The following is a 114,858-nucleotide window of genomic DNA, read 5'->3' on the forward strand; positions in this document are numbered from 1 at the left end:
CTCCACAAAGCAAATGACTTCCCCGACGTTCAGGTTTGTGTGTTCATAAATGCAGTTTATGCTCGGGACTGGCAACTCCGACAGCAAATGTTTGCAAATGTGAAAGAATGATTTTTTAGTTCATCTGAATGAAATAATTTGTTCTGAACATCCTCCCTCATCTAACTGCTCTGACAAGAAACAGACACCCTCCTCCTCCTCCCGCCTCGTTCTTTTTACTCTCTCCCTCTCTCTCGCTCTCTTCTCCCAATAAAGAAACAAACAGAGAGCCAAATAAACCCGTTGCAGTTCCTCTCCTGTGCAGCCATCCACATCCTGGACTGTGCCAGGTTGGGGAAATCATTGGAATTGTTTACCCCCACCCGCTACTCACCCACCCTCTCACACACACACACACACACACACACGCCTCCCATCTTCATCTCCCTCTCCTCCTTCTTCCTCCCCCCCCCCCTTCCTCCCCCCCCCCACCCCCACGCAACCCCTCCTTCTTCTTCTTCTCCTCTACAAAATGAGATGCCCGTGTCTGATCGCCTGAGCCAATTTGCAGACCCATGTGGCACCCTTCCCTTCAGACCTGGGCATTGTGCCTCTCGCTCCCTGGCAAAGAGGCGAGGAATTATTTTTATCCCCCAAACACGTGGATATGCACCGATGATTTCAAATGCCTGCCTCGCACATTGTCAGGGATGATTTTGGCCAGGTGCCAAACCTATTATATTGATCTCTCTTTCTCTGTATTTCAATAGCCGCAGACAATGCAGATTTACTGCAGAACATATTAGGGAAATAAAAATCAGCTACTAAACTCGGTGATACTGACGGCATGCAAGTGAGGGTCGGTGTGTCTATCCGCTTTTCCCTGAATGTTGTTAAACATCCTAATATCCTCAGGTTTAGGTGAACCGTCACGGCAGCCTAGCATCCGGTGATTTCATCAGTTTACCAACCGAATGTCTAATTACATTCTGACATATTCGCGTCTTGTAATTGAGTATCATAACATTTGAGCCATTATTTCTTTCTACCTCATCTTATTGCTTTGGCATCTAGATCTTTTTCCTTGGAGTGCATTGCTGGCAAGTCGGCTCTGGCTTTGGTTGGAAACGATGAGACCTCCGATGTTTGCTGAGGTCCACACGGGAATATTCAAATGTTGAAACTGGCAGAGAACGGGCTGTCAGCTAATGAGCGTGTCTACGAGAAAATGATTTGGTTGTTTCCTGAGAGGGAAATCACAGAGAATGGCTAAATGGGAGCTCTCCGAAGAGACTCCGCAAAGGCACGGTGTATATGGCGACGAGACCGTGTTGGGAGGCCAGCGGATAGGATGAACGCTGTCTCTGTGCGTCTGTGCCAATGTCATTAGTGCTGAGGACTGAGAAAGGCCGCCACGTCCCTTTTGATCGCCATTAGAGCCTGGAGCAAGACAAAGAAGCAAACAAAAGGCCCTGAATAGATTTGGAGTGGAGGTCATGCCAGCCACACAGACACATCAATAGCGGCGCTTCTGGTGTCCCTTAGACCAGCGATTTTCAGCCTGTTGGCACACTGGAAAACAACAACAAAACAAAACATACTGTATCAATCATGCACAGTAAATTGATTAATCATACACAGTTGACCGTTTTATGTAAAACCCTTCTAGCTAATCCCAGAAAATGTGCATACTGAAAACAAACAGCTATCAAACAAAGGTGTTTTATGTGGCTAAACAACGAAGGTCTATGAATTCATTTGATTGCTGTGGAGAAAAAAAATATCATTCGATACTGTTTTTTTCTGTGATCTTAATTTGAGTTAAGGTGCACTGCAGAGGTTTGGCTGGTAGGGGATTTGAGATCAACACCTCTGTGTTAGGGGGTCATCTACTAATCAGAAGGTCAGTGGTTTGATCCCCCAGTTTACATGTCAGAGCATCCTTGGACAAGATGCTGAACCTCGAGTTGCCCTCGATGCATTGTGCGAGCGTGTGCATGTACATGAATGATGGGATAAATAAGGCATTTAGACACAGATTTTGTATGAATGCGACTGGGTGAATGGGGCTTGTCGAGCTTCAAGTGCTCAATTAGAGCAGGAAAGTGCTCTATAAGTACTAGGCCATAATAAACTGTATATAAAAGAGGCATGTAGTCACTGTGACATCACCTACTGCTTTCAGAAATCCTATCTTGAAGCCTTGATGAGCAATTTGGAACATTTTAATGTTCTGACCCTGGGCTGGACGAGTCTAATTGGGAAACTAAGAGAACACTGCGTCTTTATCATCCTTTGCGACTCTAACTGGGACCATTGTTTACAAAATGAACATGGAGTTGTATTCAACAAACTGATGTTATAGGCTTTCCCATAGTGTTCTATACAATCAGACTTGTCTCTGAAACCAGAGCAGTCGCCCTCTGCTGGCCTTTAGCGAGAATGGCGTTTTAAGACTCTTCTGCATTTCTAAATAGCGTATGGTAGCGATTAGAAAAATTCCCTTTGTCACAGGGGCCTCAATCATTAGCAGTGGTTATAAAAAGGCAATGAAAGGCAGGAAATAAATTAAAATGCACAAATGCATTTGCGTGTACGTGTGTACTTTTGAGAAGCTTTCAAAAATCAAAGCAGCAACGGGGTCTTACATGACCACATTGTTATACAGTTTAAACAGCGTTGTCATTTTTGTCTCCAGTCCAAAGATATCGGTTTCACGCACCAATCACACTTTACCGTCATTTTCATCAACATTTTGCCCGGAGATGCAGGGTTGTTTATTTATGCACTCATGCTGCCCCCCACTCTCAATCAAACATGATTAAACAAATACACACAGCCCTGATGTAACAGATTATTCAACTTTGCGGCATTTTTATTTACGTTTTCAAATTCGACTGCATTTTCTTTCCTTCAGTTGTGCATATTCAGTGTCTGAGAGAAGCTTTTCAGTGGGCTAGAAAATACAAGATTCACAGAGCCATTAGCATGTCTTTAAGCCTCCCCCTGACCAGACACGCTAACCACGCATGGTCAGCCATGACGTTACACAAATGTCTGCATTATTATTGTTGGTTTCACTTCATTTGCTGTGTAAATTTACTGCTGCTATGGAATCAATTGCAAAAACTCACTTTGGACCGCATTAGGGTGCTGCAGTTCTAACTGTACAGTTTACTGCAAAGACAGAATCGGGTGGTCTTGCACTTGTTACATGCAAGAATACTTCAGTTATATTTTAAATAATTTAGTAAAATCTCTGTAGTCTTGCTTTCTAGACTCTATGATTGCATCCTTGCCTCCTCAACATCTGAACTTTGGACAGTCCAATAAAATCTGCATTTATGATGCCTATAACCTTCAGCTTTTGTTCGTGATGTCCCAGAGGTGTTAATTATATAATTAAAGCTCCAAGGTTAGTTATGCAGGCTGCTGGACTGAAATAAATGCAAACTTTTTTTTTGGCTCAAACAAACACAGCTCGCTTCTTTTCTTCCCGGTGAGGGTGATTTATTGTGTGTCGTCTCTTTATGATATAACATTTCACTGCATACGCGACCCCAGCTACAATTAGGTTGGACGGGTCACCTTCATTTCTTTGCACCAGTGTTTTAAATGTAAAACATTCACAGCCCAGAATAAAGAAACTGTTAATGAGAGTTTGCACCGACTCCTGAGCATCTCTGACAAGAAGACCACCTCATTGTTTGGCCTTGAGTTCTCACTCGCTTGTTTAGACAGACGTCCTCTGGTAATTGGGGTCAGAATGTCTTCGCCACGGTAGACGTTGCACTATGTGGTGATTTTTGCGCTGATATTTCTTTCATCCCTTAAGTGATGACCAGGTGCAATAGCCTTTTTAGAGCGTGAACGTAATTTGCAAGAGGTTGTTTTTCTGCTTGTGCCTGGTCATTCCCATTGTGACTGTATCCTATTCATTACAAAGTATACAGAACAGCTGCTATAGATTGAGAACAGACACATCTAACCAGAGTTGAATGTGTCTGTTCTCAAACAGCCCAATGACAAGAAAGAAAGATTTGTGGTGCTTACTACTGAGCTATAGGATGAAATGTTTTGTATAATATTTGTGCTTTTCTATGATTTTTTGCATATGTTCTTTGCAGGATCTCCTTGCAGATCCCGTAGGACTCCTTTGGCTGTCGTCCCATCAGAACTCCTCTCTTCAAGGAGAGACGGCTCGATGGTGCTCAGATGGAGAGAGCGCTGTCAGAGGAGTGGCATGTGACTAATCAGGTCTGGGCTCGGCTCCCTGCTTCCCAAACCCTATTCTGCTGATTCAAAAGGCCACTGAGACTCCGTGGTAATGGGAAAGCATGATGGGAATCAGAGAAAGTCGAGAAGTATCGCAGCTGATGTAGCTTTCCTTGGCGTCTGACATAATATGGGGTAATATATCAGGAGAGCTGTTGATAGTCATTATGGGATTCATTATATGATGTGCATAAACAACTGATTCATTCGCCCTGGTGTGAAAATTCAGCAAGAAACCAAGTTACAGATCAAATACAGGTTATTCGCTTCTACCCAGCAGCCCGTGTTGCTGCTGTTGTTGCCGTCTGCCATATGCTACCCATCTCCCTGCATCTATCTTTTTCTCACTCCCTTTATTTTATCTCTTCCTTTCCTCTCCCTCCCTCTCTCCGGTCATTCTCTGCTGTGCTCCGTGCCTCCACACACATAAAATGGAGGGCAGCGGTGAGGTTCCAATTCAGAACTCATTTGTGGTGCTGCCGGCCCCCTACCCGCTCAGCAGTTGCCGAGGGGACCCAGGGGAGCCCTATCACAGCTCTATATGCAAATGTCCTTGCACCTGGGCAACAGCGTGGGCATGCTGGGACTAGGAGCTTATTTATGCAAATCTCAGGGAGACAGTCACAGCACAACACAGAGCCGGCCACAGACACCGGTGGCCATATCTCGCCACCAGCACACAAAAAAAAGAAATAGTGCAGAAAACATGAAAGATGTGGACTGAGTGGCAAGAGGAGGATTGGAGTGACAAAGTCAAGGAGATTAAGAAATATATGGAGCTTATGGTAAATAAAATGCATGAGTGATACAGATAGGTGTGCGGCGTTTAGGGATTTGGCGTGCTGTTTTCTCTGCATTTCAAAGATGCGCGAGGCGCCTTGATTAAATGGTGTGTGCAAAGTAACAATTAATGAGTGAGAGAAGCAATGACAAAAAGCTAGGGGGTTTTTGTGCATTCGTTTTTTGGGGGGGATTTTGGCACAACGCAGAGAGTCTCGTGGAAGAGAACACACACACACACCTGCATACACACGCCCCGCAAAGGTGTTTGTTTACCATCACAACACCACTGACAAGAGGCAATAACGCTGAATGTGCTAAAGTGCTCCACAGCGAAAGGAGAACAAAACCAATCTTTGTGTCTCAGCTGGCCCTGCCTCCCGACTGGGCCGCACCACTGTGGGAGACATCACACAGGAAAACGCAGCCCTCTCCACATACAACAGGCCACATTAATGTGCAAATGTATGCAAGAAATTTTCAGAAAAGCCAAAATTACTGAGCCAAATGAGGTAGCTGCACTCAAATTGTTGGGATTATGAATAATTACTGCACGTTTTCTGGAACTTTCCTCATTTTTTTTCCCTTTTTGACAGAAACAATGACTTCAGTGGTTTAATTGAGGAAAATCCAAACGCGGTGTGAAGTTGCTGTGTTTTCGTGGCTCGGTGTAGGAGCTACCAACAAGCAGTTTTATATGCTGAATCAGTGGGCAAGAAGGAGTAAGTAGTAACAGCCATGCTCAATTATTCCCTATATTTAATGCGTATTCTGTTATCTTTCTTCTCTCACTTCTTTTCACACTGTACGTGTTTATACACCACTCTTAGTTATTATTAATCTCTGGCTCTCTTCAGCAGTGAGTCTTTTGTCCTGTCTCCCTCCCCTTACCCATAACTTGTTGTGGCAGATGACTGCCCTTTCCCTGAGCCTGGTTCTTCCTGCTAAAAGGGAGTTTTTCCCTCCCACTGTCACCAGCGCTCGCTCAACGGAGGTTCAATTGATTTGTTGTGGTTTTCTCTGTATTATTGTAGAGACTTTACCTTACAATATAAGGTAAAGTTTCATTTGATTTGGTGCTATATAAATAAAATCAAATTGAACTAATCCCTCCCATCTTTTCGGAAAAACCTTGATATCTTAAATCTCGTTTAGCTAAAGTAACAATACAATTTACTTATAATGTTTTACAAAACTGCAAAGTCACACAGCTGCAAAACGGCTAAAAAAATTAGATTACCTTTTTTTTTTTTTTACTGACAAGTAACCAAATAGATAAATCCCAAGTAACGCTTCCTTGTAAGGAATACTCATTACCTGGGGATTCAATTCGATTTATTTATACAGCGCCAAATCACAACAGCAGTCGCCTCAAGGCGCTTTATATTGTAAGGTAGATCCTACAATAATACACAGAGAAAAACCCAACTCCCACTTTGGCGACAGTGGGAAGGAAAAACTCCCTTTTAACAGGAAGAAACCTCCGGCAGAACCAGGCTCAGGGAGGGGCGGGGCCATCTGCTGTGATTGGTTGGGGTGAGAGAAGGAAGACAGGATAAAGACATGCTGTGGAAGAGAGACAGAGATTAATAACAGATATGATTCAATGCAGAGAGGTCTGTTAACACATAGTGAGTGAAGAAGAAACACCCAGTGCATCATGGGAACCCCCCAGAAGCCTAAACCTACTGCAGCGTAACTAAGGGGGGATTCAGGGTCACCTGGTCCAGCCCTAACTATATGCTTTAGCAAAAAGGAAAGTTTGAAGCCTAATCTTGAAAGTAGCGATAGTGTCTGTCTCCTGAATCCAAACTGGAAGCTGGTTCCACAGAAGAGGGGCCTGAAAACTGAAGGCTCTGCCTCCCATTCTACTTTTAAATACTCTAGGAACAACAAGTAGGCCTACAGGGCAAGAGCGAAGTGGGATGATCATTGTGGTTTGGTGGAAAGACTGGTGTGGTGGATTAGCTGGGTAGTAGGGGACTTGAACCAAGCGCCAGCCTCTGGGGCTGACAAAAAGGAAGTGAGAAAGGTGCACTTCCTGGAATGACCACTTGACCACAGGCTAGTCCCTAAAGAGAGCAAATCCCCGTAGACTTCCATATCAAAATGCCAGCTAAACACCATTAAAAAGCTTTTTTACATCCTGGTATAAAAACGGTTTTGGTCTGTTGTGGAAATGGAGACAACTTGGCCGAAAGGTCATTTATGTTTTAAGTCTTTGTAGTTGTATTGTAGATGCAATCAATTCTGCGCGGTCACAGAGAACAGGCAGCCCTCCTGACGTCCGCTCCACAGTTATGTTCGTTTATTTCAGTTTGGTTTCAGTTAGTTATCAGAGTCAGCTTGCTCATTTCAATTTTGTTTTTAGTGTTTGAACTTTTTTATCTTTAGTTTAGTTTTTATTAGTTTCAATGTCAGTCAAGTCTTGTTTAGTATTACCAGCAAACATTTTGCTTTATCAATGGGTCAAAAGCCATTTACTGATAAATGTACCAGAATTTCTTAGATGTTGCACTCTGAACAAAATAAATATGTAAAATGAAGAATATATCAAAATAATATTAATTATTATTATGTAATTATTATTATAATTTCAATAGAATCATCAGATAAATAATATAGTATGCTTAAAAATATCTTATTGCATTTGACCTGCGTAGTTTGTGGATGCAGCTTGCTAACCAAGCTTGCTACCGTTAGTTATCGTAACACTCGACCTTGAACCTACCAACACAAACGCCAAACCCATTATTCTTAGCGAGCTTTCTTATGTTAACAACTAACAGGCTGACATTCAGGAATAATCTGGTTTTATTTGACCTGCTTTGTTGGTGTTTTAAAGGCACCTTTGACCGCGCTGAGCTAAGAAGCACAATAAGTACAAGTTATTTGTGCAACTAGGGAATTATTAAAATTCTGTAATTACCTTTAATAATGATATATCTCACGTAACTTACCAAACACTGATAATCCAAACTAAAATCTTGCTAATGTCTCTATTCCACCGTAATCCACTGAAATTCCCGTTTCAAGGAAAGTCCTGCCAAAACTTAACCGACGCTGCTTTAATCTGAGTGTTTGAAACGCAGGACCAGGTGAGAGCGGGGCGTCTTCATAGTAATTAGGCTGCCGATTGACGTGCTGTGCCTGTAACAGCAGTGGCCGTGGACAAAAGGGCTCTCGTAGTGCTGTAATTCACCTCGAGAATGATGCGCCAGCCTTGGGGCTGACTGGCAGCTTTGATGCTCTGATCACCAGTACGCTACCTCTCTCACCTTACAGTTCGAAACCTGGGGAGGGGGAAAAAAAGAAGACAAGAAACGAGCTGGTTAAGAGTGATGGCTTCCGACTCTTTGTGGTTTGATTGAGAGAAGCAACAAACTCGGATATGACGTAAAAGCGCTTTAAAAAAATGTAAATGAGTCCATCATGAAAAGCAGATGAAAGGAGTCTTTGGTGATGTGGACCAAGAAAGAAAAATGTCAGAGAAGAAAATGACTTAAAGAAGGAAGTAGAAAATGGAGGGGATGAAGGTGGGCTAGGACGGTTGTTGTTATTGTGTTTGATGTAGTGCTTGACAAGATAGAGTTTAGAAATTCTTGTGTAGTACGAGGCAGAGGAAGAGAGGGTTCATTTAAATGCATGCTCACTCAGGGCCCATACGGAGTGGGTGTCTGCTGAGAATTCATCATGGCCTCACTGATAAAGCCTCAGCCTCTTAGTGAGAGGAGAGGAGAGACAGATCACTCTCTCGAGGTGAGATTGCCTCGTGGATGGACACTTGTTATGTAGAAATACACAACACTGACGGATATTGCCATGGCACTTTCGGACTGGTTAGTCATCCCTCCATCCTCCATCCATAGCTGCATCCATCTATTCTGACATTACCCGCGGTCGAATGCAAAGTATTCTCAGGGGACTGTACGCTGCAGACGGCTTCAGAGATTAAAGCGTCACAATTAGGAGAGAAGTTTTGAGGGAAGAGTATCCATCTTTGCAAAAACACCCAAGTTTACAATTACAAAAACCCATTTTGAATATGATTGGATATTCAGAGCGCAGTCACATGAAGCCCTTGCAATTGGGATAGATAAGGCCTGCTGCTCCCTTTAATGCTACATTAGCATGTTAACTTCCAACATATAAAAGACGGACCTATCCATCATTATGTGGTAGGGTAGGTGAAGTCCTGCTGAAAAGCCTTAATTTTGCCATCGGCGTCCTCGTGTTTTGAACATGCCAAACAAAGCGTGGATCTGACTGTGAAACCGAGGACACTGCATTGGTTCACTAACAACTCTAGAAAATTGCCTTTGTGATTTTAATGACCGTAATTTAAAAAATGAAGACTTTGTGAGTATAAACTTAAACTAGCAGAAATCCAGAAAGTTTTCAGGAAAGCGCTGACTAAGATCACAGAATGAGGTTAATGCCCCTCACTTCACTTTGTATACCCAAAAGCTGTGAGTCTAAAAAGACCAAAAACAATTAAATGATAAGTTCAGTACTGGTACGTTCATGAGATCATGAAATGAATTTAACCTGTGTTTTTTCACGACTCTGTTTGGTTCCACTGATAAGACTGAAAAATCACAGAGCGTGACTCCAGATCTGGAAAACAGACAGCCTTATCAGCCTTAAGACTGGTGTTTTACAATGTGTGCTTTTGTCAGAAAACTGCTTGATTACATACACTAGGCTGCTTTACGGGACGAAACAGATGTTTTGAAGCTCAGCTGGGGCCATGCATAGACGGCTTACGGCAATATCAGATGCAAATGGCAGGCAAATGAAAGATCACAGAACAAAACAATTGTCTTAACAGCAACAGTTACTGTGAACAGCTCAAGTGTTACGGTTGACAGGAATCATACGACGGTACTACATATATTTTGGCACTTACAGATATTCAAATTAATGTGGTTAAAGGCAAATTTAGAGATTTGTACATTGCAAATAAGCTTTCTGTTACACTGTACTACGTATTTTAGTGACATCATTTAGGGAACGAGGAGCTATTAGCACACACCTGCAAAAATGGACCAAAGGACAATAGCTATAGGTGGCAAGTTCTGATTATGTGTGTTTGTTTGCTTTGTGTTAATTTTTCATTTGCGGGCTTTAAAAGTACCACATGTATGTTTGACTTAAATCTTCTTTATGATCATGAGATATAATATATCCACTATCAAAGGGATTCATTTTAAATCTTAGCTAACATTATCAAAGACGCTCCGCTTGATTTATTTACCTAAATTACATTAGTGTTGGTTGTAAGGATACATTCATCGTCATTGCTTTGGATTTTCTGATGTATTTATTCAGAGTGAATATAATTCTTTGTGCAGTTGTCCCTGGTAATTGCAGTTTGTAAGTAAAACTCGTTGCCTGACTGGACTAAAGTATGCCTGTGACACAGTTGTTATATAATGCAGGTACAGCTGAGGTCGTCTTTAAGCTGAGTCAGCAACCTGTGCTTTTTCTTGTTTGCTTGCTCTGGCAATTAGCTTCTGAACCGCCATCGTGTCCTTGGACAGAACCGTCCTATCTACGTGCATCTGTGTCTCCGGAGAACACTACAAATGCTTATCGCAGTGAAATTTCACAAGCAAAAAACCTCTAACTAGGTTTTGCTCTACTTAATCACATATGTACAAAAATAAGTCAAAACTAATTCAAAGGCCGTATTCCATCTGCTTCCACTTCAATGTCCTGAAAAAGTTACAGATTTTTACGTTTTTTCCTTTTTTTTCCCCTCATTACTAATGTGATAGACGGGCAAACTTTTTTGAGTGCAAGGGGTTTGGGGGGCTGGCATGGCTGCGGTGGTGGCGGCAGTGGTGAAGTAGGCAGCAATTAGCGTTGCGCTAATGAACTCCCTCTCATTATCAGTGAATCAACAGGCCTGTGCTAATTACGGTTAGCAGGACAGACTCCTCTCTCCCACTGCGACGGGCTTCAAGGTCCCTCCGGAGCTGCAACACACCGAATGGTCTGCCAGCAGCCACAGGTGCAAAGCACTCACTGCCAATGTTAAAAACAGAACATTACACATGCACACACACACACACAAACACAGGGACATACACATGTAGACACCAATATCAACTCTATCATGTAGCGGTCATCTCATGCAGATGGCCACACCACTGTCTTTTTTCTGTTTGCTTGTGGGTTTGTTTTTTTTGTTTTTTTTTACATATTTGTGTGAATTAAGCACTTCATAACTCAGGAGAGAGGTATTCCTACTGAGAGGAGTCACCTATTACTTACACACTTAAACAAAGCAAAAAAAAGCTTCAGAGCCACAGTGTCTCTGCTGCAGAAATAGGTACAAGTAGAAATGGAGACTAGCCTGATTATTCACTACAGCCAAGCTCTGGCAGCTGGGCTGGGGTCAGCATACACTCAGCTTTAACATCACTCTGCATTCTTTGTTAGCGTCATGCTACATTCATTGCTAGCTTAGCATGCTCTCTGTGCAGACACTTACAAAGAGATGCTGTCGTGTTAGCAAAACCATGCAGCTGTTTCTGCCCTTAATGCATTTTGCGCCCTTGTCCTTTAGTGCAGTAAGAATAACAGTAATGTCCATGTCTCCTCTCCTCGAAAGTTGTAGACCGCTCCATCCATTGTCCGCCTACCCACAGAAGAATCAGCTGATTTGTCTTTCTTCTTTCATCCATCGGGCATGCAGAAAAGAATAAAAACTTTTGCAACACATGTAACAACCTAATCTTGACTGTAATGAGATTGCTGAATTTAGTGCAGTAACTCATTAGATTACAGCGTTACTGAAAAATGTAACGTAATTACAGTCACGTGTTACTTTGGAACATCTTGTGCCCAGAGTCAGTTTTGGAAACATTCCAATAATATTTTCTCCATTTTCTAACAATTCAGTCATCCACCCATGAACACAAACATTTACTATATTAAGCTGAGTGAGGTTGTATTTTGTCAATAGTTAGCAAGCTAGCTAGTTTGAGGAAATAGGTATTCTATAAAAAGCAAAATCAGACTTCACGTGTGTTGAAAGTGGACTGCATTCACTTTCAACACAAATAACGGTAAAATAAAATAAAAATAAAAAACTACCAGGTAGCTTTTGGAGGCTTACTCTAGTTAGGCTAACTGTTTGTAGTTTGCCACCTTGGTTGCTAACACTGCTTTGATTTTGTAAGTGTGTTTTTCTGGTCAGTTTCTTTCAAGTTATTAAAAATATCTGCATGACGTGTCGTAGGTATAAATGAGTGTGTTTGCTAACTGAGATGTAGAGGTGCCTGACCAGGCTATTTGTGTCCCTAGTGGGGCATTTCGTGGCTTTCAGATGATTGGCTCCAGGCTGAGGAAAACAGTCTACACCAGGGGTGTCAAACTCAAATACACAGTGGGCCAAAATTCAAAACTAGAACAAGGTCGCGGGCTAACATTAATATTTATTGAAAAATATCTTCCTCCAGATTTAAGAATGAATCTCTTCTTATGGACTCAAACAAGTTTTGCTGAAAAACTGAATGTGGAACAAGCAAAGCTTAATACTAAACAATATATATTAGCTGTATAATACCAGTAGGCCAGCTCTAATAGTAATTTGGTATGGCTTCGCGGGCCAAATGTAATTAGGCTGCGGGCCAAATTTGGCCCGCGGGCCAGAGTTTGACACCTATGGTCTACACTAAGAGCCAAGACAACAATAGCTCCAGATTCTGTATGAAGTAAGGTCAACATACCCAGGATATATTTCCGTTATCTGCATTCACTTACCCTAACACTGGCAATCAGGCTAAAGTGACACAAAGGTAGATATCGCCTCAATACATTAATCCAGAGCTTCACCGTCTAGCTAAAATCACGCTCACATGAAAAGGATAGTGTCAGCAGCAAGTGGCCAATCACGAACAAGGAGTTTACTGCCAACGCAGTAACTGGTTTAAAAGGGAAGATAAAAGTATAGTTTTACTAAAATGCGACCAATTAAGCACATATTAAAGGATAAAAATAACCAAACAAATCTGCAGTGTGAGAGTTTGTTTTAGGAAATGTACAGTAGCATAGAATTAGAACGGGTATGCACACTGGACAAGAGCTTGTATATTAATAAAGTTTAGCCTATTTGAAGTCAGGAAGCAAAGCCAACAAAAATGCTGACTGTGTGAGTTTACATACATACAGAATATTGCAGCTCTGTTGTAACAGGGAAACAAGAGAATCTGATGTGTTACGTCATTCCATTAAATTAATCTTTAGATGTGCACTGGACAGTTTTAGCTTTCACTCTTTCAGCTGCAGCCCTGGTGGTGTTTAAAGATCTGAGAGAAAAATATAAACGGTTTAGGATAATGTACACAATAATAAAACTGTAAAGGCTTCAAGGAATAATCAAAGAATAAACTTGCATCAAAAATTCTATAATTACCACAGATTATCATAATGAAAAGGCAAACAATTTAAAGACTCTCACTCTCTCCCCTTTTACTATCTTACCATCCCCTTTAGAGGTCCCAGGAATCTTTCAGGAATGTAGATGCAATTTTCCAAAGAACCGACTGGTCAGTAGGAAGTGATTTCATATCTGCCGATCTCTAATCGCTAACATAACCTGCTCCAGAGCAGCTTAGATCTGCATAAGCACAAGTTAACATGGCAAAGTATGCCAGTAAGACTTCTCAAAGCCCAATTCATAGTAAAGGACTCAAGTCAACCTGCCATGCATCTTTCTACCTGTTGTTGTTATTTTAATCTGAAGCAGTCTGAAGCAGTTTTCAGTGGTGAGCTGCCATTTATTTTGTTGAACTGGGTTTCTCCTGTAAGGTGTTTTCCTGTATTATGACGAATGGGAACTTCTTGTAAAGGTTAACTAATTTCAACACTTGCTTTTTGGAAACACAGCATATATCAATTTTAAAACAACCAAGTTGTGCCTTTGGGAAAGAGGAAGATGGATTTTTAGTTGCATTTCAGCACTAGGTATAGATGTACTGTTAGGCTCGTAAACGCAGCTGAGTAAGGGTTAACGTCTTCTTGAATTAATGTACATGCTGAGGGTCACTCAGTGAGTGCACAATCAGCAGAAACAAATGTCACTGCAAAGCAGGAAGAATACACCAAAAATGAACAATGCTGTGTTAGTAATGAATATGTTACTGTGTGGTTGGAATTATTAGGCACCAAAAACCCCAGGTTGAGTCTGATTTTCATCACACAAGCCAGGATATTACACATTACTGATTATTTTTTTTTAAGTAATGAATTACTCAACTTAATAATTAGTTTTTAACGCTACACGTTACGTTTTTGGATCCAAGCAGTTTTTTCTGACCTGGATACAGTTTCCAATTTACCACTGTGCTGTTGAAACCAGTTATATCCATATCACCACTCTTCCTAAGTAGTACACTGCGGCACCATTGTCCTCTTCCCTGCACACAAGTAGGATAAGTGGCCAGGAATGTTTTTATATATAGATTAGATTAGATTAGATAGAACTTTATTAATCCCTCGGGTGGGTTCCTCTGGGAAATTCGATTTCCAAAAAAGCACAGCACATATATACATACATTAGGGGTGCAACGATACACAAAATTCACGGTTCGGTTCGATACTTTGGTGTCACGGTTCGATATTTTTTCGATACAAAAAAAATGTTCACGCCTTTTTAATTTGTCATTTATTAAAATTATAAATATATATTTTAACTCAAAAGTACAGTTTTTAAATTTAATGTTGCTGAAACAACAAAATAATAAAAAAATTAATCTATCCGATCGAGAAATCACTCATCTTTGGAAAAGAGAGTTTATTACAGAGAAATGGCTCTTTCCAAAATAAAAGCTATACTATACGCTTCTTCTGGGCTATATTCTCAGCAGCATATTAAACATATCAGGTCCCCATAAGGAGAATCCTGTGCTGACGGCTGTCTAAATGACTTGGCTAAAGTTTGTAGCATGCATGCTTGTTGTTTTTGTCTGCTTCCACTTGTCTTTGCACCAGGATGATGTCGTTGTAAATGTGCAGTCATATTCGTTGTGTTCCCACTAGTGCTGTCAGCGTTAATCTGAAATGACGTTAACGCCACAACACGGCAAATCTCCGTTAACGAGCTACCGCGGATCGCCCCGTGCGTGGGGCTGGACGGCCAACACGTTAACGAGCTAACTGCGCTAACGCACTAGTTCCCACCATGTAATTGAGCATTGCGTGGCACATCCAACATACTGTTTTACTTTAGTCCATGACGCGCTTACCTTCAGGGTCATACGTCACATGAAAACCAAAATAGTTCCAAACGCCAGATCTGAATGAGGGTGGGGGAGGTTCAGTTTGCCATGTTGCAAGGAGAGCTTAGCTTCTGTCTCACTAGCTTGCCCTGCGCTCAGTGAATCTGCGTTCGACTACTCCGCCTAGGCTGCACTGTCGAGCGCAGATCCACTGAGCGCTCAACACAGACAGCATCGTCAGAAGGAAAGTTGATCAAATAAATTTAAAATTTTGTATTGTTCATACATATGCGTACCGAACCGAAAGCACTGTATCGAACGGTTCAATATCGATATGAGTATTGTTGCACCCCTAATAAATATATATATACAGTATATGAGTTCAGGTACCCTGCTGGGGTAATAGGCTGGCCAAAAGAGGAGATAGAAGCCACTGACATCAAGACAAGAAAGCTCCTTACGATGCATGGAGGGTTTCACCCCAAGTCCAGCACCCTGAGGCTGTACGCTAAGCGGAAGGAAGGGGACCGGGGACTGGTGAGTGTCAGCACCACAGTCCAGGATGAGACAACGAACATCCACGAATACATCACAAAGATGGCCCCAACTGACCGAGTGCTCAGTGAATACCTCAGGCAGCAGAAACCCAAGAAAGAGGAGGGAGACGAGGAACCATCATGGAAGGACAGGCCCCTGCACGGTATGTACCACCGGCAGATAGAGGAGGTGGCTGATATCCAGAAATCCTACCAGTGGCTGGACAAAGCTGGACTGAAAGACAGCACAGAGGCACTAATCATGGCAGCACAAGCTCTGAGTACAAGATCCATAGAGGCTGGGGTCTATCACACTAGGCAAGACCCCAGGTGCAGGCTGTGTAAAGATGCCCCAGAGACAATCCAGCACATAACAGCAGGGTGCAAGATGCTAGGAGGCAAGGCATACATGGAACGCCATAACCAAGTGGCCGGCATAGTGTACAGGAACATCTGTGCCGAGTATAACCTGGAAGTCCCGAGGTCAAAATGGGAGACGCCCCCAAGGGTGGTGGAGAATGACCGAGCTAAGATCCTGTGGGACTTCCAGATACAGACGGACAAAATGGTGGTGGCTAACCAACTGGACATAGTGGTGGTAGACAAACAGAAGAAGACGGCCGTAGTGATCGATGTAGCGGTTCCGAATGACAGCAACATCAGGAAGAAGGAACACGAGAAGCTTGAGAAATGTTGGGTGGGTGTTTTATATATACATATATATAATATATATAACATATATATATGTTATATATATATATATGTTAAATCTTTTTATTTCCCTTTTTATCAGCCTGCCATTCAGATAATTGGAGGACATCCGTATCACACCTTAACTACATCACATTGTAATTGTAACATTGTAACAATTTTTTATCACATCAATGTGTTACAAATTGTTATTTAATGCATTAACATCATTTAACAAAAGGACAGCTGTATAATCTTCAGGACTTGTGTCTATTAAAAAAGACAACAACAAAAATGAGGAACACAGCACCGGTGCACAAAACAAGAGCTGTGACTGGCACATTAGAGGCAAATTACAAACAGTATTACTGTAACAAACAGATACAAGGACACAGAAAAATGCAGAGGTTTTAAAGCAGCGTTAACATTTTCACATTATCAGTGGATTACATGAGTATGCGCTTTGTGAAAATGCTGTACACTTTGTGGAGCCTCGCCATCATTCTTTTTAAAATTGCCCTGATGGTTTGAACTATAAAGTAAATACAAGGACTTTTTTAAAAACAGATAAAGAAACTGAATGCTACCGGCTCAGCACCAGACAGCAGCAATGTTAGCACTTAAATGGTGAGCATAGTAATGATAATCATGTCCTCTATCTTACAACAACCTCCCAACATTCCCCTGCTCGGCAAACAAGTGTTTTACAATAGGCACAGCGAGATCCATTAATCAAATGTCACTTGTAAGCCAGCAGTGGCCCTCGCCTATCAAACACTTAGACTTATTGAAAAGCACAAGTTCTGACTCCATTGATAAAGGGACTAGAGGCTTTTCAGTGAGTCACTGAGGCGAACAAACACCAAAAAGATTTTCCGTGTCAGCCCACAGCATGAGCCATAAGATGAGACCTGAGCATGTAAAATAGACCACCCCTCCTTTTCCATCCATAACTTAAGCAGAGATCAGTGGCTAACACTCTTAATCCCAAGGGGGTGCTTTCTGAGCTGTAATTTAAAAATAGCGTTTTAATAACACACCACTGCTACAGTACATTAATCTCAGAATTAATTATCTACCCCACCCCCAGCCTATTTGCTTGAAAGAGGCTCTTTGCTGCATTTCTTGTGTTTTAGTTCTATTTATTCCACGAATGAGTGGATAAAGAGATGCATGTGGAGTGTCTTGTGTCGAGTGCAGTAATTACGCAGTTGCTAGTATATTACCAGCATGTATATGAAAACCAGCAAGCGAATTAGAGGTTGTCATCGGCATAAATGGTCAGCAAGGTGAGTTGCTCTTAAGTGGCTGAGTCTAGTTTGTGCAACATAAACAAAAAAAAAACAGCCCAATTAAAAAGTGCTTTAAATAAAGACGTGGGCGTAATCTAAAGATATTGTAGCAAACAGCTGCAGCGTGGAGACTAACTTCATGTTCGTTTTACATTTTTATGCGAGAAAATGTTTTTAATCACACGTCACTCCGAGCAACAGAAAGTCAATTCCAAAGAGAAATTAAGGAACATAATGTGACTGCAAGGCAGGCCAAAAGGCAGCGCAAATATTCAAAAACAATATTAAACCGCAATAAATAAAATATGAACCTTCTTTGGCAATATAGCGCTCAAGTATCAGGGGACGTGGGCACTTAATGCAAGTTAATGAAACACAAGAATCGCTTTTAAAGGCTCGGCAATCGCTGAGCGTTTGTCGAAAGGTGATGATCGTGCTGCTGAGCCCTCTGGCAGAAGTTGCCAGCTGACAAGAGATCAAGTTGAACACTGACAGTAATTATTAGGATATAAGCTTAAGAAGGTCTCGTGGAGAGAGAGAGAGAGAGAAAAGGACAAATCATTTTTCTCTGTTCCTGATTGACTGGCTGACTGACCTCTATTGTCAGAGCTCCACAGCTGACAGTGATCTGCACACATACATCACTTTGTATGTTCGCCGCCGAAATGTGCGCATACTCTGCATGAGGCAGGTGCCCCCGGGTCTGTGTATCACAGATAACCTTTACAGGAGGTGCAGTTCACGCCTCCCGGCCCCCGCACCTTCCTGCTATCACATCAAAGGATCTGGATGTGGTTAAATTCAGACACTGGAGAGACGGTCGGGGCTTGGCATGCATGATTGATGTCGAGTTTGTAACATTAGCTATCATAAAGTGTAACACAGAAGATAGTGTGAAGTGTAAGATAGCGTAAGAGCATGCTGAAGGAAATGGGAAACTGTTTGACAGCTTTTGCTGTTTTATGGTTTCCTGTTGGTCTCTCTTTGCTCTGGACTAAAGCTATTAAAAAGTAGGACCTGCAGTAATTTGCGTTATGCAATGTGGCAGGTCTCAGTGCCCTTATAGAAACTCCTCACACATGCACAGAATCCCTTTCAGACTCTAATGTTTCAATTAATGCTGAACGAGCTATGAAATATACAAGACTTGGAACCAAACTATGAAAAAAAAAATGACACACATTTTGGTTGTTTGTGACATGACTCTACTCAGATTTCTGTGTCTCCAACATGACATCCTATTAATTTTGTTTATATTGAGGCAGGTGGTTGTCAGTAAAAGTCATTTCGTCAATCAATTTTTTTTTTCGAACTGACTATTTTTCAAATGAAAAAATAAGTTGCTAATTTTGTCAGTGCTCTTTCTAGACACTGCAGGTTTAATTGCTAATTGTTAACTGGGAATGAATGCATTTACATATTAATTAGTTAGCCCATTTGCATTTTTAATTTGCTGCCTTCAAAGGGGGTGAGATAAAAGGTCGCACAATTCTGAATAATTTAAATAATTTATGCTCCATTGGTGAAAAGAAGCTGAACAGAAGTGTTCTGCGGATATTAACCCCTGAGAGCTTTTACCGAATAAAGCACTCCAAAAATTGTTTTAACAAATCTAATTAAACGGAAAAAGGTCTGAACACACAACCACCCAGAGCACCAGGAGCTAGAGTGTGTCCTCGGGAACAAAAAACGCTCAGGAGAGAGTGATGGAGGGTGTATGGCTATGGAGGACGAGACTTCCAACCCTCCATCCGGATATGAAGGCCTCTCGTAGTCTTTTCATCATTCAGATTGATCAAATACCCCTACAGGAATGCTGATGGAGCCAGTGCTTGGTAATAGGAATTCTCTATGAAGTTAAGCTGCTCTTTGCAACATGACATGCTCCATAAGCAATCAAAGAGATGCATGTACTGTGGCGGATCCTTGAAAGTTAGCCGAGTGCGTGTCCAAGTTGTCATTTTAATGAATGGACAGCACCGGCACGAGTACCTTTATCAGATCATCGCAACAAAGTACTAACAAATAGACAGCGCCTATAACTTTTTTTTTTTTTTTTTTTTTTTTCGGAAGTGACATCAGAAACAGCAGCATGTGACATCACGTGATGGCGGAGCTTCAGTTCATCCTTTGTCATCCTTTTTTTTTTTTTTTTTAATAGGACAGGGGGAAAGAATGAAAGAAAGAGGGGGAGAGGAAGAAAGAAAACCAAAGGGGAGAAGAGACGGTGAGAAGGGGGGGAAGAGAGAAAAAAAAACAAAAAAAAAAAACTCCTGGGTCACCTGTATGGAGAGAAAAAAAAACAAAAAAAACAGGGGAGACAGCAAACAACAAAGAGCAACATAATAAAAAAAAAAAAAAAAAAAAAAGCACCATCACAATAAACTAGCTAGTCATAGATATCAATAGTTACTAAATAATAAACGATATTGTGCAGCACGCAAGATAGACAGCGCACAGTGTGCTTTGAGGCAGCAACCAAGAAAGCTGTAGTCCGCATCTGTGAATACCCATGTGTACACCTGTGTGCATACCTGTGTGGATCAGCATGCTTGCATTCCAAAGGTTTCTCCATGTAATGATCTGCTAGAGAGTGTGGGGAGCCACAGCCCTGTCCTCTATGGTATCAAGCAGGTATGGAGGAGATCAAAACTCCAGACATCCAGAGGCCCCCAGAACACAAGAGACCAAGGAAGACCCACAGAGGGGCAGCCGCGCCACTGTCCCAGTAAGAGCTAAGGAGAGTCCCAGATGAGGGCTCACTCAGCAGCCGCGGAGCAGAAGCCAGGGGGAGTTGCAGTGACGCGCCCGTGAGCTCCGCCGGCAGCCAGCTGTGCCTGAGTGACCGAGCCCCAGGCCGAGAGGCCGGGGGCACCCCACCTCCAAAGTGGCCCGAGCGAGCCCCAATAAGCGGCCGCCAAGGAGTGAGCCGGTGTGTACCCGGACGCCCACCCCCAGATACAAAGAACCACCAACGCACCGATACCTGAGGGAGTCCGCCACCGGCAGGGGAAGTGGTGGTGGGTGGAGATAGGCCTATAACTTTAACTTTAACTTCCGTCTCCTCTTCTAACTACTCAAGTGTCCATTATAAAAATAAAAAAAAACTTCTTTTCCATTTTTGGTGCAAGGAGCTGATATTTTCACTCCCTCGTCTTCAACCAGGTCCCGACTGCATTGTGAAACTGTCTCCTCGCCTTTGTCCCAGTGATCTTAATTACAGGCCCTGGGCCCTGTGCAGAGAAGCCCATTTAAATCAGAACACATCCAGCTTCCATTATGGGCTTGGCATTTGGTCTTTGTGCCCATGCTCTTAAATTACATGCTGCCAATCCTAGTGGGCACGGGCAAGATGAGGAGCGGAGGATGGGTGAGAGATGAGGATGAAAGGGGGATGAGAGAAAAGAGAGAGGGGGCTGAGAGCAAAAGCGGAGGGGGCCACAGGCTGCACTTGTAGACAGAAAGCTCACCCCTCCCTCTCTTCTTCTGCCCTCTTTATCACCAGATAACTTATGTAAAGTAGCAGATGAAACCCATTCCCATTCACGTCGGCCTGATTGTCAGAATAAGCTTGCATTCCTTTGAAAAGTGATTGACCGTCTGAAAGGGTACAAATTAGGGGCCTGTTCGTCTTTTCTTCTCTGGTCGTGGGGTTTATTTGCGGCAGATTCACCCAGGCCCAAAATTAAGTGAACTCAGGCAGGGATGAATGGGAGTGCTCTGATTGAATAATTGATTTCCTTTGTGCGGCCTGTGTTTAAGAGGGATAACTAGACATCCTTTGGAGTGTAATGATTGTAATTACTGCGATGACTGGTCATGTCAAATATGACACAGGAAAGGACTGTTATTAACCTTTATTCTCCACTTAGAAAAAAAAAAACTAACCCAATATCCTCTTGTCTCTTCAGTCTGCATATGGGTTTCACCTCTGGTATAGGCATGGCTGCTGTAGGTTGAATGCATGGATGAACTCATTCCCTGTCTTCCACTCCTGTCCCATGAAAGGTAGATGGGTAATTGACTGTGCAGTCAGAGTCACTGGTGTGTCAATGACTCACACGGCTAGTGAGCCTTGGGGTAACTCTCAAAGTACAATGCATTATGGCTCCAGAATTTAAGTGCAAAAGATAGGAGTTATTGCCATGTTCATGATATCTGTCAGATTCCCATATGCCTTGACCTCTCAAGCAGCGCAGCCTGAAATGGGCTTTAGTGCACTTGACGCATTTGAGGACCTCAGTGAAACAGACATTCATCTCGTAGTCATCAGACACAGTCTGCTGAAGTTACTGGACATGTGGTCAATTCGAGCTACCGTGTAGCCAAAACAGTGAAGCTTAAAGCCCCAGCTTTAAAGCTACACATGCAGGCTTAACTGATGGTTGCAGTCAAGTCTGCACATGCAGCTGTCTCCGTGCAAAGGTCAGACATAAATTCTCTCTGACTTGTCCGATGTACAACTCAATTTTACACACAGAGACTCTCAAAGTTCTTTTTTTTCAAGAAACTATGCTTCATTCATTGAATATTTCAAAAGTCTTTCATTTTTTAAATGTTATTTTGGTTACTTACAAATAAAATGTCAAGTTGTAAAGGCAAAGAATTGGCCCCTCAGAAGTTTTGCCTCCAGGGTTTCCACATCCAGCACACCTAGAGCAGGGTTAGCATTCTTTTGTCTTCATGTTTCCAGCACCTTTTTGCTAATAGCCAGTCAGGATACAGAGTTTTTTTATAAAAACTTTAACCACGCAAACTGCAGTTGTTTTTTTTTTTAAAGGTTCATGAGAACTAAACCAAAATATGTTAAATGAGGTGTATGAGGCTCTCTCATGCCTCATGCAATGAAACATTTATAACTGCATTTAATTTCTGGCATTAAAGTATTCACCTTTAAATTGAGTTTAAAATTTTAAATGAAACAGTAGACATACAATATTTTATTAATATTATATCAAATGGTAATTCTGCTTGAATATATAGAGACAACAGTTTAAAAAAGACTACAGTCAAAGTCTTTGAAGTGTCATTAAATCGAAAGTTAAAGAAGCATAAGAAAACCATAGCCTCTATAAAAAGGCGTTCTCAACTTGGCAACTTGGTTTCTTTATTTTATTATTATTATTATTACTTTCCCACCGCCATGTTGGGCTTTTTAGAGACAGAAGTGACCATACATAGGTAAGCACATAAAATAATGAGTCATCAGCTAATGCTAATAAAGCACCAAATTAGACCACACCCTTAGCTCGAGGCTTTAACAAAATCCAAACATGTCAGTTATTAGAAATGAGTTAGTTAACTGTTTTTGTTGGTTTAGTCGATGTTTTTCTAGACAGATGCTCCCCGTGAAGACCAGCTTTTTGTGCTAAACACTCGTGTGGTTAATCCAGAAAGGGCAGTTTCTGTCCCTTCTGAATTGACTTCATTCTCGGCCCCAGAGGACACGGCGTGGGAAAAACCTGAACTAGTAAGGCAGTCTGTTTGATCATGTAAATGGGCAGCAATTAACTTGTTTGCCCCCATGACATTTATCAGTCCAGGGTAATAAAGTTGGTAAACAGTGAATGAAAACACTGAAATTTAAAGCTAAAAGTCATATAAATAAATAAACACCATCAGCTATCTGTGGGATTTGAACATAAAGTCTCTTAAGTGTATGTTAACATGAGCGATGAGCCAGCTCATGCTGTTTTTGTAGCACTGTGAAACAGCAAGGAGCTTACAATACTACTGTTTTGTAGAATTGGATAAGAATTTTCAATATCATGATTTTCTCACTTAATGCTCTCAGGGAATATTTGTGTGTATGTGCTCACACACATCCGCACAATCCAAAAATGGGAGATCTTTGTGTCCATAAACATAGAAAGAACAATAGACTCAATATTGGATGTATTTTGACAAAGTGACATGAGACTGCGTTTGTGTTAACAGATGGAAATCAGCTGAAGTTCAAAGACTCAAGAAATGCAGGGCCAGAGGAAAACCTTATAGTAGCCGTTGGATATTTAAATAGTTTTGTGTAACTGTGTCGCATTTCAACAGCTGGCCCAGAGGCTATAACTGACAAGAGCTAACTTTTACCACTTTTCTGTCACGCACAGCCCATCTATCTCCAGGCAAATCATGAAAGAGGCCCAACCTCCAGGTGAAAATGTCCAGACATAGTAACACCTGTTCAAATTTTCAGTTTATCCAATATTTTGGTTTGTTATTAAATTTCTACAAAACCAAACTACTCTGCAGAGTAGGATGCTTGAATAGCTTTCAAAGAAGATTTTTTTTTGCACTAAAAATCTTGCAGATGGATGACCAAAAAGAAACAGTGTAACATTTTTCAGTTCTGTGTTTCATGTTTCACGGTGACCTTTCAAAAAACAAGGAAAACAAATATTGAATTTAATTGGAACTTTTTTTTTAAAAATCTTTTTTTAGCAATTTGGTAATGATCTGAAAGTGAGATTTAATAAAGAGCCCAAAGCTGATGAGACAGTCTGAATTTCAAATGTAAATATGATCAATAATGAATTGAGAAAAAAGTCTTTTGGTTTGGAGTCTTCTCCCACCCCCATTCTCTGCGGCCTGCTGGAGCGGGAGGGCTAGTAGGAGGAGTTGGCCGTCCGACTGCGGTCTGGGGTGTGGGGCCTCCCTGCTGCTGCGGAGTCGGGGTGGTCTGCCTCTCCCCACCGCAGGGAAAAGGGTAACACCACCTGGGTCTGGGTGCAATTCCCCCCTCCAGGGGCAAGGGTACCTAGACCTGGTTTGTAGAGTACGCTTGGGGAGTGTGATTGTGTGTACAGCGTCTCTTTATGTCTGTCTCCACGTTGGTTGAGTGTGGAGTGAGTGCATATGAGAGCATGAGGGTGGGAATGGATGTTTGTGTCTGTGTGTGCCTGTATGTCTGTGTCTGTATGTCAGGTTGGGTATCAGACGCCACCTCTCTGGGGACACCTCAGGCCCTCCAAGGTTTGGAGGCCTATCTCCACCCACCACCACTTCCCCTGCCGGTGGCGGACTCCCTCAGGTGTCGGTGTGTTGGTGGTTCTTTGTGTCTGGGGGTGGGCGTCCGGGTACACACCGGCTCACTCCTTGGCGGCCGCTTGTCGGGGCCTGGGGCCTGGGGCTCGCTCAGGCCCCTTTGGAGGTGGGGTGCCCCCGGCCTCTCGGCCTGGGGCTCGGTCACTCAGGCACAGCTGGGGGCCGGCGGAGCTCACGGGCGCGTCACTGCAACTCCCCCTGACTTCTGCTCCGCGGCTGCTGGGCGAGCCCTCATCTGGGACTCTCCTCAGCTCTTACTGGAACAGTGGCGCGGCTGCCCCTCTGTTGGTCTTCCATGGTCTCTTGTGTTCTGGGGGCCTCTGGATGTCTGGAGTTTTGATCTCCTCCATACCCGCTTCACACCCTGGAGGACGGGGCTGTGGCCCCCCCACACTCCCTAGCAGATCATTACATGGAGAAACCTTTGGAATGCAAGCATGCTGATCCACACAGGTATGCACACATGGGTATTCACAGACGCGGACTAAAGCTTTCTTGGCTGCTGCCTCAAAGCACACTGTGCGCTGTCTATCTTGCGTGCTGCACAATATCGTTTATTATTTAGTAAATATTGATATCTATGACTAGCTAGTTTATTGTGATGGTGCTTTGTTTTCTCTATTATTATGTTACTCTTTGTTGTTTGCTGTCTCCTCTGTTTGTTTTTTTTGTTTGTTTTTTTTTTTTCTCCATACAGGTGACCCAGGAGTTCTTTTTTTTTTTTCTCTCTCTTCCCCCCCCCTTCTCACCGTCTCTTCTCCCCTTTGGTTTTCTTTCTTTCTCTCCCCCTCTTTCTCTCATTCATTCCCCCTGTCCTATTTATTAAAAAAAAAAAAAATGACAAAGGATGAACTGAAGCTCTGCCATCACGTAATGTCGCATACTGCTGTTTCTGATGTCATTTAAGAAAAAAAAAAAAAAAAAAAAAAAAAAAAAGAGAAAAAAGTCTTTTTCCCCCCACGCTCATAAGTCTGCAAATGAAGACACAAATTTAGTCTGGAGTTGGTTGCGACTGTGCCATCCTGCTATTTGTGTTCCTTAATGACTTTCTAATTCCTTATCAGTGGGTAGCTAGCCTCCACAGCAGGCAGACAGCGAGCAATGGCAGGGTGCCATCCAGGAACAGGTGCTCTTCCATGTTGTGCTTATGGTGTCCGTAGGCCTCAATTACATCCTTCAGGTTGCTTTTGAATTGAGAGAATCCCAGTGGGTTCAGCGCCTTGCTCTGAGCTTAACTTTTTCTCCTTACACATTTCAGAGCTTGACATTGACTTCAGTTACCACTTTGTTGCCCTGCTGGAAACTTGGCTATAGGGTTTGTTTTAATTTGGCGGAATCGTTATCCCATTGCAGAACCAAAAGAGGTGCCATTAACTCAACTGAACTCCGGTGGACGTACCTGACAGCTTTACATTTATTTATGATGTTTTTTTATGACCGCCATCACATTTGAGCTTCATTCTACTGGAAATCTTTATAAGCGTGGTTGCTTTGAAAAGGTACAATTATTTTGTTTCAGCTTTGCTTAAACATGGTCATTTGAACCAATTACAGTTACAGGTTTAAACACCAACCAGTGTTTCTAGACTTGTGCTGTGAAAAGGTGTAAACGCAGAATTTTAAACAGGTGGCAACACATTGTCATCCCGGAACGTCCAATGAGACAAAAGTACAAGGTGTCTCTTGGCTTTGGTGTGTAACCAACACCAGGCTGTGGTTCGTGTCACGTTTGCACCTGTGACTCCTGAGCCTTTTTTGAGTGTGGTAGGTATTTTCCCTTTCACTTGCTGGTTAGGTTTAGCCATTGAGAAATATTTGGAAAGGTTACCAAAAACGACTAGTTTAGGTTGAGGGAAAGATGGTAGTTTGTGTTAAAACACGCTGCTTCCCAAGATTAAACACACACATCAGAAAATGGTGTTTAACAAGTGCCTTTAAATGAAGGACTGAGTTGGGAGTGACAGACCCACCTCATTACTCATTTTTTTCTCCTTTATTTTATTCTTTTTATCGTTTTCAACCTTCATTAGAAAGAGCAGTCATACAGTAGCACTCCTATAACTGCATATCTATATTTGAGACTACTGTTTCTACTGAAATGTGTTTGATGTTCTGTCAATAAGAAAAGTTCATTTACAAAAGGTTTACATCAGGGGTGTCAAACATAAGGCTTGGGGTCCAGAATCAGCCCTGCAAAGACTCCAGTCTGGCCCACTGGACAGCTTTAAAAAATGTGGTGAAGTGCACAGATTTACATTGTGGGCTTTCTGTGGCACACAGTTAAGCTTGAATCAAACAAAGCACCCTCCTGCCCTCTGGGAGGCGCTGTAGGATCTCACTGATCTCGACTGCACTACTGTAAATGCTGTATTCATACTGTACAATACAATAATTATAGTTTTAGAACTGTTTATTAATACTCGCAATTCTATATCTATGATCTGCTGTAGCTTTTTGTATTTATAACCATACATGTAACATGTTCATAGCTTGTACATACTTATAGTATATTCATAACATACCTTCATACTGTGTACATTGTATCTATAATAGATCTATATTCTGTAATATATCTATATCACGGCTAAAGCACTTTCTGGATGAATGCAAACTGCATTTCGTTGCCTTGTACCTGTGATGTGTACAATGACAATGAAGTTGAATTCAATTCTAATTATATTCTATTCCATTGTGTTTAGTGCCAGGGTTCCTCTTTGATACTGGTACAGTAATTGCTGAAATCATTTACATGATATTAAATAATATTAATTAAAGTCATTGGCACGTGTCGATCAAAACTAAGCCACCTTTTAAACCAGGATATTTACATTAAGTCTTACGCTGCACTCATTTACATGTGGCTGAAAAGTGTTTAGAGGAGCATATGAAAGTTGTTTATTGTCAACAGTAATAAGTAGACTTCAGAAAGAGGTCTGAATGGAGCTTTGTATCAGACTTTTTGACTTCACCTGTTGTCAAGAATTTTGCTTGACACAAGTTCACAGGCTGTGACTAATTTAAAAGATCGTTATTCGTCCCGATGTATACGTCAGCCTTTGCTGCAAAGCAGACACTGAGCGTTTTCTTTGCTTTTTAGGACAGTTTTCCAATTCCATAATTTCCAGACGACTGTCAGAATAATTTAGATACATCCTGATATTAGTCTATTATTAACACTCTTGTTTTCATTTGTGGAGCATAAGCAGGTCACACTTTACAAACAGACAATATTTTGACTGTCAGAATCACTAAGCTGATATCTACTCTCATTAATGCAGAAATTACAATCCATAAACACAAACAGCCAAATGCTTTTATTTCTCTTTCACTGTTTTTGAGCTTTAATCTATCCAAGTTTCCTATTTTGTCCTATAATTTCCTTACTTGGGGACATTTAGAGGACAGACATGAATGTTTCTTATAAAAAAGACTCAGACTCATATAAATTAGAGGCACGCTGTGACCAGCACCTGGAAAGCAAAGATTAGCATCAATTTAGAATATATGTTATTGATATCGGTGTGTTTTATGGGCTCATTTTCTTCTTGTAAAGCATATTGAGACTTTGGGGAGTTCACATTTAAATAAAGTATTAATTACTTCATTAATTTACTTTCTTTGGTGCTGAAAATGTGGATTTGGTCCAAACTTTAATGGGCTTCCAAAAGGCATTACATTTACACTTTGTGTATTTTCTGAATCCTTGCTATCATGAAGTCTTCTGAAGGTAACCGTTTAAATGCTGCAACACAGAACAAAACCAAAAAACTACATTGTTTAAAACTAGAAAGCTTTCCATGTGTAAAGATTTTTTGCTTATTTAGGTTTGTTTGCTGAGGTGTCAGGCATTCCAGTATATGTGCACAAATTCAATAGGTGCAGGTGTGGAATTAAGCAGCAACCAGGTGTTCGAGAGTTTGTGGATTTGTATGCTTTTACAGGTAACTGCTGCTAAAGTGGATCTGACAGTTCCTGGTGGTGGGGGTGGGCTGTGACAAGGAGGGATTGACCCTCTTATCAGTGATCACTTTCAAAGAAATAATATGCACACAACCCCACCTCTTGACTGACAGCTTCAGTTAACTGAGCAAACACAAATATAAAGTCATTTTTCTGCCACTTTGTAACTCAGCATAACTCAGTTAACCGGAGCTGTCAGTCAGGAAGGTTGTGTGTGTGCCGTTGCTGTTAGAGTGACCATCAAAAGGCCAGTTCCTCCCTTGGTTTCCGGCCCGTAACTGTCAAAAGTCAGTCAGTCAATTAGCACAAGCAGCACTTCAGTTTCTAAAGCAGAAGCTCTTGCATGCTTGTGGGGCTGATTTATGTGCTTACATGCTTTTTTCTTCTACATGCAGCGATGCATGTGTGTATAGCACTATAGTTTCAGTACAATATAGGCTTAACACACACAAAAATCAGGCAAATAAAGGAGATGGAGTATTTTATTTTTATGTATTTATTTTGCAAGCAGAAAGCAATCCAACCGGTGGCAATTAAGTGGTCTGCCTGTAAGAGAAACAGGCAGAACTAAGTTAGCGGTCAAGCTTGTAACACCTGCAACACCTGCAGAACAATCCTGCACAAGTACAACAGATATCATAAAGATTTAACAAATAACTCGTGGAGTTTGATTTGTCTTGTACACAAAGTAAAGACTAAAATGTGTGTAACAGATTAAAAATCTTCATTATTGGTATCAACTGTGTTATCTTCCCCAGAAATGTCAGTTTCCAGAAATTAAAAGTAATTTATAGCCCGAAAAAGTGATTAACAACAAACTCAAGCCAAGATTTCTTTTTTTTTTTAAAGAGAGCAAAAAAGAAAAAGAATCCGATGCCTATTCCGAAGTATTACCCTGGATCCTGTCAGGGAAAAACTGACACAGGCACATTTCACAGTGAATGGCACTTCTCTTCCACCACACTGGTCAGATCACTCAGAGCAACATAACAGTACACATCTACCAGGCCTCCTCTGATCTCTCCCAGGAAGGAGACAACACTTTCATATCAATACCCTGTCATCTCACAATGTGGCATCTTCCCCTTTGAAGGTACAGTAGCGTTGTTACTGTTGCTCAGATGTGAAACTCTTTCTTAGCTTTTATCATCCTGTTTTTTGGGCAAGGAGGAGAGTAGTGGGAGATGAAGGAAACAATTTCTTTTTAACTTGGACCCACCAAAGTGGAAAGAAACAGCGTGTTGACAGGTGTGTGAAAGGAGTGCTGCTGGGTCAACTGGGGAACTTCAGAGACCAGTTTAGAAGGCTTAACAAAAGTCTCTCAAAAGAGTGGGCTAGTCTTTCTGGCAGAAGAGCAACTACACTCATGTACCAATCAGAAGTTAGCACTGAAGGCTAGTTTCTAAGAATAGCTGATTTATTTATTTATTTATTTTTTACCAAAGATTACTATTTGAGAAAAAAAAACATGCTGGTGCCAGAAGAGACAGAAGCCGGAGAGATTTACTCCTTGTCCTGAATTACCAGCCAGCTGTAAACTACAAGTCCCATTCCACAGCAGGAGGATCACTCCTCCCATTAGCCTTGGCAAAGAGCCGACCACAAATGTGGGAGCCGTGGTCGTCGGGAGGCCCGGTTAGGACGAGACCCTCTGTCACTCACTGCGACACTTGTCATAAAATCATTGTATTGCCATCAATCCGGGGACCTAACCACCACCACAGCAGATGGAGGCCCAGCAGGAAGACAGGGGGCCGTGCCCTGAGCCTCAGCCCCACACAGAGTGCACACGGCAGGAGTAAGCAGGGCCACAACTACAGGGGAGCCCCAGACCTTAAATTGGACCTCCCGTGGATACACCTCTGGATTGAGTCCTAATGTTGTCCTTGATTAATTACAGACAAATGCAAGTGAGGGAAAAACAGGCTCGCTTTTAACTTCAGTCAGATCAGACACCTATTTAAAAACATATCAGATCATCAGCGATTAGTCTGGATCACAATTGTAGATATTAGGAAATACATCAAGGTCTAAACAGTGGCCACACAGAGCCCTCACAAATTTTAACACGAAAACAGTGATAAACGCGGTGAGCAAAGAATAAACATGCCTTGCCTCCCCTGAATAAGGATATGTAATGATATTCATAAAGAGACCACCTACTGAGAGTGCAGAAAAAACTGTTCCTTAGCAACAACATACACACTCTTACAAGCCATATCTTGGGAAATTTTGACCGGATTGGGATGCAAACAACAGAAAACCTTTAACTAGGCCATGTTATGAGACAGCTCCCTATGGATGAGTATCTCAGTGTCTCGCCTGGCACAAATCTTCCCCCAAAATGATACATATTGCATATCAACAAAAGACAGTAAAGAGAAAAGAGCCAGCTCGTGGTATTTTTGCAAAATCAAAATCTCGGCCCGTTTTTAGTCCCGTTCAATTTTTACTTGAGCGATTACAAATCATACCATTAACGTTCCAACATCCATTATGACTAAATGTCAAAAAGAACAAAAGTACCTTTTTGAGCTAGCTTTAAAAGAAAAAAAAATCACACATGATAATTTTACAAGTTGTCACACAACGGATACTTTGTGCTCTCAAATGGTCACAAAGTGGTCAGCCACACTTTTTAAGCCCTGTTCTCCCTCAATCACTCGGAATCAGTTTCATATCATCAGCTGAACGCCGCAAATGTCGCATTTGGTGTAGAAATGAGAGAGGAAATCTATTCAATGCAAGTGAAAGTACGAAACTCCAAAGCCTATGAGGAATTGAAAGCTTCTTTTTGTTTTGTTTTTTCCCACTTTTTTCTTTTTCTGGCAATACTAAATTCTTAAGCATAGTTCTATTAGCCTCTTTATCCAAATATATTACAGCCCAATAATAAGTGATGTTTGTTTGTCCCCGTCATTAATTGCAGTTAATCAAAGACAGCAGATGACTTAAAAGCACCACTTAGCAAAGAGCTGGAAGAGGTCAACAGACAAAACACTTTCCTCTGGGAGCAGGGCTTCCAGGAAAAAAGAAAAAAGAAACGATAAATTATTTTTAAATGCACAACATAATAGATCACCACCCCCAATGTATTAATTAGCACCTCACTACTATTATCTGGTCTCCAAATCAACACACTAAAGTGAAAAATGCAAGCATTCGGATTCTTTAATTTCCTTCCTCAAAGTGAAGAATATTCGCAGAGATAACTGAATCCAAAGCTGCTCCCATAACTCTAATCTGCAGCATTTTTTTTCTTTATCAGCCACTGACTGGCGTCTGAAAAGTTGATCTGTGCACACATTGCTTCACTGCAGTTGAGTAGAAAGGCTTCATTGCCCTCTTGTGGTAAAGAGATGAAATTCATCTTGTAAGTGTCGCTTTCAACAGGACTTCCATGAACCTCACAAAAGCTGCTATGTTATGTGATTTTTGGCACATGGAAGACATGAACTGGGGGAAACTAGGGAGAGGTTTCTGTTCATTCGTGTTCTTCTGTACCTGGGGGCTGTAAGGCTGACGGCGGGTTTTGCAAATGCAGAAGGTCCAGCGACGTGGCCACCTGAAGGGACGTTGTGAGGCTGGTCGACGGGCAGACTCTGAGAGACAAGGAACAGACTTATTCACAGCATATTAATATCTCCTGACAGTCTAAGAAAACTGATAACAGTCTGATGTCTTTATGTTAAGGTAGGGGTGTCAAACATAGGGCCCGGGGGCCAGTATCAGCCCTTCAAAGACTCCAATGAGGCCCAGTATTTTGTAACAGTATTTTCATAACCTTTAAAGCTTTTCCTATTGATAAAGATCCTCACCCCCTGCCATCCACGCCACACCAAAGTACAAGAATATTTTCTCTGAATTAATTAAAACTTCATAGTCTCAATTACAGGATACTAACTTACTAAGCAGTGATTTACCAAAACCTTTAAATGTTTTTCATGTAGTTTCACCGGTCAGGCCAACTTGCTTAAGTCAGTTTGACACTCCTGGGTTAAGGTAATGTACAATACTACTACAGATTCTAGTAAGTGACATGGCTGAGTGTCTAATCCACCTTAAAACCAATTTTTTTTTTACTTTTTTACCACTTAAGAAAGCAAAACAAAAAAAGAAAACCAATCTAACATCCAAGACAAGCAATTTGGATGGATGATTGAGCAAACCTTGTCATCTTTGAATTTTTTGGATGGTGTCTCAGATCTATGGAGTAGTTTTCTCTTTGTCGTGCCCTGTTTGTCAGCGCTGACAGGTGAGACGAGACGAGGCGGCTCAGTTTCAGAGGTTTGGAGAGCTTTCTGCTGTGGCTCATAAATGAGGTCTTCCCTCCTTAGGCATGCGACTGATAAGGACATCCCTTCATCATATATGTTAGAGCTCCTGGCCAGGCTGTTGACTGCAACAAAATAAAAACACATTTTATAATTTCAGGAATTACTTTTTTCTAATTTAAAAAAAAGAAAAACTTACTGATATTAGTGAAAGTTTTGAAGCTGCGCTCTAGATTTTTTTTACATCTTTCAGAGTATTTCACATTTAAGACAAGTCCAATGAGCCACATTGTGCTCTGTCCATCTCTAAACCAGACAGAAAAACAGGCACGAGTTAGCAAAGACAACGCTACTCGTAAACACGGTTTAAACGTAACCAGAACATCGCTTGTGTTTACTTTTTATTCGCTGTTCTGAGCCCAGGAAAGGCGTGTGGGTGAACATGGGCCAAGGAGACCGGCTCATTTCTCTCCAAAGCTGACACCAGTAATCTGATTTTCGACTCCACGAGGCCAATCCTGCCAGAGCGAACAACACAGAGTTTTCAGAAAGAGGACAGCGCTACAGCAGTCGGGAATGAAATATTAAACAGTTTTCAGCCTTTAAGAGAAGTGCTGGAACACATAAGAAGGATTCATACCCAAAGTCATGAGATGTTCCAGTTTTGCTTTGCACTATGTACTCACCATTCGAGACGCTTCTCTTCTGTAGTATAAGATGCTTCCAACACAGCGTAGTGCCTTGAAACATGAGACAGAACAATGGCGATAGGCTCCACACATGCTGGAATCGTACATTAATCATGCTTCCTGTTTTTGAAGCTGATTGACTGTCTAATCAATATTTAAAGCAAGTCAGGCAGTGTAACAGGACAGTGGGTAACAACGCTGTACACATAACAGAGAATACTGACGCACTGATGATTTCCCCTTTACTGCACTCGGTGTAGGCCTTGCAACAAACAAGCAAAACCACACTTTAAAGCAACAGCTGATGATTACACCATTAACCTTTTATTTGCCATTTTATTAAGTAACCCAGAAGATCAGAACACACGGTGAATTTATTCAGACAGGACGATGTAAGTGCAGCAGAAATGATAGAAGCTACAGATTCCACAAGAGTTTAGAGAAAGCATTAAAGAATCAGAGAATATCAGGAGCTCAAAAATGACTCAAACCGTCCAACAGCTCATATAGCGATGAATAAATGAGAAACTACTACAAATACCCCAACAGGTTTCAGTTTATATTTGAATCATGGACAGAAAACAGCAAAATCTGTTCAACAAACCCACCATTATGCAAATGTATGTCTGAAGCAGCATACCAAGAGTTTAGAAAGCAAACAAATAATTTAAAATCCCCACAAAAACTGACAGACGATCCGCTTCCTACAAATTACTCAAACAGACTTCACTGAACGCGTTTCAATTCATGACAGCAAACAGCCAAACTTGTCCAACCACAGTTCAGTAAAGTCAGGTACAAAAGTAAATTCGTCACAGTATCAGGCAAAAGCTGATCCACTTTTTACATTTAACCAATCAGGTTTCCTGTATATAAATTGAATAACAGCAGTGCATTTTCTGTACAATCATCGTACAGTCGGCATCCCAGACATTTTCAAAAAAGAATAACATAAGACAGCCCGGCTTAACCACCCACTTTAAATTTACACAATACATAGAGTAAGATTACAATGTGTGCACAAAACATTCTTATTTTGCCCTTTATATACAGTAAAGATACTAAAATGTAAATAGCTGTTAATTTCCATCCATTCGCTTATCCTTTTCAGGGTTGTGGGGGGCGCTGGAGCCTATCCCAGCTGTCATAGGGCGAAAGGCGGGGTACACCCAGGACAGGTCGCCAGTCTGTCGCAGGGCTAACACACAGGGACAGACAACCATTCATACTCACATTCACACCAAGTGGCAATTTGGATTATTCAATTAACCTATCTTTGGACGGTGGGAGGAAGCCGGAGTACCCGGAGAGAACATGCAAACTCCACACAGAAAGACCCCGGCCTGATGGTGGAATTGAACTCAGGACCTTCTTGCTGTGCGACAACAGTGCTAACCACCGTGCCACCGTGCTGCCCTTAGCTGTTAATTTCATTTAATTTATTAATATTACAATTTAAAAAGTCAAACATCATCAAATACAACGCTCTTTTCTTTGTCAAAGTACAAATGAACAATCAGAAGACACGAGTGCAAAACATCGATGTGTGGTAAAATATAAGGAAATTGGGGAAGACAGTTGTGTTCTGTGTGTGGCAATGTCGATTTTCATCTTTACATGTCTTAATACATACTGGTACTTTTTGAAAAAGTCAGTTGGTTCAAAGAGTTCAGACCACTTTGCTTTTTTCTGCTCTATTTCCAGGCAGATGGCGTGACCTGTGGATGAGGAAGGAAATAGAAGTGGTTAGAGTCCAGGTATAATTAAACCCCCTCGCTTTGCTTACAGAAGAACATCCCCGATGTTGTGAGTGAAACAGTCTGAACAGTTCAACTCAACTCAGTGAACAGTTTCTTCACATTGGAGCAAACAGAAAGGTTCAAAGACTGTTAAATTACGCTTGTATTTATGGCGCTTATAATCTCTAACCTCGATGAATCTCCTCATTCAAGATGGCAAACGTGGACCGAGAAACACTGACTGAGGTGTTCTGCTGCGGGTACGCTGGGGTGATGATGGGCATTAGGTGATAGCGGTCACATCGATTGACCTGGAAATGCAGAAGCATGTTTTACTTGTGCTTTTTGAAAATGTTCATTTATTAAACGTCTGGTGGTGGTGACTCCACCAGATTTTTTTTTTAGCTGGGCATACCTTGGTATCCCAAAAAGGAAGGTTGTAGGTGCATTTTTCTACTTCTATCAAGCGGATTGGGATCGGCCACACCCTGAGACAAAACATATGAGAGTTTCACGGCAGCTGATCCTTGTTTGCATTGGGTGTTGACACTTTTTTTTTTCATCAATGAAATGAGGAAAAAGTGAGACAACTCACCACATGGAGAAGATCTTGAAGAATTTTATCACCAGGGTAGAAGCGGTAGCATTTGGGTACACCTGACAAATCCTGGCTACCATTATGGCCCACGATACACCGCCCAAGAAGCCCAGCTTGTTGGAGTAAATGTTACGCTCTGAAGGGAAACAACAGAGAACATTAGACTTCAGCATCTATATTATTATCTCAAAGCACCTTTTAGGTATTTGATAAGACTTTTATAGTTTGCATTGCTGCTGCTTCCTAATTCTCCTGCTAATTCCTAATACTCAAATTGGTACTTGGACAGGTACTAGTCACTGTGTCACTAAACAATAAATCATGACTTATTTTTCGGCCTGTGGACAGAAGACTATGTCAAAATACTAACAGATGTGTCAGGAGGTAAACTACTCAAGGTCTACATTTTTTATTTCAGAATGTAAGGCGCGTGCTCGAATGAAATGCCAACATGGCTTAACAATATGAATATAAATGTGTAATTATCTTGCAAGTTGAAAGTTCGACTCACGTTTGGCCCATAGTTTGATGGCTCTCAAAGCAACCCTAAAGTTGAGAACATTGGGTACCAGCCTGAGAATCTCTTCTGTAACTCTGTAGCCTACAGACAAGAAATAAAAGTAGAATTTTGTTTTATTTATTTATTTTTTAAGGGGGGAGGCCAAGAAGATCTGTCAGGTGCTAATTAGCAATTTAATTACCAAATTTTAATCTGACACTTACCGTTGAAACTTCTGACACAGCGTGCATCTACGACATTCTTCACTATGCTGTTATTGAGGAGGTCAAGGTTATCAGGAACGCTCCTCTGAGGCAGCAGAGCAAAGACTAAGTCAATCTTTTAAGTAAGACAAACACAAAAACATGATTAAGACAGATACAAAAACACTGAATCATCCTGCATTATTAAAAAATTTGCTCTCTAAACAAATTACCTGTATCCCTTCCCAGGACAGTGTGATGACCGGGACGTAAGCCTCTTCGATGGCCTGAGGACAATGATACCGTCAGCTTGCACAAAATAGCAAAATGTCATTCAACTTTTGTACAGTGACTCAGTGATGTGACTGACCTGTATGTCTTTGACCTCCTTCTGAGCTTTCAGCTTTGCAAAGAAGGAGGTGAAGAAGGCTTTTCTCTCAAGGAATCCAGGTCCAACACACAGAGCATCAATATCAGCACCTGTCAAAATGCCACTATTTCAGATAAAAGCAAAGCCAGGGAAAGAGCTAACTACTGTCCTTTCACCATGTTCTTACAGAAAGTTAGCACTGAAAGATGCCGTATAATCACAAAGACGTGCAATGTTTAATTGCACAACAACATTAAATAATGTCTGGGTAATTACCCTTTGAGTGAACTCCCAGATGATACGAGCCAAATGGGAAGATCTTGCCTCCAACTTTTTCTGTAACCACTTTAGGTACATTCTAAAAATCAAATGACATTACCTATCAAAATCAACCCTGTGCAACTCTCTTTGTTTTTCAGATTTGGAGATTCTTTTTAAAAAAAATGCTAGATAAATTCTTACCATTTCTATGCACATTTCTTTGAGCCAATCCCTAAAGAGGGACTCCAGTCTTTTAACAACCCTTTCTCTGCAGATGAAACAGAGCATTTTTAAATTTCTCCGAAGTGAGGGGTGCTATGCAGTCAACTGCTTGCACTGACTCTTTCTCAAGGTGATGCAACATTAAACAGGGCTGGAAAAACTATGTATAATACCTGTTCTCCAACTCTAAGTTGTTTTCATATACATTGTAGGACTTCATAGTGTCTAACAGTTTTCTGGTCTGGATCAAGTTTTCCTCTTCAGGTAGATCCTCGCTGATTGGACCAGTGAGCCCATAGGTCCTTGGCATGTCTGACCACGTGGGAGCTTGGCCCCTGTTTGGAGTAAAAGGAAAAAGCTAGTGTACTAATGGGAAACCTTAAAAATAAATAACATTATGAAAAAACTAACAATATGCATAAAATGTACTTGCGCCAACTATTTTGTTTCGAAATTTTAAATATGATTCCTTTTAATCCCATAACAAATCCGTAACCATAACAAAGACCGGATAGCAGTGATATATGTGTTTTAGCTAGCTAAATTGCTGAAAAAGCAGCAAAAAAAAGGGGGACGCAAGTACTTACAGAAACATTGTTGCACTTGTTTCTTTAGTTGAGTCAGGTATATCTTGCTTGCTTGCTTTCTCAAATCAAAACAGCGCTAATAATAACACGCTCCTTGAACATTCCATGTTCAGCAATGAAGGTGAGCCGCAGAAGAACAGTGACACGTGACGTGAGCCCCAGGTATGTATGCTTTTAAAGCTGCATTAAAGTGCACACGAAACACGACAAGTATCAAGGGTAATTTACACAAAAAACACTGTAATAGATAAACAGTAATAATTTAACTCTGTCCGTGAAGCTGGATTTAAGAAATAAGCGTACAAACCTAAAGTTTTTTGAACAGGTTTAGCGCCCTCTTGTGTCAGTACAGAAAGTGACCTCACTGGGTTGGTTGCTGCTTATGGAGTAACATTAGTTATTAGCTAAGCTAACTAATAACAGAACCGTTACTGAGTGGAAAAGAAGGCTGTTATAAATAAAAACAGCCTAAGAGAATCCATTTTATTACCCCTGGCTGCAACAATTTTTTTTGTTAAAAAATAAATAAATAAATAAACAAATAAACAATTAAAGGATCAATATAAAATGTTTGAATTTGATATTTAAATATAAGCAAAATATTTGTCTATTACCTGTGGTATTACATAAAAATATTACTTTATTTCAAACGAAGCTCGTTGCTTTGAATACCATTAAGTGTTTAACTATGCATATAACTTATGCAATAGGTCTGAATTAATGAATTAATTGTTAGTTAGTGTGCTTCATTATTATAAGGTTGCTCTAAAAAGCCCCAAAAGCCTCCCGGTAGTACAAAACACTACAGCGAGAGCTCTGACAGGGACAAGAAAGACATATTTCTCCTATACTGACTTCTCTCCATTTGCTCCCTGTTAAATCCAAAATTAAATTTAAAATTTCTTCTCCTTACCTACAAAATCCTAATTAGACCCCATCATATATTAATAAGCACTATTCAGACTTTTTGTAGCTCCCCCCCCCACACACACACACACACACACATATGAGGTAAGGAGGTGGTGACCATTAACCCCAGGTCTGCTTTGTAGAACAGGCCTTTCAGGTTTGAGATATTCTGGGTGCATAATGTCACTGCAATGCTACAGCCAAATAATGCGTGAGACCTTTAAATAAAGTAAGCCTACACTAAGATTACGTTTCTTTATTGCGCTGTTTCATAAGGAAAAGAACAACAAAGTTGGTAACTTTAATTGCTGTTTTTTTTTTAAAGATAAATCTACTTATATTTTGATTATATTTTTGCATGTCCACTGTAATAAGCAGACCAAATGCACAGAATGACTTTAAAACGTTTCGCCTGCAATTTGTTAGGCTAAGACACAAGGAAATTTCCAGGCAGTGTCAGTTCTCCAGAGAACCCTGAACGCAGCATACAGAGCTATGAATTGAGGGTTGAGAAGGACGGTGAAACAAAAATGGACATCGATCGAAAATAGGCTGGTAAAATTGACATTTTATATTTTCACATAAAGACGCTGATGCAGATTAGGTGTCGAGGTAGTGTGTGGACCAAAAACGTAGAATAATTAAAAAAAAAACAGATTCCTTCAGAGCAATGACTGCTAGTTCCGTTGCTAAGTTAGCCTCCGTAGCTTAGAAAGGTATGCTAGCTGTGTGGAACATTAAAGGAAGGACACTGGCTATTAGCTGTGTAATCGATTTTAGCTAGCGGTTGCTAATTTGCCTTAAATCATGTGAAATCTTTTTATGAACCGACTGTAATGCTTGCAGCCGTTAGTTCACTCCCCCTTTTTACGCTGCCCTCGATTTCTCGGTCAGCTGTTGTTGTTATTGCTTGTTGTTGATACACTGAAACGTTATTTCATCTTGTTGGAGAGACTTTCACTCGCGTTTTTGTTAATGATAAGGAAACAGTAAGCAACCAATGTACAGCAATGGCTACACGTATAAAGCTTGTAATTGTAGAAAATGTTTTGTGTTGTTGGTTGTGGCCATCGTTGTAGTTTCTGTAATGGCCTCGAGATGTCGCTGTTTAGTCTTACAATCAAAAACTAGTATTATGGTATATTACATCTGTATAAAATTCTTTGTTTATTATGTTTTTGAGAAATACGTTACATATACATAAAACCCCTGTTGTAGCCGGTTATACCTCCTTTCCCTTTTATGTTTTTGCCCAGTGTTAACATATTTTTGTAACCCTAATTTCATGACAGGTGATCTGTGTCAGAACTCTGACGGGCACTTCACAGAAAAGAAAAGTGAAAGAGGCCAGAGTTCAGAGCCATGGAGGCTCGCTTTGGGAATATTGTGTTTAGCTCCAAGTTTGACTCAGGGAACCTGGCACGTGTGGAGAAGGTGGAGAAGGGCAACTCCAGCCTTTCTTCTGACACACCTTCTAGTGGAAGCTCCTCCTCTGGGTCAAGCCTCACCCCTGATTATGAGTTCAATGTGTGGACGCAGCCAGACTGTGCCGGCACAGAGCACGAGAACGGAAACAGGTAACCAAAATTTAATTTTTCGTGCCACACCAACTTTACCACATTAGATGACTTAAAGTATCCCGTATCATGTTGTGGTTTTTCAGATCATGGTTTTACTTCAGTGTGAAGGGGGCAGCACCTGGGAAGTTACTGAAGATCAATGTGATGAACATGAACAATCAGAGGAAACTCTACAGCCAAGGCATGGCTCCTCTCGTACGCACTTTACCGGGCAAAATCCGCTGGGAAAGGATACGAGACAGACCAACATCTGAGGTAGATATTCACTCTCTGAGCCTGTCAGAGAGGATGTGGGCAACAGGACTCTGTGAGGCAGAGTACTGCCTGTCAGGCTATTATTATCCATCTATAAATATCATTCTTCTTCTTTTCTTCTGCTGCTTTTCAGATTGTAGATAACCAGTTCATCCTTTCATTCACTCACCGGCTATTGGAGGTGAGAGGGGCTACCACCTATTTCTCCTTCTGCTACCCATTCTCTTACACAGAGTGCCAGGAGATGCTGCAGCAGTTGGATCAGAGCTACCCCAGGGCTGCTCAGCTCAGTCCGACCAGGTAAAGCGCACAAAAGACACAACTATGTACACACAAATTTGGAATCTTTTCTTTGTCAAAGTACCTTAAATGTGTACAGTTCTCTAACATTTTTTTTCCTTAAACTCTTTCCTGCACTGCTCCCACTGCTTAGTACTCCAGGCACTGTGTATTATCATAGGGAGTTGCTATGCCACTCTCTAGATGGCAATAGGGTGGACCTTCTCACTGTGACCAACTGCAGCGGGATGCAGGATGAACGGGAAGCCCGTCTGCCCAAGCTGTTTCCTGACACCAACACTCCAAGACCACACCGCTTCCCTGGCAAAAGGGTATCATTTAATCATACACAAAAACAAAACAATCACTATTCTGTAAAGGTCCCCTATTATGAAAGTTAGTTTTAGACCATTATGAGATTTTTTTTAAATACATTCCCGTGTGTAAAGTATGATCTGTGAAGCAAAGTCACAATGCACATTCTTCCGAAACCGGGCACCTAGACCGCCTCCAAGCAGTTAGCCTCCCCCCATGAAGAAAAGAGTAAACTAGTACATTCGCACATAATCAACCCATAGCTGCTTGTTTCTTCCTCGGTGAGTCTGATGTAGCGAGTTATAGCATGCTGCTAATATAGATGCTAAATGTAATAATGTGGATTGTCAGCAGCAATTTTCCCACCTTAGAAAGGACTGTTTTACCACAAGTAAAGAAATGATCATTTTAATTTAAACTTAACTGGCTTTTTGTTAAGCTGCATCCACACTGGAAGTGAGTTGCTCATTGTGCATTACTTTTAAGCTGAAGACTGTTCACTTGCAGAAATTCCAGGTTTTGGCTGCCTAGGTAAACCCCTAATGTATTTACTACCAGTACAAATGTCAATTATTGGTATTCTTAAAGTCACTGAATATCCTTGACTTTCTGTGATCTCCAGTTGCCACATGGCTGTGAATCACTTCCAGTGTTTTGTAGATTGGGACCTTTAATGATAATTTATAAGACTCTGACCTTAAACAGGAACGTTCACTCTTGGTATTTGCGTGTCTGTGTGTGTTCCCAGGTGTTTTTTCTCAGCAGTCGGGTGCACCCTGGGGAGACTCCCTCATCATTTGTGTTTAACGGTTTCCTCAACTTCATCCTGAGAAGAGATGACCCACGTGCACACGCGCTGCGCAACATGTTTGTGTTCAAGCTCATTCCCATGCTGAACCCAGACGGGGTTGTCCGTGGACACTACAGGTAAGAGTTTCACATTCATCCACATCCTTAAATGAGACATGAGAGCGTTTCCTCTCAATAATAATGTGAGTAGTGTGTACCACAATTATAGTCTGGAAATGTGCTACAATGTATTGTTGTGCTACAATGTTCTTTCATTATTGTCACAAAGCAAGTTGGTTTGATGTTGAGCCTGTTAAAAGGCTACACAGCAGTTAACAGTTGCTAGTATAAGATGATTAGCTCTGTGTTTCTGCATAGGAAGTCTTACAACTGTAGACCCATATGTACTGCAAATACAATGGATATATCCTATTAAAAATAAGCATTCTGTGTGTTCAAAATCTTTGTTTTTTGGCTTCCTAATGAAATTTTGATTTGAATGGAAAGTTTGTCTGAAGACCAGGCAACCAATGGGGATATGGCACCTGATGCTACAGTGCAAATGTGTCTGAATTTTTACAATGACCATTAGTTTTTGTATTACTATGTGCATATCTTCCTCTTACTTTGCCTTCACAATAGGGCTGCACGATTAATCGTTAGAAAATCGCGATCTCGATTCATACTTATGTGCGATCTCATTTCCAAATGACAACGATTAAAACGACAACCACGATTGTACCGCATTTTGATCCGGGACGTAATCTGCATGAAAACAAGCGCTCACTCTTCCTGCTCAACAAATGACAAGGGCGGAGCCTTATACCACGTGATATAGAAGCTGTGCCGTGTGATGCTAAAATTATCAGGGGGAAAAACAACGGAGAGCACGTCAGGGATGACGAGAAAGTGACAGGAGAAAATCCGTCCCGGTCAACCACCCAAACACCAATAACGGGAACCTTATACAGCACTTTCCTATACCTGTCGAACTTCCGCAGGCACAAAGAAATTACGGAGGCTATCACTTATCACCTGACCAAAGATATGGCTCCATCAACACTGTGCAAAACGAGGGATTTAGGAAAATGATCAACACCCTAGACAAACGCTACACAGTGCTGTCCCGCAACTATTTTTCTATTGTTGCACTACCTGCTCTATACACGCAGCGTCGAGCAACGATGGAGACGGAATTTCAAGCAGTACAACATTTTGCGGCAACAACAAAACGTGAGACATTTGTTGTTTTTATGTTTATTTATTGTTTTTATGTTCAGTCTCAACTGTTACGAAGTTGATGTGCAGTTAATAAGTGCAATAAATATTTATACTGGAAAAGAAAATCGTGAGAGAATCGTGATCTCAATTCTAAGCCAAAAAATCGTGATTCTCATTTTATGCAAAATCGTGCAGCCCTACTTCACAACATTCATTGTCAATATCAACTGAATGTCTCTGCTAACATGTGCATACATTTAAAACTTATATAAGAACTAATTTATGCATGTGTGTGGCCAATGAACCTGCTCGTTTTAGGAGAAATCAAGAAATCCAGCTGGAAAAATTAGGTTTCTTCAAGCCCTATGCAGTTATCACTCAGGGGGAAAAAAGCCCAGTGACTACGACCTACTCAGAAATTACATGCAATTTAATGCAGGCGCATTTGCACTCAGTTAATGGAAAGCTGCCCACCTGCTATCTGCTGTAACACTGTGAAGATATGTATATGCTGACACAGGGGTGAGAGAATAAGAGACACTGGAGAGTTTTTTTCACATTCCCAGCAATAATTTAGACTACACCAATGAGAGAGCACCAAATCATGGTAGACCTAGTGGACACAGGAAGACAGAGTAAAATATCATTAAGTCATAATCTGGTTTTAGCCTGGTTCTTCTTTAATATTTTAACTTTTTTCAGTTTTGAGGTTTTATGTTTAATTATTGTGTACAGACGATAAATTGCTTGCGTTAAATAAATAAAAAAGCAATATCTTTCAAGATGTGACAACTTAAAATACAGTGATGGAAACCCTGGCTCTATTCTGGTTATGGAAACTGCATTTGGTACAAATGATAAGATTCTGGAAATCAAACTGGAAGGGAAAGTCGACCACAGCTGAGTTTAGTTTAGGCTCATCACTGCTACTAGTCATAAGGAGGTTAGAAGAGCCAGCAGAGGTGAGATGTGGTGACCTTTTTACCAGATGTCCCTGTGTCTCAGAGAATGATGCACTGAGGTGTCAGTAAATGGTGACGCTGCTTTCTTGGCATGTTAGTGGTATGCTGCCTCTTCTTTTGATTCCCAGACCTGTGTTCCTCTGTACAATCTAAACATCACCGTGTAATAATGTATAAAATAGCTCACATGTTAAATATAGCAGAGGTGAAGTGTACAAAATACTCTCTGCTGGGTTTAGACTTGTCGACAATAAAAGATTCTTTACTTTCTCTTTTTTTTTTAAAGGACGGATTCCAGGGGTGTGAACCTGAATAGACAATACTTGAACCCCAGCCCCGAGTTACACCCGTCCATCTATGCAGCCAAAACACTGTTGCTCTACCACCACACACACAACCGCTTGCACAAAACACAGCCAAGCACTCGTTCTAACGGCCCCACCCATACAGAGCCCCCAGCTGCTAAAACAAAACCTGCAAATCAGCATGAAGCACCTCCCCTCACTGCCCTCGAAGTCACCTTAAACCAACGGAACGCTGAGAAAGATGCAAATCCTGCGCAGCCAGAGGTCCCCATGATGATGGAGGAAAACACCTGGGCTACCTCAGAGGCAGAGAAGGGAGATCAGAACAGCTCATCGAGCTCCACAGAGACTGTAGTTCCAGGTGCTGGAGATTTAGCAGTACCACAGGTAGAGGAACAGGAGTCGGTGCCACCACAGGAGGGGGGTGTGGCATATTATGTCGACTTGCATGGGCACGCGTCTAAACGTGGGTGTTTCATGTATGGAAATAGCCTTCCTGATGAGAGCCAGCAGGTAATAATGAATGCATTTTATCCATTACTTTGCAGTACTTTTGCAAAATTGTCAAATAACATTCAAATTTGTTTTTTACTTTTCTTTCATTGAAATTTTTTTTTTTTTAGAAAAACATTTTCTACATTACATTTGTAATACTTTCTGTCACGTGTGTCTGAATTGCTGTGATTTTCTTGCCGCAGGTCGAGAACATGCTGTATCCAAGGCTGATCGCTGTGAATTCTGCCCACTTTGATTTTCTGGGCTGTAACTTCTCTGAGAAAAACATGTACGCACGAGACAAGAGAGATGGCCAATCTAAAGAAGGCAGCGGTCGGGTTGCCATTCACAAGGCAATAGGGCTGCTTCACAGGTCAGACATTAGATTTATGACATTGCTGCAATCTGTGTTCGGTGTAGGAAGTTTATGTAGTCATTTTTCAGGTGTTTAAAGTGTGATTTCCAGAATTTTTACTCAGTTTCGAATTAGCCATAATGACCAAGTGCAGATTTTGTGGGCCCAGTACAAATTAAGTTGCAAAAAGCCTTGGAAACACAGTAATGCTTTTGTGTTGTAATTTTATATTTTATCTTGCTTCTGCAACTGGGTACCGACCAGTTACACTCTGGAGTGCAACTATAACACAGGAAAAACCATGAATACAATCCCACCTGCCTGCCATGACAACGGAAGAGCTACCCCCCCTCCACCTCCATCCTTCCCTCCAAAATACACTCCAGAAATATTTGAGCAGGTAGGAAGCGCATATATAACACACACATGCATATCATATCATATCATATCATATTATGCTCCACTTTTCTTTGAATTATTTCCCACCCATAGACTTTACTTGGGAGGTATGTCCAAGTGTATTACCATCCCCTTCAAGCATACTTGTCACCTCACATTAGAATTTTCTATTTTCATTTTTTTTATTGATTAGTGAGAGCAACATCTCAAAGACAAGGCCTACTTGCTCTTATTTTGAAAGCACACTAACCACAGCCTGCAGCATACTGTATGTGGAACCGGTTAAGACACATGTGATGAGCTCACTGAAGCTATAGAGCAAAACGAGGGTTACCTTGACATCAAGACAATGGAGTTAGAGTTATTCGGCAGGATGAAAGACTCACTAGAGAGCAGATTATATTACTTAGATGTTGTTACAAAGTATTTGGCAAATCAAATATTTAGAAAGAGAAACTATGTTGCTAATGACCGATAAAGCACTTGTATGCACCGACCCTCTTCCTCCAACAAATAGAACCTAAATCTATGACCTAAATCAATACCATCTGGAAAGTGTAGGAAAAACATATCTGGACAGAAAAACACAGTGGAACACTGTCAGTCATTGACTGGCCTCCCCAGAACCCGGATCTATATTTGCACATTTTAATAAATCATTGCACCTGTTTCCCATTTTTCTACAAAATATAAAGAAATGAGATGTGTCTCAAGACAGTACTGTACACCTACCCTGACATGTTAAAGAAATTTGGCAATTTATGTAAACAAAGTGTGCCCATCTATATCAGTTCTGAAATAAATTTGGGTGATGCCATCAGGTGGGGCGTGCTGTGGCGATCTCTGCCCTGGACATGGCAGAGTGTAACCCTTGGCCGCGACTGGTGCTTTCTGAGCACACCTGTCTGACAAATCTGCGAGCCTGGATCCTCAAGCACGTCCGCAACACCAAAGGACTGAACACTCACATCCATGCCAACCCTCCCCCACGAATACACCACAATGGCAGCAAGGTGTCACCACCAAAGAGCTTTAACAAGTGAGTTCCCACACATTTTTTTAACTTGGATGCCTTTAGTTTGTCCAAAGATAACAGCTGGGTCATGGATTTCTGTGATTTCTTCATTTTCCTACTAGCTGTCTGTCTGGATCTGCATCGGAGAACACCTTCAGCCGCGTCCGCTGCAACAGCCAAAGTAGCAGCAGCCAAACACCCTCGCCGAAGATGCACAATTCCCCAAGTTTTACTTTCGGGTGCCCCCCACCCCGAACTCATACACAGCACAACAGCAGCGGACGTGGAGGCAACAAAACACTCGGGCCAGTCAGAGGTAAGTTGAATTCCCAACTATCTGCCTGTGCTGTGGCTGCCTTTTTTTTTTTTTTTTTTCTTAAGTCACATCTCCTTTAGTGGTCCTCTGCTCCACTCTCTCTCTCTCTGTATCACAAATCCTCTCTTGTGGTCTCTCTCTTTCTCATTTTCTTCTCTTTCCTTTTCTTCAACCTCTTGTTCGTTGCTGTTGGAGCTGTTCAGAAAGGCTGGCTGATGTGTTATTGTCTGCGTGAATGTTAGTTTCTGGTTTGCTGCGCGTGACGTGAAACTGGCAGCAAGGTTTGGGATGAGCTTGGTGTCCTGGATGTTAACGACCTGTAACATCCCCCACATTACCCCCGCATGACCTTTGCATGACCCCTTTTCCTGCTGCTGTGTCCTTACCCTAAAGAAATTTTTCTCACAGTATGGATAATACAGTATTCTAACATGATGTTTAGAGTTAGTTAGAGTTATCAAGTTTCTTTTCTCCTTTTAAAGAAATATGATGAGTGCAGAATAGACACGCGTCCCTGTCTCAATAACACATGTACCAGGGTTTCCACCAGTGTATAAAGGGTTTGCACGTGACATCATGGGCATGTCGAGCTGTCCGCTATATTGGACGTGATAAGCATCACTACTTTTTTGGCTCCTCACAATGCCTGTATTCTGCTACATCAGGGGTGGGCAACTCCAGGCCCCGAGGGCCGGTGTCCTGCAGGTTTTAGATCTCACCCTGGGTCAGCACACCTGAATCAAATGATTAGTTCATTACCAGGCCTCTGGAGAACCTAAAGACATGTTGAGGAGGTCATTTATCCATTTAAATCAGCTGTGTTGGATCAAGGACACATCTAAAACCTGCAGGACACCGGCCCTCGAGGCCTGGAGTTGCCCACCCCTGTGCTACATGGTTGGGTGCAGCAATCATCAGAGACAGAAAAAAAATCTTTTTAACCGCTTTCCTGTTGTTTCAGATAGAAGAATATGAAAATAAAGTTGGCAGATAAAGGCATCAGATAAACAATTTAACAATTATAAGTTAATTACATTTTTAACCTCCTAAGACCCCAACTCTTTCGTGGCATGTATTTTTAATTTCTCCTTGCTATTTGGGCTGATTGGGACCTGATGAATGTAAAAACAAAGAATTACATTTTTTTGTTTTTTACCTGATTTTTGTCTCTGAGAAAAAGGAGATCCACAATTATTAAAGGGCATTAAAGAACCTGGCAAATGTTATGACTTTATTCTGTTTTACTTACTCTGCTCATATTCATCCATTTCGGTCCATTAATCACTGTAAGATATATCCTTCATCACTTTATTTCAATAGAGTTGAATATGTTTTGGTGTTCTCCAGCTTGTATATGCATGCATGCTTTTAGGTCTGTTCAATATAATGATATATGTCGGATGACGATATAAAAACATCTATCGTTTCATTTTACGCTATCGTTTGTTTCGTGGTGTCACAAAATAAACTGTTTACGGCAATGTTTTTTCATCGTTTTGATGGTCACTGTAGTGGCTATATTAATTTCTTTACGTTCCCTCTTTCTCTTACATTTAAAATAACCACACTACAGATGGATAAGCAACTTTTTTTATGCGTTGTCGTTAGCGGCAATGACGGTAAACCCAGCTTGTGGCTCCGCTGTCTGCTTGTTTATTTTTCCACATTAACCTTTCACAATAAAGCTGAAGATCTGTTGAGATTTTTCAAAATAAACTGAAATGATGACAAACAGAAGGACCAGTCAAAACAAATCGAGGACCTTATTCCTAAACGAGGGGCTACCTCTGTAGCATGGACATGGTTTGGTTATGAAAAGTCTGACACGGACCAGAAAACTGTACTACAGAATTTACAGAAAATGTAAAATTTTTGTGACATATATCGTTGTCGGGACGATAAAGGTCTTATATCGGGATATGAGATTTTGGTTATATCGCACCTACATGCTTTTTACTTTCTCTTCATGCTGGAAGTGTGAAAAAAGATATAGCGATTGTCTTCCTTTTCTCTTTCCTGGCAGAAACCCTGTGTACCAAAAGAATTTCAGTTTGCTTTCATGAGTTTTTTTGCATTTACTTTGCGTTACCTGTAATGACTTTGTTCTCAGTGCATGCAGGGTAGTTTCAGCCACTTTGTGTATCCCTACGGTCCCTGCACGTCTCTGAGCAGGTGTATGTGTCTCCCTCTCTGTAGACACTAAGCCCCAGGAGAAGAGACGCCCCCCCCATCACCACCGCTTCATCCTCCGGTCTCCCAGCAACAGCCACACACCCGCTCGTCCCCCACTCTCACCCCCTTCCTCCTCGTCCTCCTCATCTTCCTCAGTGTGTGCAGCAGGCTCCTGTCCCCTCCCGGCCTCCGTCAGTATGACAGGTCTGTACTCCCTCCAGCCCCCCAGCCTCTCCACCTTGCTCCCATCCCTGCAGGCCCTGCCCCGCCCTGGGCTGCTCTCCAAACTGAGTCCCCTGCTCCTTCAGAGCTTACCGCCGGCCGCCAGCAGTCCAACTGGGCCCACCCCGGACTGAATCTGACTTAAACCATGAAACACTGGGCACATGTCCTTGTGCGAGATGATTGAGTGAGATTGTCTTTTCAGAAACCAGCCTGGTAGTCCATGTAGGTCAAAGCGTGCGTGCAAAACATCACTGGTGCTAGTAAATAATTTTTTTTCTTTCTGCACAGTAATTACATGTCTACAGTTTTAGCACCTTAAGGTAAATAACACTTTCACTTGAGAGCGAATGTGTTCCTCAGATCTCAGCTATGACTGAAATGCTTTTTCTCACCGACCTTGAATCAAGTGCTGGTTGCCGCACTGTCCTCTGGCTCTTTGATAAACATAGCAGACTGGTTAGTAAATGGGGATATTTGCTTGGGTACCTAATATCTGCTGTCCTATAAGACGTTCAGAGCACACAGTAGATGTTATCCGTAGACCTCATAATATTATAATATGGATCCAGACGAAGCTTTTTCTGTATACAATAATAAGCTAAAGCTAATTACCACGTTACTCTGCTCACCATTTGAAAGTAGCCGGGAGATTTTCTTCTTTATTCGCACAGTTGCTTTTGTGATGCGTTTAATGTTTGAATTATTTATTGATTTTATTTGACTTTTGAGACATATTTTTATAGACTGAACACAGTCAGACTTTATTTTCTTTAAAAGCCTTCCAAAGCACCCTCTGATCTGTTCTGTTGTCTTTGGGTTTCACTTTAATGTTGATTTGTAAAACGATGTCACAAGTCGATCACATTATACTGTCATTTGAGGCTAAACATTTAAATAGCTTTTTTTAATTTCTTATGATTCAAAGTGACATTCAAAGGTTTGCTTTTAGATTTTTGTACACAAGTCAGTTTTTCATTATCTAAATACCATTAAAAATAAATAAAAACAAAAACCTGCATCATTCCAATGTCGGACCAACATTGGTCATGACGTTATAATCACAGCATAGCCTACTGCCAGAAACTGTGTACCCTCATTAGCTTAAGTCCTTAAGGGGCACCCACACAGGAAACGTTGTGCGGCTCATTCGTTGGCATTTACCATCCTCATACATCAGTAAACAGCATCCTTCCCTCTCATTGGTGATAGCTACAATTTCTCTGATTATCGTTGACTTTGGTCACCATGTCACTCACTTCCTGTGTGGAGACCTCATTATGGATTTTGCAATCTTGTAGCTGCTTTGGGATAACTACGGTTGATTTGTGGGGCTATTTGCCAGCAAGTAGTATTATATGAAAAGAATGAGTTTAGCTTATAACCAGTTTGACTGGCAGGTGTTTATTGTTTTTTTAATATGACACTAACACTGGTCTGGTGTAAATATGGTGAAGACTTTTTGTTTGTTTATGTATTATATGTTTCCTTAAACCGATGAAGATAATATTTATCCTAATTTGTTCAAGCAGATAGACATGTTCCTTGTGTAAATTGATCGTGGCAGGTGTGTAGTAGGCTGTCGACGGCTAGAGTTAATATATCTTGTGGTAAGCAGTCATGAGAAGCTGCCATGTTGTCTAAGATTTTACTCATCTATTGTGGAATTATAGTAACTTGTCTGTAATTCGTTTTTTGCGTGCTGTTATCCAAGTACTTGATGATGGTCTGTGTTTTAGGACCGGCCGTTTATGTTGCACTGAACATGCAGAAGTGAATTATTATTTATTTATTTTTTCTTCTTTTTTAGAAGGAGCAAACAAACCAGACCATTAAGGGATCAAAATAGCTTTCAGAATATCTGGCCTTTGCTCACTGTAGCTACTGTCTGATCCAGTGCTGTTACACATTGTAGTTAAGCTGTGCCTTGCTTTGTTGTAAGCAGTAGGTTTTGAAGGTCCTGCTCCTATTGTGATCTTATAGGGTATATATCCTTCTTCTTCATCTGTCTTTCATATTCAGTGTGACTTGCCTAAGTTGCAGTGATCTCACAACATAAATTTCTTGCGAATTCAAGCGTTGTTAAGCCAAATAAAAAGCTCTTGTAGAAACAGTCCTTAATACTCACGCTGGGCTCAGACTACATGATACTTCAGTCTGTCGCAGTGGTCGATGTGTCAGGTGGTTAAGAGTTATAAAATCTTGTTCATCTCTTCTTTCACAATCAGTGTGATATCATTGGAGGTACAGTTGATTTTAAATAAGAGTGTCAACAGAACAGCAAACAAAGGAGTGTCTATGACGCTGGCTATCTTGTGTTACTGCTTCTCACACTTCTTCCTAACTATACTGGAACATCATTCTCTCTTTTGTAATGTATGCAATAGTACACCTACCTTATATGCTAGCCCTTTTGTTGGCACATAGCTTTTTTTTTGTCTATCATGACACCCTATTGGCATGCGTTACTCTCATTTTTGTTCCCAACCTCCAATCGATGCTTTACGTGACTCAGATCTGACCAGCCTGGTATCGTATAGTCTGAACACGGCATTAGCTTCAAATGTCAGCTCTCTTAAGTTAGAGAAGCTCAGAAAACCCTGCAAATCTGATGGTTGTCTTGTGCTTACTGGACAGTAGTCTCATCTAATATTACTGTACTAAAGGTTTTAGTGTAGCCTCAGCTCAGTGGAGTTACGATCTATCAGTTTAGATCAGTGCCCTGCTAAATGGTGAAGGAGTGTTCTGTAGTTGTTGTTTTTTTTCCTGCTTTCTCACTGTGAGCTATGATGTTCTGTGTCCCAGTTGTTTCAGCCTTAAAGCGTCTACGTCTTCATTGAAAATGACGAACTCAGCTTTAGGTGAAAACACTGTATGCATAGTCACATTCTCAGTAGGTCTTTCGGCTTTATACTCCTTATGAGAATTGTGCCGTTTCCTTCAATGTGGTGCTAACCTTCTATACCAGACTACAGTTATGTGTTTGTCCTTGTAACGTCTCTACAATTGTCACCTTTCTTGAATGTGCCGCTGTCTTTTAGCGCCTCTCTGTTTAACCTCTGGAATAAAAACTATCCGTTTGTCAAGCAGCTACAGAGTGTGGGTCCTTTTGCTCTCTTTTGACTCTGATTGTGATCTTTATTTTTCAACTTTCACGTCAAGGAAAAGATCAACACCAAAACTCTCACCACTTAAACTTAGTTAGGAGTATATGTAGATTATGAGATATTACAGGACATTCAGTTATTTCAACATATTTGGTTTTTGCCAGCATAATTGTGATACTTTAAACATACACACACTAAATGGCTTAAATCTTAAGTTTTATAAATCAGATACTTAGTGTTTCATCTTCCACTCTTTGTTTCTCCTTTCTTCTCTTTGTTCTGTTTATTTATGTGTCTTCATGTGGTTGACAGGCATTAGCTGCCCGGACCTTGAGACTGGTGGACCCAGTTCTGCGGTCTGGTCCAGAATGCCTCTACCTGTACGTCCTGGGCACATAGGGAGAGGGTGCCGAACTCTTACAATCACTCATCCTCCCACAGAAGCTGGTAGAGAGGTTAGGTTACCTTGCTGGCTCACTCACTGAGCAAATTCACATTTCCATTATTAACACTTTGTCCCGTATTAATATACACTTAGACTATGATGTGTTGTTGTAATGTCTCCATGTGTCACAGACTGCTAAAGACCAGGGGCCTGAACACATCCTTTCCTCCATCAAATTTAGCAAGTAAGCCCTATCTTTTTTCTTTTTTTTTTTGCATTGTAATAATTTGAATCCAAAACAGTCAACAAAGGCTGGGATCTGAAAAATGAAATGAAAACCACACTGGAAACCCCTTCTTCATGCTGATATTTTCTTTCTTGAATAGCGAAAATGTTAACCTCTCTGTCGCCTGCCCAGGTGTGAGCTGCAGCCCCACGTCAGCCGCATTCCCATCCGAAGGATGGGGTCGACTGACGCACCTCCCAAACACAACAATAAAGCATCTCCATCTAGCAATAACCCACCAGGAGGTAAAGAGGTGTCTGCTACCATGAAGGTGTGGAAGCTGCTCAGACCTGGCCTCCACAGACACCTGTCATTGTCAGGCATGTACACCTGCTTGTTGCTCTGGGCTGTTTATGACATAGATTACAGAGATGAGCTGACCAATGATCAGTTAAAAATGGGGATAAGTGACATGAAGGCATCTCATAAAAGTATGTTTTACTTGATATTAAAGGAGAATCGTTTCTAAAACAACAACATAGAACTCATGATTGTGCTTATTTGTGCATCTGACCACAGTGTGCATGAAATGTAATGAGATAACTTTGAATGACATCCAGAGAATTTTCAGATACCACTTTTGAAGCTCAGATCTGTACATCCATATAAAGGACACACATTCAGGATCCCCAAGTGGTAGAATGACTTCAGTCACCCCCTGATTTTGACACTGGCTAATATGAGGTGGACATTTCTGATTTTAAGTGAAATATTTCAACAGCTGTTTTTGGTGCAGTCATACATTTCCCCCTTCTAATTACTATGGTGTTTGCCACCTGGCTTTGATCCGCAGATGTAGAAGTTACTTTAGTGGTAATTAGCATATGTTAGCATAGTGATGCTTCAGAGTGGACCTATTAGGCACATTAGCTTAATGTTTTTATTCTTGAGCTCTGCTACAAGTTTTGAATGATACACATGCTTATTTTAGTGACACCTTGACACAGTCCCTCAGGTTATCCACCATCTTAAACAACATGTTTTACCGCTACAGTGCCGAATGCTTGTAATAAATATAAGTAAAACTTTCTCTGAGGCCCATGTATGTAAGAGTGATATATATATGAGAATGGAAAAATATATAATTTATGATGGTCAACCCAGGCACATAGCTCTGGCTCTGAGCAAGAAAGCCCTACCCACTTGCTGCTCAGATCTTTTGTTTGCAATCAGCAGCCAGTCAGAAGAAAGTCAGCTTAAGGAAGGGGCGTGAGCTGATTTCTGTGATGTAGTGAACTGAAGAGCTGCGCCAAGGCCCAGCATGACATAAATAAAGATTAATTTCAGCTTCAAAACTTTGGAATATGGAGCTGAACTGAGTGTAACTGGTCTTGTTTAATCCAGGGAACACGCTATCTGTGACCATACACTGCAATCCCCTCTCATTCACATCAACCAGACACAAGAGTCTTCCTGTTAAAGGGGAGTTTTTCCTTCCCACTGTCGCCTAAGTGCTTGCTCATAGGGGGTCATATGATTGTTGGGTTTTTCTCTGTATCTATTATTGTACAATCTACTGTACAATATAAAGCGTCTTGAGGCGACTGTTGTTGTGATTTGGCGCTGTATAAATAAAATTGAATTGAAAAGAGTAAAAATAAACAGATGGAACCCAGCAGTCTTTAGACTCAGAAATGGACTTTAATAAACTGCCTCCTGCTGGAGCATTTTATTACTGCACTACATAATTTTGTGTCCACTAAAATGTAACAATTTCTGAAGTACTGGTCCTTAAATCCACAATGTCACCATCAAGTTTTACTTAATACTCCCATTTCCCTTATTACAGTGGACATCTCACATATTCTTTGCTTCCCTCTGTTATTCCATTCTGCAGGTGTATCTGAGAAAGAAGCTGCCATACAGCTGGCCTCTAAAGCTTTAATGAAGAAAAGCACAGACAGAAGTATCACGTGCAAAGAAAGTGCTATCATAGAAAGTGCAGCAGAGGACATGGGAACACAACAACAGGTGAAAACCGATGTGCACACTTCTTGTTGTTAATGTACATTTAGATTGAAGCTATAATTTAATATGAATAACTAAAAGATGACTAGGCTGTGTGATGTTGTCTTTAAAGGCGGAGGAAACTCCAGTGACTGTGCCTGACACTGTGAACATGTGTGAGACAGTAACCCTGTGTGGAGAAGCCTAGGAAACCGACAGCCTAAAAATATCATATTGAGCAATTGAATACTTCAAAATGTGAGAGGGGCTTGTCACCAGTGGAGGATTGGTTGGGGCATGATGATGTGCAATATAAATAAATTTTTTTATGTTTAATCGTATTGTTTTTAGCCTTTTTGGGCAACATTTAGAACCTAGAATTACCTGTTACAACTACTGAGCAGCTTTTGTTTTTACTGGAATAGCTGAAGGTTAAGTGCCTTGCTCTATGACATTACATTAGCAGCTGTATTGGGGGAGTGGTTCAATCTTTTCAAATTTTTCCAGCTGCTCAAGAATGCAGACTTGAAACATCCTTGAACATTTCAGCTACCATAATTGTACCTCACATTTCCTGTTTTTGTGATTTAAGTTGCATTTTTCTGGTCCTTGCTGCTCCCCTCAGATACCGACCAATACTGTTATGCACTGCTAAATATTTTATTAGGCAGCCACTTGTACAATTACAGGGAAGGGCTGATTTTTATTTAGACTCATAAGCACAATAGCAACTTTATAATCTCATTATCTCTATTGTGGATGTTTAACAAATGTGAGATGAGTGTATTTATTCCCCTTTTGTGATTTGCACATACTGTTTATAAAATGGTTTTCACCTACTTGGCCTTTTTTTTTTTTTTTTTAGTTTTTGTGATTCTACTCACCATAAAAGTAAATGTCACATTATAAAATCCTCCTGCGTGCAGGTTTAAAATAATGTATTATGTGTATAAGAAACCAAAATTGCTGAAGCTAAAACAAGCTTTGTGTGAGGCTTATGGAAGTCGAGGGTTAAGTTAATGCTGCAAAATGCACTCAGTGAGGTTAATGAAGGAAACGTGATGCATCCGAATGGAGTGAACACCTAAATAGTAACCCGTTTGTACTGAATTAACTTTTAACTTTTCTTCCTTTTATATGTACATGTGTATATTTATTCAGATAGCGTTCGTGTTTTGGGTTTTTTTGCAAAGATTGTGATGAACAAAACTGTGTTTAAATTTGGAAGTATAAATAACCTGCAATAAACTCCATGTATTTTAAAGTTGCATAACAAATGTTTACATGTGTACAGAGCAGGTGAAAAAATTCAAAGACTGTAGAAATTCAAATTCAAACATGTTTATTAGAAAAAGAAAAAAGATCCTTGTGCAAACAGAAATTACACCTCTTAGAAAGAGGAGATGACGAGGGGGATGATGTAATCAAGGTGGTGGTTTTGACATCCATCTCGTCTGTGGGGAGGAAAAGAAAGCCTCAGTCGTTTCACAGTTGTTAAACCTTAAAATCCTGTTTGTTTGTAATTATTCCTCCAGATTTTTAGTAGTGCTCAGTGATCAGCCATGAACTAGGATGGAACAAATTAACTCTATATATGTAGCCCAATAACCTTTATTTCTGTGCATTTTCCTTTATTAATGACACTTACTGAAAACTGTAGAAGAGACTTTTCTTCAATAATAGAATAATGTAGCACTGGCAGCACCAAAATTATACTAACTAAATGTAAAAGCTGCCATACTATAAAACAGTTATAGATGGATTTGAGTCATGTTTTTTAATACATGGGGGTATACATAATAGAAACACAATAAAAAGAAAAACTGAAAGAACCTGCTTTTGTCCAATTTGTTATTTTATGATGATCAACATCAGAAATGACAATGTTAAAAGAAAAAAACGCAAACAGTGTCTGACCTCACTGACCTCTGCAGTCATACTGTACAACTCTACTCCTGCTTCTTGGGGTTATTCACAGCAACGTAGTGGTATAACACCACTAGCAGGAACAAGGAGACGCCAAGCATGTTGGCAAATATGGCCAGCTGCACGTCTGTCACCATTCTGCAAAAGGACACAGAGGCAAGATTAGGCAGGTGCTGGGGTGAAGAAAAAGTGTGTTACATCAGTGGGTAGTAGGAGAAGAGGCATTTTCAAAAGGTTAAAATAAAGTCATGTTTATTTTGTATATTCTGTGCTTATTTTTACAGCTTTGGCAGATATCTGAATGCATTTCAGGACCTTTCACCAGTTTCAAATAAATGTCATTCTCTTTCACTAGCGACTTGAAGGTAAGGCATGACAAGTATGTCACAAATTAACACAAAGTTGGGAAAAAATGAAATAGTAGCGAGATCATGCACAACTTCATGTAATGTTACAATTAAGTGCCGACATTTTGCACGTTGCCGCAGTTTGCATATTAGGATTTTTATGTGAATCAACAGAGTGATAATAACAGATAGGAGTGATCGGATAGTTTCAAAATAATCCGCCAAATTATCATATTTTAGTAAAATTTCTAAGTGGACAATCAACGTAGCTTTAGCGATGCTAAGCATGCTAACTACTAACACCCCCACGAACTGAACTAAGTAAAATAAGTAACGTTTCATATTATATTTCAGCAAAATTACAAATTTTATCCAAGTGCAATCACGTTTACCAAATGTTATCACTCACATTTTCTGTTAAATTGCTTTTTAACTCCCGGTTCGAGCAATACTCCAGCTCTCCAACAGCAGGTAAGCGCAGTGACGTTTCTTCCGGTCAAAGAGGAAAGCCACGTCACATCTAGGAGCGCCATAGAAGCTGTTTGATTGATGGAGTTGGTGAGCAATTAACAGGAGTCAAAACTGTTTCCGGCACTTTAAAAGTTATTTTAGCATTCTTTTTTATCAGGTGAGACCACAATCACCATACCATAGTGGAAGAGGGACCCAGTCAACAGAATTTCATGGAATTTTGTGTGGTTTATTTTTTCAGGGTCCTCCAGGCCTGCGTGGCGGTAGTGAGCTACTGTTACCTTTAACCGGGAAGGGGGTTGCACTCCGTAGGAGTGGCCCCTATGGTTCGACATCGCCTCACCCGGCGTAAACGAAGGCGGCCAAGCTAAATGGTACTTGAACACGGCAGCTAACATTGGAGATTTGCATTTCCAAAGGAAGAGATATTTAGTTATCTCGTCTTTGAGCCAGACCCTACCGCCATGGCTCTTTACGAATATGTCACTCAGGAGCAGCTTGCGGGCTTCGACAAATATAAGGTATGATTTATAGGTTACAATGGCATGCTAGCCGCTGAGCGGACAGGCTCTGTACGTTTAGCAGCTAGTTGTCACGATCTGCAGGGTGCTTCCCCTGAAAAATGTGTAAAGGTACTCAGAGTTTACGGAACGATACCGGATGTTTGCCATTTTTCCTGTTGAAAATAAAAGCCGCAAAGTAGCTCATCTCATATTCACCAATGGTACGTTTTTTGTTTGAAATTTCTGCTCGGAAGTGTCCTTATTTTCTGTATTTTACTTTACATTTGGTGCATATGCGCTAACAGCTAGCGACTCCTCTCTGCTTATGTTGTATTTGAATGGAGGCTTCTTTGCTTTGACAGCACAATTCAGAGACTTTATCTATTTCCTTTTTATTGGACTCCAGCTGTTAATATTTTTTTTTATTTCAGCCACTGTAAGGAATAAAACTGCTAACGAACACCTGTAATGGTAGCGTGGAGAGGAAACCATTGAACTGGATCCAGTAGGATATGAGAAACAAAGAAGCACATTAAAAACGTCTAAATTAATTGTAAAAAATCCTGGGGTGTGCAACATTGTCTTTTGATGGGTTTTGAACGGAATCACACTTTGTGTTTGCCAACTAATAGCATTTTAGTTGTTAGTTAATTCCCATAAGGATGCGCTTCACTGGGCTATTACCAGTGCGCTCATCTGTAAGGGCATGGAAGTCATGGAGTATTTTAAGTAGTAAGTTGATCTTTGAATATCTTCATTTTGTTAACATGTGCTATAACATTACAACTTTTTCTATATGTTTTGCATTATTTCAGTCAAGTTTCTTCTTCCTTTGAAACCCTAGTGTGGGTACTCAGGCTCCTTCCTAATACCTCATGCTTTTAATGCTTCAGACTGAAGCAAAAGCAAGAGTCGTCATATATCTCTGATTGTCACAAGAAACCATTTTTTCCCAGTTTTTTCCTTGTAAGTGGCTTCCCCTGTCTAATAGCAGCCGTAACCCAAGCACTGGTTTCTAGCAGGCAGCAGAGAAGGAAAAATGAGAGCAAATGAGGGGATTGTGGCTCTCCTTGAAAACAGAGGTTGCTTTCTCAAAAGGGGAATAAAGATGCATATAGATGAGCTTTAAGTGGGAAGAACACAAGAGCGTGGAGATTGCTCAGCTGATCAGTTCACTTTTTTTTTCTGTCACTCCACTTCTCACATTCATTTGTAACAGGTCACAGACTGCAGGGCCACCTTAGTTGGTGTGAAAGTGACATACTTGTGTATCTGTTAATGCACACAGACTATGATTATAGTGCCTGTTTTTCCATGTATGGTTATAATTAATCACACAGGTGATTACACAAACAACCTATTATGTCATCACATATTATAATCATCATTATCTGCAGTGAACACGCTGTCAGTATTGCAGCAATAGATAAACATTTTCATATTAGGTTAGATAAATCATTGTGTAGGCTTGAGTGAGAGCACTGTGTAGTAAAATTAGCCTGTGTCCTTAGTTGGCTGTTGCAGTATTAAGTGCTGCACTGTATTCACAGTGAACTTGGAAAGTGAAGACTGGGGAGCCCAGCTTTTGTAAGAACAGTGTATTTAACAAAAACAAAGCAAAACAAAAAAACAATAGTTTTGTGTAGTCCCCTAAAAATGAAGATCCCACCCTTCTTCCAAGTATCTAAGAGTGACAGTGTGATCAAAGTCTATCGCAGGAGATGGGTGTGCCAAAGGATAGATATCAAAGATTCAATATCTACTCCTAATAGGAAAGCCTACTAAAATAAAACACACAGTCCAATGCAATATAGCTTTTACATTGGGTCCTACAATGGAAAAAGGTGCACACTGCAATCAGTTTTATTCTTATTTAGTATCAAGACGGTCCAGTTAACAAGGCAGTTGCTTTGCTTTATCTGCAATGAAATGCAGAATTAAAGACCTGTTTGTGATCACACCTCTGTGCCTCTTTGCAGTACAGCGCAGTGGACTCGAATCCCCTGTCCATCTACGTCATGCATCCTTTCTGGAACCTTGTTGTGAAGGTGAGGAAGACCCGTCCAGCTTAATGTGTCAGTTGCAGGCTACATCATTAATGAGATTTCCAGCCGTGTGCTGTGATACAGTAGCGAGGCGACCTGATGCATTACCAGCGCGCATTTTTCTGCCAGTGTCAGAACACATCAGTCACTGATTGTAATGGTTTGTTTTAGATTTGGGAGGATTTTTTGTTGTTGTTGTTTTTAATGCTGTCATTTAACCAGACAGTCATTTGAAAAGGTTCATATTAATATACATAAATCTTCTATTCAGCACTACTAATTAAATTCCAGTTATTCAATATGCCATTACTATGATGAGAAAACTGTGTGTGAGAGCTGAGTGCCATGATCATGAATTGTTGTTCTCACAGCCTCTGTTTTTTTTTTTTTCTCTCTCACTCTTTTCTCAACAGTTTCTACCCACATGGTTGGCACCAAACCTCATTACATTTACAGGCTTTATGTTCCTTGTGTTGAACTTCCTCATGTTGGCCTTCTACGACTTTGACTTCAATGCATCTTGTAGGTCATTCACTTTTTCCTTTTTCTTAAACTGGGGAGGGTTGCTCAGTTTGTTTTCCCTCAAACAGACTAGACGTGGGTTGAATCCATCGCTGTTGTCTAGAGTAGGAAGAGAGATTCAGGCATGTGCAAGTTTGTTTATGGAAGGCAAAGTCCAGCGATCGACTGCCTATGGTGGCTCATGGTAATCACTAACCCGTTACGTCATTAACACAGGCAACAACACCGAGGGAGCTGTTCCTGTTTACATGCCCAGACTACATCTCTGTATTGCAAATAAGATACTTTGCTCTGGCGTGTCTGCTGTCCAATCTAAGTGGTTACCTTATACACACATAAATGAAACACTCATGGACAAAAGGCTGACCTCTACAGTCAATAAGAGGGCCGGTCAGGATTTTATCTGTCAGTACTGAGCTCTTAGAGGAATAGCTAATCCAAACAGTGCACACATATTAACAGTTGTCCTAAAATATTGACTTTTTTAGATTGGATAACATTGGTCTAGTGAGTGGAATCAGTAATGTGGAAAATTACTCTAGTCTAAGTTTTTCATGATCTCCGTGTGTCGTGCCATATACTCACAATGTTTGTTTCTCAGCTGCAGGATACCAACACGTGCCTAGTTGGGTCTGGGTTGCAGCGGGGATCTTCAACTTCTTAGCCTATACACTTGGTGAGTTCTGACCTCTGCAACTCTATGTGGCTTGTTTTTATTTTTATTGTACATTTTTTTCCCCCTTCTTACTCATGGGAAGTAGAGAAACTCACAGGGAAGTGCAGTGCCCCTCGAAAGCTTAAAGGCCCCTATTCTGTTTTTGTTTCGGATGCTTACTTTATAGAATGAGGCACGCAGACACCTGTTTTTCTGGATTGTTTATATGCACTCATGTTACATCTCATAGCATTACATTTTCATTTTTTAGAAGTATCTCTAACTGAAATCATAAAAGTTATCAGACTATTTGTAACTTGAATCAGATAAAGCTGCACTTGTCTGTCTAAAGCTATGCATGACATCCTGGAGGTATGTGTATGAAATATAAGGGACCAACCACCATTGCAACAACATTATAAGAGTAAATATATTGCACTCCCAATTCTGATATCTATATATTTTATTTAAAAAAACAAAACTTGAAGGAAAGCATATTTGAAATAAAATTGTTGTCTGATATTCAGTATGATGTGTGGTTGTCAAGGCTGGAAAAAAAGAGACGTATCTTCTGACAAGTAGCAAGGTGGGGGAAATCCAGGCTGGAAAATGTCATTGGGGAAATAGGTTTCAGTACATATGGCTGCCCACTTAATAGCTATAACATAAGTACAGTGGTCCCTCGCTATAATGCGGTTCACCTTTCACGGTCTTGCTGTTTCGCTGATTTTTTGTGTGTGCAATTTTGCATGCTTTTAAAAAAACAACCAACAACACATTTTTAAACAGCGCATTGTGTAATGTGTTCTGATTGGCTGTAGACCACTGTCAATCAATCTCGTGCCGTGTCTCTTGTACAGTACAGAACACGTTCAGCTTGTAAAATTTATCTAAATCTTTGATCGCTAGCGGTGTGACTCTGAAGTGCTGTATTGTATGTTTGTAAGTTTTCTCCAACAAACAAAAAAATGTCGATGAAACGTTTCGCACCGTCAAAGGCAATCACGGGTGCCTTTGGTGTTATTCTGTAACACTGGACTTATTTTTACTTTTAGAGTGTTTAAACCATAAAGAAAAGTGGGAAAATGTTCATGCCTGTCGGAGTAAAGTGTAGAAAGTGTGTAGTGAGGGGTTTTACAGGCATAAAACATCTATAATAATTGTAAAAAAAAAAAGTTAGCTACTTAGTGGATTTCACCTACCGTGGGTTATTTTTAGAACGTAAGTACCGCGATAAACGAGGGACCACTGTAATTGCCTTTTGTTAAATTCTCCCAATTCTGTTTGGTCTTTGGGCTGAAGGAAGGACAATACTCGGTGTATAAATGCTCAATCAACAATCGTTTATTCCGTACAATTCAACACTTTATGAGCCGAGACCATCCGGAGGAGAGATGAGCGCGGGAAGGTGTCCGCCTGATCTTGAAGTGTCTGAGCGTTCCACACATTTATGTTATGACCTTGGCTTCCTGTGCAGTATGTTCTGTTCTTTTCTAATCAGACAAATAAGGTGATGACTCTCTGAAAACAGTATTTCTTATAACTCAGCAGAATAATGCATCATAAAACAATATCATTCATTCACAATAAATGAGCAGTCTAATGTAATACAAATCAGTTTAATAACTGTGATAGTTATCACCTCTTCAGGAGAATAATGCAAACTAAAACTACATAATGATTTCACAATCTTTAATTAGGGGTCTAACGTGGCATAAGATAATATAATAATCTCACACTTTGAAGCAGCTTCATTCCCTGACTGTAGAGAAGGGTCACACTGCAGCATCCTGAAACGTAAGCCATTCCTGCTAGACTGCAGAGTTAGGTTAGAGTTGAATCCTCTCTCCGTTTCTTCTGTTTGTCCTGAACACCATTAGTGAATGACTGATAGGGCTGTTCGATATAACGATATGTATCGGATGACGATATAAAAACGTCTATCGTTTCATTTTACGCCATTGTTTGTTTCGTGGTGTCGCAAAATAAACTTTACGGCAATATTTTTCATCATTTTGATGGTCACTGTAGTGGCTATATTAATTTCTTAAAGTTCTCTCTTTCTCTTATATTTAATATAACCACACTACGGACGGACAAGCGCTTGTTTTTATGCGTTGTTGTTAGCAACAAGGACCGTAAAATCACCGCGTGTCCACTTGTTTATTTTCCACATAAACGTTTCACAATAAAGCTCAAGATCCTGTTGAGACTTTTCAAAATAAACTGAATCACGTGAAAGATGCAGAGTATTTACGGATGAGAAGCAAAAAAGAGCCGCCAGGTGCTAAAAAATAAACCTTAGACTCAAACGTTAGAGCAGGCTTTTCCCCGCAGCACGCCGTGTAATAAATACTCACAAAGAAAACGGCGGCTGTTACAACTTATGTCTAAAAATGTATCGTTTCATGCATCGGTTAAAACATTCGACTCCAGGTACACGACGCCCAGCTGGAAACACTTCATGCAAGTCGAGCTGCCCGAGATTCACAGAATTTACAGGAAATGTTACATTTTTGTGATTTATATCGTTATCGGACGATAAAATTCTTATATCGGGATATGAGATTTTGGTCATATCACACAGCCCTAATGACTGATGACCTCAGTAATCACTGCGTGTAACATTAAATGTGAACGTTTAGACATGAACAAAGCCTCTTATCTCTGGGCATACTTTCAGTTTTGACTTTCTCATTGCAGTTTATGATAAATATCTTTTTATAATTCTCTGTTGCTCTCCCACTGACATGATCTGTGTTAGTTATACTGATCCCTTCTTATCTATCCTTCCGTCATACTCTGTGAACCATTAAAGTGAAGCAACCGTGATGTTTCATGTGAGGCTGTGCTCCTGAGTGAACTGAATGAAGCCCAGCTGTGTTGGTGTAACAGTGAAGTGGGAAGTAGGAATGTTGCTCCCTTTGACCAGTTATGCTCAGCCTTAGCTGAGCAGAGATGTCATCATATATAAATATTAGGGGTGCAACGATATTCGTATCGATATTGAACCGTTCGATACAGTGCTTTCGGTTCGGTACGCATATGTATCGAACAATACAAAATTTTTAATTTATTTTACCAACTTTCCTTCTGACGATGCTGTCTGTGTTGAGCGCTCAGTGAATCTGCGTTCGACTACTCCGCCTAGGCTCGACAGTGCAGCCTAGGCGGAGTAGTCGAACGCAGATTCACTGAGCGCTCAACACAGACAGCATCGTCAGAAGGAAGAGCGCAGGGCAAGCTAACGAGACAGAAGTTAAGCTCTCCTTGCAACATGGACCTCCCGCACCCTCATTCAGATCTGGCGTTTGGAATTATTTTGGTTTTCATGTGACGTATGACCCTGAAGGTAAGCGAGTCATGCACTAAAGTAAAACAGTATGTTGGATGTGCCATGCAATGCTCAATTACATGGGTGGGAACTAGTGTGTTAGCGCAGTTAGCTTGTTAACGTGTTGGCCGTCTAGCCCCATGCACGGGGCGATCGGCGGTAGCTCGTTAACGGAGATTTGCCGTGTTGTGGCGTTAAGGTCATTTCAACGAGATTAACCTGAAAGCACTAGTGGGAACACAACGAATATGACTGCACATTTACGCCGACATCATCCTAGTGCAAAGACAAGTGGAAGCAGACAAAAACAACAAGCATGCTACTAACTTTAGCCGAGTCATTTAGACAGCTGTTAGCACATGATTCTCCTTATATGTTTAATATGCTGCTGAGAATATAGCCCAGAAGAAGCGGATAGTATAGCTTTTATTTTGGAAAGAGCCATTTCTCTGTAATAAACTCTCTTTTCCAAAGATGAGTGATTCCTCAATCAGATACAGGGCTCGCAATATTGCTAGCCCGACGTCCCGGGGCTAGCGATCTTTTCAGTCGGGCTACCAAAATCTATCTCTTCCCTGCCCGTCGGGCTATTGTAGGAAGGAAAAATATATGTCAATGCTTTTGCATTCTTTCAGAAATGTAGCTGGGTAATTATGTCATTGGCATCGGTGAGCCACTGTCAATATGTGACATATTGAAGTCGCGTTTGAATTTGTGCTTGTTTTTTTGCTTTCACTTTGCAATGACAGCACTGATCTGTGAGTGATGATAATTTGTGCACCAATTCCTCTGACATCGTCTTATTAATCGTTAGCTTACTATGCAAACATGACAAGTGAAATCTCCCGCAGCTTAAACATGTGAGAGGTTGATCGCGCAGAGAATCGCTGAGCTTATGTGAGTGCGTGTGTAAAAGCAGCAGGATATATATTTGACTACGATGACCTTCACAGACAGATATATATTTTAGTTCTGCTGAGCCAAATAAGACAGGTCAGGGTGAAGAAGTGACAGCCAAAGAAAAGCTTACCACAAAACGGAGAAGTTATGACAAATCAGACTATAAGGCAAAAAGAAAGTGCAGCTTTATGGTTTCATGGACAAAAGAATTTCTGTGGCTGCAATATGACGAGCTAAATAACCAGGGCTGCACATAAGTGGTCCGCAGGTGCGCATTCGCTGTCAAAATAAAAAACACGCACAAGGGTTAGGGTTAAATTTAAAAACTGTACTTTTGAGTTAAAATATATATTTATAATTTTAATAAATGACAAATTAAAAAGGCATGAACATTTTTTTGTATCGAAAAAATATCGAACCGTGACACCAAAGTATCGAACCGAACCGAACCGTGAATTTTGTGTATCGTTGCACCCCTAATACATATCCCCATAAACTTGTACTGTATGTGCTGATCTGTGTCTGTCTGTGCTTTTTATAGATGGTGTTGATGGCAAACAGGCACGTCGCACCAACTCTTCCACACCGCTAGGGGAGCTTTTTGACCACGGTCTGGACAGCTGGGCCTGTGTCTTCTTTGTGGCCACTGTATACTCTATATTTGGGCGTGCGGAGAGTGGTGTTGGTGTGGTCACACTTTTTTACATACTGTGGGTGGTGCTGTTCTCCTTCATACTGTCCCACTGGGAGAAATATAACACTGGCATCTTGTTTCTGCCTTGGGGATATGATATCAGCCAAGTGGTAAGTTTTTGGGCATTTGGTTGATTGACAGTGTGAGACACTACTCTAGACTTCTAAACATCTGTCTTGTGTCCTGTCTCCTTGCAGACAATCTCCCTTGTTTACTTGGTTACTGCTGCAGTGGGTGTGGAAACCTGGTACCAGCCAGTTATTTTTCACCTTCTCTACAGAGACCTCTTCACCTTTATGATCATTGGTGAGCTGTGTTTAATTACTCAGTTACTGAATATGTTCATTCATTAGCCAAAGCAGTGAAACTGAAACTAATTTCTGCTGATTTCCAGCTTGTTCCTTCACTGTGACCTTACCTATGAGCCTCTACAACGTCCTCAAGTAAGCACAACTTATATCAGTTTAGATCATATTTTCTTTTTTCTCTTGCCTTTGCTAATTCTGTTCTTAACTGTTTTCCCACGGTGCTTTTGCAGGGGTTACAGGAATAACACACTGAAGCACAGCAGCCTGTATGAAGGTTTACTGCCTTTCCTCTCGCCGTTTCTTCTGTTTGTCCTGTCCACCATTTGGGTGATCTACTCTCCATCCAACATCCTGGTGCTGCAGCCCAGGATCTTCTACCTCATGGTGGGGACAGCTTTTGCCAACGTCACGGTAAGTGTGTGATTTTTCTTTTTCTTTTTTTTTCTTTTTTCTTTTTTGTGTTGTTTTTTTCCTTCATCTCTGCAATGTAGTTTCCTCAGTCAGAATTTCTCACTAGAATTTCAAACTCTGTACTGATACCCAGGAAAATACTTGATACCATTTTCTATACCAAAGATTTCATTTGTGTTTTTTCAACTTGTCAAAGATAGATTACAATAGTCCTGGTCCATGCACATGTATTCAGCTACAGTCCTGTTTATTTCATATGCTTCTGGTGACTTGGCTGGGTGATGTGAGGAAAATGTAATATCGTGATATTTTTCGGCTATATCGCGATACACAATATACATCGCAATATGTCTTGAAACCCAGTGCCCCCGAACCAGTGCCCCCGAATCAGATTGCAGAGTTTAAAACGGTCTTAATTTTGCAGTGGATGACTTTTGAGCTGGTGGAAAGTTTTCTTGGTACTGCTACCTTTTGCGGCAGTAGTTTTACGGCATGTTTTGCAAATTACAGCATTATGTTCAACATCCTCCCACTATCACCATATTTTTCCTTATCTGCTGGTATATAGACACGCATGCTCAGCACAGTGCGCGGGTAGAACATTTTCTGGTTGGGGGGGGTTAATGATGCATTCGCAGCATGTGGGAGAAAAGAAAATTTAGAGTGAGTTACATTCAGACAGCTTAATAATTCCATGGCGACTTATACTGGATGGTTACAATAAAGCCATTTTAACCATCGTACGTGGAAAAACTTGAGATACATCGAGTTTATTCGATGTATCGCCCACCCCTACTTGGCACCGTATTTTTCTTTCTAAAATGAGTTGTTAAGGTGGCCTGCCACTGTTTCTGTTTAGCTGCTGGTGAACTTCAACTCAGGACTTTTCAACTTCAGTGTGAGACTTTAGGAGCAACACAACACTTTTTAGACCCTTATTGTGTTTTTCTGTTAAGTAATGCTGTCTGTTAACCTCACAGAGGGGCAAGACTAATAGCATTTGCTGCCTAACTCCCACAATAATGTTATCCTTTTATCAAGTAGCCACAGTTACTAGCTGTTGCCTTAGCCATCTGTTAAGTTATGGTTTAATGTGACTGTTAAAACAGTATATAGGCTAACAGTAATGTGTATGTCAGCCTGGTTAACATTTATGTTTAATACTTGAGTGTTGGTGAAACAGTAGCTTTACTGACCTCATGGAATTCCTCAGAAATAGAAGGGCGTCGGTCTGTAAGATGCTGAGTATCTATTTTAGAAAATCAAAAAACAAACGGGTACTATTGTGTTTTTGGAAATCAAAACATGCCATACATATTACTTTTGATGAAGTACATAGTTAATGCTTTTTCACGTGTTTTTTGTGAATGTGTTTGTCTTTCAGTGTAAGTTGATTGTGTGTCAAATGAGTAACACACGCTGCCAGCCACTGAGCATACTGTTACTGCCCATGACAGCGGTGGTGGTGTTAGCCATCACCAGGGTCTTCACCAACGAGACGCTTCTGCTTTATTTGTGGACAGCTGCTGTCGTATTAGCGCACATACACTACGGCGTGTCTGTGGTAAGAGCACATATGCAAAGAACATGTTTGATTCCCTGCTGTGCAAAGAGGCTGCAGCTGTTCCAAAGACAAAGATGTGTTTGTTGCTGTAGCTCTGCCTTTATCCTGATTACCAGCACTGCAGCAGTGCCAGTAACACGCAGCCAACTGAGGCTAAGAAGACACTTAAAAAGCCCCCCAAAACAGTGATTGTGTTCATTTAGATCAAAACTTATAGACGGTAAACCACCAAATTCCAAAAGGTCTTCATTTATGTAGCCATTTTATACATAATACATCTTACTGCATGGCCTGTATAGCTGTAATGAATAATGCTTCTGTCCTATATGATTTAACTTGGAGAGAAAATGTGCATGTTAAAGAGCAATGGCCCAAAACCTGAACCCTGAGGAGACCAGTAATTTTCGTGTTCCTAAACTTTGCATTCAATGCAAAACTGAACTGAAACAGAATATATGAAGGCCTTTGAATTTGAATTAACTGCTGTTTTTACCTTTTTCGTTGCTAGGTAAAACAGCTCAGTAACCACTTCAACATCTTTGCCTTCTCCCTCAAGAAGCCCAACAGCGACTGACAGGAGGAGGAACGAATCGGCTTGAAAGGAGCAGAGGTTTAAGCTTCTCTCCTCCTCTGCTTACCGACACTTCACTTTCATCACCGCGGAAACTGCATCCCCTCCATCCATGACAACACTGCAAGTGGAAAGGACTAGGGTTTTCTTTTTCCAGTGTCTTCAAAAACACACAGTCACTCTGAGCACGCACGCTCACACTTCCCCTAACCTATCCACCAACCAAACTCTGGTGTCAGCGGTGTGGTGGGCCCAGGGGCTCTGGCTTCCGTCACTGATGATTGGCCAACTTGGTTGAGCCAATGAGGTGCAATTGTTTCCTACGGAAATGTGCTTCAGTCGCGAGGACAGGAGCCCAGACGAGCCATGCAAAGATAAACACTCGCATCGTTTGTTCTGCTATCTTTCGTGAGGGCCCTCATTGTCCCAGCGCAGTGCCCAGACCGCCCCCCTCTTATATTGTCCATAACAAGTCAATGCCTAACCCTTAACCGCACACGTTTCTACTCCAGGCCTCCACCTCACACAGCCTGTCTTCTAAGTTCCGACTCAAAGTGAGGAAAGGCAGAAATTCCCCTCACTTATAAGATAGATGTACAAGCTAATTGACACAGGAAGATGCATTATTCTGTTTTAATGCAGATGAATAAATACTTTGTGGCAGATATTTGATTATAGACACAGCCACAAACACACACACGTGTACTCTTAAAAGTATTATGAATGTATCGTATGCCTTGGGGAAATGCCATTTCAGTTTTATTATATTAACAGGAATGCCTCAAGTAGTGTTGTTCTTGAACGTGACCAAACCATCAAACTCTGGCCACATGTGGCTCCACAGCTGGGTCCAGTGTTTAAGGTTCTGTCACCTTTTTTTTTTAATGAGATGACTTATATATATAAATGGTATGTGTCAGGGGGATTTGGGGCATCCTTTTTTTCTAACTTAAATGAAACTGTAAAACATTGTACAAATTTCCCTCTGAAGTTCACTGTCTGCGCTGTCGTCTTAGAACAGAGTTGACTATAGAGCAAACCCAGGTGACTTTTACTAACTTTCCACTTTGACCTCTGAGCACTGGCTTCCCAACTCTACCTACTATCTGAGGTGTCGTGTCTTCATGCTGATTCGTTCTTTTCTTCTTCTTTTTTTTAAACACTTTTTTTAAAACTGTGTTTTGGTTGTAGTTTTTAACATTTTTTAACATACATCACGTCTTTTGGGGGGGGGTTGATTCAACTGTTGCTATGGCAATGGTGTGTGGTAAAGTTGCGCAGCACTTGAATGAAGAGTGGGTCCAAAAACCGCTAACGGAGCGGGCTCACTCTGAGGGAACAAGTCGTCGCACGGGACACCGCGAACTCCACAGCACCGCCTGGCTCCGTGGTCCCTCCTCGCACTGATACTGTCAGCGCCTCTATTTTTGTTTTTTCTCAGCAGTGTGTCTGATAACTTCTCGTTGCTTTTTCCGGTCCTGTAAAACACTGTTCCTCTCTTGTGATTGTAACTATGGATCCAGTGTGATAGCCATTCAGTCATGGCCTCGGTACTTGGATTTTCATCAAACTGGTTTTTAAAGCATGCCGAGAGAAGAGGGGCAGGCTTGTTGTAGTTCAGCTCAGGTTGTTAGTTTCACCAGTTTGAGCTTCACCGTTTTTGAAAACCAGCCAAACCAGAAGAAAACCAGTATGTATGTAAAGTTCTTGTTTACTTGGGGTACCTCAGTCTTTATTGAAAGGTGGGACAGGAAGAACCAATAAGCTGAAAATAAAAGGACAAAACTCAACACTGAATAAGAATTATAGGAAAACCTTGGACTGGGCTCAGGAACAGTCAGGCCGGTCAGGAGTTAATGTTTGTTTGTTATCTGACTGAATACGATTTACAGTCATAGTAAGCATCATCTCTTTATACAGTCTTCTTTATTTTAAGGATACATAGGTAACATGCACTGGGGATATATAAACAACGCTGGTATCATCTCTGCAGTTTTACCACTTGTGCAGAAGTTTTGTACGTAAACTGTTACTGAGCATCACTGAACACTGAGACCACAACACAACCTAGTTACTGTCCCTGTATGGCTGGGAGGAACATGGACAGCTAAGTAGGTGATTGTGATTCGCAGTACCTGTTTTTCAGTCATTATCGCATTATAACAGTTGACACTGATAGGACAGTTTTTGTTTTAATAAATGATGTTTATGGAGCCCCGCTTCATGAAGTAGATTGTAGTAATATGGCAACAACTGTGACTGATTTAAGCCCGGCACAGTGAGCTAACTGTGTCTCTGGTGGGTTTGTGCACTGTCTGGGTATGTACAGCTCCATGAGTACATGTCTGTTTAAGTATGGGTGTATACGCTGTATGTGTGAATATCTCTGTAAATACATATTATTATTTCTTCTTCCTTTTTTTTTTTTTTTTTAAACTAAGTGGGATTGTTGACTGTCTGACAGTTCGTGATGGGGTGTGATGCCAGTCAGCAGCACAAAACACAAAATGGTCTATGGAACAGTGTTTAAATGTGTCAATGTTAAGGTTTTTTGGTTTTGTTTGTTTGTTTTTAACAATTGTAGGATTTTATTTTTTTTTATGTGTGCTGCTTTACCAGCTGATGAGATCACCTCCAGGTCTTTGGGATCCTGTGGAAAGGAGCAGTAGGATTTCCTCTCCAGGTTGCAGACACTACAAACTCAATCCAAACAGGGAATTCATATCAGAGAAAATGTTATCTGGGATTTTTTAAAATTATTATTTAAAGAAGGAAACAAAAAATTGTCATGCTGCTTCCTTAGCAAGTCTTAACCACCCACCCTCAGATGAACCAAGCTGTTGTATAATGCTGCTCTGGCAAACGCTCCAGAGCCTCAGTGTGGCTTCTTGTGATGTTGTACTTAACCAGTAGAAGAAGGACTGTACGGAAACAAATAAAAATAGATTTCTTTAACATTTTGCTGTTGACTGAGGTTTGAACTTCAGGGCTTGGAAGCCTGTCATTTCTTAAGTGTCCTCCTGAGGGTAGCAGAGAGCAGCATTCACTCACCTCGTGTAGTAAGAGTGCTGCACTGTGATTACATACAGCACTATGTTATTAGCTGCATGCAGAATATTCAGAGAAACTTTCCACAGTATCCCGACTGTTGTCTTTGAAGCTTTTGGGTGTCAGCGCAAATTTGATTGGTTAAAAGCAGTGAATATTACAGCTGACCCATCTAACAGATTTGAGCAGCACCTCATACACTGTTGTTTTAATATATGTGCCAATCCTCTTTGCACACAGTAGTGTGCAAGAGTCTCAGACCACCGGTCATTTCTTTATATTTTGTTAGGAAAATGGAAATAGTTGCTATGATTTATTGAAGCAAAAAAAGACTTTGTACAATTTTAATGAGCTTGGAACTCAATATTTGGTGTGAGTGCTTTTTTTTTCTTCACCAGTCGAGCCTTCTTGTCTTTTGTTTAAGTATTCAGGAATAGTTCTCCAGGCTTCTTGAAGGACATTCAAAGCTCTTCTTTGGACGTTTCTGCCTTTTGGTCTGTTCTCTGTCAAAATGCTCCCACACTGCTTCAGCAATGCTGAGGTCCGGGCTCTGGTGGAGGCCAATCCATGTCTCACAATGTTTCACTGTGTGTTTTTCTATCAAGATGCTTTTAGTGCATTGGCAGCGTGTTTGGGATCATTGTCATGCTGAAAAATGAAGGAACTGGCAATCAGTCTTTGCAGAACGTATTGTATGGTGGAACAAAGTGACATGTTTTCTTAAAGACATGACTTTCAGATGCTGTAGATATCTTTTTAGGCGTAGCAGTCATTTAGTGCTCCAGTTGTCCAGTTCCCTGAACTTTTTAAGGGCAAACTGCACACTCCAATTTTCACAACTTAGGGTAGTATATATTGTAACTTTAGAAAAATATATCTACATTTCATAGTATATATTATCAGAAATGGGAAGCACTTGACCTTTGCAACAGATCTAATCTGACAAAAAAAAAAATACACTACTAAAATTGATAATTACTGATATTCAAGTGTCTTATGCTAAAATAAGAAAATATAAATAAAAATCTAACAAGACCTCAGCTGTAGAAAAATGCTTCCATTATTGCGCCACATTAAAATGAGCATTTTACCACATCGTTTATTTCAGTTTCACTCATTTAAATAATGAAATTGCTTTAAAATGGAATATACTGTTGAACCTATTTACACGAACGGAAGAAGCTACTTTTAGTCGCTCCCTTTGTCGCAAGGGGTCACCACAGCACATGCGTGGCAGATTTTTATACCACATGCTTTTTTTGACACAACGCCCAAGAAATCTGCATCTCCTCCTTGGATTAAACCAGCGATCGGTCGCTTGACAGGCAGATGTGTAAATCGCTACACTGCTGAGTCACATGTGGAAAGAAAAATAGTGAAACTAAAAGTTAAGAAGTGGAATGAACTAATATGTGGATTAAATCATCCACAGTTTTGCCCATGCAATGAATTCAACATGTCTGCAGCTGTTCTCCAGTCAAACTGTGGTCGAATGAACTCCGACAATCTGCAACACAATTACATTTGAGTGGAATAAGGAAAACAATTAAACATACCCTAATTTCCCCTGGTTAATACCTGGGAGCTATGCTGTTCAAGTGAGTTCAATTCATTGCACATTTCTAGCGCTGTGTGTGCCTCAGAGATGAAATATCAAAGGTAGGAACTGGCCCATCCTTGTGCATTATGCAGCTCATCCAGCAGATGGCGCTGTAGCTCAGCAGATGTTGCAGTTTTACTTGCTATAAAATAATTGTTTCAGCACACAGTTCTCCACAAAATGAGCTTCACACGTTGGCATTTTAAAGTCTTCTTCGTAGTATGAACAAAATGTGCCGAACTCAACACCCCTGACTTATGTGGCTCTGCTCTCTCTAACAGACTTCATTAGTAATTGATGTGTCCTTGCATGCAAGTTTGTCTGATAGCAAAAAGTTTGTGTGTTTTTGGTTTTTATCAGCTTTGCGCTCACAGAAAGACTGTAAAAATAAATCTCACGGGGAAGTTTAAGAGGCAGAGTACTGATTGAAAATGAATGAAAACTTTCAAACAAAGAGAAATCTGAAATGCTTAAAGTCATTAGGGCAGCTGCCAGAGAACATCAAAGAGGCAGAGTCTGTGGCAAGTTTGCCTTTAATAAATGCTTGTAGCTCACAGAGCTGTATGTTTGAATGTGGAGGCGCGTCGGGCCGGCCTCTCCATTGTGCATAGGTGCTGAGTCCTGCCTGTCAAAACAGCTGGCAGCTCCCCAAGATCTTTTTCACGAAGCAATGATTCATTCAAACAAAGAGCAAGCCGGGGGACTGTTGGCACATTAAACACGAGATCAACTTGATTGTCTGGGAACAGCGGCCTGGTTGCAGAAGTGTTACAGAAGAGTGGGGGGGAATAAATTACAGATGATCACTCATTTTCAGTCGATCATTTATACCTATTAACATCTGTGCACCAAACGAGTTCCACACTTTATGGAGAAATATATTAATCCTTTAAAATCTCACAGTCTTTTTGCTTGAAATGCTAAAAAAGTTTAAAGCTGGCCTCTTTGATAGCTGTGGTTGATTCACAGCATTAGCAAACTGAAAAAAGACCAAGAAGTCACAAAGAAAGAAGCTTTAGTTTCCTGAACCTAATCCTAAAGCAGGGGACTTCTGCTGGGTCGATCCATGTGCTCAGTCTTCCAGTCACATTATTAATATTGTCAAAACGTGAGTCCTTGGGGCCACTTTCTGAAGCCATGAATTTTAAAATCATTTTCAGTGAAGAATTCTTTTAGACTGAGCTGAGCTCTAATCCATTAAACAGCACAGCTTCTGTGGGACCAGGTGGAAAAAACTTTGTCTTTAATTATATTTGCTAATGAATGAGTAACAATTACAACTGCACACTTGATTGTTCTCAAATCCACCCAGGAACATGTAAAACAGATAACTGACTAATTTTAACTGTCTGCTTATTAGAAACAAATGTATGGACTTTTACTAGGTTGACATAAACTGTGCACCTGTAGCGGCATCTCTTACTGTTTATGAGTGCCAATAATATTTTATAATGAACAGTTCACTTAAAATATTGTTTTTATTGGCTTAGATGTGATAAAATGTTAGTAAGTTTGAATGTTTAGTGAATATAAATGTAAATGACGACCTCTAGAGAGGAAGCTTTTTTCATGTCATGTTTTGTTATGTAGATGATGAGACACTTTAGTAAAAAGATTTCATTAGCCTTTATTTTCATTGCAGGAAAGATAAGAGAAGCTTTACATGGCAGAGAGAAGTTAAAAGACTGAAGTGATTCTCACTGAACCCAATTCAGATATTAAAGGTGTCTGTCCATCCATCCCTGACCTTAAACTTTTACAGTGCTGTACTGTAGGATTTTGATGTGCTTCATGGACAAACAGGATTTTCTCCCCATTCTCCGATGATCTACCGCGCTTTGAAAGTCGACGTGTGTTTAAGCTGAGGGCGGCTCCCACGCGCCGAGGTTAAAACGTCTCTGGTCAGGACGTCCTTTAGTGAATTAGCTGGTGTTGATGCCCAACTGACAGTTAATCAGAGGTGGCATCAATTAAACTGCCCTGGGCTCAGGTTGCTGCCCTGCGGTGCTGGGCGTTTTGTGCACCGCTGACCCCCCGTGACTCATATACGGACGCTCACGGTGAGCAGCTGGAGCCCAGTTAACCACCGCGCCACCCTGGACTGTTCCCGGCCCTCCACTGCGAGGTGACTCTCAATTATGGATGACCATCATTAGAAACTAGACACGCCGGAACACAGGGTTACCCAGACTGGCACACACAGGCGCGCACGCAAACACCGTGATGGACACAGCGATTATGCTCAGAGACACCCAAGACTATTGAAGTGCTAATGGAGTAACACCATCCATTTCATTCCATAAGCACTGCACCTGTAACCCCTGTGGCCTCCAGCTCACCACCAGTTAGTATTTTCCATATCAGTGTCATCGTTACTAGCAATTTAAAAATCTGTGTCATATCATGATATTCGAGGGGGGGTAGCTGAGTGGATGAGTTCTTCTCTTTCATGCATGATAGCGATACAATATTCTTGTCTATTGTACATATTTGTGGTTTTGTATCAGCTCTTAATCCTGCATTTGTTCTGGGATCATCTGGGGACATCTCTCATCAGTCATTAACAGATGAACTGAGCTGTAGACTGTAGACGGTGGCATTATGCGTTCACAGTGTACGCGCACGCAGGCACACACACATACGCAGACATGAAGGCTTCAGCTTACAAGTACAATCAGGGTACGTTAGGTTTTTTTGTGGGCTCTTTTCTGCAGCTTTTAAATACACGATTCTCCCTCAGGATTAGTCTGCACGGAGACAACTTTTTGTGCACAGACAATCAAAAGCAATCTAACGAGACCACATTGTTGCATAGCAATTTAGTAAAGACAAAGACACTGATCCACAGAGGGTGGTGTGAACAAATGCTAGTTAAGACAAGAAATTTACAATGACTTTATAAATGGGTACAAAGACAAATGAGGAAAGAAGGGAGACTGGAGGGAAATAATGAGTGAAAAAAAGATTTAAGACACATCTGCTGGGTTCAGAAAGCTCACGGCTGCTGTTTCTAATGCTTCTCTAATATTTAACTAACTTAACAAAAAACAGCAAACATCAAAAGAAGTTGCAGGGAGACAAGTCCAGGCATGTTTGATGTCTGAACAATTTTAACTAAATGAGCACACATGACTAACTGCCCTTGACCACAAGCAACCATCCCTATAGCATCTTACCAAATGGGCCATAACCTTCAGGTGTGTGTTATCTCAGATATTCCCAGGATTGGACGTCCCAGCAAACTCACTTCAAGGTCAGATTATGCAATGCTTTTTAAAAACTCAGGAGCTGCATCTCAGCAATCGCTGCTAAAGGTGGTTCTACAAGTTATTGAATCATGGATTTTACTTTTCTTGGGAGTGCACAGAGTCCTGAGAAAACGTTCTTGTTCTCACGACTGTGCTTGCAGATGTGTTTACAGACAGCTTTAAATATCACTGAACAGCAGCTGAATAGCATCTTTTTGTGGGTACTCACCCTCTTCATCAGCAGTATGTAAGCATCTGCTTGGGTCCGGTGGCCCTGAGAGGCCAAACGGACTGCAACTTAAGACACCAGCAATAAGAAAAACGCTGCAAAAGCACACAAAACACAACGGAAATTGGAAAAACGAAAACAGAAATAGGAAAAAACACTAGGGAAGTGTTTCTGGGGAGACAATAACCCGACGGACCAATTGCAGGAACCCAAAACATGGTAGGTGTGTTTTATCATGATTCATAAAATACTGATGATGGATTTTTAGGCTAATAGTTAGGCTAACACACTTACCTCTCATCTTTTCTTTCCTCACAAGAGTGATAGATCCTCCACTTCTTTTAAGTGTCTCCCAGCGCAATTCTTAGCATATTTTGGTTCCTGCAACTGGTCCGTCGGGTTATTGTTTCCCCATAAACACTTCCCTTGTGCTATTGGCAATCTGTTTTTCCCTATTTCCGTTGTGTTTTGTGTGCTTTTGCAGCGTTTTTCTTATTGCTGGTGTTTTATTAAGTTGCAGTCTGTTTGGCCTCTCCGGGCCACCGTATCCAACAGATGTAAATGTCTCAGAGACCTTATATTACAGCTGTCCATAAAGCATGTATAATCCTGATCTTTTACTATTTCCCATTCCACTTTCAGAAAGTGTGTGTAGTTAGTGCAAAAGACCTCACAGAGCTTCACGTTGACCCTCGGATGTCATTCTGACCTAAATGGACCCTTTTATACCACTGGTTGTGGAAAGTCTAACTTTTCCTGCATGAAGCCAGTAGAGCTTGAACTCTATGTTCTCTAACACCTTTGAAAGCCTTTGTTAATGGCATGATGCTCATCACATGACATTTCCTGTGGCATGCATGCAAATGCAACGTTCCAGTAGCTATGGATACATCTGTAGGTGCAGCATGCATTTTTAATTGAATTTCCATACCACGTTCATCCAAATTGTTGTGCGCATGGTTTATTCAGAATCAGTGTGACTGAAGTCATTTCTAAACGGGTGAGGGTTACTAATGCTTGTTTACTCACACCAACATTTCCAGCATCCAAAACAAGCATTATGGATCTTTTTATGTTAATTTAATCCAAAGAGCTAATATAGTTTCATTATAGAGTTATACTGAAATAACATATTTTGTTTTCAATGTTATGCACCTTTATTTACATAGGCTTACTTTACTTGGCAGCTTTACTGTTACTCTACTATTGTACAGCTTGAATGTGTGCTCATGTCTGATAACAGTATCAGAGCTTACTGGTTCATATCACTGTTAAGTAGCCAGAGAGGTAACTGGAGTTCGAAATGTATCCAGCTCAGTGGGTTCAATCTGTCCATAGTGGGCACACACAGAACATCCACCTCACCAATACACACACTCGCAAACAAAAGTATCAGATGACGGTCCCTGAATTATTGAGAGCCACCAAGCAGCAACCAGATTCTTCTACATCTTTGTCCTGAATATTAATGATCCGCAGATCCTAGACTTGGGGTGGCACAAGCCAGAGATTTGGGGAGAAAACATTGCTGACTTTTTAAATATACATTTATTTTGCCCGAAACACGAGAATCTCAGGTTAAACCTCACTAAATTTCGACAACCACTAAACAGCTAAATCGGGTGTCAGACGTAATCAGACGTAAACACAAAGCGCGGACCCGACGCTTTCTCACCCGACGGCAGGTACACGGACACGTCGTCGGGGCCGACAGCTCACTGATTCTGATGCGTCGGCGGGTTCGCGCTTTGTGTTTACGACTTTTTTGTGCTCGAGTCTGAAGCTGCAGGTTTTATCACTCTCCAACCAAAACTGATTGAACCAGCAGCCAAAGACGATCCAAACTGCGCTTCAGATTTCGCTTCACATAAACATCGTCACGAAGTCCCTCTGACTTTTGGTGTTTTGCTTCCACCATGATAAAATCACACTTCCTGCACCCTTCAGTGTACTTCAAGAACAGTTTCCCATCTAAAAATCTGTTTTCTGCATTATTGCTTGCTTAAATTTAACTGACTTCCCTGAAGAAAGTCTCATGTCTGCTGTTCAATACTAAAGAAATTTTAACTTTTTAAAATGATGCAAAATTGAAAAATGCTTAGCTGTGTTTCTAATCAAACCTTTGTAACGTTGCTCTGCTTCACTTCAGCAGCATCAGGTAATGTTTATATGTTGGTTCATGGTTTTCTTCCGTTTTTGTTCTACTGCAGAATATTTTGAAGGTTATCTGCTATAAAAAGCCAGGCCGGGAAAATCTCCTTCATCTCCTTCACAGGCATCTGCTGTGATGCTCACACCTCTGATAAAGTCTCGCAAGTGTCAGCTTTCTTTTTATAGATATAAAAATATGGATATGTACTGATAAATGATCAGAATTATAATGCTTCTGACTGTCTGAGGCAAAATTTCTCTGATTCAAATTGAATCGACTCGTGGATCAAATCAGAACCTTGTGAATCAGAGTCTAATTGATTCTAGGAATCAGTGACGATACAGCCCTAATGATAGCTCTGTATATGAAGGTGCATTCAGAACAACAACTTTGTGTCATGTAAGAGCTTAAATTTTATGATTTTAAAGCACAGTAACCTTTAGCATCTGTCAGCCCGATACTAGTCAGGGCGTAAATCATATGGGTGCTTAGTGCCTATAATTTTACCATAATACAGAAACTTTCTGTTTGTCTGTGAACTCCTACTATACAGGAGTTGAACAACCGAAAATGGCGCACAGGTGCACTTCCAAGTCTTCTCATCTTTGCGTCAGTAGGCCCCTGAAGGTTCTTATCTAGATCAGATATTATGATGTCATTATGTTGCAACATGATAATATCACAATACACTAAATTGTGTAGTCATTATGCACTTACAGCACCTTATAATAGCATTTAATTTCATGGCAATAACGTCTAATTTATGACCGCAAAACTTGCATGATGTGTTATGATGTTATAATGTTGCCTAAGAACCAACTAGCAATTTATTAAAATAATAGACATATACTTGCATATACAATGTATTACCCCTGTGCTTTTTTCTACTACCCTTGTCAAGCTTGACTATTTGATTGGCAAGATATTCGTCAATCAAATAGTCACAAACTGATATTTGTTTGTGCTCACAAACATTTTTTATTCCTCTCACCAAGTGAGACATTGGTCCAAAAAAAGCACGACCTGGGGCCGGATAATCGGAAGAAGATGGAGTAAGAAGAGTTAAAGATGAATCTGAGGGATAGATTATTTCCTAAATTAGATTTATAATATATTTCTTGTTATGATCATCATGTTTTCATATTATCACTTCTTTTAACCATGATAATGGTTTAGTGTACATCTGACACAGACCACAAAATAAATAAATAAAAATATTTGTATTCTTTGTGTGACTGTTTTTTTCTTTTCTTATGGCAACAATAACTTTGAAAAAGAAAGCACATAAAAACATTAACCAGTATCAAGGATTGCTTTTACTTTCACTGTCAGTACAAAAATCTATTTCATAAGAGTGAATACAAACAAAGCAAAAAAATCATCATTTTAAATTCTGCCTTTGACTTTGTGTCAGTGGAGATCAGCACGTCGAAATTCAAGAACAACATGCTTGATAGGTGCTCAGCCAAAGTCTTGTTGATGGACACTGGAGTTCTATGACTAGCTTATTGTTAAGAGTTGAAAGCTTTGGCACTGCAGCACTGACCCTGCTGGTGAGAAAAGGCATGAAGAGAACAGCAGAGTGAGAAAGTAATATCGTTAGGATTGTACTTTTCTGTAGCTGCCATTTAAATCTGTTCCAAATAACTGTTGCTCGCTATTATTTCTGTTGACACCAGTATTTACTGAATACTTCTTTAGTTACTGTCCCTGAAATACTATCAGATCCTGTCATCTTTGTGTCAGTAGTCCATGCTGTGTAGCTGACTCTTCCTGTCAGGTTTCCCCTGCAGGCCTGCAGAAAGCAGTGGAAGGTTCAGGTCTGCCACGCGACGCTGGAGAGACGAGCGCAACTGAATTGAGTTCCTCTTGGCTCCATTTATCCCTCCTGCTACTCTCTCTCCTCGTGCTGCAGACAGCTCTTTCCTCCTTCCCCTCTCCTGCCTGAGGTTCTTGAAGACCAGAGTATGTTGTCTTTGTGAGGGGAGAGCAGGAGGTTTAGACCCATTCACAAGGAGTCTCGGGGGCCCGGGTCGGGTCAGCCCTGCCCATGTCATCTTCCTTCCCCGCCCGTCTTTAAGCGCCACGTTGTTGAGGAGTGGGAGGGGGGAAGAGGGCGATGTCTGTGACGCCTCAACAGAACCCAAGTGGCCTCTGTCTGAGGAGTGTGTGGTGCGCGTGTCAGTGTCCAGGAGCGTCCTGGGAGACGTGCCGTTCTTCTCGGATGAATAAAACGTCTGCAGCTTCTCCAGTCGCTCATTGATGCTCAGGTGATTAGAATCTTCCTGGCGTCGGGTGCCTTTGAAGCAGTCTGACACGGGGTCTGCAGCACCATCTGACTGAGTAGTCCTGAGCAGGTGCGTATTTCGGACTGGTCTTGACGTGCTAGTATCTCTGATTGGCTCTGCAGGTAAGGGAACTTGGCAAGGGGCGGAGTCACAGAGTTGAGATGTGGAGTTTTTAGGAGGAGAAAGGTGGACGAGTTCCCTGTCTCCAAAAACAGTTACTAAAATACAACGAGATAAAAGTATAGTATAGTTGACATTGTATTATACTGTCACTGCATGCAGCATTTGTATTTAATGCCCTCCTCACCTTCTGCAAACAGTGTCTCTCTGGCATCTAAGGTCTCCTCATCAGTAGCCCTCTCCTCTGCAGACAGAGGTGCAGGGGAAGGAGAGGGGAGATGAGGGGGTAAGGACGGAGAGGCAGAGTGAGGAAGCTGGGGTAGAGAAGGAGAAGGTGACCGATTCTCGTCACCCTCTCTGTGCAGGTTCTCAGTCCTCTTTCTGCTGCTCTTAAATTCACTTGCCTGTTGGTTCCTCAGAGGCTTGCTCAGCTGCTTCAAGCTTTTTTCATTGGTTGGTTCATTCTGAAGGTTGATCAGTGATTGGTTGTCAGGATGATGAAAGAGGAATATAAAACCAACAATACATGTATGATACTGAAACACACTACCTGACACTAGTTTGTACCACAATGTTGCCTTAAAAACTAAAAAAAATTAAAGCCAATGCAAAAAGCATTGCATTATTTAGGACATGGCTACTTTGATTGACAGGTGGTTGCTGCCTCTATCTTTCTGCCCGGTTTCAACTCTGCAGTTTTTGATTTTGATTGTACGCGTGTGTGGTTTCTGGAGTTTTTAGTGCAATTATGTAACAGATATATAATTCGACTTGATGTGTTCATGTAGAGCCAATCGTTGAAGAAGTCTGTACAAAAGAGATGGTGAGAGAAAGGCTGCATTTTGTGTTTTAAGCAGCAATAATTAGCAGCTGTTTGTGTCTGTGGGGTTTACAGAAGCAGCTTGTTAAATAAGCTTGTTGGTGTTAGCAGATATGTTAGCATGTGATCCTCTAATGATAATCACTTTAAGCATATTTGCACTGCACAAGACACTAAATAATGTGGATTGCACAACACTGGTCATTATATTCTTCATTTCCAGTTAATACTTGTACAGCTGCTGTTATTGTGTATATATATATTTATATTTCTTCATACATTCTTATATATTTCTATACTGTGTATTGTGTATTTTGTTGTACAGTTATTTTATTTTCAACTTTAATTCATATATTTGATCTTATTCTTTCCCAGTTAAATTTACCCTTCATTCTAATTTGTGTTGTGCAGTTATTTCATTTTTAACTTTAATTTTTATATTTTATTTTATTCCTTCCTAGTTAAATTTACCCTTTTTAATTTTCATATTTATTTCCTATCTTATTGATAGCCTTTCTTTTTTTCTTTAGGCCACGAGCAGTTGTGTAAGCATTTCACTGCATATCGTACTGTGTATGACTGTGTATGTGACAAATAAAATTTGTATTTGAATTAGAATTTTGAATTTTAATTCTAGACTTTAGTACGGGTCCAAAAACCAGCTGGTAATGTCCGTGTTATATACAGTCTATGTGAATCAAATGAATGAGATGCATGGTCAGTTTTTCTGTGTGGGCTGTTTTTGACTTATATGTTCCTTTATTATGTACTGTAAGCACACATGAGTGGCCCAAATTCAGTTTATACTTAAAATGGATCAAAACTTTATCTGACTGTTGATTGAACCAATATGTCAGGGAGAGTAATAATAGTAGTGAGATGGGCGACCTCAGCATTACCTGTTGTGGAGTCTGGGATTCACTGTTATTCCTCTCTTTCCATGTATTCTTGCTGGGAAGACTCCAGTCGTTATTCTCTAGCTTCTGACAAATTAATCATTGTTGATGCCAAACCATGAATATATCACTCGTACTGATGGTTTTTTGTGTTTCATGTTTTCAGGCCTTTGTGTGTATATCTGTGTGTTATAACGGGAATACCTTGCTGGCTTTGGCTCCTCTCTGACTCCTGTTGAGTCGGCTGAGCAGCAGGTGATAGGAGGCCGTGAGGGCCGAGGGTCGGTTGGTTGTGACCACGTGTATGATTTCAGAGAGGGAATATCCCAGTGTCTCTGTCATGTATTCTAGCACGGTCGAGTTGAGATCCTCTGAAGACAACCTGGAAAACAAGAGAAAGCTTTGGAAAAGGCTCACAAATGAGAAATAGAAGGAAGAAGAAGAAGTGGCTCTAACAGGCCTGTGTGGCAAAGAAAGACTTGGAGCTGAAGGATTTTTGGAGCAGGGCTGCAACGGCTCTCGCTCACAGACTGTGGCATCATTCCTGCGGATTTCGGAAAACGCATTATTTCCAGCAGGAGCCATACATGATTGCATTTCCATTCTGCGTAAAGTGATAAAAGCTTTTTAGTTGTGCTATAATACACAAAGCTGTTACACTGCAGACCACAAAAATGTTCATTTTGTTCTCAGACACGCAGTGATTTCCCTCTTGGTTCTTTTACCCACACTGTAATGTTTGCTGCAGAACTTTCCCTGAGGAGAGGCTTTGTGTCCTCCTTTTCTCTCATGGAACAGATGCACATTCTTATGTTACAGTATAATAACGGTATAAATCATTTCAATCGTTACAAGAAGGGTTCCACTTTTTGCAAACACATTACCATTGTCTTTTGTGTATATTGATGAATTGGATGTGCACCACATGCGTTAAGGTGTGTTTGTACCTGTTTTTATGAGAGAGAGTGTGCAGAGCTTTTTTGGAATAGCCCTCATTTATCCATCTCTCCTCCATGGCAGCTCTAACGCTGGGTCTCTTTGCTGGGTCGGGCTCCAGGAGAGACAACACAAATGACACAGCACCTGCAAAGATGAATCTTTTTAAAACAGGCGATTTCTATATTTGGTTGAGTTTTTTATTGCCCATTTTCAGAAAGCCGAAGAAATTTACAAGCATTTTCTAACTTCCCATTAATGCATCAGACAGACAGATAGAGAGATAGATAGATTTGTCCAGTATAGCCACTCTCCTTACTCTGAAAATGTCCAGTAGATCAATAGTGGATCAATGAACTGAACTAAAAGAGCTGTTAAAGGAAGGTCATGGGTAGATTCTCATGAAGGAGGTGATAACTGTTAAAATGTCCTTTTTTCTGCTTTGTGGTCAAGAGAAAAGAGCAGCATTAGACATAGAAATGAGAGGACCTGTGTAGCCAGTGTGCATCAGCTGGTCGTTAATCACAGGCAGGATTGTGGTTACTGTTTGATAAACATCTCATCACAGATGAGCCCAGGGCCGAGAACCATCTTTTCCACTGCTGTTGCAACCTTATAAGTGATACATACTTAGAGTACTGACGACTTAATTTGCTCGCTCTTTGTGACTTGTGAAACTGTATCAGACAGCGAGGAGAGAGGCAGGGTTTCCCTTCAGGAGAACCAATTCAGCCTGTCAGCCTGTGACAGAGAGCTGTTCTGTGGCAGCCAAGCATGGATGATAGTTTGAGTCCAGATGGGGATTCCAGATACGTTTCACAGTGTAAAAGAGCAGATGGGTTCAAGCGGGATGGCTGCCACATTCAACGACACATCAGCCAAGACTGCTCTGTTCACTTTACTGCTATCAGTTCGCTTTTGGTTCAGAGCCAGACGCCTGTCTCAGCCAGGGACAACTCAATTTGTTTGTAACAGATCAAAGGAAGACACACGATTGATGAATTTTAATCAGTGAACCTGTGGAATCGTCATTCCTCCAGACAACAAACACATAAACTGGCAAACTGGTACAGATGAAAGAAAAAAATATACTTAAGATGAAAGTAGAGAAGCCTAGAAAGAAAATCCTAGAAAGCAAAGATATATAATTTAAAGGATATCACAGAAACAAGCCAGACAAGCACGTAAGCTAAGAAACGGGCCAGTCTTCACCAAATCATGAAGTTCATGAATTACCATGGCTGAAGAGAAAAAGAATCGGTTTCATGCATAATTTAAAAACTCTAGAAGCACACAGCCCCATTAGGAGGCAGAATAAAGTCTAAAAGTTAATGTGAATGTCTCAGACGCCCGGCCATGGCAGCGGTACAGCCACTAATCTGATCTCGTCACAGTTTCAGAGCCTCGGAGCTGTGCTGGTTTTCCCCACAGTAACAGGAGCTATGTTTGTTTGCGGTGACATGGCGCCATGACTGAGCGTAATGATGGGACTATGTGTAAGAGAGAGACCAAAATAAAGTAGAGAGAAACAGGACACTGAGGCTGCTGTGGACTTGGCAGAAGACAAGTGGTAGAGGTAAGCAGTTTGTAAAACGTTTCTTTCCTCCGATTTATTATGCTACGACACGTCTAAAGGCAAAAACACGACTTCCATAAAGGTTTAATAAGTATCATCATGTAGACTTGTTTTTATATTGGTTTCAGAATGAATAAACACTTTCAGCTACATCAGCTCATAATATAATCTGGCATTTCTTTGGTATGTCTAAGTCTACTCACTTATTCTCATTCGCTTCATTCTCCAAGACTCAACTTCAGAACTACACTTAACCCAGTGGCTTTTTAATAGTATAAGCCCAATAATCATGGCAGAGGTTCACCAATCTGCAAAAAACTGTGTCTGCAAATTGGGAAACAGTTTCAAAACAATTTCACTAGAAACTGAAGATTTTGAATTCCTCATCATTCGCAGTAAATGTCATCATCAAAAGATTCAGCAAATCTGGAGGAATCTCTGTGTGCAAGGGACAAGTCTGAAAATTAGTCCTGGATGGCTGTGATCTTTGGGCTTCTCAGGTGGCGCTGCATTAAAGATGGGCACAATTCTATCTTGGACATCAATGCACGGGCTCATCAACGCTTCCGGAAATCAAGTGTGTTAACACAGTTCACCATGTCATCCACAAATGCAGGTAAAATCTCTATCATGCAAAGATTTAGAATGGACAAAGACAAAGTGGAAACCTGTTGAAATTTGAAATAATTTTTTGGAAATCATGGACAGCGCACACCTTAGCGCAATGAGTAAAGGAGTCATCTAGCTTGTAATCAGCACTCAGTTGAAATCCTGGATCTCTGATAATATGGATGTCAATCAATGCCTGTGGGATGAAGCGCCTTGAGGCGACTTTTGTTGTGATTTGGCGCTATATAAATAAAATTGAATTGAATTGGGCATGATCAATGCTGAAAGATGTATACGCAGGTTTAAGAGCATCCAGATGACATCGTTTTCACGAAAAAAAAACCTTGCATATTTCAGCCAGACAACACTAAACTACATACTGCATCTATGCCAACAACATGGCTTCGTAGTAAGAGCCCGGGCGCTGAACTGACCTGTCTGCAATCCAGGTGAAAATATTTAGCACATTATGAAATCTAAAATATGGCAAAGAAGACCCAGGACTGCTCAGAGCCTACAATCCTATTTCAGTCATGAATGAGGCAACGTTCTTCTCCTGAAAGTTCAACAGCAGCTCTCCTCAGTTCCCAGACATTTATGTAGTTAAAAGACGAGGGGGTGCTAACCAGCGGTAAACATAACCCCGTCCCATTTTTTTTGTCCTACTGTGAATAAAGTTTTGGTTTATGAGATTTTCAAATGATTGCATTCTGTTTAAATACGGTAATGATAGAAGCTTTGTTTCTGTCACTCTGATAGGTACCTTTGCTGATGTCACCGGGGATGCTGCTGATCTCCCCGTTGACCATCTTCTGGTGCAGCTGTTTGATGTTGAACGGCTCAACAGTGAAGGGCAGAGTTCCTGTCAGCATTGCAAACATGCTCACGCCTCTGTAGATACACACAACGGGAAAATGTGAGGAGGCGGTCGACACATTTACATGAAAAATACTGAGAAAATCATTACATAATCGGTTACAACACTATAGAAAAATGTGTTCAATATCCAAGCAGAGAGTTTCTCTGATAGACACACTGAGACTTTCTCACTTACACAGACCACACATCCACTTTGGGTCCATACTTCCTGTGAGCGAGGAGCTCCGGGGCGGCGTAGGCTGGACTTCCGCACTGGGTGCTGAGGAGCTCCAGAGATAAAGAGTCAGTCTTCAGGGTGTTACTCAGGCCAAAGTCTGTGGGAGAAATCATCATCTTACAGCAAAGTTCTTTTCAGAAATTTTAGATAGCTAAAACAGTTTAGCGTAAATAATTGAAATCAGTATGTTAGTGACGAAACTACAACATACCCACAATCTTTATATTGTTGTGTTCATCCAGAAGGAAGTTTTCGATCTTTAAATCTCTGAAAATAGGGGAGAAGGAAAATAAGAGACAAATCGGTTAGGTCTCAAAGGAAGAATGTGGTTCATAGTAGCATTTTTATAAGGCTCTGTCCTTAATCCTACAGGAATTTCTAGTTATTTTTCTCCACACAGTGCTGATGAGTGTTCTGGGGCAATTTACTTGACAGACATCATGGTGGTTGCTCAGAACTCCAACACTAAGCTTTTTCTGTGTATTTATAGATGACCAGATGAGATGGGATCAGACTGGACCCACAGAAGCAAAAGGAATAACCCAAACGCTAAATTTGGGTTTGGGTAGAGCTCAAGCTTTTGGAAAAAATCCTCAAAAAGAGAGTTTTTGTCAGAATAATCTCCTCTGGTGATTATGTTTTAGAAAAGAAGCTAATCACCCAAACTTAAAAGCCTGCACTCGATTTTCAAATCAATTCACGTCACCTTTTTCTGACTTATCTCTTATTCTTTACCAAAATACCATATCTCTGTTCACCTGAAAAAGTTGCTTCATTCCCCTGAAAGTACCCCAGCCTCACCACCAACCACACTGAATGCACTAAAACTACCAAGCTAAATGAAAATCTGCGGTCAGGAGCGAGAGAGCCCCTATAAACTACAGCCTGGGAATCCGCCATGCTCCTTTCATCTGCCTTCATCTAACCAAAAATCCAGAAAACCCTGCTCACACAACCCGAGACAAGTTCAAAGAGAGGCAGAGGAAGAAAGAGAGAAAAAAGAGCAAGAGAGAGCGAGAGCAGACATTGTCATAAAGGAGAAAATGTATGCGGTGAACCTATTGAACGTGGGTGGCAGGAGGTGCGTTTAAGTGCAAAATTTCCATTTATTTCCAGTTTAATCATCTCTGTGTGGCATTGTGGTGCAGTGTGTGTGCGCGCGCGCGCGTGAGCGAGTGCGTGCGTGTAGGTGAGCGCGTGGGTGTGTGTGACAGAAAGAGGTGCCATTGAAGGGTTGAGAGCGACGTCGTTGAGGGACTTCATTAGAGAGGAAGTCCATGATGTTGTGATGATGTGTGAATCATGGCGCCGGCGCAGGATGATGAGGTCATTGCCTGGTAATCACATTCCCACCTTCAGAGGAGCCAAGGTCTTAAACCAAAGCGCAGAGCTGTGCATAATGTGTGCGGCTGTTTTGCAAGTGTGTGTGTGAGAGACTATTGAGTCTCTAACACCTACACGTACTTAAATACCACTAAAATAAAACTCTCATCTCCCACACCGCGCTGTGCCCAGCACTTCCTCCTCTGTAGGCTGTTAATGTCCTGCAAACTTCTTTCTGCGTGTATATGCATGCTTTTTCAAGATGTGTGTATGAATCATAAAGCTTTGAACCATATAAACAACTTTTTGTTTTGATCCGTTTTTTAATTCTCTCTCTTTTTTTCCACCTTTTTAAAAATAAATATCTTTGACCAATCGGCTCAACAAGAATATTTTCTTAGTAATTTTCGATTGGTAGGATTTTCTACTCGCCTATCAAACATGCTTTAGGAGATCACATGTCAAAGGCCATATGAGATTCAAATTTGGCACTAAATTCTAAATGTACTCAAAAGTGATCAGGTTTGGGGGTCACTGTGGCCTCACAGCTGGTTGCCCAAAAGCTTTCTTTTCTTTTCTTTCTATGATTCTGAGCTTTAGTTGGAGTCGGGCACAAAACCAGGTATGAGTTAAAATGTTAAAGTGGACTTACTACAGTAATTTCCGCCCCCTTTATTTTATTGGCGGGCTCTACTAGAGCAGCTTTGCATGATTCACAGTTTAAAATAATCCATATTTATTCTATAATGGGTCTTTATACAGCCCCATCAGTTCACTGTCCACCTGACACAGGCCATTTTATCTCCTTTAAAACCAACTTTCCTCTGACTGGCTCTCCCTCATCAACAAATATTTAACACCACTTGCAGGCAGCTGCCATCCTTAAAGTGGCTTCAGTGTGACAAGACACTGATTAAACGGTCATAAGATAGCATCAGTCTGCTATCAGGTGACTGAGTGATTACATCCAATCTGTGATAAATCTGTGAACATTGCAAACCTGTTGCCATCTACACAGAAATTCAAATTCCAGCCAGAAACTCAGTAATCTGAAAGGGAAGTTCAGAATTTCCTCCACAAGTAGATACACAGTTGCTGCAGGACTGTGATTTAAATGCTAAATGAGGTACATGTACAGCAACCTTGCTTTTATTGGGAGTAGAGCACAGAGTAGAATACAGCTGGCAACCAGATGATCTGAGTTCCCTAATGTAAAGAGCAGACAGGCAAGTTATTGGGAACATATTGGGAATTGTCTGCATTAATAAATTAGGCAACAGTTATTTGCAAACCTGTGCCAACCTATCTGAGAGTGACTGCAGTCACTCCAAGTTAGACAATTCTTTAGAGACAGGTTGCCTCCCAGCAGGTGACCTGTGCAGTCGCTGTGCGATCAACACTGGTTGCAACCAGTTTGTTGTTGCAACTGCTTGTAACTGGTTGTAGAATGTGAAAACATTTTGTGCAATCATTTTCCTAATCACAGGGAGGTTCCTGTTCCATGTTTTGCATATATATTTATATAGCAGGTGACCTGGACCTACTGTGTTCACAGTCAGAGAGATAGAAGGAGATTTTTCATTATTTGATCACCAGCTAAGCTGTTGATTGTTCATCATCATCATCATTTTCATTAGTATCATCATCATTACATCATCGGTTGCATTTTAGTATAAAGAGATACCATTTGCAGCATGTTTAGAAGCTCTAAATAACATCTGTTGTATTGCTTTGACATCAGTTTTACTCGATGAGAGACTTAAAGCCGATTGTAGTAATATAACAATTTGACAACTGTTCAAAAAGCATTTGATCTTTTCTCTATGCAAATGAGTGAACTGTGAACGATGCAATGGAGTAAATCCACCTATTTACTATGAAGACTAGATAAAGACATGGAGCAGAGTCAGAAGCCTTCTAAAATTGTAGATGAGATCTGCCTCGAAGGCATACATGCTCCTCCCGTGTGTGTGTGTGTGTGTGTGCGTGCGTGCGTGCGTGCGTGCGTGCGTGCGTGCGTGCGTGCGTGCGTGTAGCGACCTGTGCACGATGCCGTGTTTGTGCAGGTGTTCCACAGCAGAGAGGATCTGTCGGGTGTAGCGCCGCACCTCCCGCTCCTCCAGCCTCTTCCTCTCACAGATCCTGTCCATCAGGTCTCCTCCAGCACAGAGCTCCATAACCATGTAGTAACTGTTCTCAGTCTCCAGAGTCTGACGCACAGGATTATTCATATGTGGTTCACAGCAGATATAAAATAACCTTTCAATTACTGTCTGCAATCAACATCTACCACTGAGATAGAAATATGTCTCTGGATTCATGTATGTGTATTTCTGATGATGTTAATGGTTGATGGGTGAATATGTACTTGTTGTTGTTGTTGTTGTGATTTTTTATTTTCATGTCTTTACCTCCAGCAGAACTACAATATGAGGGTGTCGCACCATCTGATGAATGCGAGGCTCCCTCTTCATGTTCTTCTGTACATAGGAGTCCTGTCGTGCTTTTTTTTTGTCTATCACCTTAATGGCTACCTGAGAACAAACATGCACACATGCACATTCTTTTGTTTTGTTGTTTTTGCCAGAAATCAACAGAAATTTACACAAAGACACTTTGCTTTATATAGAAAATAGATTAAAATGTTCACAGGTGACTGTAAGAAAACCTGATATTTATTATGACCAACATGTAACACACTTAGGTTGAAATTTCAGAGGCTTATTTTAAGGAAGTAGGGTGCGTAGGTCTGTCACTTTTTGTGTCTGCATTTTCTCCACTCATCCAGAGGTTTGAGCCAACGGCCTATAGTCATGAACCCTTCAAAAGCTCAGGATACGGACTGCTCTGAACGCTCGAGTTTAGATTTTTGCCACTTAGTATGATGCCAGAGAGAGAATATCCTTAATATGGTGATCTCAGGAACTGGCTGTGAGCACTGCAGCTCCACCCACCTGCTGTTCAGTATAAGAAGCAGCCAAACAGAAAAGAATTGGCCTAAAGGGAGAATGAAGGGAAAGCTACACGTAGACTCATTGTAAGATTAATAAGGATTATTGTAAACTGTGACTCATATAAAACTACTTTAATAGGGTGAAACAACAACACTAAGTTGGAAATGAGAAAAAATATTTAAATATTTGGTAACAACAGCATTTGTGCTCGGTACAACTATTTTTCCTCAGAATAACGATCGTGGCAAACAAGCACATTTAAAATGGACTAAAACTGAATATCAAAATTAAAATGAAATAAAATAATACCCTCCTCCCCCAAAAATAAAAAACACAACTAAGTGAAACAATATCCTGCACTCTTTCTTTTTATAAAAAAGAAAAACTTTTGAAAGTGAACTAAAAAGAAAATTTGAAAACGAAACAACCAAAATAGTCTGCAAAGACAAACAAAGTAAATGTTTTATTTATTAAAAAATGATGCATCTTGGCATCTTGGACACGTAGCACCGTTGGTTTAAATAGCAGTTAAGATCAAAAGGGCTCATTTTATTACCAAATCTGTGTCTTACTGCATGCGTGAGTTTCTGTGTCATAAACATGTAACATTTCTGGCTTAGGTCAACAAAACATTTCCAGAGAAATCCAAAGGCCCCCAGCAGTGGATGCTTGCAGGTTTACAGTTTTCACCTTAACACAGTATCTACCTGCAGAGGGTAAACTGGGTTAAGAGGAACAACAACCCCCCAGATGAGTTTGGCCATCGCTAAGGCAACCAGGTCAGGTACATTGCCAGGGTCAGCGACTCGGTGACCGGTGAAAGTTACACTTATGGATACACACAAACACATTAATGAAACACATGCACAGTCTCGCCTGCACAGTGAGTGCAGATGGATTGCCATATCACCAAAAATAGATGTGGAAGACACAGAGTACTTACAAAGATGCAAATTCATGTTTTTTGTTAATCTGAAAGAGCGCCGATTCTAACATCAGTCTGCACTTTTTAAAGGAACCAACGACAGACATATTGCACAGAAACAGATGCATTTCAGACCTCTTAAATCTGCTGAGCAAATGTTGTCTTGTAAAACCCCTCATAGTCATGAAATAAGCAGTTATGGATGAATCTGACTGAGTTCTGTGCACATAACAAGAATAATAACAGACTACTACGTTCTTTAAACCCAAGAGTGTATAATTATCAGTTACAAGGCACTAGTTGTAAGCATGTAATCATAATCTTGTATGTGTGTGATCTTTTTCTTTGCCAGTGTGCCACCCCACCAGTCAGTGACATGTCACTTCATGTCTGCTCTCTAATTGTCAAATTGGAGAGAAAGCACTGACCTTTTCCCCTGTGCTGATATGCAGCCCCTCCATCACTTTGGCAAATGAGCCCTTGTTGATCATTTTCCCCACCAGGTAGGATCCAACCCGTTTGGAGTGGGGGAAGCTGCGCAGCAGCTCTCTGGGGACCTTCAGGGAGGGCAGAGGCAGCCTCTGCCGGCCCAGCCCAGAGGCTTCCCACTGGGACACCCCGCGCTCCCCTACGCCCCCTCCCTCGGCAACCATGTCCAGAGCAGGCTTCACCGCAGCAGCTGGCATCCCGGACAAGGCCCGGGCCCCATGTGGCCTCCCCTTGCGCTCACAATCGAATCCAAAAACAGGACAGTCCTTACAGAACGGACATGCTAACACACAAATGCACACAAACAGACACACAATGCTGGAGTTTAACCACAGCAGGCAAAACTGAAGTAAAACTCAAATCCTTAATCAGCAAGAGGCGTCTTCAAATGCAGATTTCTGTTGTCCACTCTCGGGTGAGCATATCCTTTTGTTCCAACTGTCTGATGTACGACTCCTCTTTTCTTCTTTCTTTCTTTTGCCTTTTAACAAGTGCAAATGCCTCAAAGTGTCATTCAGCTGTTCACCCGGCTCCTCTCTTGTTCTCTCACTCTGCCTGTCCCTGCCCGATAGTGGATGATTAACCGTTGTGTTCTTAGGTCAGCTCCAGTGATGAGGAAGACATTCTACACCTAAATTACCCCCCCTCCTGCACCAAGGTACACACGGATACTCGCAGTTACACAGTGACCGTTTAAAATGATCTTAGTTAGCGTTCTTGATCGGCTCTTTTTCTACTTCAGTCCATTTCGGTTTCACTTCAGACACATAGAAAAATTTGTGTTAACTGTACAAAAAGGTCAGGGGATTGATTGTAAGTGTTTAAATTAGTAATAAGTGTTGGAAGCCTAAAGCTTCATTATTAGCTGAAAATTCAGCTGATGATCCAGAATTTGTTTTAATTTGTTTCCACAAGTTCTTTCATGGATTGTAAAGATCTGGAGAAACTGTTCTGATGCTAAAAGTTAAATGAGAAGACACTCTTTGTGTGTAAACATACTAAATACAAAGCTAGAGCCCGAATTTAGAAAGCCTTAGAAGTGCTACAAGGTAGATTAGCTAGAGCTATGCTAGCTTTCTCTCTTGGTCTCGCTCTTTAGGCTCCGGCTCTGCTAAGCTTATCAAAGCTATGTTAATATCAAATAATATAAGACATGAAAAATCAGTCATCTTATTAAGGCGACTGCCCCTCCCTGAGCCTGGTTCTGCTGGAGTTTTCTTCCGATTAAAAGGAAGTTTTTCCTTCCCACTGTCGTGTTTGCTCATAGGGGGTCAAATGATTGTTGGGGTTTTCTCTGTTTTCTCTGTATTGTTGTAGGGCTTACAATTATATCTTACAATATAAAGCACCTTGAGGCAACTGCTGTTGTGATTTGGTGCAATATAAATAAAACTGAATTGAATTGGATTGAATTAAAGCCAAGAATCAAACTAACCTAGTTCCCCAAAATATCCAGCAACATGTGTCAACATACTTGTCACATACAGTAGTTGATACATTAGTGAATTCAATTCAGTTCAATTTTATTTATACAGCACCAAGTCACAACAGCAGTCACCTGAAGGAGCTGTATGTTGTAAGGTAGAACCTACAATAAGACATACAGAGAAAAACCTAACAATCATCTGACCCCCTATGAGCAAGCACTTTGGCAACAGTGGGAAGGGAAAGCTCCTTTTTAACAGGAAGAAACCTCCGACAGAACCAGGCTCAGGGAGGGGCGGGGCCATCTGCTGCGACAGGTTGGGGTGAGAGAAGGAAGACAGGATAAAGACATGCTGTGGAAGAGAGACAGAGGTTAATAACAAGTATGATTCAATGCAGAGAGGTCTGTTAATACATAGTGAGTGAGAAAGGTGACTGAAAAAGAAATACTCAATGCATCATGGGAATCCCCCAATTCATTTTGGCTAATTAGAGAGAGCAAGTTAACAATGCGAAAACATCCCCTGTCAATCATAACTGTTAATATCAGTACTGACTTCTTACAGGAAATCTGTGCTAAAGCTACACTGTAGACATGCTCTATCTGCAAACCTCTCTGACACCCTGCGCCATAACCCGACGTGCACCCACCTGGAAATGCAACCACTCATCACTGAAAGCATAGCCAGCAACTGCTGTGATTGGCCTGTTTTTGAATTTATCAGTGAGAAATAACAATCATTGCCTCAATGTAAGGACTCACAGATACAGTTGGAGGGGTCTGCTGAAGTCAAATCAGAATGCATGTGAGGGAATGTAAAACGTGACAAAACGTGAGAAACGAGAGAAACAAAGTGAGCACAACAAAGAGTCGGGGGGAATACCAGAGTTTTATTTGTTTCTATTGTGCACATAAAACACTGGGACACGACCACAGGGTAATTAACACATAACACACCACACAAAAGTATGAATGCTGGTAACGTCATCGGCCACTTAGGTAGGTTACCTCGAGAAAGGATTCCCTACAAAAGCGTTATTTAGATGTTCGAGGTCTTTTGTTTGGCACAGAGAGGTGAGAGGTCAACAACAAATCCCCCCCCCCCCCCCCCCCCCGCCCCCTCTCCTCCAGTCTTTCGCCAAATGGCTTGCTTGAAATCTCTAAATCAAAGAAGATATTTACAGGCCAAATCCCACGAATTGAATCAAAGCCTGTGTAAGAAACCAAATCATAAATGAGAACAATGATTTCCAGTGAAAACAGCAGTTAGAAGGGCTTCAAGTCTTGTACTGACTCAGTGATACAATACTTGCTAAAGAAAAAGGTCATCATTAAAGTGTGTGTCTGCTTTTCTGCTACTCTGTGCATTAAGGCGCACGTCTGTTTGCACGTAGGGGTCAGATTGCACTGTATTGGCACTGGATACTTCCTCACTCAGCTGATGAAAACAGGGATATAGCCTTAGATCGGCCATGTAACCCAATACACTTGCGCGCACACACACACACACACACAACCTTACGCAACCTTTAATTGAGCGCCTGCAGTAACCAAGTGAAGCCTCTATGGTTACTTTGCCTTAAAAGTGGTTACACTGTATAATTTGATTTGGCATTTTGACCAAACGACATGACAGCCTGTCGTTAAACTCGCTGTGATCACAATCAGCACACCTCGTCTCCCATTAGGTTACCATGCCAACATTTTTTTAAAAAGAGCCAACTGGGGGCGCATAGTTATTACACTGGAATGAAGGTTTTGTTTTTTTCTAGAATATTTTGAAAACAAGACAAAAATATGAAATCAAAGCCCATCAGTGCATAAATATGTCTGTGCATACTTACACGCCAGGAGCACTACACTTCATAAACGGGTCTTTAGGCCCTGGCATGTGTGCGGGACGAGGTGTTAACACACCCTCCCTAACGCTGGGAAAGGGTGTCAAGCTGGATATGGCTCTGTGCTGGATGAACACAGGGAAAGAAAGAGAAGGGAAGAAAGTGTGGCAACGGGAGGAAGCTGCATACATCCCTGAGAAAGTGAAGGACGACGGACCGGAAATGAGTGAAAACCGACAACTAGACACAGAGACGGGATGAGTGAGAAGGAGAGAAACCAAGCTTCACAACTGCAAAACAAATGTGAATTAATAAGCCCTCGAGAGACTTTTTATATAACCTCAGCCCCTGCCATGCCTAAATGTTTTGCAGAGGCTTTTCTGTGTGTATAAGTGTGTGTGTGTGTTAATGTGTGTGTTTCCATGGTTCAGAAAAGGTCATTCTCACTGCCAGCGAGTACAGTCTATTTGTGTGTGTGCATTTTATGAGATCGCACATATTTGCCAGTTTTCTAGAAGTACCGCGATGCGTGTATGTTTTTAAAATGATGCATCGACACACGTGCATGCATGTAAACTTCGTTTACATGCACGGCAGTATAATTAGGTGTATAACATAGTCCAGTGTGTGTGTGTGCAGCGTTGGTGCACAGGAATGCTGGCTTGCCTGTAGGACTTGGCGAGCTTCTCGGCGGTCACATTAAATGAGAAGAGAAACCCCCTTCTGCTTCCTGCCTGTAATAAATGGATCCCCAGCAACCATTAAGGCATATTTTAACACCAAATAACTCCCCCAAACCACACTAGAACAGACACGACCCCCACCCTCTCACCATCTCCTCACTCCTCACTCTGTTTCCTATTCTTTCACTTCTACTACCGCTGCCACTTCTGTACAAAAAAAGGCGCTTGTTGTAAAAATAAGCTCCTGCGTGATGAACTTCACAGTCACACAGTTTGAGTGTTTCATGAAAGTCGCGACGGTGGCCGTTCTTGCACTGACTGCCCCTTGTTTAAATGTTTTAATTCGACCGTTTTGAGCCTAAACAAGAAGATGAAATCCACATATTATCTCTGAAAGTTTAAGTCTGTATTGCACAATACAAAAATTTGCATGCAAAAAACAGTGAATGTAACAAAATGTGGAGGAAAACGGCGGAAAGCAACACATCTAAATTGTGAGAGAAGAATACAAGAAACATGTGATGCTAATGCATTTATGTAATTACAGAGTATGTTGAAAGGACGACTGCAAAGTGTGTAAATGATTAAAGTAAAAACAAATCACATGGATTCTGCAAATGATTGAACTAGAACTGTAGATTTGTGCAGTTCAGAATATGCCCGTGAAAAAACAAACTCATGATTTATTATTTTAACACTACATAAATTAATCCACTTCAAGGTGTTTTACTGCATGCGTCCAAACATGCAGTAAAATATAAAACACGACAGCTCTCACGTGTAACTATAGACTTTGCGGCTTCTAGACTGTTTGTGATATTTAATGATTTAATGTTATGAGTCACAAGTTAACCCCCTTGAGATTTGTTGACTGGTCTTATGAAGCCGTAAGGACTGAAATATAGAATTTGGTCTCACATAGTTATCCGCTGTCCTATGCAGGAAGAAGCACTGAGCTACAGATTGCTGCAGAGATTGCAAACTGAGTTTTTGCTTGTTCATGTGACTCTCAGATTGCATATACAGTGGGGCAAAAAAGTATTTAGTCAGCTACCGATTGTGCAAGTTCCCCCACTTAAAATGATGACAGAGGTCAGTAATTTGCACCAGAGGTACACTTCAACTGTGAGAGACAGAATGTTAAAAAAAATATCCTTGAATCCACATGGTAGGATTTGTAAAGAATTTATTCGTAAATCAGGGTGGAAAATAAGTATTCGGTCAATAACAAAAATACAACTCAATACTTTGTAACATAACCTTTGTTGGCAATAACAGAGGTCAAACGTTTACTATAGGTCTTTACCAGGTTTGCACACACAGTAGCTGGTATTTTGGCCCATTCCTCCATGCAGATCTTCTCGAGAGCAGTGATGTTTTGGGGCTGTCGCCGAGCAACACGGACTTTCAACTCCCGCCACAGATTTTCTATGGGGTTGAGGTCTGGAGACTGGCTAGGCCACTCCAGGACTTTCAAATGCTTCTTACGGAGCCACTCCTTTGTTGCCCGGGCGGTGTGTTTTGGATCATTGTCATGTTGGAAGACCCAGCCTCGTTTCATCTTCAAAGTTCTCACTGATGGAAGGAGGTTTTGGCTCAAAATCTCACGATACATGGCCCCATTCATTCTGTCCTTAACACGGATCAGTCGTCCTGTCCCCTTGGCAGAAAAACAGCCCCATAGCATGATGTTTCCACCCCCATGCTTCACAGTAGGTATGGTGTTCTTGGGATGCAACTCAGTATTCTTCTTCCTCCAAACACGACGAGTTGAGTTTATACCAAAAAGTTCTACTTTGGTTTCATCTGACCACATGACATTCTCCCAATCCTCTGCTGTATCATCCATGTGCTCTCTGGCAAACTTCAGACGGGCCTGGACATGCACTGGCTTCAGCAGCGGAACACGTCTGGCACTGCGGGATTTGATTCCCTGCCGTTGTAGTGTGTTACTGATGGTGACCTTTGTTACTTTGGTCCCAGCTCTCTGCAGGTCATTCACCAGGTCCCCCCGTGTGGTTCTGGGATCTTTGCTCACCGTTCTCATGATCATTTTGACCCCACGCGATGAGATCTTGCGTGGAGCCCTAGATCGAGGGAGATTATCAGTGGTCTTGTATGTCTTCCATTTTCTGATGATTGCTCCCACAGTTGATTTTTTCACACCAAGCTGCTTGCCTATTGTAGATTCACTCTTCCCAGTCTGGTGCAGGTCTACAATACTTTTCCTGGTGTCCTTCGAAAGCTCTTTGGTCTTGGCCATGGCGGAGTTTGGAGTCTGACTGTTTGAGGCTGTGGACAGGTGTCTTTTGTACAGATGATGAGTTCAAACAGGTGCCATTCATACAGGTAACGAGTGGGGGACAGAAAAGCTTCTTACAGAAGACGTTACAGGTCTGTGAGAGCCAGAGATTTTCCTTGTTTGAGGTGACCAAATACTTATTTTCCACCCTAATTTACGAATAAATTCTTTACAAATCCTACCATGTGAATTCATGGATTTTTTTTTCACATTCTGTCTCTCACAGTTGAAGTGTACCTCTGGTGCAAATTACTGACCTCTGTCATCATTTTAAGTGGGGGAACTTGCACAATCGGTGGCTGACTAAATACTTTTTTGCCCCACTGTATAATAAAATAACATGACATTGCACAGTTAAGACATTCCAACAGGTCCTCTGTCTCACCTCTGTGAGTGTTGCCAGAGCTGCTGTCGATGTCTGCCCCCAAGTGGATGTAGGAAACTCGTGCAACAGCCCCACCTGCAAATCCATCCACGCAATTTCATTGCAGATAATAGAAGCAAGACTAGTGTTCCTCTTTTTCTCCAATCTGTCTGCTTTCTTTCTTTGTCTCTGTCTTTCGATAACAGACTTTTCCTCCTCCTGAGCCAGAAAATCCTGGGTCATTAGCTACATTTGTAGTGATGGAGTCTAAATGTGTCTAAGATTACGCTGAGAAAATGAACTGCTAGTGTCTGTTTCAATCTTTACAAGCTTTCACACTCACCACCTGCATACCCACAGCGGACTGAACAGTGTTTCACATGATGACACTCATCATGTGAGGAAGTACAGGAGGGTAGTCCTGCTTGTGAGGAGTAAACATCACTTACTCATACTGTTTAATGGCACGCAATGATCAGATTGCAAGGGAGTGATGAAATGTCAAAACCAGGAGACCAAGAAGGTCTTATTCATACACTTTCAATCCACTGCTGTTAAAGAAACAGCAAGTGACGATGTCACTGTCTAATCCTGAATTATCACTTCAGTTTGTCACTACGTAGGAGCGAGGAAACAGCCGGCTGTTAATCCCAGATGACTTCATCAGTGGAAGCAGCCTCCTTGACGTGTCATCATCAGTCAGTGCAGCGAAGCAGGCTTAGCGTGTCATCAGTCAGCGCCTGCATGCTGCTGTGGGTTAAACCTCACATGTTTTGCGGTCTTTGCCTCTGTGACGATGATTAGAAATGGTTTTGCACGGTTTCTAAACAGACAACGACGAGCCGGACTCTAAGACTTTAAGCCGTGTGTCTCCCACATCATACGTATTGTGACAGCAGACCAGAGACCAAACCATTGCTGCCCACAGAAACATTTCAATGAGATCAGGTTGCTTCAGCAGTGAATTCAACCAGAAATTGTAGTAAATTACGTCTCCGAACAGTGGGGGGAAACGTGTTTGGTGAGCACATACTGCGCCAAGAAAAACTGAAACAAAGAAAGGACGGATAAAACAAATAACTCCGGATTTAAGGCTGTCTTGGACTCTTAACTAAAGTCTACACAAAGACAGAGATGCTGAAGTATTTCAGTGTCAGGCAGTCTTGTCTGTGGTATCACAAATGAGTTGCAGTCTAAAAAAAAAAAAAAAAAAGACGTCACGAGTACCGCCCAACCTAAATCATTTTATCAAATTTCATTTTTTATCCCCAAACTGTTAAAATTAAAGACTTTAAATAATATAAGTCAGACTCGAAAATGTGTAAAATCTCTCTGAAAATGAAGACGCTACGCTGTGTTAAATTCTTGATGAAAAGTAGGCTTTTGTTTTTAGATTTTACTGACAGTAAAGTCCTTTTGTACACACACACAGACACACAAACACAATACATTTCCATAAAAAAATCCTTTCCCAGAGCCTCAGTATATCGCACTCTGTTAATCCCACACAATCCTGACCAAGCCTGAATGGGAGTTTGTGTCACGGGTGGTTTAAAGGTTTTCTACTGTCAACAAAACACCGACGGGAGACAGAGAGAGAAAGTGGGAGAGAGGGGGACAGCTCTAATAAAAATACATAAAGAAAAGGATGAAAAAGGAGCCCACCCCTTTGAGCTGAAAGGCTGAAAATGGTGCGTTGTAACAGCTAAAAGTACACTCCCACCCTTGCTAATATGGACCGTGTGTGTCAGTGCCTGAGCGCTTATGCCCAGATGTGTGTCCATGTGTGGCTGCGCGTGGATGTGTGTGTGTGTTTATGTGCAGATTCGTGCTTGTGTGCGCTGTAGCTGCCTGCTGTGCCACTCCTAAATTGAAACGTGAAAGAAATGTGTTGGAAGGTGATGACAAGAGTGAAGTGAACCAGTCGTTTCCTGAAGGCTCGGGCCAGATGTGCTGCACACAGAGCCTCAGAATTCTGCAGCACATTTCTGCTTAATAACCAGGATATTTAACCAGGGGAGGCGGGAAGACGGAGGGTGGCAGGGACCGCGGGGGTTTTTGCGCATGTGTGCTTACCTGCATGCATAAATATATGTGTGCACATTGTTTGTTTTTGCTTAGGAAATGAGTTTGTGTGGGTGGGTGTGCTTCTTAGGGGTGCATCACACACACACACATACACACAAAGTGTGGTTTATTGCTTTTATTGGAGTTTTTGAGGCTGCAGCACTGCAGAAAGTGAAGGAAGGAGAGAGAGGAGGAGCTAGATGGACTGATGGACACACCTCCAATCGCCACTCAGGACACACAGACACACACATACACACAAACACTGGGTCTATTCCATACTGTAGTCAGCTACTGACCACAATGCCCGCCACTTCCTCTGGGAGCAAGCCCTGGCGCCTAGAATAACAAAGAAAATATTCAGCTCCATACTGTCTGATGTCTTAATATTTCCAACCCTTCTGTTCTCATATACGCATGATTCATGGATTATAACTTAGAAATACAATCAGATCCTTTTCCAGTGATCCTTCTGCCAGTTCAATAAAGCTTTTTCAGAAGTAACTGCAGGAGGAAATAAAGCAGGCGTGTTGCAGATTTCCTAAGGCCAGTATACTATGTGTTTTAACTGGGGAGACAGTAAATACACAGTGGGACGTATTTATTGTGGGATAAAGCTGTACTGACCTGCATGGCTGTGCATAAATTATACAGCATTAGGGCCAGGAAGCTATTAGTGTAGCATAGCATTATGCTAAGCATTATACAGCTGGAGAGGTTGTTTAATATAAACAAACAGAAATGTATGAAGGAAATAAAAATACACTTTCAGAACATGTTATGGACTCTGTGGACAGCTGGGAGGGTGTTGGGTCTCCTCACCTTCGGGATGTCACACAACACAGTTAAACACTAGTGGTGTCAAACATAAGGCCCAGGGCCAGAATTGGTTCGTCAAAGACTTTAGAAAATGGAGAGGAGGACACAATTTTTAGCCTTTAAACTATATTTTTTATAAGTTTTACAGCTTCTCCTACTGATAAAGACCTCCTTCATAGCCATGCATGCTACACTAAAGTAAATAAGTAATAGATACACATGCCAATAACAGAAAGTTCCTGCTTTTCACTATCTGCTAAAGAATTTTATGATTTTTACAGTGGATTCACAGTAAAATAAAAATGTAATAATAAAATTATATTTTGTCAATAAATAATATAATTACATTTATAATTGGTGGACAGCCTGCACAATGAGCTGATGAGCTTTATTCCTTACACAATTTAAGCCCAAAGCAGAATTTCTTTATTTTGTGGAAAAACCTGAGATGCACTTTTTCTTATATTAAAATATCTCAAGGATTAAATGTGTAGTTAAACTTCTTTACACTGACAGAAAGAGTTGTTTCACTGGTCCAGCCTCCTTAAGATCAAGTGGGCTGTACAAGGCCCACATGGTAAAATGAGTTTGACATCCCTGCACTGGACGGAGAACCGAGTCTGTACTAGAGCCACCATATGAATGAAAGAATCATAGACGTATGATAGACTGATTCTTGTTTTTCTATGTTTAATGCCAACCTAGCTGTTTGCTGCAGTCTGCTTAAGCCAAACAGGATTTATAGGCTAAATGTTAAAAAGGAAAAAATCTCCATATAGCCATCCATCTATGCAACTGACTCCTGGACAGAGAGCCAAACCACACTGTACTTTGCAAAATGTAGAAATCTTCTGTTATGTCAAAAATGGCTACTGCTACATGAGTCCAAGTTAACACTGCAGAAAGTGATACTGGTGAAACTGGTTCACATCTGTGAGCTAACAACGAACCATGCAGGCCGTACTGTTGCTAACGACTAATTTTGACACCAGCTGACAGCCAACTAACCCCAAACAGAGCCAAATCTGGCAGCCATGCACAGGCCTCACATTTGGCCACACGTGGCAATGTGCATCGGTATTTTTAACAGGACGAACGAAACCGGGGTTACCCCGTGTCAGCAACTGTTGTCTTTAAATTTTCTAACCCACACTCCAGCGTGAATTGCTGCATTGTGCGCTCTGGAGAAGAGGTGCAGTTTGTTTGGGCAGGAGGAAGCAGCTATTTACACAAAAGGTGTTGCACCAGCACACGTTTAAGGGCTTTGGCTTGTGTGTGTGTCTAATGAGGGAGTGTTTAGCTGCGTAAGCCTGTGTATGTGAACATAATCACCCATGATATACAACATTATGGACGGTTCTTAATAGCTGCGTTTTAAGAACAACCATTAATGCAGCTTGTAAAATATTCCCAACACCAGGCCAAACACTCACTTCAGTTTCACCTCCCTCTCGCTCACACACACACACACACACACACACACACACACACACACACACACACACACACATACACACACACACACACACACACACACACACACACACACACACACACACACACACACACACCCTAGCTCTCTCTCTCCGCCTTGCTCTGCCCCTCTTGCTTTCCCTCACCTCATTTGTGGGAAAATTTATTTAACTCGTTAAAAACAATTCTCTGAATATTCCCAGCTGAGTGATCAAGCTTCCGTTTTTGTTCTTTTTTTTTCCATCCCTCAAACTTTTTTTTCACCCTCTGTTTTCTCTGGCTTTGTTTTTTTCCTCTCTTCTCTTAAACTAACCTGTATAATGTTGTCAGGACTGCTCGAGAATGAAGTGCTAAGTGTTGCTTTTTATGGGGAGGAAACAGACTGGAACAGCGGGTGCGTGCTTTCTGATGCCTACTAGATGCACACACACACACACACATACACACACATATACATATATATATGTATATGTACACAGTATATATATGTACTTTAAGATATACACATTTAACCCCTTCCCAACTGATTATGTAAAAGACCTGGTCACTGATAAGATTTTGATCCTTTAAGCTTTAAGCAGGTAGATCATTAGCGTTAGCATGTGCTGCATTTTTGTGTTTATGTGTGTTTGCAGGGTGAGTGGCTGACAGTGTCATTAAGGCACCTTTGGTGAAAATCTGTTCTCAATTGTTGTGGTGATTTCTGCTGTTTTAATTTGGACAGTAAAGGCGCTGCCAGGTCTACCCGCCATGATTCCGTGACCACTAAATATTAACTCCGTTCCCAGGCTCCCCGAACTGCTACATGTGCAAACTTTCTTTTATGCCCCGTGTCCATAAAAAAAGCCCAGCTCACAATTTCTTTTCCAAAATCACGGTGTGTCACGAGTGACGAGTCTTTGTTTAAAGGGTGTGAATAATGTGCCGAAAATTACTCTGTGTTTTTCGAAGCATCGTAAACTAAAGCTCGGTACCTTAGTCATTCTCTGTGTCTGTGCTATGGCTTTTAAAAGTGCAAGTACACTGTAACAAAGAAATTAAAAGGAAAGAAAAAAACACAATAGGGTCAAAAAAAATATTACCAAAATTCAGATTAAAAAAACTTAAAACACAACCACAACTTATCTACTTTTTTTAAGCTTTTACTGACAGTACAAAGGACAAAGCTAAAGATGTAAATTTGAAGACAAATTTAAGCAATAAGCCTGTTGCAGAGACTGTGGGCCTCAAAAGCAACTGTACAACCTCAGCTCTAAGTTTAGACTGAGGAACTGCTAGTAAAGATTTGCCACAGGATCTGTGTTTGTATGTGTGGAGCAAAAGCTGGGAAAAGCTAAAGCCAGACCCTGGAGAGCTTTAAGGATGATAAATATAACATTTATAACTTTACTATATTTTAAAATCAGCTGGAAGCTTGGACAAAAGATTTTGTTCTGTCTCTGTTTTAGTTTTAGAAAAATCGTCAAAATTCTTTTTATTATATTACATCTGATTATTTCTAAGCATTGAATTAATCAAAGCAGTCACACTTTTCGATTAGTGCATTCTCTGTTGTTTTTTCTGTGTCAGCTGCATCCTGGTATTTTGTTAATTTGAGTCTTATGTTGGAACGGGCTCCATTCTGTATTCAATAAGCAAATTTCTCACTCCCTCTCAGTCCCTCCAGGCCCTCTGCTGTCCCAGCTGACAGCTGGCTACAAGCACCTCTGACTCTGGTTTAGAGGATGAGATAAGCTACAACATGATTGGATGGAACTAAAACAGTTTCCGAAGTAAAAAACCGTGCGGTTGCATCAGGAAAAGGGCTGCAAAATAGTAAAGCAAATAGCAGAATGCAATTAGAGGAAATAGAGATTAGTTAAATCCATTTATGATTAAATTTACTAAAATTGCAGCAAGCTTATTGTCCTGCAATAAAATTGCACATAAATGTTTGCCAGTTCGGGATTAGGAGTGCATGATGTTTCGTTACTTTTGCATAGCTTTTAATTTGATTTCCATTGTCTAAAGAGACCAAAAATACATCATGTTGGAATATCAAGGGGTGTAATATTGGTAATAGTGGTGGTGCTGGGACCAGTTTAAACATGGCGTCGACATAGAGTGGAGACTTTGGATTGCCCCGTGGTTCTTTGACCTCAACCAGCAGGATATGCTAATCGCTCATCCATATTCCAGCTAAAATCTCAGTTTGCATGTCTCTGATATCTTTGTTTTGACTCATGTAGGAAAATGCACACGTGTTTGAGTCTGGGCGAACATGATTAGGTGGGGTGCTGGCTGTTAAAAAGAGCTAATAAAGTCTGTTCCCTTTCATTAGCATGTGGTAAAATGGCCTGGCGAAATTAGTTTGTGCGTGCGTGTTTAGGTGTAGGTCAGTTTAATAGTGTTTTTGTTAACTAGGTAATATTTCAGGTGCTGAGACAACATGCGCTGGAGTGTATGCCTGTGAGCGTGCGTTCATTAAACACGTGTTATGTTGTTAACAGCACACCTCATTGGCCAAACAAAATGAGGTCATTAAACTGGTGTACAACTGCGCTGCTTGTGTACTTACACTTAACAAAGGCGGGCTTATATTTGTCAATGTAAGGATTGTATATGCATATGTTTGTGTGCGTGTGTAAATAAATACTGTTTTACGTTCATGCAGCTGTGTTAGCATGTAAGATGTTGTCCTGGTAAGTCAGCAAAAGTAACCGTGATTGCAAAGTTAGCATGGAAAACACAAACACACTGCTGTGGTCCAATTGAAGGGGCAGTACCAGTTATAGTTCTTTTGTCCTGCTGTTGGCATTTGGCTCAATCTTTTTTTTAAAATATAAACATTTAATTGTAATTTTACACCACAATGCAAGCTGACAAAAAGAGAAAATTCTATATTTTTATTTATTTATTCAAAGATATAAAGTGCAATGTGAATGAAAACTGCAACTAATGCACAAATAAAACACTCATAGCTGACAAAAAACTATTTGCTATGTCAGAGGAAACAGTCAAAACTAACGTTTTCATGGGTCACAGGTCGTATCGGACTTTGCCCGGGCCATTGCAACATCTTAATTCTTTTCTTTTAAAGCCATTTTGTTGTAGATTTGTTGATGTACTTGTGATAACTGTCTTGTTGCAGGACCAAACGTCCACGAAGCTTTAACTGTCTGAAAAGATGGCCGCATGATTGACTCTGGAGTACTTTGGTATACAGAGAAGGTCATTGGCAGGTCCTGTGGCTGCAAAAAAGGCCCAAATGATCACCTCTCCAGTTGGCACTGGCTGATGTCCTGTGTTTGGTTTTATCAAATGTGTGGCTGTGCGTTATAGCAAAAGATGTCTTCTTTGGTCTCATTTGTTCCAGAGGTTATGTGGGTTTTTTACAGATGCAACTCTGCAAACTTAAACTGTACTGCCATGTTTTATTTTTAACAAACGTGTTCAGTCTTTTTCTAACTGTATTGTCATGAACTCAAACATTTAACATGCTAACTGAGACCTGTGGAGATGCAGGTCTTGGGTTTTTTGTAGTTTCTCTCAGCATTGCAGCGTCTGAACTTGGGTTGAATTTACTGGACTGTCCACTCCTGGGAAGACTAAGACTTATGTCCTCGCTGGCAAGACCGGACAACGTCGGGACCTTGGCGGAGTTCCCGCTTCAAGCCATGCACACTGGCAGCTAATCACACTCACCTGAGCTGTCGATCTCATCTTTGGGACACTACTTGTCTGCACTACAAGCCTGGCTCCCACTAAAGGTAACCTCTTGTGTTTTGTCTCAAGAAAGAACTAATTACTGTCTCTTCTGTGTGCTCAGGAACTCGTGGACAGGACTGAAAAAAATCTCTCAAACTTTTGTAAATATTCCTGTGTGGACTTTGGAGATTGTTTATTGGGTCCTATTATTGCACTGTTTGGTAAACCTGGCATGTAGTCTTGCACTTTGTTTGTTTTTCTTACAGTGCAAATGTCAAGCAAATGTGATGTGGTTCTATTATACTCACGAAGATGAAGATGTTTCTCCAGTAAATCTCTCCAAAACCCAAACTAATTATATCTGGATGGATATGAAATACTACAAGCCTGAGGGGAGAAATATGGGAGGGAATCATCTAGTTCACAGCTCCCTCTTGTCTTAAATCATCCCTGCTCTTTATTAGCTTTGTCTGTCTTATACCTTGGAGCCTGCTTGAAGAATTCTTTGGTGGACAGGACTTTACTTTCTTCAGTCCGAGCTATCTCCAGTAGTGCAGGTGAAATTTCTTTCAAACACTGGTTTGCATGTGCAAAACTGCACCCCTTCCAGTCATACCTGTAGTTTCTCACAGCTCAGTTCTGTAATAATTAAAACTGAGACTAGAAGAAAAATAAATCAAACACAGTTACCTGTTGAATGTTTTGACCACTCTCCACCCTTTAAAGTGACAGGAAGGTTAAAAGTATATGTTGCATCAACTCTTCTTTAACAAGTAACTTCAGTTCAATCAACTAGTACACAGACCAACACAAGCATCTTCAGTGACTTAACATTATAAGAGGATACATTGCATTCTACCTACCAGTGTTTTCTCCAGCCAAGTTACCCTAAGAATGACGCTCACGTTGAACAAAGCTACATCTCGGCTCCAATGCAAACAAATGCGGCCTGAGCCGGGCCAGACCAGAGTTTGCATCCCATCACAATAACTTCCAATGTTTGCTTTTTGCTTTGCTTTGTTTTAACTGTGACCACAATCTTTGCCTAACCTCTGTACACAGTAACACTGCAGCTCCTTTGCACAAATTTCACACAAAAAAAAGAATTTAAAAAAGTTCCAGCATTTTGCTGAATTGTCCAACATCCACATTCTTGACTGGTAGTAGTTTTTCTAAAGGAGACAAATGAGTGTTTTGGAGGCATTCCTCAGAGTTAAGTTGTTGTTTTTTGTTTTTGCAGCTTACCCTCTCCTATTGTCACGTCTCTTTTATCTTAATACTTTTTTGTAATATTAGATATAGGTTTGGGAAAAGATAGAAAACCTAAATAAGGAGAGAAAAGAAATGACATTCAGTGCTTACCAGATGCCAAGCGCTCACCTGCTAAGGCCATTTTAGCCCATGTGGTATGTCTCTTGATGCCTCAGACTTTGGCTGTGCCAGAACTCTGACACTAAACTACTAAAAAAACTCAGACACTTGGATTGAAGGTTGTGAAGGTCTCAGAGGAGGATACCTCAACATGTCCCCAGGTCAAATTAGAATATGTGCTTCATTTTTTTCTAATGCAGCTGGCACATGAAAATGTATATAAAGGTTGTTGTGTATCTAATCCTCGCCCATCTTCCACTGTAGCTTCTAGATGATTGAAAACTGTGATTTGCAGGAGGGATTTTTAAAAGCACTGTAGGTTAGCTCCTCCTACCGTGCTGAAACAAAATCACTCTTTTCAGATGTGTGCAGCACCTTGTGTACAAAGTATAAAATCTACAATCACGAGGGAAACTTTTACCATCTGTTAATGAAGGCGGATGGAGCTCGCCTTTAAATTAGTGCAACTTTTATGTCTGCCTTTAATGAGTCATACGCCATGTGTGCCAATGTCATATGTAAGCTTGGGTCTTTCCCGTGGTGCATGCCTTCCCTTCTTCCAGTGCTAATGTGCTAATCTGCTGTTTAGTCCAACCAGATGGATTTCTCCCCCCTACGTTGGGGGGAGATGGTGGAGACAGAGGGGAGGAAGGAGGGTGCAGAGGAAGTTACCTGCAGAGATCTCCACTCATTAAAAATCCCTCCGCCTAAATTACACACCCCACATTTAAGCCCCTACCTTGCCTGTCTCCCTGTCTTCCAGTCCTTTTCCCAGGATCACCAAGAAAAGAAAACAGTTACTAGGCAATGACAGCTGTAGGCAACCAAACTCTGCATCTCTATCTGCCCTCCACATTCTTTTCCTTCACAGCTCAACTTCCTCACAATTATTCATTCACATCCATCTAGAGCTAATGTCTGACAGCTAGCTTGAATAGAGTCGTCATACTTTGGCATCCACATCACAGGCCTGTTGGCATATGCACTGACTTCACATAAAACTAACACATTCCTTGCTGTTGATGAAAATAAAATAAGAGCTGGAGATGAAAGTTAGCAAGATCTGAGCGTTCGATTGATTTACGTTTAGAAACATAGTATGTAAAGAAATGGAAAACACGCATGGAGGCCAATCAGAGAGACCACACATGCTCTATTTATTTACCACATGCATGCATGCACATGCTAACAGCTCTATTTCCTATGCCCTCTGAATGTCTATCAAGTTCAGACCATCATGCATGAGTGCATTCAACAAGAACGGGGAGGTGTAGGGGCACGGGCATGATGAGAGATGATGGAGGGATAGGTGGAGGAGGGGTTAAAATCTTCCTGGTGGCGACAAATAAATGAAGTCTGTTTAAAACCCGATTAAAATCCTTGTGCTTTATTGTTCTCCTTTTAAGTGGTCTGTTGACAAAAGTCAAGTAAAAAAAAGAGAAGAGGCATAAGACGAGAGCAGCCCAACTCTGTGAGTCAGCGCTGATACCGACGAGACAGTTTAACAACGGAAAAAGGGAAGTCCGCAACGCTTGCTGAGAATTCCTGCATATTATGAGAGAAAGGGACAGTGAGAGATGTGAAGTCGCTGAAAGCCTTCATATCAAATGTTGAACTCGTTGAACATGTGACCAGAGTCAGACACACACACACACACACACACACACAGGGGCTTCATCTTTCATCGCAAGACAATGATCTCTTTTCCTGGACTGTCTACACACTCACACACTCAAAACCAAAACCGCAGGACTAAAAATGGGTCCTTGTCATAGTCCATTAGGAGTAAATTTGCTGTGTCCACAGAGTTGTTTCTCTCTTTCCCATTTCAGCCCCTTTCTCTGTGTTTTGATTGCTCGCTGGATTTGGTCCTCTCACCACCTCGTCGTATTTAGAAGGATTTAGCTGCCACCATCAGCCACAGATAACATCAGCCGATGGTTTCCAAATGAGCAAGTGAGCGCACCCCGATCCATTTTCCTCCTGTTTGTCTTGATACGTAGAGAGGTGCATTTATTGGTTTTCATTCCAACGTGTCGTCTTCTCTTTCCTTGGCTTTCTGCTGCTCTCTTTAAGGCTCGAAACCTACACTAGAAGCTAAAATTGAGCAAAAAGGTCCAGTCACAATAACACCAGCTACAGAGCAGAGTCCTGAGTAAGTTTTCAAAAGAAAAAGAGAAATAAAGCTATACTCAATCACTTGTACAGTGTTCTGAGTTTTCTTTGGATCCTTCAGATAACAGTTGCATGTGTACTAAATGTTAATTCACCAATTTAGTTTTCAATATTTTCCAGTTTTAGTGATGGGTATAAGTCGAGCTCCAACCAAGGCTGAAAAATAAAGCCAGCACAACATTTTCTCTGTCTACTACTAGACTATGTTGAAAATGCCCAAATTTACTTAAGCCGGGCAGAAATAATGGATTTGATCTCTGCAGAGAATTCCCACTTTCATTATGGGCTGTTTGGGGAATCTTTTTTAAACTCACCTGATTAAGTGTTATCAATTAAGGCATTTTCAGGGGTGTGGGCTGCTCTGATTCTGACAGCTGGATCCCAAAACAGGCGGTTTACCTGCTAGATTTCTGTTAAGGCTTCATCTCTCGCCTCTCTCTGGTTGTGGACTTTTTAATGCAATAATCTAGGATTTGTTGCACTAGCAGCGTGCTCCTGTTTTAGTCATTGAAGCTCTGCTGTTTCTCTGCTTGCTAAAGTTAGCTGATAACTTAGCATTTGGCTATCTTGTCCAAAACAAGATGGCGACAGGCCATAATAGCAAATCCACAGCTTCAGCAGGGATTCACAAAGAAAACTTCATCATGCTATATTTACTGGCATAAGACATTTACCCACAAGATGTCTTTTGGTGTCTGGGGGATGATATTAGTGATGTGTCACTCCTGACTCCTGACAGTGTTACTGTTTGAAGTGCCATATTTGAACCCAAACCACAATCTCTTCCTGAACTTAACCAAGTAGTTTTTAGTGTCTAAACCTAAACAGCCAGTGAAAAAAGCAAATTAAAGAGTGCATGAAAAAGTGCAAAACACAAAGGTCTCAACAGGACACAAACCACAGTTTCCTGGCTGACAAACCTGCGACTTATGCCACCACCGCCACCCCCTGTAACATCATAATGCTGGCCGTAGATTACGGGACCATTATGTCTTGGCACTCAGCATAGCCAAGCATCGAGGCAACAATGCCAAATGAGAACTTGTGTGTAACAAGGCGACGCACTTGACAAAACAGCACTGTGTAACAATCTGAAGGAATTGGTCACAAGCAAATCTGCAGATTTAATATTGTTATTGGATCTTTTTGGTTTACTCTGGATTGCAGCATTTTTTATGTCATATCCGGCTATTTCTAAGTAACCGTTTCACATCTGGAGAAATCTGCTTCTTTGTTTTCTTGCTGAATCACATGAGAATATCATGCCTCTATCAATATGAAACTACTGGAGTAGAAAGCAGCAGCCCTGGCCCTCACTTCAAAGGTTAAAGTAATCTTGTACTAATGAGTGTTTACTCCTAAGTGTCATGTAAAGCTAAGCTAACATCGCTTACAGGTAAAAGAAACTTTGTACACCAAGGCAGACTGCTACATTATCATCGCTGACATGTGACAAACGTATTGTGGGTTTTTCTCTGAAGCAGTGTGTGAGGAGAGCTTAGGCCATGCACACTCCTGCACCAAGGTCAGAGATAGTTGCTCTTAACATTTCACTTAACAATACACTTATTTGTTTTATCGTTGCAGTGGTGCATATTATTTTTCTCTCATTGTTAACTGTTACCAAACAACATCTCCACTCTTCCAGTATATTTAGCACAAAGTGCAGCTATTCAGACAAAGCTGAAAACACTGTTATTCTCACTCATCACCATCTCATACAACAGTGGAGTTGCCGAGCAACTCACAGGGGAAAACATCACGACTGGTCTCCGTTGCTAAGTTTTAAGTCGACTGCTTCATAGAGTTAAGGTTTCCAAACATTTTCAAATCAGGCCCACATTTTAAAAATGTGTTTCTTGCCTGCTTGGCCAAGGCTGATGAAATCACATTAAAACTCAGCACTAAAAAGGCATTTAAGGCTGTAAACTACAGTTAAGAGTCCAAGCTGTAAGTCACAGGTCAGACCATGGCCCCAGCTTCAAAAGAGAAGTCAATGTGATGCGCTACGTTGACAGAAAAAAAGCCCAGACCAGCCTTCAGTCTGTCTATTTGTGCGTTGGTCTCTTCAAATTATCTTTGGGTGCAAAGGATTGTGGGTAGCTGCTGACAGCATGGCCACTAGTGTCCTACAGAATATTCATTTTCAGTTCAGTTAAATTCATTTTTATTTATATGGTGCCAAATCACAATAACAGTCGCCTCAAGGCGCCTTACATTGTAAGGACCCCGCTCTGAGCAAGCAGTTGGTGACGGTGGGAAAGAAAAACTCCCTTTTAACAGGATGAAACCTCCAGCAGAACCAGGCTGCCACGACCAGTTGGGGGTGAGAGGAGGAAGAAAGGATAAAAAAATGTTTATATTGAAAAACAATAAAATTGCAGAGAAGAGCACAAAGATAAATAGGTGAAACTGAACACTGGCGAAAAAGATGGGAAAATTTAGTGTATTACAGACATGGGGGTAGAAGGGGATATAAATGAAAAGGCAGGGGGAAGACAGTATAAAGAGCAGGGATAAAATATCATTATGTTGTTAAAGGCTGCGCTTGCCAG

General features: G+C 41.1%; 5 protein-coding genes across 9 annotated transcripts; 2 read left to right on the top strand and 3 right to left on the bottom strand.

The window, feature by feature from the left end:
• Positions 1-32,201: 32,201 nt before the first annotated feature.
• LOC308397054 (poly(A) polymerase type 3-like) lies at positions 32,202-38,439 on the bottom strand (the record flags this gene model as incomplete). The annotated part of the gene is made up of 17 exons (XM_080882775.1): positions 38,225-38,439; positions 37,811-37,972; positions 37,617-37,683; positions 37,431-37,512; positions 37,155-37,264; positions 37,018-37,071; positions 36,806-36,920; positions 36,594-36,683; positions 36,080-36,218; positions 35,900-35,972; positions 35,675-35,795; positions 35,379-35,463; positions 33,743-33,796; positions 33,455-33,574; positions 33,256-33,362; positions 32,952-33,181; positions 32,202-32,384 (listed from the first exon to the last, which is right to left on the bottom strand). The coding sequence occupies exons 1-17, from the start codon at positions 38,230-38,232 to the stop codon at positions 32,202-32,204; spliced, it is 1,800 nt and encodes a 599-aa protein (XP_080738901.1). The 5' UTR covers positions 38,233-38,439.
• A 1,134-nt stretch (positions 38,440-39,573) lies between these two features.
• Positions 39,574-58,213, top strand: agbl5 (AGBL carboxypeptidase 5). 3 transcript variants are annotated; one of them, XM_080881940.1, is made up of 17 exons: positions 39,574-39,688; positions 40,426-40,710; positions 40,797-40,968; positions 41,102-41,268; positions 41,402-41,579; positions 42,311-42,489; positions 44,821-45,352; positions 45,538-45,707; positions 45,954-46,089; positions 46,910-47,127; positions 47,226-47,419; positions 49,616-49,795; positions 53,233-53,375; positions 53,497-53,549; positions 53,724-53,911; positions 55,429-55,562; positions 57,749-58,213. In XM_080881940.1, the coding sequence occupies exons 2-17, from the start codon at positions 40,496-40,498 to the stop codon at positions 57,797-57,799; spliced, it is 2,910 nt and encodes a 969-aa protein (XP_080738066.1). In that variant the 5' UTR covers positions 39,574-39,688; positions 40,426-40,495; the 3' UTR covers positions 57,800-58,213. The 3 variants fall into 3 exon arrangements, with proteins under 3 accessions (XP_080738066.1, XP_080738065.1, XP_080738067.1); XM_080881939.1 differs by lacking the exon at positions 57,749-58,213 and adding an exon at positions 55,672-56,732; XM_080881941.1 differs by lacking the exons at positions 49,616-49,795; positions 57,749-58,213 and adding an exon at positions 55,672-56,732.
• On the bottom strand, positions 56,864-58,226 carry ost4 (oligosaccharyltransferase complex subunit 4 (non-catalytic)). Of its 2 annotated transcripts, none has more exons than XM_080881945.1 (3): positions 58,221-58,226; positions 57,465-57,602; positions 56,864-56,992 (listed from the first exon to the last, which is right to left on the bottom strand). In XM_080881945.1, the coding sequence occupies exon 2, from the start codon at positions 57,599-57,601 to the stop codon at positions 57,488-57,490; it is 114 nt and encodes a 37-aa protein (XP_080738071.1). In that variant the 5' UTR covers position 57,602; positions 58,221-58,226; the 3' UTR covers positions 56,864-56,992; positions 57,465-57,487. The 2 variants fall into 2 exon arrangements, with proteins under 2 accessions (XP_080738071.1, XP_080738072.1); XM_080881946.1 differs by having other exon boundaries at positions 57,456-57,602.
• A 60-nt stretch (positions 58,227-58,286) lies between these two features.
• On the top strand, positions 58,287-72,744 carry selenoi (selenoprotein I). Of its 2 annotated transcripts, none has more exons than XM_080881943.1 (11): positions 58,287-58,439; positions 58,524-58,803; positions 60,765-60,833; positions 61,244-61,352; positions 61,954-62,028; positions 66,783-67,045; positions 67,133-67,241; positions 67,330-67,378; positions 67,474-67,654; positions 69,039-69,218; positions 69,727-72,744. In XM_080881943.1, the coding sequence occupies exons 2-11, from the start codon at positions 58,747-58,749 to the stop codon at positions 69,832-69,834; spliced, it is 1,200 nt and encodes a 399-aa protein (XP_080738069.1). In that variant the 5' UTR covers positions 58,287-58,439; positions 58,524-58,746; the 3' UTR covers positions 69,835-72,744. The 2 variants fall into 2 exon arrangements, with proteins under 2 accessions (XP_080738069.1, XP_080738070.1); XM_080881944.1 differs by having other exon boundaries at positions 58,353-58,369.
• An 8,626-nt stretch (positions 72,745-81,370) lies between these two features.
• Positions 81,371-94,632, bottom strand: LOC308397230 (hormonally up-regulated neu tumor-associated kinase). The gene is made up of 11 exons (XM_080883031.1): positions 94,038-94,632; positions 92,142-92,264; positions 91,771-91,940; positions 88,619-88,674; positions 88,366-88,504; positions 88,075-88,202; positions 85,138-85,273; positions 84,395-84,572; positions 84,194-84,277; positions 82,662-82,938; positions 81,371-82,572 (listed from the first exon to the last, which is right to left on the bottom strand). The coding sequence occupies exons 1-11, from the start codon at positions 94,293-94,295 to the stop codon at positions 81,809-81,811; spliced, it is 2,313 nt and encodes a 770-aa protein (XP_080739157.1). The 5' UTR covers positions 94,296-94,632; the 3' UTR covers positions 81,371-81,808.
• Between the last annotated feature and the right edge of the window lie 20,226 nt (positions 94,633-114,858).

Source organism: Rhamphochromis sp. 'chilingali' (assembly GCF_963969265.1).
Source record: "Rhamphochromis sp. 'chilingali' genome assembly, chromosome: 5".
NCBI lineage: Eukaryota > Metazoa > Chordata > Actinopteri > Cichliformes > Cichlidae > Rhamphochromis > Rhamphochromis sp. 'chilingali'.

Bases quoted from the DNA above. Each gene is read 5' to 3' on its own strand.
- agbl5 (XM_080881939.1), top strand. From the start codon at position 40,496: ATGGAGGCTCGCTTTGGGAATATTGTGTTTAGCTCCAAGTTTGACTCA. The intron at 40,711-40,796 runs GTAACCAAAATT...GTGGTTTTTCAG, and splicing joins GAGCACGAGAACGGAAACAG to ATCATGGTTTTACTTCAGTG. The intron at 45,353-45,537 runs GTAATAATGAAT...TTCTTGCCGCAG, and splicing joins TTCCTGATGAGAGCCAGCAG to GTCGAGAACATGCTGTATCC.
- ost4 (XM_080881945.1), bottom strand. From the start codon at position 57,601: ATGGTGACAGACGTGCAGCTGGCCATATTTGCCAACATGCTTGGCGTC.
- LOC308397230 (XM_080883031.1), bottom strand. From the start codon at position 94,295: ATGCCAGCTGCTGCGGTGAAGCCTGCTCTGGACATGGTTGCCGAGGGA. The intron at 88,675-91,770 runs GTCGCTACACGC...CCCTATTTTCAG, and splicing joins AAACACGGCATCGTGCACAG to AGATTTAAAGATCGAAAACT. The intron at 88,203-88,365 runs GTAAGTGAGAAA...GTGTATCTACAG, and splicing joins AAAGTGGATGTGTGGTCTGT to AGGCGTGAGCATGTTTGCAA.